At 40.3% G+C, this 144,179-nt stretch overlaps 2 protein-coding genes across 7 annotated transcripts; both read left to right on the top strand.

Annotated features, from left to right (window-relative positions):
• Positions 1–69,116: 69,116 nt before the first annotated feature.
• ARMCX1 (armadillo repeat containing X-linked 1) lies at positions 69,117–122,366 on the top strand. 6 transcript variants are annotated; one of them, XM_016194737.2, is made up of 9 exons: positions 69,117–69,253; positions 69,750–69,818; positions 70,568–70,657; positions 71,006–71,089; positions 71,395–71,450; positions 83,611–83,795; positions 119,229–119,383; positions 120,120–120,206; positions 120,450–122,366. In XM_016194737.2, the coding sequence occupies exon 9, from the start codon at positions 120,576–120,578 to the stop codon at positions 121,950–121,952; it is 1,377 nt and encodes a 458-aa protein (XP_016050223.1). In that variant the 5' UTR covers positions 69,117–69,253; positions 69,750–69,818; positions 70,568–70,657; positions 71,006–71,089; positions 71,395–71,450; positions 83,611–83,795; positions 119,229–119,383; positions 120,120–120,206; positions 120,450–120,575; the 3' UTR covers positions 121,953–122,366. The 6 variants fall into 6 exon arrangements, with proteins under 6 accessions (XP_016050223.1, XP_016050225.1, XP_016050222.1 ...); XM_060183462.1 differs by lacking the exons at positions 69,117–69,253; positions 69,750–69,818; positions 70,568–70,657; ... (1 more) ...; positions 71,395–71,450; positions 83,611–83,795 and adding exons at positions 118,271–118,418; positions 118,859–118,906; XM_016194739.2 differs by lacking the exons at positions 69,117–69,253; positions 69,750–69,818; positions 70,568–70,657; ... (1 more) ...; positions 71,395–71,450; positions 83,611–83,795 and adding an exon at positions 117,893–118,308.
• On the top strand, positions 71,939–81,629 carry ARMCX4 (armadillo repeat containing X-linked 4). The gene is made up of 3 exons (XM_060183464.1): positions 71,939–79,011; positions 79,144–79,227; positions 79,843–81,629. The coding sequence occupies exons 1-3, from the start codon at positions 71,941–71,943 to the stop codon at positions 81,142–81,144; spliced, it is 8,457 nt and encodes a 2,818-aa protein (XP_060039447.1). The 5' UTR covers positions 71,939–71,940; the 3' UTR covers positions 81,145–81,629.
• Positions 122,367–144,179: the final 21,813 nt, after the last annotated feature.

Genomic DNA, 144,179 nt, shown 5'->3' with positions numbered 1-144,179 from the left:
CTGTGCATTAACAAGTTTGAGACATTCAATTTTCCCCTCTCATATTTATTAACTAGTGATTATATGACTACAAGTTAATAGGATTTTACATAAACACCATTCCCACCACCAAAAGACTATGTCCCATCCCATTCTCCCCCTACCCCAGTGAAGCCTAACATCCACCACAGATTTTTACTTTGGTGCTCTACTCCATATTCAGTCAGATCCTGCTTTGAGTTTTTCTTTCTCAAATTCTGAGTGGGATCATACCATACTTGTCTTTGCCTTCCTGACTTAGTTCACTTAACATAATTCTTTCTAGTTCCATCCAAGATGGGTCAGAGAAGGTGGGGTCATTGTTCTTAATAGCTGTGTAATATATATATATATATATATATATATATATATATATATATATATATATATATATATATATCACAGTTTTCTCAGCCATTCATCTGTTGTTGGGCACTTGGGTTGCTTCCAGGTTTTAGTTTTTACAAATTGTGCTGCTATGAACGTAAGTGTACACATATCTTTTTGGTTGGGCGTTATGGACTCCTAGGGGGATGTTTGTAGGAGAGGAATTACTGGGTCATATGGAAGTTCCATGTCTAGTCTTGTGAGAATTCTCCAGACTGCTCTCCACAGAGGTTGGACCAATTTACATTCCCACCAGCAGTACAGAAGGGTTCCTTTGTCCCCACAGCCTCTCCAATATTTGTTGCTGCTGTTCTTTTTGATGTATGCCATTCTTATAGAGGTGAGGTGGTATCTCAATGTTGCCTTTATTTGTGTTTCTCTGACAGTCAGTGACTGGAGCAATTTTTCATATGTTTGTTGGCCTTTTGGATCTCTTCTATGGTGAATGTTCTGTTCATATCTTCTGCCCATTTTTGTATGGGGTCATTTGGTTTTTTTGTTTTTAAGTTTGCTGAGCTCTTTGTATATTTTGGTTATTAGTCTCTTGGCTGATATAGGGCATGTGCAGATCTTCTCCCATTCTGTGAGGGGTCTCTTTGTTTGTGTGATGGTTTCTTTGGCTGTGCAGAAGCTTTTAAATTTGATGTAGGCCCATTTATTTGTTTTTGTTTCATTCTTCCTTGCAACTGAGTTTGTATCATCAAAGACGTTCTTGAGGTTTAGGTGGAAAAGTGTACACCAATGTTTTCCTCTAAGTATTTGATAGTTTCTGGTCTAACATCCATGTTTTTGACCCATTTGGAGTGGACTTTTGTTTATGGTGAGATAAAGTAGTTCAGTTTCATTCTACTGCATGTTTCAACCCAGTTTTCCTAGCACCATTTATCGAAGAGAGCCTCCTTCCTCTATTTAGTACATTGGGCCCCCTTATCAAAGATTAGATGTCTATAGGTTTATAGGTTTATAGAGTTTAGTTCTGGGCTTTCAATTATTTTCCACATGAATGGGTGTTGGATTTTGTCAAAGGCTTTCTCTGCATTTATTGAGATAATCATGTGGTTTTTGGTTTTGCTTTTATTGATGTGGTGAATGACATTGATTGACTTAAGTATGTTGAACCAGCCTTGCATTCCTGGGATAAATACCACTTGGTCACGATGAACAGTTTTTTTGATATACTGCTGTATCCGGTTGGCCAGGATCTTGTTCAATATTTTAGCATCTATGTTTATCAGAGATATTGGTCTGTAGTTTTCCTTTTTTGTTGTGTCCCTATCTGCTTTTGGTATCAGGGTGATGTTGGCTTCATAGAAGGTGGGAGTGTTTCTGTTTCTTTGATCTTTTGAAAGAACTTTAGAAGTATAGGTATTAACTGTTTCCTGAAGGTTTTGTAGAGTTCATTTGTAAAGCCATCTGGCCCAGGACTTTTGTTGTTGGGAAGTTTCTTAATAACTGTTTCAATTTCTTTGTTTGTGATTGGTCCATTTAGGTTTTGTAGTTCTTCTTGGTTCAGTTTTGGAAGGGTATATGTTTCTAGGAATTCTTCCATTTCTTCCAGATTCTCTAGCTTGGTGGCATATAGTTCTTCGTAATAGTTTCACATGGTTTTCTGCATTTATTTTTTTTATTATCTTTATTTATTTATTGGATAGAGATAGCCAGAAATTGAGAGGGAAGGGGAAAATAGTGAGGGGGAGTGACAGAGAGACACCTGCAGCCCTGCTTCACCACTTCCAAAGCTTTCCCCCTGCAGGTGAGGACCAGGGGCTCAAACCTGGATCCTTGTGCATTGTAACATGTGCACTCAACCAGGTGTGCCACCACCCAGCCCCAGGTTTTCTGCATTTCTGTGGTGTCAGTTGTGATATCTCCTCTGTCGTTTATAATTCTATTTATTTGAGTCTTCTCGCTTTTTTTTTTTTTTAGTGAGTTTGGCTAGAGGTTTGTCAATTTTCTTTTATTTTTCAAAGAACCAACATTTGGCTTCACTGATCTTTTGTATGGTTCTCTTATTTTCGATGTTGTTTATTTCTGCTCTAATTTTGGTGATTTCTGTTCTTTTGATTGCTTTAGGGATCCTTTGCTTCTCTACCTATTAGTCCCTAAGGCATGCATTAAGGTCGTTTATTTGAGCTTTTTCTAGTTCTCTAATGTGTGCTTGTATGGCTGTGAGTTTCCCTCTCAGTACTTTTTTTAGCTGTGTCCCAGATAGTTTGATAGCATGTGCCTTCATTTTCTTTTTTCTTTTTTTTCAGTTATATTCACTTTGGATTTTTATTTTTGTTTATAAAAAGGAAACACTGACAAAAACCATAGGATAAGGAGGGTAAAACTCCACACAATTCCCACCACCAGAGCTACATATCCCATCCCCTCCCTTGATAGCTTTCCTATTCTTTATCCCTCTGGGACTATGGACTCAGGGTCATTATGGGGTGCAGAAGGTGGAAGGTGTGGCATCTGTAATTGCCTCCCCACTGAACGTGGATCTTGACAGGTCGATCCATACTCCCAGCCTGTCTATCTCTTTCTCTGTTGGGGCAGGGCTCTGGGGAAGCAGTTGTGCAGGACACATTGGTGAGGCTGTCTGCCCAGGGAAGTCTGGTTGGCATCATGTTAGCATCTGGAACCTGGTGGCTGAAAGAAGAGTTAACATATAAAGCCAAACAAATTCTTGACCAATCGTGAACCTAAAGGCTGGAATAGTTTAGATGATGAGTTGGGAGGATCAGCAGATGCAATATCATTTGGTATTGAGAGGAGCATGTGGGAAATTGAGCCCCACCATAGAGGTTCTAGGACTGGGGGACATATAGGCTCTCTAGAGGAACAGGAGGTTCCTGATGTCTTATGGTTTAAGAAGGCAATAGATAGTTATTGATATAATCAGATTATTTGGCAATTGGATTAACTTTGAAAATTCCATTATTAATATTTTCTGTATCAAACACAACACCACCATAATTTATGTCATTTGACATTATTTGTATATAGCTGCATCTTATAGAGTAATGCCACTGGTTGCTTCTGTTCTCCCTGGTCTAAGCTTTTAAGAGTCAACATTTCAAAGACTCACCCTATATGCATTAGAAAGTTTGAGACATTCAATTTTCCCTTCTCGTATTAATTAAGTAGTGATTGTATGACTACAAGATAATAGGAGAGTACATAAACAGCATTCCCACCACCAAAAGACTATGTCCCATCCCATCCTACCCCCTCCCGCTCCCCACCACAGTGAAGCTGAATATCGACCATCACCCTCCACTCAGAGATTTTTACTTTGGTGCCCTACTCCAAACTCAGTCAAATCCTACTTTGAGTTTCTCTTTCTGTTCTTCTTTCTCAACTTCTGTTTATGAGTGGGATCATCCCATACTCGTCTTTGTCTTTCTGATTTATCTCATTTAACACAATTCCTTCTAGCTCTATCCAAGATGGGTCAGAGAAGGTGGGTTCATTGTTCTTAATAGCTGCATATTATTCCATACAAATTGTGTTGCTATAAACATGTGTCTTCATTTTCATTTGTTTCCAGAAACATTTGAAATTCTTGCTTGAGTGCCTCTTTGACCCAGTGGTTATTAAGCAGCATGTTGTTGAGTTTCCAAATTCTGTGAATTTTAGTAATTTTCTGTTTGTTGTTGAATGTTAGCTTTACTACACTGTAGTCTGAGAAGATACTTGGGATGTTCAATGTTCTTGAATTTGTTGATACTGTCTTTGTGGCTTAATATGTGATCTATTCTTGAGGATGTGCTGTGTGGATTTGAAAATAATTTAATCCAGTTTTTGGGGTGAAGAACTCTGAAAATGTCCAGGAGGTCTAGTCTGTCCATTCTTCATTTAATTCTCTTGTTTCTTTGTTGATTCTCTGTTTCATTGATCTGTCTAAATGTGAGAGTGGCGTGGTGAAGTCTTTCACTATTACTGTATTACTATTGATGCATTTTTGTAGTTCTTTCAGTCGTTGTTTGATGTATTTAGATGGGCCCTCATTGGGTGCATAAATGTCAACAATTGTTAAATCTTCTTGGTTGATTGATCCTCTAATCATTATGTAATGGCCTTGCATATCTTTTATTACTTTATTTAATTTAAAGTCTATGGTGTCAGAGATGAGAATGGCTGTCCCTGCCTCTTTTTTTTTGTGGTTCATTAGCCTGTATGATAGTTTTCTATCCTTTCACTTTAAGTCTGTGTTTATCTTGTTGGGTCAGGTGGGATTCTTGCAAGCAGCATATGGTTGGGTTGTGTTTTCTGATCCATCCTCCCACTCTGTGCCTTTTAATGGGTGAGTTTAAGCCATTGATATTTATTGATATTGTGGATTTAAGGTATTGCAGTGTCATTGTTCAACAGTTTTTTATTCTGATATATGGCAAATATTATGGTGATATTCTTGTTTATAAGAGGTCTTTTAGAACTTATTTCAAGGCAAGCTTGGTGATGGTTGCCTCCTTTAACTACTACCTGTCTGAGAAGGTTTTCATGCCCCCATCTAGTATGAATGAATGTCTAGCAGGATATATTATCCTTGGTTGAAACCCTTTTCCATTCAGGGCTTGATAAATATCTTGCCAGTCTCTTCTGGCTTTTAGAGTTTGAGTGTAGAAGTCTGCTGATAGTCTTATGGGCTTTCCCCTGTATGTGACTTTTTGTTTTTCTCTTGCAGCCTTTAGGATCCTTTCTTTATCCTTACTTCTTTTCATTGTAACTATGATGTGTCTTGGTGTCTTCAGGTCTGAGTTGATTCTGTTTGGGACTCCCTGGGCCTCTTGAATCTTAAAGCCCTTTCTGTTGTTTAGAGTTAGGAAGTCTTCTGCTACTTCCTCTAGGATGTTTACTTCCCCTTCCTCTCTTTCTTCCTTTGATAGGCCAATTATATGAATGTTACTTCTTTTGAGATCATCCCATATGTCTTTTTTTTCCAGTATCTCTCAATCTCTTTTTAAGCTCTTTTACCCTTTTCTTAGTTTTCTCTAGCTCATCCTCTGTCTGGCTAGTTCGGTTTTCTGTTTCTGTTAGTCTGCTTTCCCTTCCCTCAGCTTCTGTTTTCAGTTCAGTTATAGTATTAGCTTGTTCTGCTAATTGGCCTTTTAGCTCAGCTATTTCAGCTTTCCGTTCTCTAATTACCTAAAGGTAGCTAGTATTTTCCTTGAGAGTCTCATCTCTTGTTTCCTATTTCTAATAGGCCTTTCCTCCATAGTTGTCTTCATTTCTGTGATTATTATGTTTATTATTCCTTGCATACTTTTTTAAAAAAAAGATTTATTTATGAGAAAGATAGGAGGAGAGAGAAAGAAGCAGAAATCAGTCTGGCACATGTGCTGCCGGGGATCGAACTCTGGACCTCATGCTTGAGAGTCCAAAGCTTTATCACTGTGCCACCTCCTGGATCACTTTGCATATTTTTCTTATCTATGGTTACTTCTGAGTGATTTGGAGTTTCGATTTGGTTCCTGTCCAGATTCATTGTGGCATCAGTTTTATTTGTTCTTCATCTAACCATTTTTTAGTTGATGTGGTTTTTATTTTTCTGTTCTGTTGTTCTTCAGTTGTTGTGTTTTGAGTACAAGCCACGCTATACTAAAGTCTTTTCACAAATGCAGTCACAAACCTCAGAAATTACAATAGCAACTGAAGCAAGGATTGATGCATTTCAACCAATACCAGTTAGCCTAACTACACCTCCAGTCCAAGAAAAAAAAAAAAAACACAGAAGAGGGAGTCGGGCAGTAGCATAGCAGGTTAAGTGCACGTGGTGCAAAGCGCAAGGACCAGTGTAAGGATCCTGGTTTGAGCCCCCAGTACCCCACTTGCAGGGGAGTCGCTTCCCAGGCGGTGAAGCGGGTCTGTAGGTGTGTACCTTTCTCTCCACGTCTCTGTCTTCCTCGCCTCTCTCCATTTCTCTCTGTCCTATCCAACAACAATGACAACAAGAATAACTACAACAATAAAACAACAGGGCAGCAAAAAGAATAAATAAATAAATAGATAAGACATTGAAATACAGAAGAAAAAGAAGAGAAAGGAAAAAAGGCAAAGCAAAAGTAGACAATTATGGAAATCTACTGTCCACTATAAATTCTAGGGATAGTAAGAGGAGAAAGGAAAGTAGAAAACACACACACACACACACACACACACACACACACACACACACACACACACTCCACTCTGAGTCATATTTTGACACAAAATAATTTACAAACGAATGTCAGTGAATTCAGAAAACAAAAGAAGGAAGAAGAAAAAAAAAGAGTGGTGAAAGGAAAGAGATTTTTTTTAATTAGCTAGGAGGAGTGAAAAAGGAGGATGGAGGGAAGAGGGAGAGAGAAACAAGTTTTTCCCACAATGGATAGGACATCCATTCACGCTCTCCAGAGAATTCCAGGCTGAAAGCTCCTTTTTTTTAGCTCACACAAAGTGATGTCTCCATCGTCTGTTGTCTTCAAGTCACCATCTTCTATTTATTTATTTTTAAACATTTATTATCTTTATTTATTGTACAGAGACAGACAGCCATAGGGAGGAAAGGGGGTGATAGAAAGGGAGAAAGACAGAGAGACACCTGCAACATTTCTTTACTACTGGCAAAGCTTTCCCCCTGCAGGTGGGGACCAGGGACTTGAACCTGGGCCCCTGTGCACTGTAACATGTTCACTCAACCAGGTGCAACACTTGGACCCTACATCCTGAATTCTACCCATATTGGTTAAGAGGTGTCAAACTTGGTTGGGAAAATGGCTGATTTTTGATAGCCTGGAAAAAATTCAGTTGTCTGTGTTGCTGCACAGCGTGGTACTGCTTTTCACTGACTACAATGAGATAAGACACTGATTGAATATGGAGCAGATGGCATTGACTTGTAGACACATAGTGAAACAGCATTTGTCAGCAAACAGTGTGCATAATGTTAGGTGTAAGGGGAGGCAGAGGAGCAGTGTGAATGCTGAAACTGAAACACATACTTTCTTTTTTTAAAAATAATTTATTTCTTTATTGGGGAATTAATGTTTTACATTCAACAGTAAATTCAATAGTTTGTACATGCATAACATTACCCAGATTCCCATTTAACAATACAACCCCCACTATGTCATTCATCATCTTTCATGGACCTGTATTCTCCCCACCGCCCCCCAGAGTCTTTTATTTTGATGTAATACTCCAATTCCATTTCAGGTTCGACTTGTGTTTTCTTTTCTAATCTTGTTTTTCAACTTCTGCCTGAGAGTGAGATCATCCCATATTCATCCTTCTGTTTCTGACTTATTTCACTCAACATGATTTTTTCAAGGTCCATCCAAGATCGGCTGAAAACGGTGAAGTCACCATTTTTTACAGCTGAGTAGTATTCCATTGTGTATATATACCACAACTTGCTCAGCCACTCATCTGTTGTGGGACACCTGGGTTGCTTCCAGGTTTTGGCTATTACAAATTGTGCTGCCAAGAACATATGTGTACACAGATCTTTTTGGATGGATGTGTTGGGTTCCTTAGGATATATACCCAGGAGGGGAATTACAGGGTCATAGGGTAGGTCCATTTCTAGACTTCAGAGAGTTCTCTAGACTGTTCTCCACAGAGGTTGGACCAACTGACATTCCCACCAGCAGTGCAGGAGGGTTCCTTTGACCCCACACCCTCTCCAGCATTTGCTGCTGTTACTTTTTCTGATGTATGACATTCTCACAGGAGTGAAGTGATATCTCATTGTTGTCTTGATTTGCATTTCTCTGACAATCAGAGACTTGGAGCATTTTTTCATGTGTTTCTCTGCCTTTTGGATCTCTTCTGTGGTGAATATTCTGTCCATGTCCTCCCCCCATTTTTGGATGGGGTTATCTGTTGTCTTGTTGTTGAGTCTGGCAAGCTCTTTATATATGTTGGTTATTAGCTTCTTATCTGATGTATGGCATGTAAAGATCTTCTCCCATTCTGTGAGGGGTCTCTTGGTTTGGGTAGTGGTTTCTTTAGCTGTGAAGAAGCTTTTTAATTTGATGTAGTCCCATAGGTTTATACTTGCCTTAGTCTTCCTTGTAATTGGATTCGTTTCATTGAAAATGTCTTTAAAATTTATGCGGAAAAAAGTTCTGCCAATATTTTCCTCTAAGTATCTGATAGTTTCTGGTCTAACATCCAAGTCCTTGATCCACTTGGAATTTACTTTTGTATTTGGTGAAATACAGTGATTCAGTTTCATTCTTCTGCATGTTTCAACCCACTGTTTCCAACACCATTTGTTGAAGAGACTCTAGTCTGGGCCCCTTTGTCAAAGATTAGATGTCCATAGGTGTGGGGCCTCACTTCTGGCCTCTCAATTCTATTCCACTGGTCAGTGTGTCTGTTTATGTTCCAGTACCAAGCAGTTTTGATGACAATGGCCCTATAATACAGTTTGAGATCTGGGAGTGTGATGCCTCTGGTTCTGTTCTTTTTTCTCAAGATTGTTTTGGCAATTCTAGGTCTTTTCTGGTTCCAGATAAACATTTGTAGCATGTTTTCTATCCTCCTAAAAATTGTGCTTGGGATCTTGATGGGGATAGCATTAAATTTGTAGATGGCTCTGGGTAATATATTCATTTTGATGATGTTAATTCTTCCAACCCATGAGCATGGAATATCTTTCCACTTCTTTGTGTCTTTTTCAATTTCTTTGAGTAGTGACTCATAATTTTCAGTATACAAGTCTTTCACTTCTTTGGTTAGGTTTACTCCTAGATATTTTATTGTTTTTGTTGCTATAGTAAAAGGAACTGATTTCTGGATTTCAATTTCTTCTAACTTAGTGTTTGCATAGAGGAATGCCACTGAGATTAGAATGTTAATTTTGTAGCCTGACACCTTACTGTATTGCCTGATGATTTCCAAAAGCTTCTTGCTGGATTCCTTAGGTTTTTCCATGTATACTATCATATCATCTGCAAATAGGGAGCGTTTGACTTCTTCTCTTCCAATCTGTATCCGTTTAATTCCTTGGTCCTGCCTGATTGCTATGGCAAGAACTTCCAACACTATGTTGAATAGTAATGGTGATAGTGGGCATCCCAGTCTAGTACCTGATCTGAGGGGAAATGCTTCCAGTTTTTCACCATTGAGTATGATGTTGGCTATAGGTTTGCCATATATAGACTCCACTATCTTCAGGAATTTTCCATCTATTCCCATTTTTTGTAGTGTTTTGATCATAAAAGGATGTTGTATTCTGTCAAAGGCTTTCTCTGCATCTATTGATATGACCATGTGGTTTTTGGTCTTACTTTTGTTGATGTGGTGGATCACATTGATTGATTTACGTATATTAAACCAACCTTGCATGCCTGGGATAAACCCCACTTGGTCATGATAAACAATCTTTTTGATATACTGCTGTATCCGGTTGGCTAGAATTTTGTTTAATATTTTGGCATCTATGTTCATCAGAGATATTGGTCTGTAGTTTTCTTTTTTGGTTGTGTCCCTGTCTGCTTTTGGTATCAGGGTGATGTTGGCTTCATAGAAGCTGGCAGGGAGTATTCCAATGTAGTCTACTTAAAAGTACTCTACTTTAAAGTAGAGTATTCCAGTGTCTTCAATCTTCTGGAAGACTTAAAAGTAGAAGATGTTTGATAACTGTTTCAATTTCATTAGCTGTGATGGGCCTGTTCATGTTATCCACTTCCTCTTTACTTAGTTTTGGAAGTTGGTAGGTATCTAGGAAATCATTCATTTCTTCCAGGTTCTCTAGCTTGGTGGCATATAGTTGTTCATAGAAGCCTCGCATGATATGTTGAATTTCTGCAGTGTCAGTTGTGATATCTCTTCTTTCATTTACTATCCGATTTATTTGGGTCTTCTCCCTTTTTTGTTTTGTGAGTCTGGCTAAAGGTTTGTCGATTTTGTTTACTCTTTCGAAGAACCAACATTTACTTTCGTTGATCTTTTGTATGGTTTCCCTATTCTCAATGTTATTTATTTCTGCCCTAACTTTAGTGATTTCTGTCCTCTGGTTGCTTTAGGATTCCTTTGTTGTTCTTCTTCTAGGTCTTTAAGATGTGCAATCAGGCTGTTTATTTGTGCCTTTTCTTGTTTCCTAATGTGTGCTTGAATAGCTATGAACTTCCCTCTTAGGACTGCTTTAGCTGTGTCCCAAATATTTTGATAGCTTGTGTCTTCATTTTCATTGAACTCTCAAAACATTTTGATTTCTTCCTTGATTTCCTCTTTGACCCAGAAGTTGTTAAGAAGTGTACTGTTGAGCTTCCACATTTTGGCACTGTTACTAATCTTTTGTTGATTGTTAAGTGTTAGTTTAATTCCACTGTGGTCTGAGAAGATGCTTGGGATGATTTCAGTGCTCTTGAATTGGCTGATGCTGTCTTTGTGGCCTAACATATGGTCTATCCTTGAGAATGATCCATGTGGATTTGAGTAAAATGTGTATTCCAGTTTCTTGGGATGAATGACTCTGAAAATGTCCAATAGTTCTAGTTTATCTATCTCTTCATTTAGCTCCCTTTTGTCTTTACTGATTTTCTTCCTGGATGATCTGTCAAGTTGAGAGAGTGGTGTGTTGAAGTCCCCTACTATGATTGTGTTACTGTTAATATATTGCTGTAGCTCTTTCAGTAGAAGTTTGATGTATTTAGATGGCTTCTCATTGGGTTCATAGATATTAATAATTGTTAAGTCCTCTTGATTGACTGATCCTCTGAGCATTAAGTAGTGTCCATTCCTATCTTTTTTAATCTTATCTATTTTAAAGTCTATAATGTCAGATATGAGGATAGCTGTTCCTGCTCTTTTTTGTGGGCCATTGGCTTGAATGATAGTTTTCCATCCTTTCACTTTAAGTCTGTGTTTGTCTTGTTGAGTTAGGTGAGTTTCCTGTAGACAACATATTGTTGGGTTGTGTTTTCTGATCCATCTTCCTACTCTGTGTCTTTTAATAGGTGAATTCAGGCCATTGACATTTATTGATATCAAAGGTTGAAGATATTTTAACGCCATTCTTGTAGAGTTTTAGAGTGTTTTGATGTATGTCCTATTTTGGTGGTCTGGTTGTTTATAGGAGACCTTTCAGAACTTCTTTCAGGGCAGGTTTGGTGATGGTTGATTCCTTCAACTGTTACTTGTCTGAGAAGGTTTTGATGCTTCCATCTAGTCTGAATGACAGTCTAGCAGGATATAGTATTCTTGGCTGAAAGCCTTTCTCATTGAGCACTCGATAGATATCTGGCCTGTAGTGTTTGTATGGAGAAGTCTGCTGCTAATCTTATGGGTTTTCCTTTGTAGGTGACTCTTTGTTTTTCTCTTGCAGCCTTGAGGATCCTTTCTTTATCCTTATTCCTTTCCATTCTAAGCATGACATGTCTTGGTGTCTTTAGGTCTGGGTTAATTCTGTTTGGGACCCTCTGGGCTTCTTGAATCTTTATGTCTTTGGTGTTGTCTAGACTAGAGAAATTTTCAGCTATTGTGGCCTGGAGAATGCTTTCTTCCTCTCCTTCTCTTTCTTCCTCTGGTAAGCCAATAATGCGTATATTGTTTCTTTTGAAGTCATCCCATAGGACTCTGTTGTTGTTTTCATCATCTCTTAATCTCTTTTTGAGATCTCTTACTTCTTTTTTAGTTGTCTCTAATTCATCCTCAATCTTGCTAATTCTGTTTTCAGCCTCATAGATTCTATTCTCTCTGCCCTCTACTGCTTTCTGGAGTTCATCTATTTTGTTGCCCTGCTCTGATACTGTTTTAGCTTCTTCAGCTAGTTGCCTTCTTAGCTCAGCGATTTCAGCTTTCAGCTCTTTAATAACCAAGAGATTATTATAATTTTCTTCCATATTCTCATTTGTTGTTCCTGCATTTCTGATTACAATTTTTTCAAATTCTTTACTCACTCCTGTTATTATTTCCTTAGCTAATGTTTGGATGTTGAACTCGTTGTTTTGTGCTTCACCCTCTGGAGGACTTTTAGCTGGACTCTTGTCCTGGTTCGAGTCTCCAATATTTTTTCTTGTTGTTTTAACCATTTTATATATGTTAACAGTTTTTTTCAATCCCTGAGTTGGAGCTCAGTGGTGTAAAAGCCTCTTTTTTTCCCCTGTAGTCTATGGGAGCCTGAGGGCTTTTAAACTATCAATAGGCTTCTTAGCTTAATCACTGACTCCAGACCAAGAGATAGAGCAGGGTGTGGCAGAGATAATCTAGTGTTTATGCAAAGAGACTTTCACAGCCCCTCAGCTATGCCACCGAGGTATAGGTCTTCTCCTGACTTTCCTGGTTAGATCTCTGTCCCCTGGTGTCCCTCCCTGTTGCTGCTCCAGATTCTGAGGGTAGTAGCAATGGAGACTCAGAGTTGCACTTAGTGAGTCTCTGGGGAGTCCTTTCCTCCCTCAGCTATCCCCTTGTTGTGGAGCAGGCTGGAGGTGGTGTCTCCACTGATAAACTGTTGAACTGTTAGCAGCCACTTAATCTCTCCTTAGGCCCCTCTCTCCTCTCTGTCACCAGCCACACGTGTTTGTACTCACGGGTGATTTACTGGGTTCCTGTGGTCATTCTATTCCTGTCTTGTTTCAGTCCGGGTGGTCTCCTTTGGTATTCTTAGTTGATCCGGGAGAGGAGAGGAGACTCAGTTTGTGTTTTGAGAAACTTTGAGACATACAATTGATTTTCGCCCTCTCATATTAATTAACTACTGATTTATATGTCGACATTTTGCTAGGAGTGTACATAAACACCATTACCACCACCAAAGGACTGTGACCCATCCCTCCCACCCACTCCCACCCACCACTGGTCCAGGAAGCTGCATGTCTACCCCTCACCACTGGGTTTTTGCTTTGGTGCCCTACTTACAATTTGATCAGGTCCTGCTTTCAGTTTCCCTTTCAGATCTTCTTAGTCAACTTCTGTTGATGAGTGGGATCATCCCATACTCATCTTTATCTTTCTGACTTAGCTCACTTAACATAATTCCTTCTAGCTTTGTCCAAGATGGGTCAGAGAAGGTGGGTTCATTGTTCTTGATAGCTTCATAGTATTCCATTGTGTATATATACCCCAGCTTTCTCAGCCACTCATCTGTTGTTGGGCACCTGGGTTGCTTCCAGGTTTTAGCTATTATGAATTGTGCTGCTATGAATATAGGAGTACACACATCTTTTTGGTTGGGTGTTATGGAGTCCTTGGGGTATAACCCCAGGAGAGGAATTGCTGGATCATATGGAAGGTCCATGTCTAGACTTCTGAGAGTTTTCCAGACTGTTCTCCACAGAGGCTGTACCAATTTACATTCCCACCAGCTATGTAAAAGGGTTCCTCTGTCCGCACATCCTCTCCAGCATTTGTTGCTGCTGTCCTTTTTGATGTATGCCACTCTTACAGGAGTGAGGTGGTATCTTAGTGTTGTCTTAATTTGCATTTCTCTGAAAATCAGTGACCTAGAGCAGTTTTTCATATGTTTGTTAGCCTTTTGGATCTCCTCTGTAGTCAATGTTTTGTTCATATCCTCTGCCCATTTTTGGATGGGGTCATTTGCTTTTTTGGTGCTAAGTTTGCTGAGCTCTTTATATATTTTGGTGATTAGTTTCTTGTCTGACGTATGGCATGCGAACATCTTCTCCCATTCTGTGAGGGGTCTCTCTGTTTGTTTAATAGTTTCTTTGGCTGTGCAGAAGCTTTTCAATTTGATGTAGTCCCATTGGTTTGTTTCTGCTTTAGTCTTCCTTGCAATTGGGTTTGATTCCTCAAAGATGTCCTTGAGGTGTAGGTGGGAAAGTGTTTTACCAATGTTTTCCTCTAAGTATTTGATTGTTTCTGGTCTGACATCTAGGTCTTTGATCCATTTGGAGTTGATTTTTGTTTCTGGTGCGATAAAGTGGTTCAATTTCATTCATCTGCATGTTACAACCCAGTTTTCCCAGCACCATTTATTGAAGAGAGCCTCCTTTTTCCATGTAATCCTTTGGGCCCCCTTATCAAAGATTAGATGTCCATAGGTGTTGGGATTTATTTCTGGGCTTTCAATTCTGTTCCACTGGTCTGTTTGCCTATTTTTGTTCCAGTACCATGCTGTTTTGATGATGATGGCTTTATAATATAGTTTAAGGTCTGGGAGTGTGATGCCTCCTTTTCTGTTTCTTTTCCTCAAGATGGTTTTGGCAATTCTAGGTGTTTTCAGGTTCCAGATAAATGATTGTAGTGTTTGTTCTATTTTCTTAAAGAAGCTTGGTGGAACTTTGATGGGTATTGCATTAAATTTGTCTATGACTCTGGGGAGAATATTCATTTTGATGATATTTATTCTTCCAATCCATGAGCATGGGATATCTTTCCATTTATTGTTATCAGTTTCTATTTCCTTGAGTAGCGACTCATAGTTTTCAGCATACAAGTCTTTCACTTCTTTGGTCAACTTTATTCCTAGGTATTTGATTGATTTTGCTGAGACAGTAAATGGGAGTGATTTCTGGATGTCTTCTTCTTCAGATTTAGTGTTTGCATAAAGAAATGCCACTGATTTTTGTACATTGATTTTGTAGCCTGATACCTTGCTATATTGCCTAATAACTTCCAGTAATTTTCTGCTGGATTCTTTAGGTCTTTCTATGTTATGTATACTATCATATCATCTGCAAATAGTGAGAGCTTGACTTCTTCCCTTCCAATCTGTATTCCTTAGATTTATTTCTCTTGTCTGATTGCTAAGGTAAGAACTTCCAATACTATGTTGAAGATTAATGGTGACAGTGGACAGCCCTGTCCAGTCCCCGATCTGAGGGGGAATGCTTTCAGCTTCTGTCCATTGAGTATGATGTTGGCTGTAGGTTTGCTATATATAGACTCCACTATTTTGAGGAATTTCCCATCTATTCCCATTTTTTGTAGAGTTTCGAGCATGAATGGGTGTTGGATCTTGTCAAAGGCTTTCTCTGCATCTATTGAGATAATCATGTGGTTTTTGGCTTTGCTTTTATTGATGTGGTGAATGACATTGATTGAATTACGGATATTGAACTAGCCTTGCATTCCTGGGTTGAATCCCACTTGGTCGTGATGAACAATCTTTTTGATATGTTGCTGTATCCGGTTGGCCAAGATCTTGTTTAATATTTTGGCATCTATGTTCATCAGAGATATTGGTCTGTAGTTTTCCTTTTTTGTTCTGTCCCTATCAGCTTTTGGTATCAGGGTGATGTTGGCTTCATAGAAGGTGGAATGGAGTATTCCTGTTTCTTCAATCTCATGGAATAGCTTAAGAAGTATGGGTATTGACTGTTTCCTGAAAGTTTTGTAGAATTCATTTGTGAAGCCATCTGGTCCAGGACTTTTGTTGTTGGGGAGATTCTTAATAACTGTTTCAATTTCTTTGTCTGTGATTGGTGCATTTAGATTTTGTAGTTCTTCTTGGTTCAGTTTTGGAAGGGCATATGTTTCTAGGAATTGTTCCATTTCTTCCAGATTCTCTAGCTTGGTGGCATATGGTTCTTTATAAAAGTTTCGCAGGATTCTCTGGATTTCTGTGGTGTCAGTTGTGATATCTCCTCCATCGTTTACAATTCTATTAATTTGAGTCTTCTCTCCTTTTTGTTTGGTGAGTCTGGGTAGGGGTTTGTCAATTTTGTTTAATCTTTCAAAGAACCAACATTTGGCTTCATTGATCTTTTGTATGGTTCTTTAATTTTTGATGTGGTTTATTTCTGCTCTAACTTTAGTGATTTCTGTCCTTCTGTTTGCTTTAGGGTTCCTTTGTTCCTCTTCCTGTAAGTCCTTGAGGTGTTCAGTAAGGTCGTTCATTCGAGCTTCTTCTTGGTGTTTAATATGTGATTGTATGGCTATAAGTTTCCCTCTCAGTACTGCTTTAGCTGTGTCCCAAATATTTTGATAGGTTGTGTCTTCATTTTCATTAATTTCCAGGAACATTTGAATTTCCTGCTTGAGTGTGTGTCTGACCCAGTGGTTCTTAAGGAGTATGTTGTTTAGTTTCCAAATTCTGTGACTTTTAATAATTTTCTGTTTGTTGTTAAATGTTAGTTTTACTCCACTGTGGTCTGAGAAGATACTTGGGATGATTTCAATGCTCTTGAATTTATTGATGCTGTCTTTGTGGCCTAACATGTGGTCTATCCTTGAGTATGTGTTATGTGGATTTCAAAAGAAGGTGTATTCCAGTTTTTTGGGGTGGAGGAGTCTGAAAGTATCCAAGAGGTCTAGTCTGTCAATCTCTTCATTCAATTCTCTTGTATCTTTATTGGTTCTCTGCTTTGTTGATCTAAGTGTGAGACTGGGGTATTGAAGTCTCCCACTATTATTGTATTACTATCGATGTATTTTTGAAATTCTTTCAGTAGATGCTTAATGTATTTAGATGGTCCCTCATTGGGTGCATAGATGTTAATAATTGTTAAGTCTTCTTGGCTGATTGATCCTCTAATCATTATGTAATGTCCTTGCCTATCTTTTATTACTTTATTTAATTTAAAATCTATTGTGTCTGAGATGAGAATGGCTGTTCCTACCCTTTTTTGTGGTCCGTTAGCCTGTATGATAGTTTTCCGTCCTTTCACTTTAAGTCTGTGTTTATCTTGTTGTGACAGATGGGATTCTTGCAAGCAGCATATGTTTGGGTTATGTTTTCTGATCCATCCCCCCACCCTGTGCCTTTTGATGGGTGAGTTTAAGCCATTAATGTTTATTGATATTATGGATTTAATGTATTGTAGTGCCATTGTTCAAAAAAATTTTTTTTTGCTCTGATGTATTGCAAGTATTATAGTGATGTTCTTGTTTATAAGAGGTCTTTTAGAACCTCTTTCAGGGCCGGCTTGGCCGGCTTATCTAAGAAGGTTTTGATCCCTCCATCTAGTTTGAATGAAAGTCTAGCAGGATATATTATCCTTGAAACCTTTTTTCATTCAGGGCTTGATATCTTGCCATTCCCTTCTGGCTTTTAGAGTTTGAGTGGAGGAGTCTGCAGATAATCTTATGGGTTTTCCCTTGTATGTGACTTTTTGTTTCTCTCTTGAGCCTTTAGGATCCTTTCTTTATCCTTACTTCTTCTCATTGTGACTATGATGTGTCTTCTTGTCTTCAGGTCTGGGTTGATTCTGTTTGGTACTCTCTGGGCCTCTTGAATCTTGATGTCCTTTCTGTTATTCAGGTCTGGGAAGTTTTCTTCTATTATTTCCTCTAGAAAGTTTGCTTCACCTTACTCTCTTTCTTCCTCTGGCAGGCCAATTATATGAATGTTACTTCTTTTGAGATCATCCCATATGTCTCTGTTGTTGTTTTCAGTGTCTCTCAATCTCTTTTTAAGCTCTTTCACCTCTTTCTTAGTTTTCTCTAGCTCATCCTCTGTCTGACTAATTCTGTATTTTTTTTTTTTTTGTATTGGGCTTCACTGTGGTGTCATATATTCGTGTATCAGAACCCTTATTTGGTTATCTACTGCCATGGTCTTTATCACTATGTTTTTGTTAAAGATAATTTATGGTTGGTGAGGAGCAATGGGATTACTTAAACTGGGATATTTAATCCATGTATGGATATTAATGTTTTCCTTATTCTTTCTGAGTTATCCAAAATTAGACAAATTGTTGTCCTTCTGCCTAGGTTAACCACTCCCTTTCCCTTTTAAATTACTTGAATGCTTGAACAGCTAAAGTGAGTAGCTTAATGTTAACATTTTGTGGCTATTTTACTAGGAATTATAAGTGTTTCTTGACTCCTTCCCAGTATTCACAGCACTTATCCCCCTCCAAATGTTTTAATTTCTGGGCAATAGTACAGCCCTAACATATGTTAAATTATTGTTATTTTTTACATATATTAAATTATTTTCTTTTTAAAAAAATTGTTATCTTTATTTATTTATTGGATAGAGACAGCCAGAAATCGAGAGGGAAGGGGGTGATAGAGAGGGAGAAAGAGAGACACCTGCAGTCCTGCTTCACCACTTGCAAAGCTTTCCTCCTGCAGGTGGGGACCAGAGGCAGAGGAGCAGTGTGAACGCTGAAACTGAAACACATACTCTTACAAGGAGTGGTCACAGTGAAATATCCCAGACAATAACTTGGGTCCACCTGTGTATCACATGTCAGGCTCAGAAAAAACAAAACAAAACAAAACAACAACAACAAAACAGTAGTATAGTAATGGGCCCTTTGGAGTATAACTAAAATAGGACTACTAACTATCTACAAAATGGAGACCCCAAAGCTTCATCTGCAATATTCCAGCCTTTAGGTTCATGATTAGTCAACAATTTGTGTGGCTTTATATGTTAGCTCTCTTTTCAGCCATCAGGTTCCAGATGCTACCATGATGCCAACCAGACTTCCCTGGACAGACAACCTCACCAATGTGTCCTTGATCCCCGTTTCCCATGAACCCCGCCCCGCTAGGGAAAAGAAAGACAGGCTGGGAGTATGGATAGACCTGCCAATGTCCATGTTCAGTGAGGAAGCAATCACAGAAGCCAGACCTTCCACTTTCCGCACCCCATAATGTCCCTTAGTCCATACTCCCAGAGGGACAAAGAATAGGGAAGCTACCAGGGGAGGGAAGGGGATACAGAGTTCTGGTGATGGGAACTGTGTGGAGTTGTACCCCTCTTATCTTATGGTTTTTGTCAGTGTTTCCTTTTTATAAATAAAAATAATAAAAAAGAGACAAGCATTATTAACATTAAACACAAAACTAAAAATTCACCTCTATATTGTACGAAAGAGATAAACCTCACAAAAGCTTATAAAAGAAAGAAAACATAGCATGGTCAATATAAGGCAGAGTAAATTTTCAGACAGTAAGAACTAAAATTAGAGGGCTGGGTGGTGGTAGAGTGCACATGTTACTTGGATTCAAACCCCTGGTACCCACCTACAGAAGGAAGATTTATGAGCTATGAAGCATTGCTTCAGATGAGTAAAATATTAAAGAACTAAATTAGGCAAACAGATACTTAGTATGAATAAATATGATTATATTTGTCTTTTAAAAGTTTTTTTTGTTTTTTATTATCTTTATTTGATAGAGACAGCGAGAAATTGACAGGGGAGGGGGTGATAGAGAGGGAGAGAGAGACAGAGAGACACCTGAAACCCTGCTTCACCACTTGGAAAGCTTTCCCCCTGTGGTGAGGACCAGGGCTTGAACCTGGGTCCTCACACATTGTAACATGTGAACTCAACCAGGTGCACCACCACCTGGTCCCAATAAGTATGATTATATTACCTCCAAAACATAACAATACTTTTTTCTTTGTAGTCAGTGGTACACTTTCAATATATACAGTGAAATTATGCGATAAATGTAAGGGAATGTTTTTATATCCACAATGATAGTGGAAGACTTATACCTCTTTAAGAACCTATCCATTGGGAGTTGGGAGATAGCCAGCAGGTTAAGCACACGTGGCGCAAAGCGCAAGGATGAGTGTAAGGATCCCGGTTCAAGACCCAGCTCCCTACCTGCAGGGGAGTTGCTTCACAGGCGGTGAAGCAGGTCTGTAGGTGTCTATCTTTCTCTCCCCCTTTCTGTCTTCCCCTCTTCTCTCCATTTCTCTCTATCCTATCCAACAATGACAACATCAACAATAATAACTACAACAACAATTAAAACAACAAGGGCAACAAAAAGGGAATAAGTAAATAAAACATTAAAAAAAGAACCTATCCATTAGCAAGTGTTGTTGAGGTGGTCTGGTGTCGGGCTGCACCGCGGAGAAGAGAGCGGACATTCAGAGCAAAGGGGTACACAGATCTTTATTATAGGATGGGGGGGAGGTTTGGTTCAGACCACGTGGAGCCAGCCAGCAATGGCCGACCACGGGGGGAGAGCAGGGAGCGAGACCTCAGAGAGGGAGAGCCGAGAGCCCAGAGAGAGCGAGGGGAGGGGTGAGGGGGCTTTTTATTGGGCGACAACCAGGGGTGACGTGTAGGGCCAGGATTGGTTGAAAGGGGGCACTCTAGGATTTAGCGAGGCATAGAAAAACCTGGGGGCAGAGACTGCATCAGAATAAGTCCTCAGCAACATCTCCTCCTATCCCTTTATATCTAAATGGACACAGTAAAGAAAAATGGAGCATGCTTAAATGTTTTAGAGGAATGCCATGCTCAGGTGGGAAGATGTAGGAATTTCTGTGGAGGAGGGAAGGCTTAAATGGCTGCCAACCTTGTGAGATTTAAATGTCCTCCTGTGCTCAACCCCTCTTCAGAGAGAGAGACTTACCTGGAGAGACTCATCTCATAGGTTTAAGCACAGCCTGCTCAACCATCTCTTCACAGTATCTCTACATCTTTTCTATCTTTCTATCTAGTAATTGCATAAGATGTACAAAGTCTATAAAAGACTATCATGGGGCAGAAACCTTTTGGACATAAGCCTAAATGACATAACAAAATAGGAAGGGACACGAAGGGGAGAAGTAAAAGTCAGTGTGGTGTGAAGGGAAGGATTGGTGTGTAAAGGAACATTCCCTGCTTGAGTGGGGAAAAGGGCAAGGGTACATAATGAGGGGGAGGCGGGAGGCATGACCCACCAAACAGAGGGGCTATTTGGCATTGTATAGTCCTCAAGGCAACAGTCTGTAAAGTCTATGAATTACTCAGGATTAGTCTATGAAAAACCAGCATCGTGAAGGGAAATAAGCTGCTTCAAAATTGTGTAAAATGTATATAGGGTATGTCAGAAAGTCCGATACAAGTCTCAGTCCGAAGTAGATGGCTACGGGAGGAATTGGCAGGGGATGCAACGCTGCATGAGGGAGGTCAGCCGCTGGAATGTTGCTCTTTTGTAGATAGCTAGCTGGAACTGCCAACACGTAACAAGCAGGTCAGAAGCAGGAACGGTAACCAGGCATGAAGAAAGTTCTGTCCTTGGAATTCGTGTATCAGGTTCTTCAGATCACGTTGAGTGACATCTAGGGTTTCGGGGGGTGTGCCACGGTAGTCATGCCATCTAGTGAGTGACGTCAGGGTGTGCAGGGGTTCAGATGGTTTTTCCGGGATTCCTGTGAAAGAAACACAAACAATCTGCTTCTCATGGTTAATTTGAACTGGTAACAAGTTATAGGTTTGTTATAGTTGATACCTCGATGATTATAATTGGTTTAGAATCTCTTTATGATTTATTAAAAGGTCATCTAATGTGACCTCCTGTAGCAGCCTCTACCGCAGGATCTTGAGACCAATTTTAGCTAAAATATGTATTTTAAACAGACTCAAATTGCTTAGAGAGTTAACGCATATTCGTGACAATGATTTTAACGTTTACAGTGCCAGATTGATGCCAGATCTGTTGTGGATTAATTTCCACAAGTTAGTTTACAGGGCACCTTTGGGGGCCCTTCAAAGGTGTCCTGTATATAAAATTTATATAGTTTAGTTTTGGGAATGAATAGTCACATTGAACATTTAGACTTTTACCTAAATAGTAAGTTACCTTAACAATTAATTTTTACCTTGTCTGGTAAAAGTGTAGCTGTAGGGTTACACTTCTGACCGTTAAGTTAGTGTTACCAAACTTGAGACATACCCATAAACATTTAGTTATAACAAACTGGAGGAAAAAGAACTTTTGTTATAAAAACACATTATTTAAAAACAATTTTAAATCTGTCATTAGTCACACAGTTTAAGACTAAACACTTACATATATACCAATACTATATATAAAATTCAAAAGAGGGAGAAAGAAAAAAAAAATTTGGAATGTTTCTGGACGTCTCCAGAAACTTTGGCTGCGTCCAGCATTTTTATATAAGGCCAATAACCTTTTAGAGTACTCCAAGCAGATGGGTCATGCAAAAAAAAGAAAAAAAATTTTGTCATTTAACACACTCATTCACAAAAACAACTGGCCAGTTATAACATAAGACATACAGGGAAAGGGTAGGAGAGAGGTCTCTGTGAGCCAGATTTGCAGGTTCTGCCATGTCGTATTACGGGTCCTGGGATGTATCCTGCATCTGGTCCTCTTGTAGTATTTCTTGTTCTTCAGGAATAACAGCGCCATCCTGCGGGTATTGTCGGACATGGCGGGCAGGAACCCAGACAGGTTTAGAGAAATTTTGAGGGAAAATGCATGCGAAACCCCTTCCCATGGTCAATAATGGGTCAGGCCCTTTCCAAACTTTATCGAGTGGGTCTCTCCATTTCACCTTAATAGATGGGAGGGTAGATGGTGTTTGCCAGTGAAGAATAATAGGGGGTAAGGCTGAGTTATTGTAAATATTAAAGAGATTTAACGTAGTTAAGGCTTTTGCTAGCTGGATATTGGGGGGATATGTTCCTCCTTTATCTTTATTTAGTTGAGCCTTCAGTGTTTGATGGGCCCTTTCGACAATGCCTTGTCCCTGTGGATTGTAGGGAATGCCCGTGGTATGAGTAATATTCCAGAGGGAACAAAAATCTTTAAATTGTTTGCTTGAAAACATAGGTGCATTGTCTGTTTTCAAAAGTAATGGGACCCCCATAACGGCAAAACAAGAGAGCATATGGCTTACAAGCTTTTTAGCACTTTCTCCTGTCTGAGCTGTAGCCCACATAAATTTAGAAAAGGTATCAATTGAGACAAACACATATTTTTGTTTGCCAAAGTTTGGTATGTGGGTGACATCAATTTGCCAAATAGCATTAGCTTTTAAACCTCGGGGGTTAACCCCAAGGGTCTGGATAGCAGGTGTCTTTATGAGATTTGCACAAGAAGAGCATGTAGCAAGGATATGTTTTAACTGTGGTACAGGAACATCAGGGAATCGAGCTTGAAGGCCTTTAAGATTAACATGGGTTAGAGAGTGAAAATTAGCAGGATCAGAGACAGAGACTGGGAAAGTTCCTGTGGAGGCAAGGCGGTCAACTGCGGCATTCCCTTTGGACAGGGAACCAGGAAGAGGGCTGTGGGAACGAAGGTGTTGAATATACAGTGGTTGGGTTCGAGAACAGAGCATAGAGGCGATTTGAATCAAGAGAGGGGAAAGTGGGTTGTCATCAATTTTCACATACGAACGAGCAAGCCATGGAAGTAAGTTAACAGTATACACACTGTCAGAAAAAAGGTTGAAGGATTCTGGTACAGCTTTTAGTGCAAGAAAAACAGCATAAAGTTCTTTGTACTGAGGGGAATTATCAGGAAGCTCAGTAAAGAGAGGTTTAGGAGATTGTTTGTCTGGGTAATATATAAGGGCAGCAGCTCCCCTTTTTCCGCCATCAGTAAAGATTGTAGGAGCAGAGGGAATGGGATCCCGAGAGAAAAGTTTAGGTGCTAGTAGAGGCAGAAGAGGTAAAGAAGCTATCAATTTATTAGAAGGAAAATGGTTATCTATTTGTCCTGGAAACCCCACGAAGCTTATGGCAAAGCGGGAATGATGGCGTATAAGCCACTCTGTATCTGTGAGAGAAAAGGGCAGAATGATTAAATCCGGTTCTTTCCCTAAGACCTGCACAGACCTATTTCTCCCTTGGCGAACCATGAATGCTAACGCATCTATCTCAGTGAGGAGTCTTGGAGCTCCTCCTACTGGCGTGTGAAGCCATTCGAGAACCCCATGGTCTTGCCACAGTGCCCCTACTACTGTGGGGGTGGAGTTGAAGATTAGAAGGTTTACTGGAGAGGAGGGGGAGAATCGAACAAGGTGCATGTCCTGGAGGGCCTGGTTAACCCTTTCCAGTGCCAAGGAGGCCTCGGGAGTTAACTTACGTTTTGAAGAGGGCTGTTTGTTTCCTTTCAACAGGTCAAACAGTGGTTGGAGGCAGCTTGTGGGCAGATAGAGATACTGCCTAAGCCAATTTAAATTTCCTAGAAAACTTTGTAAAGAAGCAAGAGTAAGGTTAGAAGGGAAGGTAACATTAGGTTTTAAGGGACGAATTTGCGTTAGAGAAATCTCTGAACCTAGGAAGGATATTGGAGGGATTAGCTGTATCTTCTCAGGGGCTACATTAAGGCCGCTTTTCTTTAATGCAGGAATGAGAAAATCACGTAAGGCATAGAGATCTGTATCTGATTTTCCCCATATTAAAATATCATCTGTATAATGAAAAATATTAAGGCCCTTATGAATATATGGGACAAGGGCAGATTTAACAGCCTCCTGACAAATTGTAGGACTATTGGCCATACCCTGGGGCAGCACCACCCATCCAAATCTATCAGCGGGGCTGGCATTATTAATAGACGGAACAGAGAAGGCAAAACGTTTACAATCTCGCGGATGCAAGGTGATAGAGAAAAAACAATCTTGTATATCAATAGCTATGATTGTAATTCCCGTGGGAATTGCAGAAGCAAGAGGCAAACCCCTTTGGGGGGAGCCCCAGACCTGCATGGTTTTATTTACTGCACGGAGATCTTGAAGGAGGTGCCATTTGCCCGAGCGCTTTTTAATCACAAAGACAGGAGTATTCCATGGGCTTCGAGAATGACGAATGTGTCCCAAGGACAACTGCTCTCGGACGAGCTCTTTTAAAATTTTTAGCTTATCCCTAGGTAAAGGCCACTGTTCCACCCAGACAGGCTCATTAGAAAGCCAGCTTAAGCAGGGTGTTTGGCTACGAACAGTGGCATTTAGTATTGGGGGTGCTGAATAGACCTGGTATCGCGGGAATGAGTTTTACGCTCTGCAGAGGCGTCTGTGGATATCCTAACATTAAGACATTCCAGAAGATCCCTGCCCAGTAAGTTGGTGCTAATATTAGCTACCAAAGGGCGGAAGTGTCCGGTAGAACCTTCTGGGTCTTCCCACATAAGCGAGTCTCGTGTGCAAAATGCTCTTGTCATCCCTCCTATTCCATGTAAACTGGGTCCAGGGATGAGTTCCCAATCTTGGGGAACCTCTTCTTGCCTTAAAATCGTCTTTGCTGCCCCCGTGTCAATCAAAAATTTAAAAGGAATATTGCCAATCTTTACTGTCATAGAAAGGTGACCTTGTTCTAAAACAGGAGTGGTCCACAAAATCTCAGGCCCCGGATTTGTACTATTCAGGGGCGAACCATCTTTATGAAATTGGGACCAACAATCTCTCTTCCAATGAAACCCCTTACGACATTTTGGACAAACAGTACGTGGTCTCTGGCTCCCTAACTGAAAGCGGGGTTGCTCTGGCTGGAGGCGTGGTTTCCCTGACTGGAGGCGTGGTCGCAACTTATCAGGACATTGGTTACGCCAATGTCCTTGTCGACCGCACTGAAAGCAGGCCCCGTTTTGCTTACGTGGGGCAACTGCATAGACCTGCCTTGTAGCGGGTGTCCCATAATTGCCTGATGTAAGTTCCTGAGTCCGAGAGTTCGAGAGTGCCAGAGTTGGAGAGTTCCTGACTTCCAGAGTAAGAGAGGGAGTGCTTGTGCCGCTGCAGAAACAGCAGAGTTCTGTTTGGTGATTAGTTTGTCTTAGTTTGTGAATCGTTGTTCCTGAATAAAGAAATACAGCTTCCCTGCCCAGCCGTTGTCTCCGCGTCTCTGTTACCCGCCCATGAAGCTAACCCACCCGGCAAGAGCCCTCCGAAAATTTTAACAACAAGCAAGTATATGAAAGATGTAGATTACAAAGTCAGTGAAACTTAACTAATCTCTATTATGTAAACAATCTTGCACACGAAGGAAAATTAAATTCTTTTCAAGTGTACTTTATTTGCCAATTTGTCTTTGTGTTAGAACATGTTTATTTAATACTTAAATCTCACTAATTTCTAATAAGAAGGCAGAAATCATCATAGGGTTCATATTTCTTTTCTTATTATTTTTTTTGCCTCCAGGTTATTGCTGGGGCTTGGTGCCTGCATTATGAATCCATTGCTCCTGGAGGCTATTTTTCCCCTTTTGTTGCCCTTGTTGTTTTATTGTTGTTGCTGTCTATTATTGTTGTTGTTATTGCTGTCATTATTGTTGGATAGGACATAGGGAAATGGAGAGAGGAGAGCAAGACAGAGGGAGAGAAAGATAGACACCTACAGACCTGCTTCACCACTTGTGAAGCAACCCCCCCTGCAGTTGGGGAGCTGGGGGCTCCAACTGGGATACTTGCGACGGTCCTTGCACTTCGCGCCATGTGCGTTTAACCTGCTGCGCTATCACGGGGCAGCAGTGTTCATATTTCTTAATCATAATTTACTCAGCGAATATTTATGGAGTGTCTTTTATAATCCCGACCTATAGTTCACTACTGAAAATGTGGTGGTAATAGGCAGCATATATAGCACAATTGTTACACAAAACAGACTTTGAGGGGCCAGGCAGTGATATACCCCATTAAGCATACATGCTACCATGAGAAAGGACCTGGGATCAAGCCTCTCCCCACTCCTTGCTCCCCATTTTCAGGGGGAATGCTTCACGAGTGGTGAAGCAGGTCTGCAGGTTTGTATCTATCTCCTCCTCTATCTCCCCATCTCTCTTAATTTCTCTGTCTTATCAAATAAAATAAAAAGAAAAAATGGGGGAAAATGGTTGCCTGAAAAGGTAGATTCAAGTGCTGGCACTGAACCCCAAAGATAACCTTGGTAGCGAAACAAACAAATAAACAAACAAAAACCTTTAATGCCTGAGGCTTCAAAGTCCCCAGGTTTAATCCCCAGCTCCCCAGAGTAGTGGTTTGGTCAGTATCTACCCCCCTCTCTCCTTCCCTCTCTCCCTCCCTCCCGCCTTCTCTCTCTCTGTATCTTTCTCTCAGTAAAATAAAACAAATACATCTTACAAAAGGAAAATATGGTAGTAATAAGGAGACCATATGCATGTTCCTCAGGAGCTTGTATCTTATTGAAAAGAATAAGCTGATACACACACAAAAACAAATAAATAGAATAAATAGTATAATGAAAGTTAAACCATATAAGGGATATTTTAAATTGCATAGTTAAGGACAACGTTGAGGAGTTAATAGAATATGATGAAATATATTTATATATTAATAAATCAACTTTCACTGAATCAAAAGTGACTTTTCTAATGACTTTTAAATTATTCTTGAGTTAACAAGGAAGTAAAAATTAATTTCTTCTTTTTTTTTTTTAAACCAGAGCACTACTCAACTCTGGCTTATGGTGGTGCGGGTGATTGAACCTGAGACTTTGGAGCCTCAGGTATGAGACTCTCTTTGCATAACCGTTATACTATCTGCCCCACCAAAAATTGATTTAACCTGTATAGTTTAACTGCTTTGTCATACACATGACTCAGATTATAATTTGGTCCCAATTACACTGGAGGGAACTTTAGTACTATAATGTCTTTCCCTTTGTTCCTCTATCTTTTTTCCTCTTTCTATCTGAAAAAGTCAGCGTAGAGGGTGAATCTCTGGCAATAACAAGAAGAAAAAAAGACAGAAAAGAAGACAAAAATTATAGTACATTTGGTTAAAATCCGATTAAATTTTTTTCTACAAGCTCTGGTTTATGGTAATGCAGGGGTTTGAACCAGGGACTTTGGAGCCTTGGGAATGAGAATTTCTTTGCATAACCATTATTCTATCTACCCCTGCCCCCAAATTTCTTCATCGAGAAAAAAAGGGGGGAATCTAGGACTGGGGAAGATATACAGTGGTAGAGTACAGGATTTTCATGAAAGACTATCCTTGTTCAATCTCCAATATTACCAAAAGCTAGAGATTCGTGGTTCTCTGATAAAAAGACAAAGAATGGTGCATTTCATCAACATAAACTATTGACTGCTAGTGTCAAAATAAGCAAGTCAAAGTAAAGTCAGTAAGTCAAAAGTAAGTCAAAGTAAACTCTGACTGTACATCATTAATCACCCCAATAAAAGGAGAAAAAAAAAGAAATACTAAAACAAAAAGGGATCAAAATTTGCAAATTTGACCAAGAGCAAAAGGGAATATGAACAACCTTAGGAATCATAATTATACATACAAAAGATACTTGTAAAACATAGAAAACGAAAATTACAATTTAGCATTAGACTTGACAATCTGAGCAAAATGAATCTTATTTAAAGAAAACATAAAAGGACTGAATGGTGGTGCAATCAGTTGAGTGCACACATTACCACATACAAGGACCTGTGTTCAAGCCCTCAGTCCCCACCTGTAGAGGGTAAACTTCACAAGAGGCGAAGCAGTGTTGCAGGTGTCTATCTCTTTCCCTCTCTATTTATCCTTCCTCTCTCAATTTTTCTCCATAAAAAGTAATAAATAAATAAATAAAAATAAAGGGCAGGGCAGTAGCATAATAGTTATCAGAAGATACTGGATGCTCCAAAGTCCCAGGTTCAATTCCCCCCATACCACCACAATCCAGATCTGTCTATCTATCTATCTCTCTATTTCTTTCTCTCATTAAACTAACACAAATGAAAAAGAAAGCACCAGATATCAAAAATTGACTCCAGAAAAAGTAGAAGACTAGAAAAATCAATAACCTATAATGTTAAAATATAGTTAAAAATCTATTGTATACAAAGTAAACAAAAGAGAAAAAATGCAATTGTATTTCCAGACTATTTTCTGGAAAAGTTCTTCAAGTCTTAAAGCAGCAGAAAACTCTCCTCTTATTTCAAGTATTTCCAAGTGGTCCGAGAGGTGGCACAGTGGATAGAGCATTGGACTCTCAAGCGTGAGGTCCTAAGTTCAATCCCCGGCAGCACATGTACCAGAGTGATGTCTGGTTCTTTCTCTCTCATATCGTTTCTCATGAATTGATAAATAAAATATTTAAAAAAAATAAAAAATAAAATATTTCCAAAAACACAGAAAAATAGTAATTCATTTTACAAGGTCAGTATATCTCTAATACCAACAACTGGAAATTAATCTATAATTTCAATGCAATATTTTTTAGGTAACCTTAGTTTACAAACATACAGGTGTTTAGAAGTAATTTTTATCTTCTCAAGCACCAGCAAAAGCACCAATAACCATCGAACAAAGTCCAGGGAAGCAACTCACCCCCAGCCCCCAACCTTTTGTTGACGTGAGAGTTTTTGCTGTTGAGTCCATGATCTTTATTTGATTTTGCTTATTGTCTTGGTTTTATTTGTTTTCCCCCTATGGGTGAGGACCTTTTACATTTCTTTTCATGTGAGTATTTTTAGTATCTCTTGTAAGTCTGGTTTAGAGGTAATGAATTCCTTCAGTTGTTGCTTATCTGCAAAGTAGGTTGTGTCTCCTTAAACCTGATTGATAATGATTTTGGGTGGAGGCCTACTTCTTTCAGAATCTTAAATATATCCCGCCAGTTTTTTCTACATTTTGGAGTTTTTGATAATAAACCCGCTGATAGTGTTTGTAAAAGCATTTCATTTGAGAGAGAGGAGGAGGAGGAGAAGAAAAGGGAGAGAGAGAGAGAGAGAGAGAGAGAGAGAGAGAGAGAGAGAGAGAGACAGGCTGGCTGAGAGTGGAGCAGTGCTCAGCTCTGGTTTATGGTGGTACTAGTGATTGAACCTGTGACCTTAGAGCCTTAGCAAGAAAGTCTTTTGCATAACTTTTCTGTTGTCACTTCATCCCTGAGAAAGCAGTTGATAGTCATCTGGGATTTCTTTTATAAGGGACTCTTTGCTTCTCTTCAGCAGCCTTCAGAATATTTTTTGTTTTTTATCTTGATCATTTTAATTATTATGTGCCTTGGTAAATTTGGATTTGAGTGAATCTTTCTTGGATCCCTTAGAGCTTCCAGAAGCTGGGGACATAATCACTTCTTCATCTTGGAAAAGTCATCAGCTAGAATTTCTTCAAATTTGATTTCTGTTACCTCCTTCTCTTGCACCAGTGATGCAAATGTTATTCCTCTTGATGCAATCCCACAATTCTCTTATATCATCTTCATTTGTTTTAGTGCATTTTTTTCTGTCTTTTGGGGAGTTATTTCCTTTTAATAAATATTTTATTATCTTATTATTGTATAGAGACAGCCAGAAATCGACAAGGAGGGGGTGATAGAGAGGTAGACAGAAAGACACCTGCAGCCCTGCTTCACCACTTGCAAAGTTTTCCCCCTGCAGGTAGGGACTAGGGGCTCGAACCCAGCTCCTTGCACATTGTAACACATGCACTCAACCAGGTGCACTATCACCCACCCCCGCTTTTTTTTTTTGAAAAATATTCCCACAATAGAATAGGTTTATATGTTTTTAAAATATTTATTTATTTATTGGACAGAGACAGCCAGAAATAGAGTGGAGGCTAATAGAGAGGGAAAGAGATAGAGAGACACCTGCAGCTCTGCTTCACCACTCATGAAGCTCCCCCCCTGCAGGTGGGGACCAGGGGCTGGAACCTGGGTCCTTGCACATTGTAACATGTGCTTGTAACATGTGCACTCAACCAAGTGTGCCACTACCTGGTCCCAGAAGTGATTTCTTTTACCTTCATTTCTAGTTTTTCACCTTGAGCTTTGGTGTTTGTCTTCTCACAGGTGTTTTTTTCTGTTTTTTTTTTTTTTAAAATCTGTAACTTTACTATTCATTCTTCTGAGCACATTATGAAATCATCAGTAAATTTCCTCACTACTTCTCTGTTGAATTTGGAGTTGTTTTTGAGCTATTGTTTTGCTTCTCCCTTGCAGGTAAATTACGTTGTATTTACTTTATGTTTATTTCTCTGCAAAAGTAGTTGAAGCAGTGGGTGGGAGGGCCATAATGTGAACCTATTAGTGACCCCAGATCCTAGAGGCCTAGTTAGAACCTGGTGAACTAAACCAGGATCAGTAGATCTATCTAGAAACAGGCAAGCTCTATGGGGTTGAGGCTGAGGCTGAGTCTCTACATGTGCTGAATCTAGGCCATACTGAACTAGCTGGAATTTGGATACTACAGCCAAGGTGCTGGCTGGAGCTTTGGGAGGTTGGGGTTGCTGCAAGGTGGAGCCATGTGGGATGAAACAGTCTCAAGTTTGTACCTGGCAGCTGAGTCCCAGCTGGAACCAGGAGCAACTAATGTCCAGCAACCACCACTGATCAACCCCAAAGTGACCCAAAGCAGCTAGTTGCCATCACAACAGCATTCAGAATTGTAGAGTTGAGAATTCTGTAGAGTAGATTGCTGCAGTAGTGTGATCTTGACCTAGATGTAAGAGTCCTAGACAGGAGCAATATTTTCCTTGTTCGTAAGTCCACTGTCCTTGCTGCCTGGATTCTGGGCTGTTTCTAGTTTATCTGGGCTCTGAGCTCATTTCTATGTTGTTTTTTCATATATGTTGTAGTTTTTGTTTGTTTATAACAGCGAAAACAGAGGGAGCCAGTCTGCCACCATCTTGATTGCATATCATATTTTATATTACTTTATTATTTTTTAAAGATTTATTTATTCATACGAGATAGAGAGAGAGAGAGAGAGAGAGAGAGAGAGAGAGAGAGAGAGAGGGAGAGAGAGGGAGAGAGAGAGAGAAACACAGTAGAACATCACTCTGGAACATGTGATACTACAGATTGAACTTAGGACCTAATGCTTCCAAGTCTAATGTTCTAGCTACTGTGCCACTTCCTGACTACAACAAACTTTTTTTTTCAAGTAACACTTTTATTAGGACTCATTTAATAGCAATGGGTCAGTGAAATAACTCACTTGGACAGTGTGCTTCTTTGCCATGCGCTTAGCCCAGGCTCAAGCCCAGCTCCATCATACTGAAAGAAGCTTTATGCTGTGTTTTCTTTCACTTTCTGCCTCTCTGTCTCTATATAAAGTAACTTAATGGTGGTTTACAAAATTATTAGATTTTAGGAGATTAGTTTCAAATCAGAGCACACATATTTGTGTGCCTGTAATTTATCACACCCACCACCAAAGTCCTATGCTCCTCCTGTTAATCACTGTAATTCTCATCATGTCTAAATTTGGTTACTATTTATTTTACAAGTTTGTTTGTTTCACTTGTTTGTATTAAAAATGTGAGTTAAACCACCCAGTAAGTTCTCTTTCACCTCTTTATCTCACTTTTTAAAAAAAAAAATTATTGGATAGAGACAGAGAGAAATTGAGAGGGGAGGGAGAAATAGAGAGGGAAAGAGACAGAGAGACACTTGCAGCTCTACTAGACCACTCATGAAGCTTTCTCCCTGTAGGTGGGGACAAAGAGCTTGAACCTGGGTCCTTGTGTACTGTAATGTGTGCACTTAGCCAAGTACACCCCTCTTTATCTCAACACAATCATCTCAAGTTCCATCCATTTTGTTCTGAATGACACAATATAATATTTTTAATTTCAGAGTAGTATTACATTGAACTATATTTCATAACTTCTTCATCCAGTCATCTGTTGATGGGCATTTAGGTTGCTTCCAGCCATTGGTAATTGTGAACAATACAGCTAAGAACATAGGGGTGCATATACATCTTGTAGTCAGTGCTTTCATGTTCTTTGGATATATGACTAAGAGTTGTATTGCTGGATCCTAATGTATTTCCATTTCTATTTGAGGAACTTCCAAATGCTTTTTAAGGAACTATACTAGTTTGCATCCCCAAGAATAGTGCAACAAAGTTCCTTTTTCTCCACATCTTGCCAACACTTCTTATTTTCTATTCTGTTGATGTGGACAAGTGTGAGGTGGTATCTCACTATTTCTTTTTTGTTTTGTTTTTGCTGTCAGGGTTATCCCTAGGGCTCAATGGCAGCACTACAAACCCACTCCCAGTGTCTATTTTTTTCTTTTTTTTAAATTTTAATTTATAACAGGGATGCAGAGCTCACATAGGCTCCTAAGCTGAATATGGGCCCCAGACCAAATCAAATCGATGAGGTTTACAAGTCAACAATATTTATACCCCTTTCTCATATTAGGGAGCTACTTTCTTCCCTGATCCAGCTTTCTGTTCCTTTTCCAGCCATGACATCATCTCCCCAGACAATAACTTGTATCCACCTAATTTTTTCTATTTTACTTGGTAGGACAGAGAAAAATTGAGAGGAGAGTGGGAGATTGAGAGGGAGAGAGAAAGATAGACATCTGCAGACCTGCTTTCCTGTTTGTGAAATGCCCCCCTGTAGGTGGGGAAGAGTTGAAACCTGAGTCCTTGTGCATGGTAATGTGTGCACTCAATCAGTTATGCCACTTCCCAGCCCTCTTCATTGTGACTTTAATCGGGATTTCTCTAATGATAAATAATGTGGAGCAATTTTTCATGTCTATGGGCCACTTGTATACCTTCTTTAGAGACCTATTCTTTTGTCACTTTTTTTATTAGGTTGCTTGTTTTTTATTGTATATATATATATATATATATATATATATATTACTTCTTTGTTAGATATGTAGTGTGCAAATATTACTACATTGCTTTTTATGCTTCTGGTAATTTTTTCACTGTTTGATTTGGTGTCATTCAATTTATTTATTCTTGCTTTAATTTCCTATGCCCAAAATCTCCAAATAATTTTTTAAAAGACTTCTATATGAGAGAAAGAGACTGCAAGACTGCTCTTTCCTGTACAGTACAGGGAACTGAACCCACAGTCTCACACATGGGAAGAATACACTCAACTCACGGCACCATCACCCAGGCTGCAAATTAAATGCAATCTTAATGAAAACATCCAAAAGTATTTAAATAACCACAGACTTAGCTTCTACTGGAAATGCCCAAGCCCATGTAAAATGATTCTAAAACAGGTTGGGGGTATGGATTGACCTGCCAATGTCCATGTTCAGTGGAGAAGCAATTACAGAAGCCAGACCTTCCACCTTCTGTATTCCATAAAAAATTTGGTCCATACTCCCAGAGGGATAAAGAATAGGAAAGCTTCCAGTGGAAGGGATGGGATATGGAATTCTGGTGGTGGGAATTATATGGAATTGTACCCCTCTCTTACAATCTTGTTAGTAATTATTAAATCACTAATAAAATAGTTCTAAAAAGCAAAACAATAAAGGATTTGTTTTCCCAGGTGCCAACACTTGCTACAAAGCTATATTAAATAAAATGTGATATTTATTTATTCTTTTTTTGGGAGGGGGAGGAACACTGGAGTTTCACATATGAGAGTTCATTGCTCCTAGAATAATTTTTTATAGTATTTTATTTATTTTTGAGAGAGATACAGAGAGAGAAACACCAGAGCACTGCCCAGCTCTGGCTTATGGTGGTGCGCGGGATTGAACCTGGGACTTCGGAGACTTAGGCATGAGAGTTTCTTTGCATAACTATTATGCTATCTACCCCCATCCGGAAGAATTGTTTTTTAAATAAATTAGATAGAAAGAAACACAGGAAGAGAGACAAAGAGAAAGGAGAGACATTACAGCACTGGTCACTATTTATGAAGCTTTCTCTGGTTCTATGCACGGTGCTCCATGTGGTTCTGTGGGGCTTGAGCTTTGTGTGTGCTACTGGGCAAGCTGTCTCCAGACCTCCAAGCATGATTTTTTTTTCTTTTCATCGAGAACAGTGTTGTTTTAGATGTCTGTTCTCAGAGATATAGTTTCTTACATTCTCCTAATACATGTTAGTACCCCTTTCCCACCACCAAATGTGCCGTTTTTCTTCACTGCAGGGCGTTTGAGTCCCTCCCTCTCTTAAGTGAGCTGAGATCTTCAGACATAGGCAAAGGGTTTATTTATGTTTTATCCTGTTTGCACCCTTGCTTTGTTACTTTAATCCCTCATCTGTTTCTGACTTGTTTCGCATAACATAATCTCCTCCAGCTACATCTATCTGTAGTAAATGGCCAAGCTTCTCTTAGACCTGAGTAGTATTCCACAGTGTGTACATACTGCAACCTTCTTGTCAGTTCATCTGTTTTTAGACTTGTGGGTTGTTTCCAAATCTTGATGATTGTGAAAAGTGCTGCCATGAACATAGGTGTGCACACCTCTTTTCAGATCAGTGTTTGTGTATTCTTTGGGTAGATACTGAGGAAAGGAATTGCTGGATCAAATGGCCGATATATTTTTAAAATTTTGAGGACTATCTATACTGTTTTCCATAGAGAGTGAAACAATTTTCATGCCCATCAATAGTGTACGAGTCCTCTTTTCTCTATACCCACACCAGCATTGGTTGTTTCTGACTTTTTGTTGTTGTTGTTTGTTTGTTTCTGACTTTTTAATGTAGGCCATTCTCATAGGTCTAAGGTGATAACTCAGCACTGATTTAATTGTTCTCTCCCAGATAATAAGTGATGTTAAGCATATTTTCATGCATGTTGACTGTCTGTTCATGTCTTCTCCCTCCCTTTTTCTTTAATTTTTGTTGTTGTTGTTGAATTTAGTGAGTTCTTTTTATAACTTGGGTCTTTCAAAAAAATCTATGCTGCATTATATTTTCTGCCATTTGGTAGGATGCCTGTCTTTTCAAAATAATTTATATCTTTTGAGATGGTCTTCATTTACAAGCCTATGAATGCTTTCAAAGTACAATTTCTTCCTTCCTAAAAATGTGTTACTCTGCTATCACCCCCACAAAAATGGCAATATCCCTCCACTAAAATAATTAGACTCCCTCTTTCATTGCATCCCCTCATACAATGCCCTTTGTTAAGCTCAGTTCTGAGGTTTGTGTCCATAATCTTCCTTGGGTTATGTTTGCTTTCCTTCCTTTGTTTTTGCACATCCTGTGTGTGAAGTCATTCCTTATTTTCATTTTATGCAAGTCTTTGTAGTATTTCTTATAGGTCTATCTGGTTTGGTGGTACTAAATTCCATGAGCTTTTGTTTGAAAAGTTTCTTTGACCTCCCTTCAAAGAAGATTGATAACCTAACAGGATAAAGTTTTCTTGGGGACAGGTCTTTTTCATTGAAAACTTTCTGTATATCTTGTCAGTTCTTTCTAACCTTTAGAGTTTCTGCAGATAAATCACCTGCTAGCCTTACTGGATTTCCCTTATAGGTGATTATTTGCCTTGCTCTAGCAGCCTTCAAAATTCTTTGTTTCTTATCTTTGCCACTTTACATATTATGAGCTTTGGTGGACTTAGATTTGGATTCATATTTTTTCTTGGAGCTCCTGAATCTTGGAATCTATAACATTCTTTAATTTGTGGAAATTCTCAGCTAATATTTCTTTAGATATGAATTCTCCCCTTTTATGTTTTTTTTTCCTTCTTGTTCCCTTATATTGTGAATGTTGGTCCTCTTGATGTTCACAGCTTGCCTTTATGATTTTGCCTTTATGATTTCCATTTGCTTTAGTGCTTTTTTTCTTGCTTGCTGTTTTTTAGCATATGTCTTCCTGCAGCTGTTCTACTTTTACTTTTTAAAATTTAAAAAGAATTATCTATTATTTATTTTTACTTGATAGAACAGAGAGGTATTAAGATAGAGAGGAAGAGAGAAAGAGACACTTACAGCATTACTTCACTATTCATAAAGCTCCCCTCCACTTTCAGGTTGGGACTGGAGGCTTTATTCTGGGCCCTTGCACTTGATAAGCACTCAACAGGGTGCACCATCATCTGGCCCCTAACTAGTGCTACTACTACTACTACTACTACTACTACTACTACTACTACTCCTTCTTCTCCTTCTCTTCCTCCTCCTCCTCCTCCTCCTCCTCCTCCTTCTTCTTCTTCTTATTATTTTAGCAGATGACATTTAAACTTCTTTATTGAGGCATTGGGTTGCATTGGATCGACCTTCTCGTGGTGCATCCCGTGAGTACCCATTCATTGGGGAAACTGACGATCCTTCCTAGCCGACTGAATCCACATGGATCCCAGTCACTTTCAAAGCCAGCAACAAGCAGCTCCTGACAGCTTTCAACCTGACGCTGTTGACTGGCTACGGAAGAAGGGCAAACGCTAGAAGAGGAAGAATTGAGGGATTTATGGATTACAGTCAACAGTAAAATACAATAGTTTTTACATAAAAATGCATAACATTTTCACATAACAATACAAGCCCCACTAGGTCCTCCTCTGCCATCACGTTTTAGGACCTGAACCCCCATCCCCACCCCAGAGTCTTTTACTTTAGTGCAATACACCAACTCCAGTTCAAGTTCTGCTTTGTGTTTATTGTTCAACTTTTTGTAATTGGATTCATTTCATTGAAGATGCCTTTAACATTTAGATAGAAAAAGAGTTCTGCCAATATTTTTCCTCTAGGTATTTGATAATTTCTGGTCTAACATCCAGGTCCTTGATCCACTTGGAGTTGACTTTTGTTTCTGGTGAGATAAAGTGGTTTAATTTCATTCTTTTGCATGTTTCAACCCAGTTTTCCCAGCACCATTTATTGAGGAGAGCCTTCTTCCTCCATTTAATAGTTTGGGCCCCTTTATCAAAACTTAGGTGTCTATAGGTGTGGGGGTTTATTTCTGGGCTTTCAGTTTTGTTCCACTGGTATTCGTGTCTATTTTTGTTCCAGTTCCAGGCTATTTTGATTATGGTGGCCTTATAATATAGTTTGAGATCTGGGAGTGTGATGCCTCCATTTCTTTTTCTCAAGATGTTTTGGTGATTCTAGGAGTTTTCTGGTCCCAGATAAATGATAGTAGTTTTTGTTCTATTGTCTTAAAGAAACTTGGTAAGACTTTGATGGGTATTGCATTAAATTTGTATATGGTTCTGGGTAGAATATTCATTTTGATGATATTAATTCTTCCAATCCATGAGCATGGCATATCTTTCCATTTCTTTGTATCATTTCCTATTTCCTTGAATAGTATCTCATAGTTTTCAGTATACAAATATTTTACTTCTTTGGTCAGATTTATTCCTATATATTTTATTGATTTTGCTGTGATAGTGAATGCGAGTGATTCCTGGATATCGTCTTCTTCTGGCTTAGTGTTTTTGTAAAGGAATGCCACCGATTTTTGTACACTGATTTTGTAGCCTGACAACTTGCTATATTGCCTAGTGATTTCCAAAAGCTTTCTGCTGGATTCTTCAGGTTTTCTCTGTATATTATCATGTCATATACAAATAGTGAGAGTTTGACTTCTTCCCTCTAATATGTATTCTTTTGATTCCTTTCTTTTGCCTGATTGCTATGGCAAGAACTTGCAATACTATGTTGAAGAGTAATGGTGATAATAGCACACCTATGTTCATAGCAGCACAATACATGATAGCTAAAACCTGGAAGAAATCCAGGTGCCCAACAACAGATGAATGGCTGAGAAAGCTGTGGTATACATACTCAATGGAATACTACTCAGCTTTTAAGAATAATGAACCCACCTTCTCTGATCCATGTTGGACGGGACTAGAAGGAGTCATGTTAAGTGAGGTGAATCAGAAAGAGAAAGACAAGTATGGGATGATCCTATTCATAAATAGAAATTGAGAAAGAAGAACAGATAGGGAAAAACAGTAGAACTTGACTGAGTTTGGGGTATTTCATCAAAGTAAAAAACTCTGGGTAGGGGGAGAGAGTAGATTTTAGCTTCACTATGGGGGCAGAGGTAGGGACACAGACCTTTGGAGGTGGGTACGGTGTCAATATACCCTCCTATTAACTTATAATCTTATAAATCAATATTTAATCAATATGTGAGAGGAAAATATATTGAAACTCAAACTTTTTTGTGCATAGACCCCAGTTCTGAGTATATATTCCTTCAATCTAAGCACTTAAGATTTCAAATAGGTAACCTGATTGAGTTTTAACAGTGGGCTCAAATTTTAATACATATCTAATAATGACTGTTTAATTGAAATATTAAATCACCTATGGTCTTAAACCAGGTAGACCATAAGCAACTGCTTGTGCCACTATATAATATACAGCTATGTGTAAATAGCATTAAACAGCATAAATCATGGTATGGTCTTGTATGATACAACAAATCCTAACCATGGAGTTTTCAAAGTAAAGCAAATTCCCTGACTTGGTTACAATAACTATCTATTGCCTTCTTAGACATCAAGACAGCAGGAACCCTTCCAATTCTCTGTAAAACCCATATTTCTCTCAGTCCTGGAAACTCTGGGACATAGCTTATCTTCCTGCACGCTTCACTTGATCCATAACATTTGATACTGCATCTTCTGAGCTCAACCAAATTAATACAACCAGTACCACCTTGATACATTTCACTTCATATTGTGTCCAGAGACACCATGTGTAGAATGTCAATCCTTCAACTCCAGCACTCTGGTGAGACCGTTCCTAGCTCATAGGACTCCCTGGTTCCATATTGGGTGATGCACCTCCTAACAAAGCCACACAACCTAGATATAGATCAGGGCCAATGACACAGAACACGTGCACATGTACTCATAAGTTAGGGGAAAATATACCCTTAAAGCAAAAGTGTACAATAGTTTTCAGTGACCCAAAACAGCAAGCAAGTAGAAAGACCTAAAAAAAGAGATACCATAAAATGATATTTGTATACCTACCCCATATTTGGGAGCTACTCTCTGCCCTGATGCAGCTTTCTAATCCTATTTCCAACTCTGACACCATATCCCCAGGCAATACCTTTGGCCCACCTGTATGCTAGCTGTTGTGTTCACACAAAAATTAGTAAACTCATGGATCCCTTGGAATATATCTAAAATAGACTTACTAGCTTTTTCCAAAATGCAGATCCCACAACTCATCTGCTGTATCATTGCCTTTAGGTTCCTGACTAAACAATTTGTTCTGATTTATATCTTAATCCTTTTTTATCACATTTTAAATGTTATTATATATGTTTATTTCATTGTTACTGACATTTGACAAGATCAGAAGATCACAGAAGCTCTGGTCCACACTGCACCCACCACCAACGTTTTGTGACCCTCCCCAAACATCTGTTTGTTTGTTTTTTATTATTTATTTCCTTTTGTTGCCCTTATTGTTTTATTTTTGTAGTTATTATTGTTGATGTTGTTGGATAGGACAGAGAGAAATGGAGAGAGGAGGGGAAGACAGAGAGGGGGAGAGAAAGACAGACACCTGCAGACCTGCTTCACCTCCTATGAAGCGACACCCCTGCAGGTGGGGAGCCATGGGCTCGAACCAGGATTCTTATGCCAGTCCTTGCGCTTTGCGCCACCTGCGCTTAACATGCTGCGCTACTGCCTGACTCCCTTAATCCTTTTTTAGACACCAAGTTGCAGATGCTACCATGATGCCAATCTGACTTCCCTGGACAGAGGACCTCAACAATGTACCCTGGAGCCCCGCCTCCCCAGATCCCTGCCCCACTAGGGAAAGACAGGGACATGCTGGGAGTATGAATCAAGCTGCTAATGCCCATGTTCAGCAGAGAAGCAATTACAGAAGCCATACCTTCCACCTTCTGCAACCCTTAATGACCCTGGGTCTACGCTCCCAGAGGGATAAAAAATAGAAAAGCTTCCAAGAGAGGGGATGGGATGCAGAATTCTTGTGGTGGGAATTGTATGGAATTGTACCCCTCTTATCCTGTGGTCTTGTTGATATTTTTATTTTTATAAATAAATTAATTTAAAAAACTGGTGAAATCTTTTGGGAATTTTATGTGAATTTTTATGTATTCTGCAGAAAATAAAGGTTTTACTTGTTCTTTTTCAATCTTTTTTTCTTTTTTCTTTATTTTAAAAAAGAGACATTAACAACACCATAGGAAAAGAGGGATACAACTCCACACAATTCCCACCACCAGATCTCCGTATCCCATCCGCTCCTCTGACAGCTTTCCTATTCTTTATCCTTCTGAGAGTATGGACCCAAGGTGATTGTGGGATACAGAAGGTGGAAGGTCTGCTTCTGTAATTGCTTCCCTGCTGAACATGGGCATTGACTGGTCGATCTGTATTCCCAGCCTGCCTTTCTCTTTCTCTAGTAGGGTGGGGCTCTAGGAAGTCGAGCTCCAGGATACATTGGTGGGGTTGTCTGTCCAGGAAGTCTGGTTGGCATCATGGTAGCATCTGGAACCTGGTGTCTGAAAATAGAGTTAACGTACAAAGCCAAACAAATTGTTGAACAATCATGGACCTAAAGGCAGGAATAGTGCAGATGTAGGGTTGGGGGGTCCTCCATTTCGTTGATAGCTAGTAGGCATATTTTAGTTATATTTCAAAGGGCCTGTAGCTATACTAGTTTTTCTTTCTCTGAGCCTGAAATCTGATATGCAGGTGGATCCAAGTTATTGTCTGGAGAGGTGATGTCATGGCTGGTTAAGGGACAGGAAGCTGGATCAGGGAGGAGAGTAGCTCCCTAATATGGCCAGGGGTATAAATATTGTTGACTGTAAACCTCATCGATTTGATTTGGTCTGGGGCCCATATTCAGTTTAGGAGCCTATGTGACTTCTGCATCCCTGTAGATCTGTGCTCACATTTTGTGGTATGAGTAGGAACATTCCAAGCTTCCCCAATATCAGGACCCATCTTCCACAGCATAGAGTATGTTGTCCATCCTCCCTTCGGAGGATGGAACATTCTCTACCGTTGTTGATCCAAGTTGAGGGCAAGGTCCTATGGGGGGCCCACAAAGGGGTCTATTTTGTTGTTTCTGACAGAGATAACCTGTAACAATGGAGAGAGGGATTTATTTGAGGTCTAGGCCCATCATGTCTGTTTGGGAGTCTCAGGACTCCCCGAATAGGACCCCAGCTGATAGGGTGACCTGATAGTGACTAAAGAGTCATCATTAAAGTATGCCAGTCTCTTGCACTTATTAAGCTTTTGCAGTCCTTGCTTTGCTAAGGCTAGCTTTGGAGTGAGAGAACTGTAATAGGAAGTAGGTGAGGAGGGTATCTAAGTCTAATTAGATACTATTTCATTAGTAACTTTATACTGACTCACAACAGACTATTGTGTACTTTTACTTTTATATATATATATATATATATATATATATATATATATATATATATATATAGTCCTAGTTTATGGATATGTTTGAACATATGCTCTATCTCACGGGACCTGATCTATATCTAGGTTTTGGCACTTTGTTAGGAAGTGAACCACTTGGAATGGAATTAGAGAATACTATAAAAGGAAAGGTCTCACCCGAGTAATGAAGCTGAAGGGTTGTCATTCCACACCTAAAATCTCTGGAAACAGACTGAAGTGAAGCATGCTGAGGTGATACTCATAGCATTGATTAGGTTGGGATCAGTGGATGCAATATTATTTGGTATGAATTGAGAGAAGCATGCAGGAAAGTGCACCCCATCCTAAGGTTCCAGGACTGGGGGAAATATAGGCTCTATAGTGGAAATGTGAGGTTCCTGCTGTCTTAGGGTTCAAGAAGACAATAGATAATTATTGTTATAATCACATTATTTGGTAATTGGGTTAACTTTGAAAAATCCCTTTGTTAGGAGTTGCTGTATAATACCCAACATGACCAGAACTTATGTCCTTTGACATTATTTGTATATGGCTGTGCCACCGGTTTCCTCTTTTCTCCCTGGATTTTGAGAGTCTCAGCCTATGTATTAAAAAGACTCAGTCTGTGCTTTAAAAAGTTTGAGACATACAATCAATTTTCCCCTCTCATATTAATTAAATAGTGATTTATATGACTACAAATTAATAGGAATGTACATTAAAACCATTCCCACCACCAAAAGACTATGTCCCATCCCACCCCACCCCCCACGGCCGCCACCCCTGGAAGCCGAATTTCCACAATCACCCTTATCCCAGGGTTTTTATTTTGGTGCCCTACTCCAGATTTAGTCAAATCCTGCCTTGAGTTTCCCTTTCTGTTCTTCTTTCTCAACTTCTGTTGATGAGTGGGATCATCCCATACTCATATTTATCTTTCTGACTTAGCTCACTTAACATAATTCCTCCTAGCTCCATCCAAGATGGGTCAGAGAATGTGGGTTCGTTGTTCTTATTAGCTGCATAGTATTCCATTGTGTATATATACCACAGCTTTCTCAGCCATTCATCTGTTGTTGGGCATCTGGGTTGCTTCCAGGTTTTAGCTATTAGAAATTGTGCTGCTATGAACATAGGTGTACACATATCTTTTTGGATGGGTGTTATGGAGTCCTTGGGGTATATCCCCAAAAGAGGAATTTCTGGGTCATATAGAAGGTCCATGTCTTGCCTTGTGAGAGTTCTCCAGACTACTCTCCACAGAAATTAGACAAATTTACATTCCCACCAGCAGTGCAGAAGGGTTCCTCTGTCCCCACAGCCTCTGCAGCATTTGTTGCTGCTGTCCTTTTTGATGTATGTCATTCTCATAGGGGTGAGGAGGTATCTCAATGTTGTCTTTATTTGCATTTCTCTGACAATCAGTGACTTTGAGCAATTTTTCATGTGTTTGTTAGCCTTTTGGATATCTTCTGTAGTGAATGTTCTGTTCCTATGCTCTTCCCATTTTTGGATGGGGTCATTTGCTTTTTTGTTGCTATGTTTGCTGAGCTCTTTGTATATTTTGGTGATTAGTCTGTTGTCTCATGTATGGCATGAGAAATCTTCTCCCATTATATGAGTAGTCTCCTTGTTTGTGTGATATTTTCTTTGGCTGTGCAGAAGCTTTTCAATTTGATGTAGTCCCACTGATTTGTGCCTGTTTTAGTCTTCCATGAAATTGGGTTGTACCAACAAAGATATCCTTGAGGTTTAGGTGGGAAAGTGCTCCACCAATGTTTTCCTCTAAGTATTTGATAATTTCTGGTCTAACATCCAAATCCTTGATCCATTTGGAGTTGATTTTTGTTTCTGGTAAGGTAAGGTGGTTCAGCTTCATTCTTCTACATGTTTCAACCCAGTTTTCCTAGCACCATTTATTGAAGAGAGCCTCCTTCTTCCATTTAATGCTTTGCGTCCCCTTATCAAAGATTAGATGTCCATAGGTGTGGGGGTTTAATTCTGGGCTTTCAAGTCTGTTCCACAGGTCTGTGTGCCTATTTTTGTTCCAGTACCATGCTGTTTTGACGATGATTGCCTTATGATATAGTTTGAGATCTGGAAATGTGATGCCTCCATTTGTGTTTCTTTTCTGTTTCTGTTTTTTAAATTTTTTTTTTGCAATTCTGGGTGATTTATGGTTCCAGATAAATGATTGCAATTTACTTTCTATTCTCTTAAAGAAGATTGGTGGAACTTTGATACGTACTGCATTAAATTTGTATATGGCTCTGGGGAGAATATTCATTTTGATGTTATTGATTCTTCCAATCCATGATCATGGGATGTCTTTTCATTTCTTGGTATCAGTTTCTATTTCCTTGAATACTGACTCATAGTTTTCAGTATACAAGTCTTTCACTTCTTTGGTCAGGTTTATTCCTAGCTATTTTATTGATTTTGCTGCAACAGTGAATGGGAGTGATTTTTGGATGTCTTCCTTCTTCAGATTTAGTGTTTTCATAAAGAAATGCCACTGTTTTTTGTACGTTGATTTTGTAGCCTGATACCTTGTGATATTGCCTAATAACTTCCGGTAGTTTTCTGCTGGATTCTTTAGGTTTTTCTATATATCCTATCCTATCATCTGCAAATAGTGAGAGACTGACTTCTTCTCTTCCAATCTGTATTTCTTTGATTTAATTCTCTTGCCTGATTGCTATGGCAAGGACTTCCAATACTACATGGAATTGTAATGGTGATAATGGACAGCCCTGTCTAGTCCCCGATCTGAGGGGGAATGCTTTCAGCTTCTGTCCATTGAGTATGATGTTGGCTGTAGGTTTGCTATGTATGGATTCCACTATCTTGAGGAATTTCCCATCTATTCCCATTTTTTGTAGAGTTTTGAGCGTGAATGGGTGTTGGATCTTGTCAAAGGCTTTCTCTGCATCTACTGAGATAATCATGTGGTGTTTGGTTTTGCTTTTATTGATGTGGTGAATGACATTGATTGACTTAAGGATGTTGAACCAGCCTTGCATTCCTGGGATAAATACCACTTGGTCATAATGAACAATCTTTGTGATACTGCTGTATCTGGTTGGCCAGGATCTTGTTCAGTATTTTGGCATCTATGTTCATCAGAGATATTGGTCTGTAGTTTTCCTTTTTTGTTCTCTCCCTATCTGGTTTTGGTATCAGGGTGATGTTGGCTTCATAGAAGGTGGAAGGGAGTGTTCCTGTTTCTTCAGTCTTGTGGAAGAGCTTTAGAAGTATAGGTATTAGCTGTTTCCTGAATGTTTTGTAGAATTTGTTTGTGAATCCGTCTGGTCCAGGACTTTTGTTATTGGGAAGATTCTTAATAACTGTTTGGATTTATTTGTCTGTGATTGGTACACTTAGGTTTTGTAGTTCTTGGTTCAGTTTTGGAAGAGTATATGTTTCTAGGAATTCTTCCATTTCTTCCAGATTCTCTAGTTTGATGGTATATAGTTCTTCATAGAAGTCTGACATGATTTTCTGGATTTCTGTGGTGTCAGTTGTGATATCTCCTCTATCATTTACAATTATATTTATTTGGAACTTATCTCCCCCTTTTTTATTGAGTCTAGCTAGGGGTTTGTCAATCTTGTTTAATTTTTCAAAGATCCAACATTTGGCTTCTTTGATCTTTTGTATGGTTCTCTTATTTTTGATGTTGTTTATTTCTGCTCTAATTTTAGTGATTTCAGCCCTTCTGGTTGCTTTAGGGTCCCTTTGTTATTCTACCTTTAAGTCCTCAAGCCATCCACTAAGGTAGTTTATTTGAGCTTTTTCTTGTTCTCTAATATGTGATTGTATGGCTATGAGTTTCCCTCTTGATACTGCTTTAGCTGTGTCCCAAATATTTTGATAACTTGTGTTTTCATTTTCATTTATTTTCAGGAACATTTGAATTTCTTCCTTGAGTATCTCTCTGACCCAGTGGTTCTTAAGCAGCATGTTGTTGAGTTTCTAAATTCTTTAAATTTTAGTAATTTCTGTTTGTTGTTGAATGTTAGCTTTACTCCACTGTGGTTTGAGAAGATACTTGGATGATTTCAATGCTTTTGAATTTGTTGATACTGTCTTTGTGGCTTAATATGTGATCTATTCTTGAGGATGTGCTGTGTGGATTTGAAAATAATTTAATCCAGTTTTTGTGGTGAAGAACTCTGAAAATGTCCAGGACGTCTAGTCTGTTCATTCTTCATTTAATTCTCTTGCTTCTTTGTTGATTCTCTGTTTCATTGATCTATCTAAATGTGAGAGTGGCGTGGTGAAGTCTTTCACTATTATTGTGTTACTATTGATATATTTTTGTAGTTCTTTCAGTCATTGTTTGATGTATTTAGACGGGCCCTCATTGGGTGCATAAATGTCAACATTTGTTAAATCTTCTTGGTTGATTGATCCTTTAATCATTATGTAATGGCCTTGCATATCTTTTATTACTTTATTTAATTTAAAGTCTATGGTGTCAGAGATGAGAATGGCTGTCCCTGCCTCTTTTTTTGTGGTTCATTAGCCTGTATGATAGTTTTCTATCCTTTCACTTTAAGTCTGTGTTTATCTTGTTGGGTCAGGTGGGATTCTTGCAAGCAGCATATGGTTGGGTTGTGTTTTCGGATCCATCCTCCCACTCTGTGCCTTTCAATGGGTGAATTTAATCCACTGACATTTATTGATGTTATGGATTGACTGTATTGTAGTGCCACTATTTAACAATTCTTTATTTTCTCTGATATATGGCAAGTATTACAATGATTTTCTTGTTTATAAGAGGTCTTTTAGAAACTCAGGGCAGTCTTGGTGATGGTTGCTACTTTAACTGTTGTCTGTTTGAGAAGGTTTTGATCCCTCCTTATAGTTTGAATGAAAGTCTAGCAGGATATATTATCCTTTGTTGAAACCCTTGTTCATTCAGGGATTGATAGATATCTTGCCATTCTTTTCTGGCTTTTAGAGTTTGAGAGAAGAAGTCTGCTGATAGTCTTATGGGCTTTCCCCTGTATGTGAATTTTTGTTTTTCTCTTGAAGCCTTTAGGATCCTTTCTTTATCCTTGCTTCTTTTCATTGTAACTATTATGTTTCATGATGTCTTCAGGTCTGGGTTGATTCTGTTTTGGATTATCTGGGCCTCTTGAATCTTAATGTCCTTTCTGTTGTTTAGGTCTGGGAAGTGTTCTTCTATTATTTCTTGTAGAGTCTTTACTTCCCCCTCCTCTCTTTCTTCCTCTGGCAGACCAATTATATGAATGTTACTTCTTTTGAGATCATCCCATATGTCTCTGTTGTTGTTTTCAGTGTCTCTAAATCTCTTTTTGAGATCTTTTCCCTCTTTGTTTTCTCTAGCTCATCCTCTGTCTGACTAATTCTGTTTTCTGCTTCTGTTAATCTGCTTTCCATTCCCTCGGCTTCTTTTTTTTAATTTCAGCTATAGGATTAGCTTGTTCTGCTAATTGGGCTTTTAGCTCAGCTATTTCAGCTTTAGTTCTTTAATTACCTCGATGTAGCTTGTATTTTCTTTGAGGTTCTCCTCTGTTGCTTCCTTAATTCTGATACCTTTCCCTCCATAGTTGTCTTCATTTCTGTGATTTTTGGGTTTACTATTGTTTGCATACTTTTCTTATCTATGCTTACTTGTGACTGGTTTGGAGTTTCTTCTGGCCTCCTGTCCTGATTTATTGTGGTAGCAATTTTATTTGCTCTTCATTTAACAATTTTTTTATTGATGTGGTTTTTGTTTTTCTATTCTGTCATTCTTCAGTTGTTGTGTTTTGAGTACAAGCCACGCTATACTAAAGACCATTATGACAAGTGCAGTCACCAGCTTCAGAAATTACAACAATAGAAACTGAGGGAAATATTGATGCAGTTCAACTAATACCAGTTAGGCAAATAACATCTCCAGTCCAAGAAAACATAGCCACCAAACAAAAGAAAAAGAAAGAGAAAGGAAAAAGGAGAAAGGAAGAATAGACAATTATGAAAATCAACTGTCCACTGTAAATTCTAGGGACAGAAAGGGGAGATAGGGAAATGGAGAAGACACACACACATAGAGTCTACTCTGAGTCAGATTTTTCCCCAAAATAATTCACAAGCGTTTATCAGTGAATTCAGAAAACAAAAGGAGGAAGGAAGAAAAGAATAAAAAAATAAAGAAAGGAAGGAAGGAAGAAAGAAATAAAGAAGAAAAAAGAAACAGCAGTGAAAGGAAAGAGTTTTTTTTTTAATTAGCTAGGAGGAGGGAAAAAGTAGAGTGGAGAGAAGAGGTAGAGAGAAACAAGTTCCTCTCACAGTGGATAGGACACCTAGTCACCTAGCAATGGAAAAAACAACAATGGTTAATTTTGGCCAACTTGAAGAAGGTGGATGTAAAAGGGACTCGTGTATATAAAAATAGTAGTAATAAAATAAAATAAAATAGAGTAGAAAACCCCTAATAGTCAGTCTGCAGCTTGGACCACTTGATTGGCTGCAGGCAGCCTGAGCAAAGACAGCCAAATGTAAGAAACAAAAAAAAAAAAAAAAAAAAAAAAAAAACCCTCAAACAAACAAACAAAAAAACCCAAAAACCTCCAGGTAGTGTTTCCCAGGCATAGATGAGGCTCTAATTGGTTAGGTATTTTGTCACTTATAGAGCTCCAGCCACTTAAGAAAAAGAGAGAATTTAAAGGAAGAGGCTTGGAATGACACTCCTGGTGAGCCAGGAATCTTGGTAAAGAAAATAGCTCAGCAGGGAGCCTGCTAGGAGAGGTTGCACTGTCCCTGGGGGCTGGTACTGGGGTGGAGGGGTGAGCTTAGAAATAATCAAAGGATTTCCCTTTGTCCCTCTGCCTTCCGTATGTCAGCTCAAGAGAGAGTTATGGTACTGTATTTTGGTGTCACTCTGACCAGCCCGTGTTCAGACCCTCCTAAAGACAGCCCAGTATCTTACCCTATCCAGTGGATCCCGGGTTGCAAGCTGCTGCTTCTGGGAGCTCACAGCAGCTGTGGCTCCAAAGTCGCCATCTTGAATCTGCCCTGTCTTTCAGTTTTAATTCTTTATATATTTTGTAATTGCCTAACTGCTTTGACTAGAATATCTGATACTATATTAAACAGTAGTGGTGAGAGTGAACATTATTGTCTTGTTCCTGATATCAGCAGGAAAACTTTAGTATTTCTACATTGAGTAACTATGTATTTTACATGTATTATTATTATTATTTAAAATATTTATTTATTTATTTATTCCCTTTTGTTGCCCTTGTTTTTTATTGTTGTAGTTATTGTTGTTGTTATTGATGTCGTCATTGTTGGATAGGACAGATAGAAATGAAAACAGGAGGGGAAGACAGAGAGGGGAAGAGAAATATAGACACCTGCAGACCTGCTTCACTGGTTGTGAAGTGACTCCCTTGCAGGTGAGGAGCCAGGGGCTTGAACCAGAATCCTTATGCCTGTTCTTGTCCTGAACCCACTGCACTACCACCTGACTCCAACATGTATTACTTTTAAAATGCTATATAATGCTTTTTTGAGGAGATGTGAGTTAATACCACAGATACAAATGTCTTGTAAAACAATTTTCCCAATAAAGTTAAATAAGAAAAAGAAGTGCGGGATTGCCTCACTGCCATGAACTGTGTTCATGAGTCATCTCTCTTGCATTGATGAGTGAGTAGCAGCCCAGGCTGGCTCCAGTTGCATTCTCTCCAACCTAGAGAGTACGTGCCCGAGAAGAGTCACCCCCATGCTACCCCGGCATTTGGTGCCCGAACGTGGGGCCTAAGGTCTCGGCTTAACACAAGTGGCAGACGTGCGAAGGTGCTCCAGCCCCAGGAATACCAAAGGATACCACTTAGGACCAAAACAAGACAGGACTAGAATGACTTCAGGAACCCACCAAATAACCAGTGAGTGCAAGCACGTGTGGCTGGTGGACTGAGAGGAACCTAGGGAGAGATTAAGTGGCTGGTAACAGTCTAGCAGTTTTTCAGTTGAGACACCACCTCCAGTCTGTTTCACCAACAAGGGGACAGCTGAATGGAGGAGAGGACTCCCTTGAGACTCACCAAGAGCAACTCTGAGTCTCCATTGCTACTGCCCTCAGAATTTGGAGCAGCAGCAGGGAGGCCCTGTGCTAACACACTAGGGGACAGATAACTAACCAGGAAACTCAGGAGATCTATACCTCGGTGGCTGCCTAGTGGTGGGGCTGTGAAAATCTTTTTGCATAACCACTGGATTATCTCTGCCACACCCTGCTTTATCTCTTAGTCAGGAGTCAGTGATTAAGCTAAGAATCCTACTTATAAAAGCCCTCAGGCTCCCATAGCCTACAGGGAAGAAAAAACACAAAAGAGGCTTTTAAGCCACTGTGCTCCAACTCAGGGATTAAAACACTATTTAAACAACTGTTAACTCCCACAACTGTGAACCCTTTAATTACCTTACTTAGACACAAGTCAATCCAGGCAAGAGTGATCAGTAATTTGGAAAGTACTGAGAGAGGAAACTCAGAACATAATATATAAAATGGTTAAACCAACAATAAAAATATTGGAGAAATGAACTAAGACAAGAGTCCAGCTAAAAGCTCCCCAAAGGGTGAAGCAAAAAATAATGAGGTCAACATCCAAACACTAGTTAAGGAAATAATCACAGGAGTGAGTAAAGAGTTTGAAAGAATTGTCATTAGAAATACAGAAACAACAAATGAGACTCTGGAAGAAAACAATAATTATCTCAAGGTTATCAGAGAACTGAAAGCTAAAATAGCTGAGATAAGAATACAACTACCTGAACAGACTAAAACAGTATCAGAACAGAGTAACAAAATAGATGAACTCCAGAAAACAGTAGAGAGGAGAGAGAATAGAATCAATGAGGCTGAAGACAGATTTAGCAATATCGAGGACAAAGAAGAGACAACTAAAAAAGAAGAAAGAGATCTCAAAAATAAATTAAGAATTACTGAAAACAACAACAGACATATGGGATGACTTACAAAAAACAATATACGCATTATTGGCTTACCAGAGGAAGAAAGAGAGGGAGAGGAAGAAAGCATTCTTTGGGACATAACAGCTGAGAACTTCTCTAGTCTAGACAACATCAAAGACATAAAGGTTCAAGAAGCCCAGAGGGTCCCAAACAGAATTAACCCAGACTTAAAGACACCAAGACACATCATATTTAGAATGGAAAGGAATAAGGATAAAGAAAGGATCCTGAAAGCCGCAAGAGAAAAAGAAAGAGTCACCTGCAGAAGGAAACCCATAAGATTAGCAACAGACTTCTTCACACAAACACTACAGGCCAGAAGATAATGGCAAGATATCTATTGATTGCTCAATGAGAAAGGTTTTCAACCAAGAATACTGTATCCTGCTAGACTGTCATTCAAACTAATGGAGGCATAAAAACCTTCTCAGACAAGCAACAGTCGAAGGAATCAACTATCACCAAGCCTTCCCTTAGAGAAGTTCTGAAAGTTCTCCTATAAACAGTCAGACCACCATAAAGAAGCCATCTATCAGAACATTATAAAACTCTACAAGAATGGCGTTAAAATATCTTCAGTCTTTGATATTAATAAATGTCAGTGGCCTGAATTCACCTATTAAAAGACACAGAGTAGGAAGATGGATCAGAAAATATAACACATCAATATGCTGTCTACAGGAAACCCATCTAACTCAACAAGACAAACACAGACTCAAAGTGAAAGGATGGAAAACTATCATACAAGCCAATGGCCCACAAAAAAGGGCAGGAACAGCTATTCTCATATCTGACACGATAGATTTAAAATAGATAAAATTAAAAAAGATAGGAATGGATACTACTTAATGCTCAGAGGATCAGTCAATCAAGAGGACTTAACAATTATTAACATCTATGCACCCAATGAGAAGCCATCTAAAGACATCAAATGTCTACTGAAAGAGCTACAGCAGTATATTAACAGCAACACAGTCATATTAGGGGACTTCAACACCCCACTCTCTCAACTTGACAAATCATCCAGGCAGAAAATCAATAAAGACATAAGGGAGCTAAATGAGGAGATAGATAAACTAGAACTATTGGACATTTTCAGAGTCAGTCATCCCTAGAAACTGGAGTACACATTTTACTTAAGTCCACATGGGTCATTCTCAAGGATAGACCATATGTTAGGCCACAAAGACAGCATCAGCCTATTCAAGAGGATTGAAATAATCCCAAGCATCTTCTCAGACCACAGTGGAATTAATCTAACACTTAACAATCAACAAAAGATTAGTAATAGTTCCAAAATGTGGAAGCTCAACAGTACACTACTTAACAACTACTGGGTCAAAGAGGAAATAGAGGAATAAATCAAAATGTAATAGTTCAATGAAAATGAAGACACAAGCTATCAAAATATTTGGGACACAGCTAAGGCAGTACTGAGAGGGAAGTTCATAGCCATACAAGCACACATTAGTAAATAAGAAAAAGCACAAATAAACAGCCAGATAGCACTCTTAAAGACCTAGGAGAAGAAGAACAAAGGAACCTTAAAACAACCAGAAGGACAGCAATCACTAAAGCTAGGGTAGAAATCACTAACATTAAAAATAAGAAAACCATACAAAAAATCAAGGAAAGTAAATGTTGGTTCTTTGAAAGAGGGAACAAAATCGACAAACCTCTAGCCAGACTCACAAAATAAAAAAGGAAGAAGACCCAAATAAATTGGATAGTAAATGAAAGAGGAGATATCACAACAGACACTGCAGAAATTCAACATATCATGTGAGGCTTCTATGAACAACTATATGCCACTAAGTTAGAGAATCTGGGCGAAATGGATGATTTCCTAGATACCTACCAACTTCCAAAACTAAGTAAAAAGGAGGCAGATAACATGAACAGCCCCTTCAAAGCTAATGAAATTGAAACAGTTATCAAAAATCTTCCCCAAAATAAAATTCCTGGGAAGAGATGGTTTTATAATTGAATTCTACAAAACCTTCAAAGAAAAACTAATACTTCTACTTTACAAGTCTTCCAGAAGATTAAAGACACTGGAATACTCCCTGCCAGCTTCTATGAAGCCAACATCACTCTGATACCAAAAGGAGACAGAGATACAACCAAAAAAGAAGACTACAGACCAATATTTCTGATGAACATAGATGCAAAAATACTGAACAAAATTCTAACCAACCGGATACAGCAGTATATTAAAACATTCATGTTCATCATGACCAAGTAGGGTTTATCCCAGGCATGCAAGGTTGGTTTAATATATGTAAATCAATCAACATCATCCATCACATCAACAAAAGCAAGACCAAAAACCACATGGTCATATCAATAGATGCAGAGAAAGCCCTTGACAAAATACAACATCCCTTTATGATCAAAACACTACAAAATGGTAATAGATAGCAAATTCCTCAAGATAGTGGAGTGTATATATAGCAAACCTACAGCCAACATCATACTCAATGGTGAAAAACTGGAAGCATTTCCACTCAGATCAGGTACTAGGGAGGGATGCCCACTGTCACCATTACTATTCAACATATTGTTGGACATTCTTGCCATAGCAATCAGGCAGGAGCAAGGAATTAGAGGAATATAGATTGGAAGATAAGAAGTTAAACTCTCCTTATTTGCAGATGACATGATAGTATACATAGAAAAACCTAAGGAATCCAGCAATTATCTTTTGGATATCATCAGGCAATACTGCACTGCTGGTGGGAATGTAAATTGCTCCAACCTCTGTTGGGAATAGTCTGGAGAACTCTCTGAAGTCTAGAAATGGACCTACCCTAGGATCCTGCAATTCATCTCCTGGGGATAAATCCTAAGAAACCCAACACACCCATCCAAAAAGATCTGTGTACACATATGTTCTTGGCAGCACAATTTGTAATAGCCAAAACCTGGAAGCAAACCAGGTGTCCAACAACAGATGAGTGGCTGAGCAAGTTGTGGTATATATATACACAATGGAATACTACTCAGCTTTAAAAAATGGTGTCCTGGAGCTCTGCTTCCCCAGAGACCCACCCTACTAGGGACAGAGAGAGGCAGACTGGGAGTATGGACCGACCTGTCAACGCCCATGTTCAGCAGGGAAGCAATTACAGAAGCCAGACCTTCTACCTTCTGCAACCCACAATGTCCCTGCGCCCATGCTCCCAAAGGGATAGAGAATGGGAAAGCTATCAGGGGAGGGGGTGGGAAATGGAGATTGGGTGGTGGGAATTGTGTGGAATTGCACCTCTCCTACCCTATGGTTTTGTTAATTAATCCTTTCTTAAATAAAAAAAATGGTGACTTCACCGTTTTCAGCCGATCTTGGATGGACCTTGAAAAATTAATGTTAAATGAAATAAGTCAGAAATTGAAGGATGATTATGGGATGATCTCACTCTCAGACAAAAGTTGAAAAGCAAGATCAGAAAAGAAAACACAAGTAGAACCTGAACTGGAGTTGGCATATTGCATCAAAGTAAAGGACTCTGTGTTGGGTGGGTGGGGAAAATATAGATCCAAGAAGGATGACAGAGGACCTAGTGGGGGTTATATTGTTATGTGGAAAACTGAGAAATGTTATGCATGTACAAACCATTGTATTTACTGTCGAATGTAAAACATTAATTCCCCAATAAAGAAATTAAAAATAAATAAAAAATATTTTTTAAAAAAGTAAAAAAAAAAGATTGTTCATCCTGACAAAGTGGGGTTTATCCGAAGGATGCAAAGTTGGTTTAATATACATAAATCAATCAACGTTATCCACCACATCAATAAAAGCAAGACCAAAGACCACATGGTCATATCAATAGATGCAAAGAAAGCCTTTGACAAAATACAACATCCCTTTATGATCAAAACACTACAAAAATGGTAATAGATAGCAAATTCCTCAAGATAGTGGAGTGTATATATAGCAAACCTACAGCCAACATCATACCCAATGAAAAACTGGAAGCATTTCCCTTCATATCAGGTACTAGAGAGGGATGCCCACTGTCAGCATTACTATTCAATATAGTGTTGGACGTTCTTGCCATAGCAATCAGGCAAGAGCAAAGAATTAAAGGCATATAGATTGGAAGAGAATAAGTCAAACTCTCCTTATTTGCAGATGACATGATAGTATACATAGAAAAACCTAAGGAATATAGCAAGAAGCTTTTGGATATCATCAGGCAATACAGTAAGGTGTCAGGCTACAAAATTAACATTCAAAAGTCAGTGGCATTCTTCTATGCAAACACTAAGGAAGAAGAAGTTGAAATCCAGAAATCAATTCCTTTTACTATAGCAACAAAAACAATAAAATATCTAGGAATAAACCTAACCAAAGAAGTGAAAGACTTGTATACTGAAAATTATGAGTCGCTACTCAAGGAAATTGAAAAAGATACAGAGAAGTGGAAAGATATTCCATGTTCATAGGTTGGAAGAATTAACATCACCAAAATGAATATACTACCCAGAGCCATATACAAATTTAATGCTATCGCCATCAATGTCCCAACCACATTTTTTTTAGGAGAATAGAACAAATGCTACAAATGTTTATCTGGAACCACAAAAGAGGCAGAATTACCAAAACAATCTTGAGAAGAAAGAACAGAACCAGAGGCATCACACTCCCAGATCTCAAATTGTATTATAGGGCCATTGTCATCAAAACTGCTAGGTACTGGAACATGAATAGACACACTGACCAGTGGAATAGAATTGAGATCCCAGATGTAAGCTCCCACACCTATGGACATCTAATCTTTGACAAAGGTGCCCAGACTATTAAATGGGGAAGGCAGTCTCTGCAACAAATGTAGTTGGAAAAACTGGGTTTAAACATGCAGAAGAATGAAACTGAACCACTATATTTCATGAAATGCAAAAGTAAATTCCAAGTGGATCAAGGACTTGGATGTTAGACCACAAACTATCAGATACTTGGAGTGAAATATTGGCAGAACTCTTCCCTGCATAAATTTTAAAGCCATATTCAATGAAAGCAATCCAATTACAAAGAAGACTAAGACAAGCATAAACCTATGGGACTATATTAAATTAAAAAGCTTCTTTACTGCTAAAGAAACTACTACCCAAATCAAGAGACCCCTCACAGAATGGGAGAAGATCTTTCCATGCCATACATCAGACAAGAGGCTAATAACCAGAATGTATAAAGAGCTTGAAAATCTCAACAACAAGACAACAAATAACCCCATCCAAAAATGGGGGCAGGACATGGACAGAATATTCACCACAGAAGAGATCCAAAAGGCTGAGAAACACATGAAAAAATGCTCCTAGTCTTGGTTGTCAGAGAAATGCAAATAAAGACAACAATATGTTATCACTTCACTCCTGTGAGAATGTCATACATGAGAAAAGGTAACAGCAGCAAATGCTGGAGAGGGTGTGGGGTTAAAGGAACCCTCCTACACTGCTGGTGGGAATGTAAATTGGTCCAACCTCTGTGGAGAACAGTCTGGAGAACTCTCAGAAGGCTAGAAATGGACCTACACTATGACCCTGCAATTCATTTCCTTGGTGTATATCTTAAGAAACCCAACACACCCATGCAAAAAGATCTGTGTACACATATGTTCTTGGCAGCACAATTTGTAATAGCCAAAACCTGGAAGCAACCCAGGTGTCCAACAACAAATGACTGGCTGAGCAATTGTGGTAAATATATACAATGGAATACTACTCAGCTATAAAAAATAGTTACTTCACCATTTTCAGCCGATCTTGAATGGACCTTGAAAAATTCATGTCAAATGAAATAAGTCAGAAACAGAAGGATGAATATGAGATGATCTCAATCTCAGGCAGAAGTTGAAAAGATCAGAAAAGAAAACACAAGTAGAACCTGAACTGGAATTGGCGTATTGTACCAAAGTAAAGGACTCTGTGTTGGGTGGGTGGGGAGAATACAGATTCCCAGAAGGATGACAGAGGACCTAGTGGGGGTTGTATTTTCATATGGAAAACTGAGAAATGTTATGCATGTACAAACTATTGTATTTATTGTCGAATGTAAAACTAATTCTCCAAAAAAGAAATTAAAAGAAAAGAAAAAGAAATTCTTCTTCTATCCTCATTTTGGAGAGAAAATTTTTTTAATCACAAATGATGGTTAAATTTTATTAAATTTTTTTTTCTGAGTCTGTTGATGAATATATGAATTTATGTTTCTTTTTTGTGATATGGTGTATTACTTTAATTTATTTTCATATGTTTAACTATTTTTAAGTTTTATTTTAAAAAATATATTTATTTATTTATTTGATAGAGACAGCCAGAAATTGAGAGGGAAGGGGGTGATGGAGAGGGAGAGAGACAGAGAGACAGCTGGAACTCTGCTTCATCACTTCAAAGCTTTCCCTGTGCAGGTGGAGGCTGGGAACTTGAACCCCAGTCCTTGTACATTGTAATATGTGCGTTCAACCAGTGGACCACCACCTGGCCCCTATGTTTGACATTTTTTGTATTTCTGATATGAAGGGTCATGATATCTGACCCTTTGTAATGTGTTGACGAAATATATTTGCTAAGATTTTGGGCATCGTTGCATCTATGTTCATTACAGCTATTGATTAATAGTTCTCGTGTGTGTGTGTGTGTGTGTGTGTGTGTGTGTGTGTGTGTGATGGCTTTGTTAGCATTTGATATACAGTTGATGTTGATCTCATAAAGAATGGGTGAATTGCATTTTTTCAGTATTTTGGAAAAGCTAGAGAAGAGTTGATGTCTGACTGTTTCTGAAGGGTTAACTGAATTGACTGATAAACCTTCTGAACCTGGGCTTTTGCTACTGGGAAGAATTTTGATGACTGACTCAATGATCCAACTCCTTTCTTTTCCATTTACTTTTTTTATTTTTAAATTTTTAAATTTATTTATTTATTTTCCTTTTTGTTGCCCATGTTGTAGTAGTTATTATTGTTATTGATGTCATTATCTGTTGGATAGGACAGAGAGAAATGGAGAGAGAAGGGGAAGACAGAGAGGGGGAGAGAAAGATAGACACCTGCAGACCTGCTTCACCGCTTGTGAAGCGACTCCCCTGTAGGTGGGGAGTCGGAGGCTCGAATCAGGATCCTTACGCCAATTTTTCTATAATACTGCCTTCTCTTCCTTTCTTCTTCTTTTAAAAAGATTTTGTTTATTTATTTATGAGAAAGATAGGAGGATAAAGAACCAGACATCATTCTGGCACATGTGCTGCCTTGGATCGAACTCGGGACCTCATGCTTGAGAGTCCAAAGCTTTATCACTGTACCACCTCCTGGACCACCCTTCTCTTCCTTTCTAAGTCACACCTACACCTGTTGGGAATGTTCTTCCTTGTTTCCTCTAATCTCTCCATGTCCTGATGGAATTGGACTTCCTAGCCCTCTAGTTATCTTCCCCTATCATTTCTCCCCCTCTGGGAGTATGCCAAAGTGCTTTATGGGGTGCAGAAGGTGGGAGTTCTGCCTTCTGTAATTGTTTCTCTACTAAGCATGGGTGTTGGCAGGTCGACCCATACCCCAGCCGGTTTCTGTCTTTTCATAGTGGAGTAGCATCCTCAATTTCATGACTTGTTATTGTTCTGTTCAGTTTTTCTGTTTCTACATAGTTCAGTCTAGGGAAGTGAAATATAAGAATTTATTCATTTCTTTTAGATTTTTCAACTTGGTAGTATACAGATTTTTTGTTTTGTTTTTTTATCACTGGGGTTTAACACTCCACTCTAATTTTTTTTCAGATAGAAAAATGGAGATAGAAATAGAGACACAAATATGGACACCTCAGTACCAAAGCATCCTTCAGTATGGTGGCATCTAAACTGGAATTTGGTTCTTTTACATGACAAAACAAGTACACTATCCAAGTGAGCCATATTGCCAGCTACAAAACAATTTGGTCATTTCCATAGCAATCACACTTTATGCTGAGGCATTTATAATTGTTTGGTGTACTAGAAACAGTTAAATGTTATATTCAAACAGGGCTTGGGGGGTCACTGGCCCTCCCACACGCCAAAACAGTAAGAGTAACATGTCTTTTCTTCAAAGGGGCAATTCTGAGTACAGCATGGCCCTCAGGTCCCAGAACTGCAAGCATGAAGGAGACAATTATTAACCAGCAATTATTAACTTTGAAGAAAAAACAAGTCTTTCTGGGGGAAAGAAACAAGCCAAAATAACAAAGTTGAAACAAAACTGTTTACTTTAATTCTATAAATTTACTCTGCTAGCAGAGTCTCTTCAACAAATGGTGTTGGAAAAAAGTGGGTTGAAACATTCAGAAGAATGAAACTGAACCACTATATTTCACCAAATAGAAAAGTTAATTTCTAGTTGATCAAGGACTTGGATATTAGACCACAAACTATCAGATACTTGGAGTGAAATATTGGCAGAACTCTTCCCTGCATAAATGTAAAAGACATATTCAATGAAAGCAATCCAATTACAAAGAAGACTAAGGCAAGCATAAATAAACCTACGGGACTACATCCAATTAAAAAGCTTCTGCACAGCAAAAGAAACCACTACCCAAACCAAGAGACCCCTCACAGAATGGGAGAAGATTTTTACATGCCATATATCAGACAAGAGTTTAATAACCAAAATATATAAAGAGCTTGCCAAATTCAACAACAAGAAAACAAATGACCCATCCAAAAATTGGGAGAGGATATGGACAGAATATTCATCAAAGAAGAGATCCAAAAGGCTGAGAAACTCATGAAAAAAGCTCCAAGTCTTTGATTGTTAGAGAAATGCAAATAAAGACAACAACGAAATACCACTTCACTCCTGTGAGAATGCCGTACATCAGAAGATGTACTCCAGCATTTGTTGGACCACTCCAACAAATGCTGGAGTGGTCCTGGGGTCAAACGAACCCTCCTGCACTGTTGGTGGGAATGTCAATTGGTACAACCTATGTGGAGAACAGTCTGGAGAGCTCTAAGAAGTTTTGAAATGGACCTACCTGATGACCCTGCAATTCCTTTCCTGGGGATATATCCTAAGAAACCCATCACACCCATCCAAAGAGATATGTGTACACATATGTTCTTAGCAGCACAATTTGTAATAGCCAAAACCTGGAGGCAACCCAGGTGTCCAACCACAGATGAGTGGCTGAGCAAGTTGTGGTATATATACACAATGGAATACTACTCAGCTATAAAAAATGGTGACTTCACCGTTTTCAGCCGATCTTGGATGGAGCTTGAAAAAAATCATTTTATGTGAAACACGTCAGAAACAGAAGGATGAGTATGAGATAATCTCACTCTCTGGCAAAATTGAAAAACAAGATCAGAAGAGAAAACACAAGTAGAACCTGAACTGGAATAGGCGCATTGCACCAAAGTAAAACACTCTGGGGTTGGTGGAGGGGAGAATACAGGTCCAAAAGGAAGACAGAGGACCTAGTGCGGGTTGTATTGTTATATGGGAAATATTATGCATATATAAACTATTGTATTTACTGTCTAATGTAAAACATTAATTCCCCAATAAAGAAATTTTAAAAAGTACTCTGCTAACTATGGTTGGTAGGAAGCTCAACTGTGTGGAGACGGAACACTGCCTAAGATTTTCAATTGGGACAGCTGCTTCCAAACCAGAAACCCCTCAGTGAGAATCAGGAAATGTTGGGTTGCGGTAGATAGCATAATGGTTATGCAAAGAGACTCTCATGCCTGAGGTTCAAAAGTTCCAGGTTCAATTCCCTGCACCACCACCAAAAAAACAAAGTGAATGTTCTAAATATCTAGATTTGATGTTTGAATGTTTGTATATTTGCTGCTTATTTTCAGTTGCTCAAGCCCCTGTTCTTCACCTAGGAAGGCGTAATGATGCAGATATCTTTCTTTTTTTCTCTCTCTCTGCCTCTCCTCCCCTCTCAATTTCTCTCTATACTATAAAATAAATAAATTAATTAAATTTAAAAAATCATGAATTCCCGAGTTTAATATCTAGCACCACTCTCCTTTTATCTCTTGTGTTAATAAATTGATGAATCTTAAAAAAAACCCAAAATATTTGTGGGATATTATATTTATCATTTAATAGATTTTGCCAACTTAACCTTCATACAAGAGTTGAAACAGAGTATCTGTTTCTAATGGGGGTGTGGGCAAGTCCATTTCCCTACAATTTCCTAAATTTCGACAGTCCAAGCAGAAACTTAGCATCTTTTCATATGCTTATAAATCATTTTTATTTTTTGTGTGAACAAATCCATTCAGTCTTTGTCACATTTTTTTGTTGGGGTGTATGTCAATTTATTAATGGTTTTTGAAGAGTTTATCTTTTGTCATTGCCTGGGATTTTCTGTTCTGAAGAATATATATCTATTAATATCTATATAATATATATTATATAGTCTATATACATATAGATATATAGAGGGAAAGGACACCACAGCAGTGAAGTTTCCACCAATGAGATGGAGACCAAGCCTGAACTGGTTCATGGGCATAACAAAACAAAGGCACTAAGTGAGCTAATTTGCCTGCCAGCCGTTGTGAAAGTTTACTTTTTTATTTATAGGATAGAGAGAAATTAATATAGAAGGGAGGAGAGATAGAGATAGAGCTAGAGAGAGAGTGAGAGAGAGAGACCTGCAACACTGCTTCACCACTCATGAAGCTTTCTTCCTACAGGTGGAGACTGGAAATTTGAACCCAGGTCCTTGTGTATGATAATGTGTGTGCTCAAGTGGGTGCACCACCACCTAGCGAAGAGAGTTTTAAAGTTATTTCAAACTGGGAGTCGGTCGGTAGCGCAGCGGGTTAAGCGCAGGTGGTGCAAAGCACAAGGACTGGTGCAAGGACTGGCATAAGGATCCCCGTTCGAGTCCCCGACTTCCCACCTTCAGGGGAGTCACTTCACAGGCGGTGAAGCAGGTCGGCAGGTGTCTATCTTTCTCTCCCCCTCTCTGTCTTCCCCTCCTCTCTCCATTTCTCTCTGTCCTATTCAACAATGACAACATCAATAACAACAATAATAACTACAACAACAATGAAAAACAAGGGTAACAGAAGGGAAAATAAATATATTTTAAAAAAGTTATTTCAAACTATCTTTTTGCTATCCTATGCTAATGGATGTTTTTGTTTGTTCTATTTTTCACTTTACTAAAGTTTACAATTTTTATGTAGTCAATTTACATATATTTCCCTTTAGTGAAGAGCATAAGTTGGTCACATACAATTGAGTTCTGAAAAGTCACTGGTAAAGTTTTATGCCACTGTGGTCTCTTAGGTTCACCTCCAGAAAAGGGCCTCCCCCACACAGGGGCCCCTCACAAGGGAGTTTCCTGCTAGGGTTTCATATTTCAATGTTCAAGGAAAGAGGTAGCTTGAGGGTCTAAATTTAGCATCTGACTCCTGCTCAGGACAGCGGGACAGCTGGGAGTCTGGGGACTAAATTCTGCATACTTTGTGTCCGAGTTCTGGGATTACACTGAGGGTTTATAGTGCAGTGAAATGGTAACAGAAATTCTGAGGGAATGAAATGGCCTCTTTCTCCTGGTAATTGTTGAGATTCTGTAAACTGCTCTTTGTGTGTGGGGAAAAGTGATGTGGGTTTTATTTTGTGGTTATGATCCAGCCACCCAAAGACCCTCACCACTACCTCTGCTAGATGCTGAACACTAGCTGCTGCTATAGTGACAGTGCATTAATGTCAGGCATTGGAACTATCCCACCATTGGAATGCAAAGGAATGCAATGAGGATTCCACCTGTTCCATTTCATTAGTAGGATAGCAGATGATCTTTCGTTGGGTGTGGCAGCACTGGTTTGATTATGTTTATTGTGCAAACTCCAAATGGAAAACGGGTAAATTTGGGAATTGGCTAGTTTCCAGGCCCTGCATTCATCAGGAATAGGATCATCATTTGATAATACAGGAGTAAACCAAGTTCCCAAATGATTTAGTTATAATAATAATCTATTGCCTTCTTAAACTCTAAGACAGCAAGCAACCTTCTTCATTCTCTATAAACCCCTATTTCTCCCAGTGCTGAAGCCTCTGGGGCTTTGCTTGTTTTCCTTCATGCTTGTCTTGATCCATACCATTTAATACTGCATCTGCTGATCTCAACCAAATCAATACAACCAGTGCTGCCTCAACATGTTTTACTTCGGACTGTGTCCAGAAATGCCAGGCCTGTGATGTTAACCTTCCAGCTTCAATACTTCTGCTACCAAGTTGTAGATGCTACCATGATGCCAATCTGACTTCCTTGGGCAGACTACCTGACCATTGTATCCTGAAACCCAACCTATCTAGAGCCCTATCCCATTAAGGAGAGATAGAAACAGGCTGGGGGTATGGTTCAACCTGTCAATGCCCATGTCCAGCAGAAGCCAGATCTTCCACCTTCTGATCCCCACAAAGATCTTTGGTCAATACTCACAGAGGGATAAAGAATAGATAGGGATACTTCCAATGAAGGGGAGGGCATATGGAATTCTGATGGTGATAATTGTATGGGATTGCATCCCTCTTATCCCATAATCTTGTCAATCATTATTAAATCACTAATAAAATATTAAAACAAATAATACAGATGTTTTCTATGAAGATGTTCTTAGATACCTGGCAGGAGATTCTAAGTTCAACCACAACATTGAAAGATTATAAATCACTTGTGTAAAAGTGCCAGGATTTGGTGATGGCTTCTTAAGCTGTGCATAATTTTATCAGTCTGATATAATTTTATTTATTTTTATTTTTGTTTCCCTTGTTGTTGGATTTGATTTTTTTATTGACTAGGTTTATTTTTATTTACTTATTTATTATTTAAGAAAGGATTAATTAACAAAACCATAGGGTAGGAGGGGTACAATTCCACACAATTCCCACCACCCAATCTCCATTTCCCACCCCCTCCCCTGATAGCTTTCCCATTCTCTATCCCTCTGGGATCATGGACCCAGGGTCATTGAGGGTTGCAGAAGGTAGAAGGTCTGGCTTCTGTAATTGCTTCCCCACTGAACATGGGCGTTGACAGGTCGGTCCATACTCCCAGTCTGCCTCTCTCTTTCCCTAGTAGGGTGTGTCTCTGGGGAAGCTGAGCTCCAGGACACATTGGTGGGGTCTTCAGTCCAGGGAAGTCTGGCCGCATCCCGATGACATCTGGAACCTGGTGACTGAAAAGAGAGTGAACATACGAAGCCAAACAATTTGTTGAGCAATCATGGACCCAAAGCTTGGAATAGTGGAGAGGAAGTGTTGGGGGGGGTACTCACTGCAAACTCTAGTGTACTTCTGCTTTCAGGTATATATATTGCAGTAGTTTACAGATACGTGTGAACATATGCTCTCTCTCACAGAAACTGGTGTATATCTAGGTTTTGGGACTTTGTTAGAAAGTGAACCACCTGAGATGGAATTAGAGTATACTATGAAAGGAAAGGTCTCACCCGAGTAATGAAGCTGAAGGGTTGTCATTCCACATGTGAAGTCTCTGGACACAGTCTGAAGTGAAGCATGTTGAGGTGGCAATCGTTGTGTTGGTTAGGTTGTGATCAGCAGATGCAATATTACTTGATATGGATTGGGAGAGGCATACGGGAAAGTGGGCCCTATCCAATGGTTCCAGGAGTGGGGGAAGTAGAGGCTCTATAGTGGAGATGTGAGGTTCCTGCTGTCTTAGGGTTCAAAAAGACAATCGATAGTTAATGTTATCATCACATTATTTGGTAATTGGGTTAACTTTGAAAAGTCCTTTTGTTAGGGTTTGCTGTACATTACCCAGTATCTTGTATATAGCTGTGCTATTGGTTGCTTCTGATCTACTTGGTCTAGGCTTTTGAGAGAGTCTGCATATCAATTACACAGCCTATATATTGAAAAGTTTCAGTTTGTGTTTTGAAAAACTTCGAGACATACAATTAATTTTCCCCCTCTCATATTAATTAACTAGTGATTTATATGACTACATTTTACTAGGAGTGTACATAAACACCATTCCCACCACCAAAAGACTGTGACCCATCCCTCCCACCCACTCCCACCCCCCACTGTCCCAGGAAGCTGCATGTCTACCCCTCACCACAGGGTTTTTACTTTGATGCCCTACTTACAATTTGGTCAGCTCCTGCTTTTAGTTTCCCTTTCAGATCTTCTTAGTCAGCTTCTGTTGATGAGTGGGATCATCCCATACTCATCTTTATCTTTCTGACTTAGCTCACTTAACATAATTCCTTCTAGCTCTGTCCAAGATGGGTCAGAGAAGATGGGTTCATTGTTCTTGATAGCTTTTTTAAAGATGTTTTCAAAGCAAACATTGTGGAGTATTCTGTCAGAGTTTTCTTCTATTTTTTTTTTATGGTTTCTAATCTAATGCCCATGTCTTCAATCCATTTGCAGTTGACTTTTGTGCATGGTAATTTGTGGTGGTTCTGTTTCATTCTTCTGCATGTTTTAGCCTAATTTTCCCAATTTTATATGTTGAAAAACCTCTTCTTCTTTCTGGAGGCATCATATTCCCAGATCTCAAATTGTATTATAGGGCCACTGTAATAAAAATTGCTTGGTACTGGAACATGAATAGACACACTGACCAGTGGAATAGAATTGAGAGCTCAGAAGTAAGCCCTTACACCTATGGACATCTAATCTTTGACATAGGGGCCCAGACTATTAAATGGGGAAAGGGGAGTTTTTTCAAAAAATGGCATTGGAAAAAAATGGGTTTAAACATGCAGAAGAATGAAACTGAACCACTTTATTTCACCAAATGCAAAAATAAATTCCAAGTGGATCAAGGACTTGGATGTTAGACCACAAACTATCAGATACTTAGAGGAAAATATTGGCAGAACTCTTTTCCACATAAATTTTAAAGACATCTTCAATGAAACGAATCCAATTACAAAGAAGACTAAGGCAAGCATAAACCTATGGGACTACATCAAATTAAAACGCTTCTGCACAGCAAAAGAAACCACTATCTAAACAGAGAGACTCAAAAAAAGAAAATGGGAGAAGATCTTTACATGCTATACATCAGACAAGAGACTAATAGCCAAAATATATAAAGAGCTCACCAAACTCAACAAGAAAACAATGACCCCATACAAAAATGAGGAGAGGACATGGACAGAATATTCACCACAGAAGAGATCCCAAAGGCCAAGAAACATGAAAAAATGCTCCAAGTCTTTGATTGTCAGAGAAATGCAAATAAAGACAACCATGAGTTACCAATTCAGTCCTGTGAGAATGTCATACATCAGAAAAGGTAACAGCAACAAATACTGGAGAGATTGTGGGGACAAAGGATCTCTTCTGCACTGCTGAGGGGAATGTAAATTGTTCCAACCCCTGTGGGGAGCAGTCTGAAGAACTCTCAACATGCTAGAAATGGACCTACCCTATGACCCTGCAATTCCTCTCCTGGTGATATATCCTAAGAAACCCAAAACACCCATCCAAAAATATTTGTGTATTCCATATTAATAGCAGCACAATTTGTAATAGCTAAAACCTGGAAGCAACCCAGGTGTCCAACAACAGCTGAGTGGCTGAGCAAGTTGTGGTATATATACATAATGGAATACAACTCAGCTATAAAAAATGGTGACTTCACTATTTTCAGCCGATCTTGGATGGAGCTTGAATTTATACTAAGTGAAATAAGTCAGAAACAGAAGGATGAATATGAGATGCTCTCATTCACAGGTAGAAGTTGAAAAACAAGATTAGAGAGAAAACACTAAGCAGAACCTGGACTGGATTTGGTGTATTGCACTGAAATAAAAGACTCTTGGGTGGGTGGGGGGAGAGTACAGGTCCCAGAAAGGGATGGCAGGGGACTTAGTGGGTGTTGTATTGTTATGTGGAAAACTGAGAAATGTTATGTACGTACAAACTATTGTATTTACTATCTACTGTAAAACATTAATCCAATAAAGAGGGAAAAAAAGGAAAAAAAACTTCTTTCTCCATTTCATGTTTTGGGCTCCCTTGCCAAAAATTTGTTGTCCCTACATGTGGGGGAATCAATTCTGGACTTTCAATTCTTTTTTTTTTTATTATCTTTATTATTTATTTGTTGGATAGAGACAGCCAGAAATTGAGAGAGAGAGAGAGAAAGAGAGACAGAGACAGACAGACAGACAGAGAGGGCTTTTAATTCTATTCCACTGGTCTGTATGTCTATTTCTGTTCCAGTAACATTTTTTTATTATCATACCCCTGTAAAACAGTTTGAGGTCAGGACCTGGGATGATTCAAATTTTGCCCCATTAAAATGTTAGGGGTAGAGCTGGGGGTCCAGGGCTCTATAGTAGAGGAGGATGTTTAGTGGAAGGTAAGATGTGGTGACACTTACCTTGAGGAGCTTTGGAACTGTACCCATGTGACAACAACCATGTATATGAACATTTCCTCAATAACATGATAAAGAAATAAATTATACATTTTATAAGGAACAAATAAAAATGTCAAGATTATGAAACTGATAGACTTTCTACCAATAGATCACACTGAAACACACTAGTTTTGGGGCCAGGTGGTGGTACGCTTGGTTAAGCACACAAGGACCCGGGTTTAAACCCCTGCTCCACACCTGCAGGGGGAAAGCTTCCGAAGTAGTGAAGCCGGCCTGTAAATGTTTCCCTGTCTCTCTTCCTCTCTATCTCCCCCATTCCTCTGTCCTCCCTATTCCTCTCAATTTCTCTCTGTCTCTATCCAATAATAAATAAGATAATAAATAAAACAAAATAAAGTGATTAAATAATACTTTAAAATATACTAGTTTGGTACATGAGACTTTAGTATTTGAAAATATCAATAGTGGGGAGGGCGGGTGGTGGTGTACTCTATTGAGTGCACATGTTACCATGTGCAAAGACTGGGTTCAAGTCTCTGGTCCACACTTGCAAGGGGAAGTGTCACAAGTGAGTGGTGAATCAGGGCTGCAGTATCTGTCCTCTTCTATCCCTTTCTTTTCTCTTCCTCTCCTCTGAGTTTCTCTCTGTCTTATCAAATACAAGGAAAAAAAGTGGGGGGAGGGGATAAATAAATTGTCAATAGTAGCTTTAAAGGTCATTCAGTAGGGCAAGATGGGGACTTGGATGTAGAAGGTCTGAGTTCAATTCTTGGCACTGCATGAATCATGCTAGAATCATGATCTGGTGTGTGTCCCCCCCCCCCCCCGCCTCGAGTAAATTTCTAAAAGATGAAAAAGTGTCATTAACTATTAATATTCTTTGAAATCTGAAAAATAACTTTGAGCAACTAGAAAATACTTTTAACACGACACAAAATCATGTAAAAGATAACATGAATCTTTTAGTTTATGATCTAAGTAAAATGAATGAAAATTGTGTTTTAATGTATTATAGAGGGCAAATGAATGTGATCTGAAAAACAAAGAGGAGGGACAGAAAAAAATAAAGGGACTAGGTGGTACATCAGGTTTAGCAAACACATTATCACGCTCAAGGATCTGGCTTTAAATCCCTGGCCCTCACCTAGTGGGGGGAAAGCTTCACAAGCTGTGAAAAGGTGTTACAAGTATCTGCTTTTCTCTCTGCCTCCCTCCTCCACTCTCAATTTCTCTCTGTTGTATGAAATAAAAGAAATAGTGCTGCTGCTGCTGCTACTACTACCACTAGTAATAATAATAAAGTTAAACCTCTCGTTGTAGTGTTTTTCTCCAGTACACCTATTTCTCTATTCAATTGGGGGGCAGCAATGTACTAAAAGAAGTGGAGGTAGTGGAGGGAGAGCCCTTGGGAAAGATTGGTTTCATTAGTATAAGAGAAAAAAAGATCCTTTGAAGCAGCAGCAGACAGGGCCCGAAAAAATGCTTAGGGGTGGGTGGGAGGTGTAGACCCTCCCTAGGAACCAGAAAAGGGCAACCTCCGAGCCTGCTGGACCGTGCGGGAAGTGGGCCCTCTCAAAGGAAAGGAGTCAGCTGAGCGAGTGGGTGGGGCGTCACAGGGCCGCGCTCTGACCCGAGGAGGGGGGAGTAGGTGGGCATGGGGGTGGAGGAAGGAGGGCGTAGTGGAGCCAGCCTGAGCTGGTGGGGTGGGGAAGAGGGCAAGCTACTCGGCAGCGGTGACGCTGGGGCCTCACGTGACCAGGAGCTGCAGAGCTACGCAGTTTACGGAGCCGCCGTCACTCCAGTGTGGGTACCAGGTCTCCGCTGCCCTGCGCGGCGGGCTGGCATCTGGCCCGGGCAAGCCGAGCAGGTAAGGGACCCTGGGCCAGCGAGCAGAGGCCTGGGTGTCAGGGGCTGCTGACCCCAACAGCGGGTTTCAGGGAGGGTGACAAGTTTGAGGAGCCTTGTTTGCAATTCCCCAAGCCCCCCACCCCCTCCCCCGCCCCCAACCTAAATCCCTGTAAGGGACCAAAGGGCTTTGACAGGGTGGAAGATGGGGGGAGTGTCTCGCGAGAGGAAAACAGTCAACTGCGATCCCCTTTCTCTTTGGCTCCAATCACTGACCACATATGCCCACTCAGGTTCTTTCTCATGTTAGTGGCAGGGACACACCGTGGTGGCTTTGCAGAGAAAATGGTGGGCCGTCTGAACTGGACGGCAGGGTGCTTAGGGGTGGCATGTGGGAATGTGGAGAGGGACATTTGATAGCTAGGTTCTTAATCCAGAAAGGCTAGTATTGGGTAATTTGTCCTGGGTGCCAGTTCAAGCACCTTCAGAGCCGTTATTCTCTTCTGTCTAATGGACAGTAGTTTGGTGTGACACTGTGGCGAGGCATGGGACCCAGGAGAGGAGGAAACGGCACAGGAATTGTGGAGGTTAGTTGGAACACAGGCACTGCCTGTGGACCACTGAAGTTCTATAGAAATTTTCTATGACAGGAACTTGGGCACTGTTGTCTGGTTGGGATATGGGTTGGGACTAGCTAGGGAGGGGCCTCCCCCCCCCCCCGGGGGGGATGTGTTTACTTATCTAACTTTAGGATTTTTTAAAACTTAAATTGTATGTTGAAGATCAATAAAGATAGTGAAGTTTTGTAGGGTTGTTTTTACTTGCAGTAATGAAATTGAGATGAAATTGAGAAAAACAAAACCAAAACCAAATAGTTCTATCATTGAACATTCCTCTTTTTTTATAATACCCTTTTGCAGGGGAGGGAGACTCATTTTATTGAAGCAAATATTGTCTCTTCTTCTGTTGGAGACTCCTAGAGCTGGGTTGCAATGGAGATACATGGTAGAAGTTCTAGAGTATGGAATGAGACGCCTCCATCTCTCTCTTGCCATTTATCACTTTTTCAGACACCGCACCTGTCTGACCGTTTTGGTAAAGGATATGGAGTAGCCTTAGACTTCAGACGGTTTTGAAATAGTCTGTATCCGTCTCCTCTCTTTTATTTTTCTTGCTTCCCTTTCCACTGCTTAATCTGGTGCTGGGAAAACCTCAGGCTCTTCCTGTCAGAGAATAAGTCTTTACATTCTACTAGGCATGTACTGGGACCCATGTCTTAGATGCTGGGATATCACAAGCACTTGATATTCACCTCCCCCCTTTTCTCTGTTCCCAGGTCTTCCCATAGGCCTACAGTAGGGCTGTTTGCCACTGGAAACAAGGGAAAGGGGGAGACTGGACTGGACCGGTGGAGGTTGGTGTGAAGGTGGGCAGTACCTGGGAATGACAAGAGCGGTTGAGCCCAGAAGGTAGCTGAGACTTGAGAGAGTCTCAGTGGAGGGTAATTCTGCCTTTCTGACATTCTACCATGTTTCTACAGTATTGTCATAGATCTACCTGATTTCAGTACAGGGAACAGTAGGGATATTAGGGGTAAAGGTGGGCTGGAGTGTAACTTGAGAGAATAAAAATTGAGGAAATTAATGGATGGGACACGTTAGCAAACTGGACCCGGACTTTGCTAAAGCAGACAATGGGACCAGGTACTAGGTTACATGTTTGTTCTGTCAAGGTCTCGATCTCTGTTACCTCTTGTTTGTTTACTTGTCCATAGATCTGCCTGCAGGTCTGCTGCAGGGTTTGAGATCACTGGAAGCAAAGAAACAAGGAGGAAATTGCCCCTGATCAGTATAGACTGGTAAGAGGATGAGAACTGCCTGGGTAGATCTCTAGGGTGGGTGGTGGAGACCAGCATGCATCCAACAAGGTCAGTGTTCAATCTAGAGGATCCTCAGCCCTTCCCTTTCCCAGCCACCTTTCCCACCATCACTGTTACAGATATAAGCTGTGGGGTGAGTTGAAGGGGTTAGAAAGATATTTTTCTAATAGCAATGTGTCACACCAAGAAAAAAAAATTCTCAGCTCCCATCTGTCCCTCCATCTATCTTTCTGTTTGTCTGTCTCTTGGTCCACAGATCTCATGAGTTTATAAATTCACTTTAGGGTGTATCACCAATCAAGAAAAGGAGAGAGGAGGGAACTGCTTCTGATCATTACAGGTTGGTATGAAGGTGGGGACCTGTGGGAGTTGTGACCAAAGTAGGTCCAGTAAAAACCAAAGTTTGAGATCTTTCTCACTCTTTCATATCCAGCCTTCCTGCCTTCCTTTCCATTTTTCATTTGGAGTAAGGAAATGTGTATGGAAATAGCTTGGGAAAAATTGTTGGGTATTGGGGAAGATGGGAAGGGCATAACATAAAAGGGATGGAGAGTGAGTTTGCTAATCATCCTCTTCTCCCACCAAACACATCATTCTTATACTTTCCTATCTTTCTGTGTATCTATCTACGTGATGCACAGAATTAGAAAAGAAATTTTAGTCCATTTCCTTCCTCCACTTCTAGGTCCACCTCCAGTGGCAGCTGTAGTGGCCTTTGAGTGGCTGAAGACCAGCGCCCTCACAGGCCTACACCCAGACCTACCACCCTCTTTCCCCAGCCCGATTGAGCTCCCCTGTAACTTGTCCGTGCCTTCAGCAGGGGTGATTACATGGGTCGCATTCAGGAAGTGGGCTGGGTGACTACAGGATTGGTGATATGGGCTGGTACCTGCTACTGTATTTACAGATTAATCAAGGGAAGAGCCCAGAGTGTGAGGAGACTTGCCAGAAATGGGTCCAAAGTCAAGATGGAGACTGTGGTTGGGGTACAGAACCAGACTTTGGCCATGAGTGAAATCATGGCTGAGATAGATATTGAGACTAGAACCGAGTCTGAGACTGGAGCAGAAACTCCAGTGGAAGGTGGGGCTGGGGCTAAAATAGAGAATGAAGTTATTGCAAAAGCCAGACTCATAGCCAACACTGAGCTGAAGGCAATGCCTGGATCAGAGCTAGTGACCCACTCTGAGGTCAGAACGGTGCCTGAAACAGTGATCATAACAGAGCCAGTGACTCTGAGTGAGGTTAATGCCAAAACCAGTGAAGTTGCCATTAAAGAGGCAGTGACCCAAACTAATTCTGAGGCTAGGAGAATAGTCAGGAAAGAAGCAATAACCCAGACCAAAGCTAAAGCTTGGGCACTTGTTGATGAGGCAGAGATCAAGAAAGAAACAATGACCCAAACCAAAGAAGAAGCATGCATATTGACAGAAAAAGAGGCAGAGAATAAGAGAAATGTTGTGACACAGAGTGAGGCACTGGTAGTAACCAGGGAAGTGGCTAAGATAAGTGTTATAAACAGGACTGGGGTTATTGCTGAGACCAAGGCAAGAGCTCTGCAAGAGACCATGGCCAAAATTCCATCTGAGGCCAGGCCTGGCACCACAATAGGTTTTAAACAAAATATTAATGCCATGTCCACTATACAAACTGGAGTAGGCATGATGACCTGTTCACAGTCTCAGTCTGTGTTCAAGACCCAGGTTGATGATTTGTCTGTTGTTGGATTTGAGGCCAGGAAGAACCAAAAAAATATTTCTAGTGCAGGGTATGGGGCAGACATGAGGGCTTTTGCCCAATCTCAGGTTGTAACCATTGCCCAAGCTGAGGCCATACCTGGGGCAAGGGTTGAGGCCAGGGTTAGTACTAATGCTGTATGTGGATCAGAGACAGTAACAAATGTGAGAGCTTCTCTGCAACCTCAGACTGTAATTAAGCAGGTTGAGGTGATGTATGGTGCTAAGGCTGATGATTGGGGAAATACAAATATTATATCTAGACTAATGACTGGAGCTGATATGAGGTCTGCTATTCAGCCTCAGGTTTTGGTCACTTCTCAGCCTGAGGCTGTGCCCGATGTCAGGGGTAAGGGTAGAGGAAATTCCAATGCTGTGTCTAAAACAGGGATGAGGGAAAATCTGAGAGTGAATTCCCAGGCTGAGGCCTTGCCTGATGCCTGGATTCAGACCAAAGTTAACTCCATTGCTATGCTGGTGGCGGGAACTGAGCCAGAGACATTGCCTTATACATACCCTCAGACTATTGCCAGTATCCAAGCTGATGCTTTGCCTGATGACAAAGTTAAGGCTAAAGGCAATGGTGATACTATGTCTAAGGAAGAAGCTGAGGCAGATGTGAAGGCACAGTCTCAGGCTTCTACCCAAAGCCAGGTTGTGACCTTACCTAAAAGAGGTAAGGCTAGGGGCAAAGGCAGAGGCAAAGGCAAAGGCAAATGTAAGATAGAGATGGGAGCAGACATGATAAACTGTGCACAGCTTCAGGATGGGGCCAAGACCCAATCTGATTCCTTGCCTGATTTCAAGGTTGATAGCAAAGGTGATCCTAATGCCATTTCTAAGGCAGTGGCTAAGACAGAACTGAATACCTGTGGTCAGTCTCAGGCTGTGGCCCCTTCTCAGGGTGAAACTTTGTCAGGTGCCAAGAATAAGGATGGGGGGGATTCCAAAGCCATATTTAAGGTAGAGGCCTGGGAAGATGAAGCAGGCTGTGGCCAGGCCCAAACTCTGTCTAATATCCAAGGTGAAATCTTACCAGGTGCCAAGAATAAGGTTGGGGGGAATCCCAATGCTATGACCAAGGTAGAGGCCAGGACAGATACAGTAGGCTCTAATAATCCCAGTGAAGCCTTGCCTAGTGCCAAAAAAAAAATTAGGGGCAATTCCGGTGTTGTGTTTAAATCAGGAGCTGAGCCAGATACAGTGGCTTCCCAGAGTAAGATTTTGCTGGATGCAAAGAATCAGGTCATGGACAATCCCAATGCTATGTCCAAAGTAGAGGCCAGGGCAGATGACGCAGGCTGTGCCCAGCCCCAAGCTGTATTTAATACCCAAGGTGAGACCTTGCCTGGTACTAAGAGTAAGGTCAAGGACAACCCCAATGCTATGTCCAAGGTAGAGGCCAGGGCAGTTGTGGCAGGTTGTGTTCAGCCCCAAGCTGTATCTAATACCCAGAGTGAGACCTTACTTGGTGTAAAGAGTAAAGTCAAAGGCAATTCTAATGCTATATCTAAGGTAAAGGCCAGGAAAGATGTAGTAGGCTCTGCCCAAATTCAAGCTGTGTGTAATAGTCAAGGTGAAACCTTTCCAGCTGCTAAGAATAAAGTCAAAGGTAATTCCAATGCTGTCTCTAAGGCAGAGGTGAGGAAAGGTGCAGTAGGCTCTGTCCAACCCCAGACTGTGTCTAATACTCAAGGTGAAACTTTTCCAGGTGCCAAGAACAAGATCAAGGGGAATCCCAATGCTGTGTCTAAGGTAGAGGCCAAGGCAGATACAGTAGGCTCTGTTCAGCCCCAAACCATGTCTAATGCTCAAGGGGAAGCCTTGCCAGGTGCCAAGAATAAGGTTAGAGGCAATCCAAATTCTATGTCAAAGACAGAGGCCAGAGCAGATGTAGCAGGCTCTACCCAGCCCCAAATCATGTCTAATATCCAAGATGAAGCTTTGTCGGGTGCCAAGAACAAGGTCAGGGGCAATACCAGTGTTGCATATAAGGTAGATGCCAAATCAGATACAGCAGTCTCTGTTCAGCCCCAAGCTGTGTGTAATGCCCAAGGTGAGACCTTGTCAAGTACTAAGAATAAGGTCAGACGCAACCCCAATACTATGCCTAAAGAAAGCAAGACAGATGCAGCAGGTTCTGCCCAGCCCCAAACCGTGTCTAATACCCCGGATGAAGTCTTGTCAGGTGCCAAGAATAAGGTCAAGGGCAATTCCACTGCTGTATCTAAGGCAGGGGCCAAGGCCAATACAATGGATTCTGCCCAGGCTATCGCCAATTCCCAAAGTGAAGCCTTGTCTGGTGCCAAAAATAAGATCAGGGATAATCCCAATGCATCTAAAGCAGAGCCCAGGAAAGATACAACAGGTTCTGCCCACCCCCAACCTTGTAGCAAGCGTAAAGTCAAGGGCAATCCCAATTCTCTATCTAAAGCAGGGGCTGAGTCAGATACACTGTGTTCTGCCCAGACTCAAATAGATAAAAAGGACTCCATCTTACCCCAGACTGTGTCAAATTCCCAGGGCGAAGCATTACCTGCTGTCAGGAATAAGGTGAGGGGCAACAGCAATGTTGTACCTAAATTGGAGGCCAGAACAGATACAGTGGTATCTTCTAAGATCCATACTGTGTCTGGTTCTCAAAGTGAAGGTGAAGCCTTGTCTGGTGCCAAGAATAAAATTAGGGGCAATCCTAGTATTGTGTCTAAGGCAGAGCCCAAGAAAGATACAGCAGGTTCTGTCCAGCTCCTGACTATTGCCAGTTCTCAGGCTGAAGCCTTGTCTGGTGCCAAGTGTAAGGTTAGGGGCAATCCCAATGCTGTATCTAAGGCAGGGACCAGAGCCAATACAGTGGAGTCTGTCCAAGCCGAGCTTGTGACCAATACCCAAGGTGAGGCCTTACCTGGTACCAAGAATAAAGTCAGAAGTAATCTCAATGCTGGATCTAAAGCAGGGACTGGGCTAGAAGCATTGTGTCCTGTCCAGCCCCAAGCAGATAAAACAGACTCTGTTCAGCCCCAGGCTATTGCCAGTTCCCAGAATGAGGTCTTCTCCCATATCAACAAGAAGTTCAGGGGAAATTCCAGTGCTATGTCTATGGTAGACATGGGAAAGGATACAAGGAACTCTGCCCAGTTCCAGACTGTGACCAGTTCCCAGAGTGAGACTTTTCTTGGTGCTAATAAGTCTAGGGACAGTCCCAATGCTGTATCTAAGATAAAGGCTACAACAAGCTCTGTACAACCCCAAGCTGTGTCTAATACCCAAAGTGAAGCCTTGCTGTGGGCCAAGAATAAAGTCAAGGGTAATCCCAATGGCACATCTAAGGTGGAGGCCACGGTAGATGCAGCAGGCTCTACCCAGTCTCAAACTGTATCTAATACCCAAGGTGAAGTCTTACCTGGTGCCAGAAGTAAGGTTACGAATGATCTCAATGATGTACCTAAGACAGGGACTGGTCCAGAAACAGTAGGTTATGTCCGGTCTCAAAGTGTGATCTGTTCTCTTGATGAAGCCTTGCTTGGTGCCAGAAGTAAGATCAGGAGCAAACCCAATACTGAATATAATCCAGATATAATCATGTCTGACCATCCTCAATCCACAGCCTATTTTCAGAGTAACTCCTTGTTTGCAGCACAGGATAAGGCTATGCCTGAATATGAAGTAGAAGCTATAGAAGAAAGTGAAATATACAAAAAGCCTGAGGTTAAGGCTTTATCTACTTCTGAGAGTGACACCGAGAGTGATAGTGACATAGGTGATCAGGCCTGTGGAGAGATTCGGGCTACTATTCATGACTATTACTGGAATGAGATTGGTGTTGAGGATTGGATTGCTTCTGAGCGATGGATCAAATTTAGATTTCAGGCCAGGGATGGATACTGGGAGAACAGCATGTCTTGGGCTGATGATGAGAGTGAAGTCAATATTGCGTCCTGGGGTGAGACTTGTGAGGAGGCTAGCATTAAGTCTTGGCCTGGGACAAGAACTGAGAGTGATGTTGGTATTGGTGCCTGGGCTGGAGCTGGGGACCAGGCCAGTGGAGGACTCTGGGCTGGAAATCAGGCCAGTGAACAATATTGGGCTGGGGCCAAGGCCAGTGAGGATTCCTGGGCTCAGGCTGAAAACCAAGCTAGTGGGGGATCTTGGTCTGCCACTGGTAACCAGACTATTGGGGAGCCCTGGGCTCTAGGTCAGATCAATGGAGGGCTTTGGGCTAGGAGTCAGGGCAATGAGATGTCTTGGATTGGGGGAGAGGCCAGTGAAGCATCCTGGTCTGGGAGTCAGGAACAGATCAGTAGAAGCTGCCATGAGGAGACTAGGATTCAGGCTGGGAACATGACTGGTATTGGGTATTGGGCTGGAGCTAGTGAAGAGTCTTTGGTTGAGACTAATGATCCTTCTGATGATGTATCCAAAGCTAGGTTTGATGATCAAGCCAGTGAAAACGTGTCCTGGACTGGGGCTGGTAGCCAGGCTAGTGGAAGGTCTACCTTGGGACCTGAGGATCAGACCACTGGTAGCTCTTGGCCTAATACTGTGTACCAACCCAGTGGGCAATCTGTGCTGAGATCTGTGGGCCGGTCCGCTAGTGGATCCTGGGCTGGGGCTGAGAAACAGCCTGACGGTGGGTCTTGGCCAGTATTTGTAGAGCAGTCCAATGTTGGGTCCTGGGCTGCTGCTCTGAACCAGGCCAATGGAAGATATCTGGTTGTAGATCAGGCCAATATGGGGTCCTGGGCTATAACTGGTGATCAATATGTTGGTGAATCCAAATCTGTATCTCAAAGCCAGGCCAGTAAAGAAGGATGTTTGGCTGGTGATGGTAGACAGGCTAGTGGAATACCCATGTTGGGGTCTGAGGTTCAGTGCAGTGGAAAGTCCTGGACTAACTCTGGAGACCAACCCAGTGGAGGATTTTTGGTCAGTGGAGGGTGTTGGGCTATGTCAGGAGATCAGCCTGGTAGTATAAAAAAACCTAGATTGGAGGACCCAGCCAGTGGGAGTGGATGCTGGGCTGACAGCGGAGATCAGACTGATATAAGATCAAACCCGGAGTCCAGAGACCAATCCACTGGAGAGTCTTGGGCTGACACTGGTGACCAGGCCAGTGAAGGATCCAGGGCAATGTCTGTAGATAATTCCAGTGAATGGTTCAGTGCTTGTAGTGTGAATCAAGTTAACACAAGTGGGGGATGGTGTGGCAATGGTGGCCAGGCAGTTGGAGAGTCTAAGCTTGTGGAGTCTAGTGGCGGAACCTGGCCTGACACTGGGAGTCAGGTCAGTGGAAGTCCCTGTGTTGAGACTGAGGATCAGGATGACAGTGGTCCACAACTTGTATTTGAGAGTAAGGCCAATAGCAAAGGGTTATGGTCTGCTACTGAAGACCAAGCCTGTGGAGAATCCAAGCCAGAGATGAATGACCAATCCAGTGGAGAAAACTCCTGGGGTGTATCTGGTTTCCAAGGTGTTGGAAGGTCTGGTTCAGGATCTGCAGACCAGCCCGGTGATGGGTCCTGGACTGCTGCTGGAAGTCAAGGAAGTAGAGAATCCTGGACTGGGGCTGGAGATCAGGCTGATAGCTGTCCTAAACCTGGATTTGAGGAGAAGATCAGTGAAAGTAGCTCTTTGGCTGGCACTGAGAATCAGGCTAGTGAAAAATCCTGGACTGGATCTAAAACTGGAAATGAGACTGATCAGGAGTCTGTGTTGAAGTCTAAAGACTCAGCAAGTGGAGGGTCCTGGACTAGGTCTGGGGACCAGACCAATGGAAGATGCCAGGTTAGTACTGTGATAGAAGCCAACAAAGGATCCTGGCATGTGGCTGGGGAAGACACTAGTACAGAATCTTGGTTCTGGAAAGGGGAAGTGACTGGTCTCATGCCCAAGTCTGAAGATAAAAAGGAGACCAATATTGAATCAGAATCTAGGGAAGAGGCCTTCATTAGTTCTAGATTTGGAGCTGAGGACAAGACCAGTTTGGGGTTCTGGATTAGATCTGAAGAGGCAGCCTATATGGATCCCTGTGCAGGTTCTGTTTCTGAGGCTGGGGCTGAGGCTAGGGCTGGGGCTGAGGCTGAGGCTGGGACTGAGGCTGAGGCTGGGGCTGAAACTGGGCCTGGGGCTGAGGCTGGGGCTAAGGCTGGGGCTGAGGCTGGGGCTGAGGCTGAGGATGAGGCTAGGACTGGGTCCAGGACTGTGTCTGGGACTGGTGCTGGAGCTGTGTCTGAGGCTGACGCGGGACCCTGGGCTGAGTCTGAGACAGTGTCTGGGCTTGGGGCAGAGACTGGGGCTGAGGCTGGGGCTGGAGATGGGGTTGGCGCTGGCGCTGGACCTGGGTCAGGGGATGGTCCTTGGACTGGGGCTGGGGCTGGGGCTTGGGCTGGGGCTGGGCTTTGGACATGGGGTGAGGCTGGGGCTGGGACTGGGGCTGAGGTTCGGGCTGGGATTGGGGCTTTGGCTGGGGCTGGACCTGGGTCAGGGGTTGATGCTGGGTCTGGTCCTGTGCTAGTATCTGATACTGGGGCTGTGGCTGTGGCTGTTTCTGTCACTGAGGCTGGGGCTGAGGCTGGTGTTGTTGATGTCTTTGGGTCTAGGTCTAGGGATGTTGCTGGCTCTGGCGCTATGTCTGGGGCTTGCGCTGAGTTTGGGGCTATGTCTGATACAGTGTCTGGGGCTGGGGCTGTGGTTGGGGCTTGGGTAGGTGTTGAGGATGGCTCTGGTGCTAAGGTCAGAGATGGTGCTGGATCTGGTGTTGTGTCTAGGGCTCAGGCTATATCTCAGACAGTGTCTGGTTCTGGAGCTGTGGCTGGGGTCGGAAATGGCTCTGGGGCTAGGGCTAGGGATAGTGCTGGTTCTGGCGTTGTGTCCAGGGCTGGGGCTCTGTCTGAGACCGTTTTTAAGGCTGGTACAGGGGCTGTGGCTGTGGCTGTGGCTGGGGCTGGGGCTGGGGCTGGGACTGTGCCTACGACTGAGGCTGTGGTTGACATAAAGGAGTCTTGGCTCTGCATTGGTTATGGAAGCACTACTGCTTCTAGACTTGGAGCTGAGGAAGTGGGTGGCAAAGGGTCCTGGTCTTTGTCTGAGGATGCAGATGATGATGAGTTAAGTAGAGTGTCTAGTCCTGATATTGAGGAGATTAGTTTAAGATCTTTATTTTGGGCTGACACAGGGAATAGCAGTGAACTAAGATCCAAGAGTGAGAAAGATATTACTTTTGAATGTGGAGCTAGAGATGAGACTAGCGCCAAGGATAAACTTGAGGTTGCTGGTGGATTTGCTACAATATCTTGCTACTGGAATGGTGAAAAAAAAAGTGAGGACACATCTGCATCTAAGACTGAGTCAAACGGCACATATCCATCTATGGTCCCTGGGGCAGGGATGGGGTCATGGGAAAGAGCTATGTTGAGCACAGAGATGAGGTTATCACACCAAAATCAGTCCAACTACCAGCTTGAAAATGAGGTCAGAAAGCATAACAAGCTTGAGGAGTCAGCTCAGGCCATGTCCTGCCGCTGTAAACATGAAGCTAGTATCGATCCAAGAGAGCTTGAGAAACTCATTTGCATGATTGAGATGACAGAAGATCCTTCTATTCATGAAATAGCCAATAATGCACTATATAACAACCCTGACTGTCCAGTCCCCCATGAAGCCATTGATAATGCAGGTAGACTCTCCGTTATCGAAAGCTTGCTTAATAATCCCCATCCTAGTGTTAGGCTGAAAGCTTTAAATTCACTTAATAACATCTCAGTGGCTGCAGAAAATCACAGGCAGGTTGAAACATACTTAAATCAAGTATGTGAGGATACTGTCACTTATCCTTTGAATTCACATGTGCAGCTGGCTGGACTAAGATTGATAAAACACTTGACTATTGTTAGTGAATATCAGCACATGGTTACAAATTATATTTCGGAATTTCTTCGTTTGTTGACTGTGGGGAGTGGAGAAATTAAAGACCACATTTTGGGAATGCTTTTGAATTTCTCTAAAAATCCATCTATGACAAAAGACTTGCTCATTGCCAGTGCTCCAACAACACTGATCAATATATTTAACAAGAAAGAGAAAAAAGAAATTATCCTGAATGCTCTTTCACTGTTTGAAAATATAAATTACCATTTTAAAAGAAGAGCAAAAGTTTTTACTCATGACAAATTCAGTAAAAATTCCCTTTATTTCATATTTCATCGACCTAAAGCATGTGCCAGGAAACTTCGAGTCTTAGCAGCAGAATACAATGACCCTGATGTGAAGGACAAAGTTGAGCTACTATTAAGTAAATTCTGAATAGTTGTATGTTTGCAAACAAATCTGAGTAATATTATGGTTTTGTAGCCTGAAATTAATGCGCATTGTAAATTGCACTATAACCTCAGAACCATTGTTTCTTATAATGGTCTAGAGCTGGACCATTTCCTGAAAATCAAATGAATTCAAACTTGTACTTAAAATGCTTGTGTTGATTTTTACCTTGTCTGGACTGAGATATTTTTAGTATGCTTCCTGAGCAGAAACTGAACTGATTCGCAAAGTAAGGTGAACTTTGGTCCTTTGTGTGGACTTATGTTTATACATTTGAGATTTTATTTTTCTGTTATCAATAAAGTTGTGTGTTTTAAGCAGAAAAAAAGACATGTCTTTGTCCTTGAGTTTATGATGTGTTTGGAAAGGCAAGATATATGGGAGTGTGTGTGAAAGACACTTAAAAATCAGGAGCCTCTTGCCATAACCACTGCATCTCATCAGTACAGACATTTGTTCAGAGGAGTTTCACAGAGGAGATAGACACATAAATAAACTGGACATGAATACTAGATGAAAGCTGGGAGGAGGGCACTGAGAGAGGAAGGAGTAATAGAAAGAAATAGAGGTAAGAGTCTTGTTCCAGGGAGGCAGCTGGCCTGCCTGGATACAAAGTGAGGAGAGGGGAGTGGTGGGAAACCTAATCCCGCAGTTGAGTGAGTCCAAATTATGCAAGACCCCATGTTGTAAAATGGAGGTGTCTACATGCTACTCCATCCCCCACTCCCAGGAGACACCAAAAACCTCTTGTGACCAGAGGAGTCACAGGGTGAATGGGAAGCTATGCAACCAAGCTGCACGAAGTATGGGCCAGAATTTGGGTGGGGACAGGAGTGCCCACTGGAGATTGGGAAACCAGTGAGGAAGTTAGAACCACAGTCCAGGCAGTAGGTATCAAAGGTGTGACATTTCACTGCTGACTGTGGCAGAAGGGGAGGAAGGATGTGAGAGAAACTTTGAATGAAGTGCTGGGACTTATTCTGGGACTATATATTCTGAGATAAGGACAGTTTTGTTTTTGTAGTCCTGGAGGCACTTCATGGAAAGGCTTCCTCTTGGTCAACTCTGGTTTCCACATAAGTCAATACTTCAGATACTGTTTTGAAATAACAAGAATGTATAATGGAAGAACAAGCAATTTTTAGTGTTTCTGCCAGAGTTATAAGGTTGGTGGAGGTAGGTGCATAGAAATTACTGTTGGCATTCATATTGGAGAAGATCTACTTCTCTACCACTGGGAATGTTGGTGAGCATGTGCATGGGGTGCAGAGGAGCATCTTTAAATGGTAGGATCACATGCTGATGTTGAGGTCCATTTGGGCAGGTTTCAGAGACCATCAAGGGGTTATTGTCTTTGATCCACTGCTAAACATTCAAATATAAGAAATGTCTTGGAAAAAAATCACTGTTTTGAACAGTAAATTAAAAAAAATTGTGAACTACACATGGGTCAGCAAAATATATCACTTGGATAGCATGCTGCTTTGCCATGTGCAGGATCTAGGTTCGTGCTTGGCTCCCACCACACTGAAGGAAGTTTTGGTGCTGTGGTGTCTCTCCCTCTGTCTCTCTGTCACTATCTCTAAAAAAATTGGCACATTAGGCTATGTTTACACATTGAAACATTATACTATTATTGAAAACATTGATGGGCATTCACATACTTATTTCTGTGGAAAAAATAAGCTTATGCTCTTATATGTAGAAAACGGGTTTTAAAAGTGGATGCATTTCATTTTATCAAGAACAACACATCCACTTCAATTACCTTTTTATTTAAAGTTCTGCATACATTTTGTGAATATTTGTTATTTTCTATGAGTGTAACATCTAGTGATTTATAGAATATCTTATATATTTTTACTCATTTATGTTTTATGATTTTTATATAATAAACCAATTTTTGCATAATTTACCAGAAAGATACAGTAAAGGTTTCAGTTTAAGCTAGTTCTGTCAGGGTTTAGAGCTGCATTGTTATATTTATGTGTAAATATTTGAAAGGTACACATAAAAAATGTAACTAAGTTTTATTTACGTAAATCTGTAAATGTAATTGTTTGAAATTTAAAAAGTTTACCAAGCACCTTATAAGTAAAGCTGCTCTCAGTTCTAGAATTTTATAGCTATCAAATTCCCAATGGAAAAATTGATGTCAGACTTGCAGCTGATTCAGTAATCAGCTGTCCCAATCCCCCTTCAGGAATAAAGAGCTTACTATTTCATTTGCTAGGAGTTCTGCCAGCTGCTACCAGACAGCCCTCAGCTGTCACCAGATTTCAGCTAAAAAGAAAAAAAAAAAAAGCCAGATCCCACAAGGTCATATCCCCTTATTTGGGGTATTTTACAACCAGTGGCTTGTCCACATGGTCTTCTTGCCCCATATGGGACAGCTTAACTTCTCCCTCTGTCCAATCCTGCTTCCTTTTTTTTTTTTTTTCCTTTTCACAGGTGTTGATCCCAAGAGCAATCCATAATAAAAGTTCTCCATGTTGAACTCTGTCTGAGTCTGCCCTCCAGGAAGCCAACCTACAATTGTTGGTAGAAGAAGTGGTTCAGGAAAGCATACACTGTGATGAAATTTTGGAGATGGATCACCTGATGCCCAGCTGGCAACAAAGACCCCAACACTGGTGGTAGGTGGAGTAGATAGGCACTTGAAACAGGTGACAAAGGATTGTTAGACCTTACTGGATACCGTGCTAGTGGAAGTGAAAGCATTATGTGGTGGCATGTTGAAGATCATTGAGAAATATGTGGGAAACATTAAGTATTAGAAAGAACATTATATAGCTATTGTGTAAGCTTGACCTCAAGAAAAAAACAATGAAAAGCCAAAGTCAATTAATATACAATGTCAAGTTATGTGTGACAATCAGAGAACTTCCAATCATAGCATATACAGAGATTCTCACCATTTCTAGGCAAAGGCTAGAGCAATCTGAGGATGAGACCTAAGACTTACTCAAAATAAGCCTCAGAAAAGGTTAAAATTCAAACCAAAAGAAATCTGTTATACCAAGATAGTTGTCATAGTTAGGAAGGACACATAGGATACCCCCCCCCAATCTGATTTGATGTCCCTAAAAGGTTACATTTACATTCCCCTGAACCCCCTGAGAATAAGCATTTCTCTTGTACTTCACCTTGTTTGAACATGCAAAGTTTTTTTTTTCCTGTAAGATAATGTGCATTGTTCTCACAATCTGCTCCCATTTCCCCTCCTGGCCACTGAACTGATATCTAGGGTTAAATCATAGCATGACCTTGCTTGGTATGTGCTGAGCCAAATAAGAAAAGGAAATAGCTGAAAAGTAGCTACAGGACCAGTCAGTGTTACTAGCAGGTGCTGCAAGAGTTAACTAGAGCTGGAATATAAAATTGAATAAAGGAAAAGTAATTGATTTTAGAGTTCTTTCTCAAGGTACAGGATTTAACACTATGACAAAGACTCCAAGAGATCATGTGAGGTCACTAGTATAATTGCTTTTCAAAGTGTGGCCACAATGACCTTCATTTCATGAGGTAAAAAAAAATGCCAGCGCTGCCTTACTAGGTAATTAGAGAAGGAATTGAAGACTCAGGGAACTTGGCATGGTAGAATAAATACATAGGTAAAGTCAAAAAACCTTCCAGAGGACTATATTCTTTAGGGGTACCCAAAGGACTTGCCATTCGTCACAATTATAAGGGATGCTTGAGTGAGAGGAGCACTTACCTCACTAAGAAGTTCAGTGGTAGCTCTTTGCTGTAGGTCAAGGAACAGCAGAGGAGAGGATGATAAACACTGATAAAAATGATGATGACTCTGAGACAATAGAGGCAAGGTGAAGGCGCTTAACTGTCAGAAATCAGGTGGATGCAAATACATTGCAGAGTGGCAGGAAGGATACGTGATCTTCAAAGAGCTATGGAGATGGTTAATAGAACACAGAACTAATCAACTGCTGGTGAATAGATAGTTAAGAAGTAATAGTAGCATCTTGCTGGTCAGTATAATACATATCCCTGGGGGGAATATATGATCAATAATCTGTATGCAATCTGCATAATTAGAAGAAATCATAGGTGGTCAGAAATTTAAGGACAGTTGCCTTAATATGAAGTCACAATACCTTGCCCAGCTTGTGATGCTAAGTTAGGATCTTAATCCAAATGAACTGTTTGAAGGAGAAACTGACGCCCTAAAGGAAGGACCATACAGCATATGCTTACTAATGATTATTTTGGTTCTTCCATTTGCTTAGAGAACTGTGAACTGGCAAAACATTTTCATCCTGATTCATACTGATTCTGAATTGATATTAATTGCCAAAGACCTAAAGTGTCATCGTGGTACGCTTGTTAGAGTAGAGGCAGGTGGGAGTCCTGTACTAGGTGGGGTCCTGGCTAAGGTCATGTTCACAATGGCTTTAGTGAGTCCACAAACTTACTTGTTGTTTTGCTGGGCTCTCTTTATGCAATTGGGGTAGGTGTTTTGAGAGTTGGCATAAGCTCCATATTGGTTATTTGGTCTGTGAAGTCAGAGTCATTTGTAGATGAGAAGGACAAGTGGAAGCTTCTGAAACTACCTTTCACTTCCTTGACCAAGGTAGTATATGGAAACAGCATTGTTGGGAGGATGATGGAAATTAGTACCACCTTTAACCTACTTACCATTTGCTCTGAGAATACTCACTGGTAGTGTTTGTGGCGGCAGAATTTTCCTGGGTGATAACTCACAGGTTACTGTTCTAACCTTACCCCCCAATTTTCCAAGAAGTAATTGACTTTTATTATTGCTTTTTGTTTTTCTCTAGTGCATCAACTTTGGAAACAAAAGACACCATTCTATTTGTAGCATTCTAGTTTTAGTAGTAGTATTTCCACTTATAAAATATAGATTTTTATTTTTTAATTTTTCTTTATTGGAGGTATTAATGGTTTACAGTAAATAGTAAAATACAGTAGTTTGGAGAGTTGAGCAGTAGTACAGTGGGCTAAACGCATGTGGCACAAAACTCAAGGACCAGCGTAAAGATCCCGGTTTGAGCCCCAGGCTCCCCACCTGCAGGGGGGTCGCTTCACAGGCTGTGAAGCAGGTCTGCAGGTGTATGTCTTTCTCTCCCCCTCTCTGTCTTCCTCTCCTCTCTCCATTTCTCTCTGTCCTATCCAACAACAATGACATCAATAACAACAAAATAATAACTAAAACAATAAAAAACAAGGGCAACAAAAGGGAAAATAAATATTAAAATTTTTTTAAAATACAGTAGTTTCTACATGTGTAACATTTATCAGTTTTCCACATAACAATTCAACCTCCTCTAGGTTCCCCTCTGCCATCATGTTTCAGGATAGAGAAGTAGAGAGGCAGAGAGTAAAAGAAATCACAGCACCAAAGCTTCTTTGAGTGCAGCAGGCACCAGGCTCAAACCTGGGTTATGCACACAGAAAAGCATCATACTATACCTAAGGGAGCTATTTTTCTGCCCCTATATAGTAATTCTTTAAAACAACTTAATTAGTACTTAATTGTGGTTTAAAATATTACAAGATTACAGGATATAGTTCCACATCACACCATACCCATCACCAAAGTTCCGTGGCCTCAATACACCAATGATAACCCCCAGAGTTTTTAGAAAGTCTTAGAGACAATTTGGCTGCGTCTTCTTGTATTTTTTTGTAAATTCATGTTTTTAATTGTCTCTGTTCCACATATGAATGGAAACCATCCACTAGTTGTCTTTCACCTCCTTACTTCACTAAGCATAATCACTTCTATCTCCATCCATTTTTCCTGAAGTGTAAAATATCATCTTTTTAATTATCGTATTTAAAATATTTATCCACATATTTATTGAATAGAGACATTGGGAGATTGAGAGGGAAGAAGGCATATGGAGAAAAAGTGATACCTGTAGATTTGCTTCATCTTTTGTGAAGATTCTACCCTGTGAGTAAGGACTAGGGGGCTTGAACTCAAGTCCTTGAGCATTGTAATATGTGCCCTCTAATAGGCCACTGCCCAGCCCCTTAATTTTATTTTTAAAGGGTTTGTTTATTTCCTGAGGGAGAGGGAGAGAGAGAACAGAGGGAGAAGAGAGAGAGGAGAGAGAGGAGAGAGAGAGAGAGAGAGAGAGAGAGAGAGAGAATGAATGAGAGAACTGGTCAGCATTGGCTTAAGGTGGTGCTGAGGATTGAACCTGAGACCTCTAGGGTCTTAGACATACAAATGGGTCCTCTAACTAGCTGAACTATTTCCCTAGCCCTATCATCTTTTTAAAACACAGAGTAGAATTCTGCTGAGTATATGCCTCATAACTTCAATATCTATCTTTGGACATTTAGATTGTTTTCACTACTTGGTGAATAATGCAGCTAATGATAGTAATTCTTTTTTTATTTTTATTTTATTTATTCATTTATTTATCTATTTGATAGGAAAGAGAGAAATTGAGAGAGTAAGGGGAGGTAGAGAGGGAGAGACAAAGAGAGACACTTGCAATACTACTTCACTGCTAGTGAAGCTTCTCCCCTGCAGGTGGGGACTGGGGACCTGCCTGAACCTTGGTCCTTGTACATGGTAATGTATGTACTCAACCAGGTGTGCCACCACTGGGTACCTAATGTAGTAATTCTTGATCGCCAATCATGTTAAATTTTAGAAAACATAGCATTACTATGCATGCTGTTAACTTTGTTTTTGGACAATTGTTGGTTGAAGATTTAATGAATTCAATACATAAAATTTGATGAATCATATTTACATTTTATTTTTACAATGAAAAGCAATCAGATTTGCTTCAACTTTAAAGAATGTGCTTATGTAAAATTAGATGAACACTGGTAGTGAGCTGCACTTTTTTTTTCTAAATTGGAAAAGGATTAAAGACTCAAAGAATCCCAGGTTGTGGCTCCTAGCATACCTCTTTTTAATTCACTAATTTGAATCCCTTTAAGATATGAGCAGTGCCTCATGAATGAAAGTAGATTATTGTAAGGTCAACCAAGTGGCAGTGCAAGTACAGCTGTCATGATATCTTTGTTACATCAGAATGACATAACCTAGTACTAGTAAGTAGGTTACTAGTACTAATCATACTAGTAAGCAGGTGTTGATTTGGAAAATGTGATTTTGTTTATCTACATCAAATAAAAACATCAGAAAAGAAACATTCACACAGAGTGGTCAACAGTATTTATTTACACTTCTTACTCAAGGTTATACTAAATTTTTGGTCCTATGTCATAATATTTGTTTTAGGTATAGGCAGGTAGAGGGGAAGAGAGGATGAAAGAAACCATAACACCAAAGATTTCTTTAGTGTGGTGGGGCCAGGCTCAAACCTGAGTTGATCACATGACTAAGCAGCATACCATCCAAGTCAGTTATTTTGCTGGACCTTCTGTCAAAATCTGAAGTGATTCTGGACTGTCTGAAAATAATACTAGTTCACTATGTTAATGACATCATGCTAGTTGGTCCACATTGTATAATAAGTGACTGAAACACACAAACTACAGAGGAATGAAACTAAATTCTGCAAAGATTAAAGTGCTGGTTACATTAACTGGCTACATTTTGAAGGTTTGAATGATCTGGGGCATACCAGGAGATCCCTTTCAAAATAACAAATGATTGCGTTTTTACTTTCTCCATGAAAAAGGGAGCTCAGTGTCTGATAAACTTTTTTTGGATCTAGACACAGCATATTTTTACACCTGAAATTACTGTTTTTACCCGTATACTGCACGACTTGAAGTATGACAGATCCAAGGGAGGAGGGGCAGAATAAAGCACTATAACAAGGCCAGAATGCGAGTTCAAGCAGTCCTGCCACTTGATCCACCTGTATTATAAGTACCTGTGTTGAAACCACCACTTACTGCAAAGTCATGCTATAGTAGAAACTTATAAACTATTTGAAAATAGCATCTCACAGGCTGCTGCTCCTTAGTAGGGACGGGATGGCTGATAGGACATAAGATGATCCCTGAAAGTGGCTGTGTCTCTGTTAGAGGCAAAACTAGGGCAAGACATGGACATCACAGAATTGTCTGAGACTCTGACCTTTGGTTTTTGGTTTTATCACAATGGGAGAAAGGAAAGGAAGAGCACTTAAGGAAGAAGTATATTATAATTATAATGGGATAGATGTAGGTGTGGCTTAAAAAGGAAAGAGAAGGAGGGGCCTTAGAAAGTCTGATCTGGAGGATAGGGCCAATACACAAGTCAAGTAATTTAAATAGACCAATGAAAAGATTATTCCAGGTAGATAGGTTAGGATATAAAGATCCAGATGAGAAGTCAGCTAGTTTCCAATATTCCTCTCTGGATGACCTGCCTGAGTCTCCACATGTGTCTTTATTTTCATAAATAAAATATGTGATGCCTGGTCATGGACTCCCCAATTCTTTGTGGAAACCTACTGTGCTGAACCAGACACTATGGGTAGGGGACACTTGGGTCTCTTTCCCCTGCAAGATACCCAGAACTGCCTGTCATGAACTGAACTCTGTTGGTGTGCAGGCTCAGCAACAAAATGGAAGTTTCATACACAGGATCATACCACAGTAGGACTGCAGGACGCAAGCACTTGCTTATTCAGTTAGAGAAGATGCTCCATGATATACCCCTGGTACACTAGTATCTTGCCTTCACCATAAGCATGTGGTCTATGAGGGGGATCTTTTTTGAAAAAAGGAAACTCCAGCATTGTCCATAGATTGGTGAACTGCTTATATGGGCAGCAACTCCAACTTGAAAAAGTCATGGTGATCAGGAATTAAAAGCTGAATCGTACACCCAGGTAAATTGCCAAGATAGTGGAAGAGGAAGATGGTGATTTTGAGTTTCAGGGCCAGGTGTAGTGTTGAGGCCCACTCTTCCTTCCAGATCCATTTCACTTAGTTTCTTGGATAAGCTCTTTCAGGGGAGCTTTGAAAACCCTAGGAAACCCTACCTAGGTTCCCATTGGCTGTGGTGGACACTGCAATGTTCTATCCAGATAGCCTTTTAGAAATTACTTAGTTTAGTTGCTAGGAAGTTTCCCTTAAAGACTTCTTGGCTGTCAACCCCTCTACAAGAATTGCATCAGCTAAGGAGAGGTGTCTTGTTTTAAGATCAGATTCAATTCTCAGAGTGGTTCACATCCACCAATTCATTAATGTGTGTAGTACCTAACATTCTTGCCTCAAATATAGAGAGCTCAGAAGTTTCATCTTACCTTCAGTATTCCTTCCAGGGTATACTGAGGCATTCTACTGTTTCCCCCTTTTTTATTACTATTTTTCCCTCCACCTTCTTCTCTAATTGTTGGTCCTAGGAGCATTCCCTAGCAAACTTCCTATACTCTGTTTTTACATGTGTCTAACGATTAATATGTCTATCTATGTATAATCTATGTATTCATCGCAGTATCAGAATTAATATAAGATGTTTAATATTTCAAGATGTTTTCTAGTTTCCGCATACAACCACTAGAAACATTGCATTTTTTTATTCCCTCTGGGAACATAAACAGAAGAATAATGAAAAGCAAGAAAATGGAACTGTTGGGAAATGATAGTTTTATTAAGTACAAATCTATTGCATTCATGTGTCTAGAAAGAAGGCTTTGACAATTTGGATTTTTTCTCCTTCATAAGTGCTTTCACTGTTTGAATTTTCCTTATAGTCTGAAATAATGTCTGTCTCTTATGTACACACTGGCACAGCTACAAATCTTCATGACATTTGGGAACAGTTGCCTTTTGTTTAAAGTATACAGGGAAGCCAAATTGCAGAAGCATTTTCCTGGAGCCTGAACAGTGTAGTCAAAGAACAGATGTGTAGGGTTACTAGTTGCACTGTGCCAACAATGAGCATCAGACTCCATGGGAGGCAGCCATATTCTCACACTTTTTTCATTAGGGACAGAGAGGTGGAGAGGCAGAAAGAGTGTGGGAGACTGAAAGAGACCATAGCACCAAAGCTTCCTTTAATGCAATGGGCGTCAGGCTCAAATGTGGGTGGTACACCTGGAAAAGCGGGACACTAAGTGAGCTATTTCACTGAACTCTTCTCATACTTCTTTAGCAAGAGATAAATATATAGATTATAGATAGGTAGATAGATAGATAGATAGATAGATAGATAGATAGATAGATAAGGATGAACTGATTTAGCACCTTTCAAAGCATAGAGTTTATGGGGGTAAGTTCTTGTAATCAGTATGAAGGGCAAAACTTAGGCTAAGGATAGTGAATAACATTCCTACTTGCTTGGGATAATTAAGTATCTTATAGCTACTTTTTAGTCTGATAGTGGATTCAACCCTCCACATTCATACTCTAGTGCAGTTGTAGCAGAGTTGGGACACGGGAGTTGGCTTCATGTTTTGGGCACAGTGGCCTTTAGAGGTTATGTACATGTGAGGAATTTGACATCATGGTTTTTAATTTACTTATTTTTGCCTGGGTTTCCCATCTCTGAACTCATTTTTTTGCATATATTAATTGAGAGATAGGGTCTGGGTGGTGATTCACATGGCTGAATCACACATGTTACAGTGCAAAAGGATTTGGGTTCGAGCCCCTGGTCTCTACCTGCAGGGGAGGAGCGTCAAAAACTGTGAAACAGTGCTGTGGGTCTCTCTCTGTCTCTCTCTCTCTCTATGTGTGTCTCCTCCTTCCTTCTCAGTTTCTCTGCCTCTATTCAAACTAAATAAACAAAAATACTGTTAAAAATAAAAGGAGAGATAGAAGGGGAGAGGTATCTGAGCTCACATTCTGTGGCCATGAGTAGGAACATTCCAAGCTGCCCCAATATCAGGACCCATATTCCTCAGGTGTAGCATAGAGTATGTTGTCCAGCCTCCCTTCAGAGGATGGAACATTCTCTACTGTTGTTGATCCAAGTTGAGGGCAAGGTCCTATGGGGGGCCCACAAAGGGTCTATTTTGTCGTTCCTGATAGAGGTGACTGGTAACAATGGAGAGAGGGATTTATTTGAGATCTAGGCCCATCATGTCTGTTTGGAAATCTCAGGACTCCCCAACTAGGGCCCCAGCTGATGGGGTGGCCTGATAGTGACTAAAGAGTCATCGTTAAAGTATGCCAGTCTCTTGCCCTTATTCAGCTTTTGCAGTCCTTTCTTTGATAAGGTTAGCTTTGGAGTGAGTGAGAGAACTGTAATAGGAAGTAGGTGAGAAGGGTATCTATGTCTAAGTAGACACTATTTCATTGTGAACTTTATACTGACTCACTACAGACTACTGTGTATTTTTGCTTTCAGGTATATATTTTGCCCTAATTTATGGATATATGTGAACATATGCTCTATCTTACGGGACCTGGTCTATATCTAGGTTTTGGGATTTTGTTAGGAAGTGAACCTCCTGGAATGGAACTAGAGAATCCTATGAAAGGAAAGGGCTCACCTGAGTAATGAGGGTGAAGGATTGACATTCCACGCCTGACGTCTCTGGACACAGTCTGAAGTGAAACATGCTGAGGTGGTACTCCATGTGTGGATTAGGTTGGGATCAGTGGATGCAATATCACTTGGTATGAATTGAGAAGCATGCAGGAAAGTGAGCCCCACCCTAGAGGTTCCAGGACTGGAGGAAATATACGCTCTATAGAGGAAGCGGGAGGTTCCTGCTGTCTTAGTGTTTAAGAAGACAGTAGATAGATATTGCTATAATCACATTATTTGGCAATTGGGTTAACTTTGAAATATCCCTTTGTTAGGATTTGCTGTATCATACACAACATCACCATAATATATGCCCTTTGACATTATTTGTATATAGCTATGCCACCGGTTGCTTCTGTTATCCCTGGTCTAAGCTTTTTTAAAATTATTTATTTATGAGAAAGATAGGCAGAGAGAGAAAGAACCAGACATCACTCTGGTACATGTGCTGCCAGGGATTAAACTCAGGACCTCATGGCTGAGAATCCAATGCTTTATCCACTGTGCCACCTCCCGGACCATCTGGTCTAAGCTTTTAAGAGAGTCAATATATCAAAGATTCAGCATAGGCTCCTAAGCTGAATATGGGCCCCAGATCAGATCAAATCTAAGGGGTTTACTGTCAACAGTATTTGTATACCTTTCCCATATTTGGGAGCTACTATCTTTCCTGATCCACCTTTCTGGTACTTTTTCCAGCCATGACATCATTTCCCCAGACAATAACTTGGATCCACCTGCATATCAGATTTCAGGCTCAGGGGGAAAAAAAAGAAAAAAAAAACTAGTATAGCCACAGGCCCTTTGGAATATAACTAAAATATGTCTACTAGATATCTACAAAATGAAGTACCTCCAACTCTTTATCTGCACTATTCCAGCCTTTAGGTTCATGATTAGTCAACAATTTGTTTGGCTTTATGTGTTAACTCTCTTTTTAGCCACCAGTTTCCTGATGCTAGCATGATACTGACCAGACTTCCCTGAACAGACAACCCCACCAATGTGTCCTGGAGCCCCACTTCCCCAGAGCCCACCCCACTAGGGAAAGATAGAGACAGGCTGGGTGTATGGATCAACCTGTCAGCACCCATGTTCAGCAGGGAAGCAATTATGCAAGCCAGACTTTCAACCTTCTGCATCCCATAATGACCCTGGGGCCATACTCCCAGAGGGATAAATAATAGGTAAACTATCAGGGGAGGGGATGAGATGCAGAATTCTGATGGTGGGAATTGTGTGCAGTTGTACCCCTCTTATCCTATGGTTTTGTCAATGTTTCCTTTTTATAAATAAAAGAAAGGAGAGAGGGAAAGATACCGCAGCATCAAAGCTTCCTCTAATGTGGTACCTCCTCAAATGTTGGTCATTTATATAGCAAAGCAGGCACACTGTCTAGATAGACTACTATAAGTGATTTCATAGTCATTTATAAGACCAAGACTACAGGGGTATAGTTCCCATACCTTACCTACCACCAAAGTACTGTCCCTTCAAACCCACACCCAGGAATATTTCTCACAATATTTCTACCATATTTCTCACAATCTCTTAGAGACCATTTGGTTACATTTTGTTGTTGTAAGTTCATGCAACTTCTTTTGGGGGGGCGGATCTTATTTTATTAGTGATTTACAGAGTAACAGGGGTATAATCACATAATGTTCCCACCACCAGAGTTCTATGTCCCCATTCCCTTCATTGGAAACTGCAGTGGTTCTCGCAAGGTCACAGGTGAGTGTTGACTATTATTTCTATAACTCTCTGTCTATCATCTGTCTGTCTATATCATTTATCTATCTATCTATCTATCTATCTATCTATCTATCTATCTAATTTTTGCCCATTTTTTACCCTGTGGTCCTGTCTTCTATTCCTTTTTAAGTTAAACCTATACCTATTACTACTTCAAATGTCCTTCCTTTTTTCCTCTTTTCTTTCTGGTTTATGTTAGAATTAGGTTTCAGAACCCTTAGTCATCTTCCCTTAACATTTCTCCCCCTCTGGGATTATGTACCAAAACTTTTTTTTGGGGTACAGAAGGTAGGAGTTCTGGCTTCTGTAATTACTTCTCCCCTGGGTGTTGGCAAGTCAATCCATACCCCCAGCTTGTTTCTGTCTTTCCCTAGTGGTGTAGGGCTCTGGAGAAATGAGGTCCCAGGAAGCATTAGTGAGGTTTTCTGCCTAGGGTGGTCAGGGTGGAATTATAGTAGTATCTGAAACTTGGCATCTGAAAGGCAGAAAGTCATGAGGATGGACAAAATGTTTAAGAAACAGGAACAGAAAGTAGGAATAGAGCAGGTGATAATAGGGATTTTAGGGTAGTAAGAAGCGAGGAAGTCTATTTTAGATATGTTCCAAGTGGCCCATGGTTTTAGTGATTTTTGTTTGAACTTAATAGTTAACATAGAGGTAGGTTAAAATTTTTGTCTGGGAAGACGTAGTCAGAGTTGATAATAGGACCAGAAATCTAGATTAAGGCATAGAGTAGCTCCCAAACTTGAAGAAAATCTGTAAATACAATTAACTGTTTATCACATCAGTCTGACCCAGGGTCCATATACATTGGTATTTAGCACAGGAGCCTGTGCAATCTTGTGTCCCTGTCACTCTGAGCTTGCAGTCCATGGTCGCAGATGGGAACATTTTAGACTGCACTCACTGCAGAACCAGTCTTCCTGGAGTTGCAGAGTAGGATCATCCAGCCTCCCTTTGGATAATGGGTCAGTCTCTACCATTGCTACTTTATAGTGAGGGCAGGGTCCTGGAGAGGCCCTTGAAAGGGGTTATGATAACATTCCTGATGGAAATGACTACTGAAGGTGGAGAGCAGTGTCTGTTAGAGGTATAGGCTCATGGTATCTGGGGGGAGTCTTAGGGTTCCCTAATTTGGGAACCAGGTGATGGGATGTCCTTTCATTGACCAAAAATGCCATCAAAAGTGAGCCAGTCGCTTGCCCTTATCCAGCCCTTGGTAAATGGTAGTCCATTGTTTTGTCTGATGAGCTTGGATTTTCTCCCAGCTGTTAAAGCATTCATTGAGTGCCATTTGTTGCACCAAATGGGATCTAGCCTCAAGTTGGGTAGGAAATACACCTAGGATTTTAGTAGGGTCTAAGTTAGCCTTGAAAGTTTTACTGCATTTACTTGCTTGATAATTCTTTTTTTTAAAATTTTATTTATTTTCCCTTTTGTTGCCCTTGTTGTTGTTTTATTGTTGTTGTTATTGATGTCGTCGTTGGATAGGACAGAGAGAAATGGAGAGAGGAGGGGAAGACAGAGAGGGGGAGAGAAAGACAGACACCTGCAGACCTGCTTCACTGCCTGTGAAGCAACTCCCCTGCAGGTGGGGAGCCGGGGGCTTGAACCGGTATCTTTCTGCCGGTCCTTGCGCTTTGCACCACGTGTGCTTAACCTGCTGTGCTACCGTCGGACTCCCTTGCTTGATGATTCTTTGCTTTTTAAATTTATTTATTGGGGAATTACTGTTTTATATTCCACAGTTAATACAATAGTTTGTACATGCATAACATTTCTCAGTTTTCTACATAATAATACATCCCCCACTAGGTCCTCTGCCATCATGTTCCAGAATCTGAACCTTTCCCCCCACTATTTGATGGTTCTTTAAATTTTTTTTTAATTTTTAAATATTTATTTATTAATGAGAGAGAGAACCAAAGCACCTGGTACATCTGATGCCTTGTGCTCTTTTTTTATTATTTTATTTTATTTATAAAAGGGAAACACTGATGAAACCATAGAATAAGAGGGGTATAACTCCACACAATTCCTACCACCAGAACTCCGTATCTCATCCCCTCCCTTGATAGCTTTCCTATTCTTTAACCTCCACCTTCTGCATCCCACAATGACCTTGGGTCCATACTCCCAGAGAGTTAAAGAATGTCTGATGATTCTTATAGAGTTTGCCATAGGGACAATAACTCCCCTTTAGCTGATATAGTATTTTCTTTTCTTTATTTTTTCAGAACTTTATATTCTGATGTCACTTGCAATTATGGATTATTTCTATACTTTCTTATTCCATTTAGGAAGCTGGCCTATTGTGAAATCTAGGAATTTTATCTTCTGATAAGATTTTTTTTTAATCCAGTATGGGAGCCTCTGCTTTTTTTTCCTGTGTTATTGTCTCATAACTTCATCTAGCTGTTTGTCAATAGGCATTTAAGCTGCTTCAACTCTAGCTGTTGTGAATAATGCAGCCACAGCATTTTTTTAAAGATAAAAAACAGTACTTTTTCTTATACAGAAAAGCTGATTTCTGGGAATTACATTAACTATATGAACCTCAAGACAGGGCAGTCTAGAGGAAAGAATGCAATCTGCACAGGGGTGAGGGTGGGAGTGAAGAGTATTAACATTTGTTCTTCCTATTCTATTTTTTGAACATAAAGAAGCATATTTTAAAAGGAAGGAAATGAAGCAGATTTAAGAGGGAAGGAAATGAATATAGTTTGAACTGTCTGTGAGACTTCTGCATGGAGATAATCAGTGCTTATGTGAAAGGTGGCAGGCTAGAGTTCAGGAGAAAGGTCTGTACAATGACACACATGGATGGCAATTGAAACCAGGAAGTGAGTCAGTTAGTCCCAGTAAGGGATAGAGATTGAAAAACGCAGGACAGAACATCAAGGAAGTCAGACAGATGTGCAGAACTGAAACAGTATGACCTCTGAACAGCACTATACGACAACACTGAATTCTTTCTTCCCACTTAAAATTTGGGATACAGTACCCAGATCATTTATCATCTTCATCATTTTAAGTGTACAATTCTTTTTCTTTTTATTGATTTAATAATGATCGACAAGACCATAGGATAAGAGAGGTACGACTCCCACCACCAGAGTTTTGTATACCATCTGCTCCATTGGAAGCTTTCCTATTATTTATCCCTCTGGGAGTATGGTTCCAGGATCATTATGGGATGCAGAAGATGGAAGGTATGGCTTCTCTGCTAGACATGGGCATTGGCAGGTCGATCCATACTCCCAGCCTGTTTCTATCTTTCCCCAGTGGGGCAGGACTCTAACCATTACCACTATCCATTTCTAGAACTCCATTATTCTTCAGATGAAATTCTATACCCACTGAACCAAATTTCTTCATTGTCATCTCCACTCAGCTCCTAGCAACCATCTGAATTTTTTCTCTATGAAATGACTACTTAAGGTATCTCATATAAGTGGAATCATACAGTATTTGACCTTTTGTTGCTAGCTCATTTCACACATCATAATGTTCTTGTATTAAGTCTGCTTGGGCTGCTAGAACAAATTATTGTAGGCTGGGTGGCTACAATAATTGTTTACACAATATAAATAATTTTTCTCATAGTTCTGGAAATTGGAAAGTCCAAAATTAGTTCCTGGTAAGTTTTCTTTTGAGAGAGCTCTCTTCCTGGCTTGTACATACCTCCCTTCTTACTATAGCCTCACATGAACTTGGTACAAGTTCCTGGAGAAGGTGACTGAGAATTCTGGTGATATTTTTTTTGTCATCAGGCTTTCTGTTTTTGATTGAGAGGTTGAGAGAGACACAGAGATGGAGATATACCTGTAGCACTGCTTCATCACTTGTGAATCTTCCTTCCAGCAGTTGGGAACCTGAGTCTTGCACCTAAGTTGCTGCACATAGTAACATGTGCGCGCTATCCTGTGTACCACCACTTGGCTCTGTAGTGTATCTTTTAAAAGGAACACTAATACAATTAGATTAGACCCCTATGAACTCATTCAACCTTAATTGTTTCCTCAAAAGCATCATCTGCAAAGAGAGATAAACATACTGGTCACTTTAGCAAATGAAGTTTCGTTGTACATACCCATCTACTCCATAAGTCCTCACGTCCTCCCCCCCACACATACTTCTCTCTTTCTTGCCATTTTTTTTTTTTTACCAGAGCACTGCTAAGCTCTGGCATGAGAATCTGTTTGTATAACCATTATGCTATCTCCCCCACCCTTCCTTAAATTTTTTAAAAAAATATTTCATTTATTTTATTTTTGAGAGATATGCAGAGAGAGAAAGAGACAGAGAGAGAAACACCAGAGCACTGCTTAGCTCTGGCATATGGTGGTGTGAAGGGTTGAACTTGGGACTTTGGAGTCTCAAGCATGAGAGTCTTTTTGCATAACCATTATGCTGTCTCCCCCCACCCCCTTCCTTAAGTTTTATATACATTTTAATACAGATTTGGATTTTACCTTTCTGAAAATGCCTTTATTCTACAGTGGCACTTGATTGATTGATAATTGTAGGGCATACAAGTCTTGTCTGAACATGAACAGCCAAAGCAATTATGAGAAAAAAGAAGAAAAAAGGAGGTAACATATGGCTTAATTTCAAAATATACTATAAAGTAATAGTAATTAACATATGGTATTGAAACAAAACAAGCATTGAGGCCAGTGGAATAAAATAACACAGAAATAAATCCACATACATACAGATATCTAGCCTATGACAAAGGAGGCAAGACCATATAATGAGGAAAAGAAAGCCACTTAACAAATGTAGTTTGGAAAAATGGACGGCTATGTGTAAAAAAAAAAATTAAAAAGTCCTGCACAAAGTTGAAAAACAAGATCAGAAAAGAAAACACAAGTAGAACCTGAAATGTAATTGGCATATCGCACCAAAGTAAAAGACTATGGGGTGGGTGGGTGGGGAGAATACAGGTCCATGAAGGATGATAAATGACATGGTGGGGGTTGTATTGTTAAATGGGAAACTGGAGAATGTTATGCATGTACAAACTATTATATTTACTGTTGAATGTAAAACATTAATTCCCCAATAAAGAAATAAATTTTAAAAAATCCTGCACAATCATTTGGCTTCATACACAAAATCAACTCAAAATGGATGAAATACTTGTATAATAGACTTAAATCTATAAAATACAAAAGCAAATAAAAATGATACACTTCAGGATGTTAATACTGGAGATATATTTGGAGAGTCAACTCCAATGGCAAAGGAAACTAAAGCAAGAATAAACGAATAGAATATATATATATATATATATATATATATATATATATGGCAGTAAAATAAACTACTATACAAATAAAAAGATAACTTAGCAAATGGGAGAATATATTTGTACATCACAGCTAACAAGAGATTGCTAGTGAAAAATATATATAATGATATAATGAAATCACATAATTCAAAAATCCTCAAGGGGCACAATAAAAATGGGAAAAGTATATGACGTGACTTCTCTTAAGAAGACATATAGATGACCCAAGGACATAAAAATTGTTCCAGATCATGTACTATTAGAGAAATGCAATTTAAAATCACACTGAGATACCACCTCACTCTGGTGAGGATGACTTACATCAGAAAGACTGGAAATAACCGTTGCTGACAAGGATGTAGAGAAAAAGGAACTCTGGGGAGTCAGGTGGTAGCATAGCAGGTTAAGAGTACGTGTTGCAAAGCGTAAAGACCTGCATAAGGATCCTGGTTCAAGCCCCCATCTTCCCACCTGCAGAGGAGTCACTTCACAGGCGGTGAAGCAGGTCTGCAGGTGTCTTTCTCTCCCCCTCTCTGTCTTCCCCTCCTCTCTCCATTTCTCTCTGTCCTATCCAACAATGACAACATCAATAACAATAATAATAACTACAAGGATAACAAAAGGGAAAATAAAGAAAGAAATATAAAAAAAAAACCAACTCTGGTACATAGTTGATGGGTATATAAACTGGTACAAACCCTGTGGAAAACTTCAAGAAGATGCCTTTAATAAGAAAGATCTGTCGTGTGGTGGCTCACATTACCATGCACTACGACCTGGGATCAAGCCCTGCTCCAGTCCCTACCTGTAGATGAGAAGCTTCAGGAGTGGTGGAGCAGTGCTAAATGTATCTCTTCTCTCCCTTCCGCTTCCTTTCCCTCCCCTACCCTCCTCTCCTCTCTAATCTCCTTCTTTCCCTCCCCTCCTCCCCTCCCCTTTTCTCTTCTTCTTTCTCTCTCAACCTCCCCTCCCTTCCCTTCCCCTTCCCTCCGCTCCACTCCTCTCCTCTCCTCTTCTTCCCTCTCTTTCCTTCAATTTCTTCCTCCCTCCCTCATCTTTCACTTGTATCAGAAAGAAAATGGCCACTAGGGATGGCACTAAGCCCTGGCCCTTGTGTTGTTAGCTAGGTACACCACCACCCAGTCCCCTATTTATTTATTTATTTATTTATATTTATTTTATTTCTTTATTGGGGAATTAATGTTTTACATTCAACAGTAAATACAATAGTTTGTACATGCATAACATTCCCCGGTTTCCCATATAACAATACAACCCACACTATGTCATTTATCATCCTTCATGGGCCTGTATTCTCCCCACCCACCCAGCCCAGAGTCTTTTACTTTGGTGCGAAATGCCAATTCCATTTCAGGTTCTACTTGTGTTTTCTTTTCGGATCTTGCTTTTCAACTTCTGCCTGAGAGTGAGATCATCCCATATTCATCCTTCTGTTTCTGACTTATTTCACTCAACATGACTTTTTCAAGGTCCATCCAAGATCGGCTGAAAACGGTGAAGTCACCATTTTTTACAGCTGAGTAGTATTCCATTGTGTATATATACCACAACTTGCTCAGCCACTCATCTGTTGTTGGACACCTGGGTTGCTTCCCGGTTTTGGCTATTACAAATTGTGCTGCCAAGAACATATGTGTACACAGATCTTTTTGGATGGATATGTTGGGTTCCTTAGGATATATCCCCAGGAGAGGAATTGCAGGGTCATAGGGTAGATCCATTTCTAGCCTTCTGAGAGTTCTCCAGACTGTTCTCCACAGAGGTTGGACCAATTTACATTCCCACCAGCAGTGTAGGAGGGTTCATTTGACCTCACACCCTCTCCAGCATTTGCTGCTGTTACCTTTTCTGATGTATGACATTCTCACAGGAGTGAAGTGGTATCTCCTTGTTGTCTTGATTTGCATTTCTCTGACAATCAGAGACTTGGAGCATTTTTTCATGAGTTTCTCGGACTTTTGGATCTCTTCTGTGGTGAATATTCTGTCCAAGTTTCCCCCCCATTTTTGGATGGGGTTATCTGTTGTCTTGTTGTTGAGTTTGGCAAGCTCTTTATATATGATGGTTATTAGCTTCTTATCTGATGTATGGCATGTAAAGATCTTCTCCCATTCTGTGAGGGGTCTCTTGGTTTGGGTAGTGGTTTCTTTTGCTGTGAAGAAGATTTTTAATTTGATGTAGTCCCATAGGTTTATGCTTGCCTTAGTCTTCTTTGTAATTGGATTCATTTCATTGAAAATGTCTTTAAAATTTATGCGGAAAAAAGTTCTGCCAATATTTTCCTCTAAGTATCTGATAGTTTCTGGTCTAACGTCCAAGTCCTTGATCCACTTGGAATTTACTTTTGTATTTGGTGAAATACAGTGATTCAGTTTCATTCTTCTGCATGTTTCAACCCATTGTTTCCAACACCATTTGTTGAAGAGACTCTGCTTTCCCCATGTAATAGTCTGGGCCCCTTTGTCAAAGATTAGATGTCCATAGGTGTGGGGCCTCACTTCTGGGCTCTCAATTCTATTCCACTGGTCAGTGTGTCTATTCATGTTCCAGTACCAAGCAGTTTTGATGACAATGGCCCTAAAATACAGCTTGAGATCTGGGAGTGTTATACCTCCGGTTCTATTCTTTTTTCTCAAGATTGTTTTGGTAATTCTGGGTCTTTTCTGGTTCCAGATAAACATTTGTAGCATTTCTTCTATTCTCCTAAAAATGTGCTTGGGATCTTGATGGTGATAGCATTCAATTTGTAGATGGCTCTGGGTAGTATATTCATTTTGATGATGTTAATTCTTCCAACCCATGAACATGGAATATCTTTTCACTTCTTTGTGTCTTTTTCAATTTCTTTGAGTAGTGACTCGTAATTTTCATTATACAAGTCTTTCACTTCTTTGGTTAGATTTACTCCTAGATATTTTATTGTTTTTGTTGCTATAGAAAAAGGAACTGATTTCTGGATTTCAATTTCTTCTAACTTAGTGTTTGTATAGTGGAATGCCACTGACTTTTGAATGTTAATTTTATAGCCTGAACATACAATTCAGTTTTTATCTAGTCAAGAAACTTTACTTCCCAGAATATAAAAGATGATACTTTGAGATAAAATATGTCTTGCTATTCAAGCTAGACATGTAAAAGAATCATTAAAACTTAATAATTAAATTTATAAAAATTAACTATAAAATATATTTGTAGCCACATATTTTATAAATGTATCACCTTGGGGGAGTGTTGGGTGGTAGTGCTCCAGGTTAAGTGCACATGGGGAAAAAGCACAAAGACTAGCTTAAGTATTCTGGTTGGAGCCTTGAGCTCCCCACCTGCAGGGTTGTCACTTCACAGGTGGTGAAGCAGGTCTACAGGTGTCTTTCTCTCCATCTCTCTGTCTTCCCCTCCTTTCTCCATTTTTCTTTGTCCTATCCAATAATGACAGTAATAACAGCAGTAATAGTAACAACAACAATGATAAACAACAAGGGCAACAAAAGGGAAAAATAGCTTCCAGGAACAGTGGATTTGTAGTGCAGGCACCGAGCCCCAATGATAACCCTGGAGGAAAAAAATAAAAATAAATAAATGTACCACTCACTGTACTGTAAAGTAGGTTTTCTAAAATAAAACTGTCTTAATAACTGTGCTGTTTTAGAATATGATAAAGTTTACATAAAATTGATTATAAACCATCTTGGAAATAATTGGTATGATCTTCCCAGACAATATTTCTAGCTCACTTACATGTTAACTGTCAAGCTCCGACAAAAATTATTAAAGTCATGGAACCTAAAATAATGTCCTAGTCTCTTTTCACCCTATGTCCCTATTCTCATGAACTCTATTCCTACTTTTTGGTTTCTGGTTATTAAATATTTTTCTTGCTTTCCATCTTACTGCTTTTCAGTCACCAAGTTATAGATGTTATTACAATTCCATTATGACTTAACCTGGGAAGATGAACACATAAGTGTATCCCAGAACCTCACTTCTCTAGAGCCCTACCACACTAGGAAAAGATAGAAATAGGATAACAGGCTGAGGGTATGGATCAACCTGATGACATCCGTTTCCAGCAGAGAAGCACTTACAGAAGCCACAACACTTTCCTTTTGCACCCCCAAAATTTTGATCCATATTCCCAGAGGTGTAAATTTTAGGGAAAGATGAGAAGAGGCTATTGAACCCCATTTCCAACAGGAACTGAACTGTTGGTCATCAGGAATATATATATATATATTGAAAGGAAGTCAAATCTGGAAAATACCAGAGGAATTCAGGCACTTTTTTTTTTGTTATCTGAGAGAGAAGAGGAGAGAAAAGGAAGTAGTGATAGGTATAGGTGTAGCTTAGAAAGGAAGTGAAGACTTCCAGAGGTGGGGCTACAAAGCAGCAGTACACTTCTTAGCAACTTCTGGGTCAAAGAGGAAATCAAGGAAGAAATCAAAATGGTTTGAGAGTTCAATGAAAATGAAGACACAAGCTATCAAAATATGTGGGACACAGCTAAGGCAGTACTGAGAGGGAAGTTCATAGCTATACAAGCACACATTAGGAAAAGCACAAATAAACAGCTTTATTGCACATCTTACAGACCTAGAAGATGAAGAACAAAGGAACCCTAAAGCAACCAGAAGGACAGAAATCACTAAAGTTAGGGCATAATTAAATAAGATTGAAAATAAGAAAACCATACAAAAGATTAACGAAAGTAATGTTGGTTATTAGAAAGAGTGAACAAAATTGACAAACCTTTAGCCAGACTTACAAAACAAAAGAGGGAGACGGCCCAAATAAAACGGATAGTAAATGAAAGAGGAGGTATCACAACAGACACTGCAGAAATTCAACATACCATGCGAGACTTCTATGAACAACTATATGCCACCAAGCTAGAGAACCTGGAAGAAATGGACGATTTCCTAGATACCTATGAAGGTCGAAAATTAAATAAAGAGGATCTCAATAATATGAACAGGCCCATCACAGCTAATGAAATTGAAACAGTTATCAGAAACCTTACCAAGAAAAAAAAAGTCCTGAACCAGATGGTTTTACAAATGAATTCTACAAAACCTTCAAATAAGAACCAATACTTCTACTATTAAAAGTCTCCCAGAATGTTGAAGACACTGGAATACTCTGGAATACTCCCTTCCAACTTCTATGAAGCCAACAACACTTTGATACCAAAAGTAGATTGGACACAACCAAAAAAGAAAACTACAGACCAATATCTCTGATGAACATAGATGCTAAAATACTGAACAAAATTCTAGCCAACCGTATATAGCAGTATATTAAATAGATTTTTCATCATGACCAAGTGGGGTTTATCCCAGGCATGCAAGTTTGGTTTAATATAGGTAAATCAATCAATGTGATCCACCACATCAACTAAAGCAAGACCAAAAACCACATGGTCATATCAATAGATGCAGACAAAGCCTTTGACAAAATCCAACATCCCTTTATGATCAAAACACTACAGAAAATGGGAATAGATGGCAAATTCCTCAAGATAGTGGAGTGTATTTATAGCAAACCTACAGGCAACATCACAGTCAATGGTGAAATACTGGAAGCATTTCCACTCAGCTCAGGTGCTAGACAGGGCAGCCCACTATCACCATTATTATTCAACATAGTGTTGGAAGTTCTTGCCATAGCAATCAGGCAGGACCAAGGAATTAAAGGAAGACAGATTGGAAGAGAAGAAGTCAAACTCTCCCTATTTGCAGATGACATGATAGTATACATGGAAAAACCTAAGGAATCCAGCAAGAAGCTTTTGGAAATCACCAGGCAATACAGTAAGGTGTCAGGCTACAAAATTAACATTCAAATGTCAGTGGCATTCCTCTATGCAAACTCTAAGGTAGAAGAAGTTGAAATCCAGAAATCAATTCCTTTTACTATAGCAACAAAACCAGTAAAATATCTAGGAGTAAACCTAACCAAAGAAGTGACAGACTTTTATACTAAAAATTGTGTGTCAGTACTCAAGGAAATTGAAAAAGACACAGAGAAGTGGAAAGATATTCTGTGTTCATGGGTTGGAAGAATTAACATCATCAAAATGAATATACTACCGAGAGCCATATACAGATTTATTGCTATCCCCATCAAGATCCCAAGCACATTTTTTAGGAGAATAGAACAAATGCTACAAATGTTTATCTGGAACCAAAAAAGACCTAGAATTGCCAAAACAGTCTTGAGAAGAAAGTATAGAACTGGAAGTATCACACTCCCAGATCTCAAATTGAATTATAGGTCTATTGTAATGAAAACTGATTGGTACTAGAACATGAATAGACACACTGACCAGTGGAATAGAATTGAGAGCCCAGAAGTAAGCCCCCCCACATATGGACAACTAATTTTGACAAAGGTGCACAGAATATTAAATGGGGAAAGCAGAGTCTCTTCAACAAATGGTATTGGAAAAAATAGGCTGAGACATGCAGAAGAATGAAACTGAACCACTATATTTCAACAAATTCAAAAGTAAATTCCAAGAGGATCAAGGACTGCAATGTTAGACTAGAAACTATCAGATATTTGGAAGAAAATATTGGCCCAGTCAACGTCCATGTTCAGCGGGGAAGGAATTACAGAAGTCAGACCTTCCACCTTCTTCAACTCACAACGACCCTGGGTCCATGCTCCCAGAGGGATAGAGAATGGGAAAGCTATCAGGGTAGGGGATGGGATATGAAGATTGGGAGGTGGGAATTGTGTGGAGTTGTACCCCTCCTACCCTATGGTTTTGTTAATTTATCCTTTCTTAAATAAAAAATAAATTAAAAAATATTGGCAGAACTCTTTTCTGTATAAATTTAAAGACATCTTCAATGAAATGAATCCAATTACAAAGAAGATTAACAAAAGCATAAACCTATGGGATTACATCAAATTTAAAAGCTTCTGTACAGCAAAAGAAACCACTACCCAAACCAAGAAATCCCTCACAGAATGGGGAAAGATCTTTACATGCCATACATTAGACAAGAGGCTAATAATCAAAATATATAAAGAACTTGCCAAACTCAACAACAAGAAAACAAATAACCCCATCCTAAATTGGGGGAGGACATGGATAGAATATTCACCACAGAAGAGATCCAAAAGGCTGAGAAACACATGAAAGAATGCCCCAAATATTTAATTGTAAGAGAAATGCAAATAAAGACAACAGTGAGATATCACTTCACTCCTTTGTGAATGTGATACATCAGAAAAGGTAGCAAATACTGGAGAGGTTGTGGGGTCAAAGTGCTGGGCTTGCATCGAGGGAGAGAGATCAGGAACTCATGGCGGAGTGGTAACACAATGCGCCTTTATTGATCAGAGACAATGCTTTTATATATTTTGAACCGGAAGTGGCAAGTCGGAAAAGGAAATGGCTAGGAAAGGGGATGGAGAAAAGGAGAGAGAGGGAAGGTAGAAAGCTTCCATAGCAACTGTTGCCAAGGTTTTAACTGGTGGGATTAATACCCCTAAAGCAAGTCGGGTCTCAGGCAAAACAATGATTATGTAAGTTGGCCATAGTGTCAGCAATGGAGGATGGAGGGGGGGGCTCCCGACATCAAAGGAACCCTCATGCACTGCTGGTGGGAATGTAAATTGGTCCACCTTCTGTAGAGAACACTCTGTAGAACTCTCAGTAGGCTAGAAATGGACATACCTTATGATCATGAAATTCCTCTCCTTGGGATATATCCTAAGGAACCCAACACACCCATCCAAAAAGATCTGTGTACAAATATGTTGTTAGCAGCATGATTTGTAGTAGCCAAAAACCTGGAAGCAACCCTGATGTCCAACAACAGATGAGTGGCTAAGCTAATTGTGGTATATTATACACAATGGAATACTACTCAGCTATTAAAAACAGTGACTTAACCATTTTCAGTTGATCTTGGATGGACCTTAAAAAATTCATGTTCAGTGAAATAAGTCAGAGACAGAAGGGTGAATATAGGATGATCTCACTCTCAGGCAGAAGTTGAAAAACAAGATCAGAAGAGAAAATACAAGTAGAACCTGAACTGGAATTGGTGTATTACACCAAAGTAAAAGACTCTGGGGTGGGTGGGTAGGTGGGGGAGAAAACAGGTCTAAAAAGGATGACAGAGGACATAGTGGGGGTTGTATTGTTATATGGAAAACTGGGATATATTATGCATGTACAAACTATTGTATTTACTGTCAAATATAAAACATTAATTCCAAAAAAATTATAGGAAAGCTATCAGGGGATGGCATGGGATATGGAGTTCTGGTGATGGGAACTGTGTGGAGTTGTACCCCTCTTATCCTATGGTTTTGTCAATGTTTCCTTTTTATAAATAAAATAAAAAATAAAAATAAAAAAACGAAGTGAAAACAGGGCAATAGAAAAAAATTACGTGCAATTCTACCATTGTTATTGTATAATTTTTAAATGAATATTAAATCACTAATAAAAATAAATAGTTGGTATAAATCCTGAGAATTTTTTTGATACCAGTGTTATTACTGGTGATCACTACGTACACAACAAATCTAGCACCCCTTCCTTCCTTTCTTCCTTCCTTTTTTCCTTTCCTTAATCCTGTCCTCTCTGCCACTTTCCTCCTCTCCTCCTCCCACTCCTCCTCTTGCTTCTTTTGATAAAGATAGAGATAAATTGAAAGGTAAGTGGGAGAAATATATGGAGAGATAAAGAGACATCTGTAGACCTGCTTCACCACTTATAATGCTCCCCTGTACATGATAACGTGTATTCTACCAGGTATACATTTTCTGAACCATGACTTTACTCATTTTTGCCTGAGCCCCACAGAGAGCAAGAAGATAGGCTAAAATGTTGTCTAGAAAGATAATGTCAGAGTTGGGAATAGGGCTAGAAAGTTGGATTAGGGCAGAGAGTAGCTCCCAAATATGGGAAAAGTATATAAATACTGTCAACTCTAAACCCCATTGGTCTGACCTAGGTCCCTTATGTATTTATATTTAGTACAGGAACCTGTGTAACCTCTGCATCCCTGTTGGGTTGAGGTTGAATTTCACGGTAATAGCTAAGAACAGTCTAGGCTGCACTCATTTCAGGTATAGTGTTTTTCTAATTGCTGAGTAGTACTCCACTGAGTATGTGTCCTATGACTATTTTTCTTGTATTTATAAGCTTCAAATTAGTGTTTTTTATTTCACTGTAGTATGTGCTCTTAAGCAGGTCCATTACTTTCTGGCACCTATTTCATTGTTAAAGGTTTTCCCTCCTTAACTCTAAGTATTCCTAGCAGGGTCTCCCCATAGTTTAAACTTTTATCAGGAAGATAGAAAGGCATGCACCAGAGGAGTATGTAGGCCATTTGAGCAAAGATGGCTGACCAAATGTGGAAGCTGATGCTTGTTTTTATTCACTTCTTTTTTTAATTTTAAGCATTTTATTTTATTTTTACATTTTAATATAATTTTCATTTAAATTTTTTTATAAAAAGAAAACACTGACAAAACCATAGGATAAGAGGGGTACAACTCCACCAGAACTCCATATCCCATCCCTTCCCTTGATAGCTTTTCCTATTTTCCTTAACCCTTCTGGGAGTATGGACCCAAGGTCATTGTGGGATGCAGAAGGTGGAAGGTCTGGCTTCTGTAATTGCTTCCCCGCTGAACCTGTGTTGACAGGTTGATCCATACTCCCAGCCTGCCTACCTCTTTTCTTAGTGGGGTGGAGTTCTGGGGAATTGGAGCTTCAGGACACATCGGTGGGGTTGTCTGTCCAGGTAAGTCTGGTTGGCATCATGCTAGAATCTGGAACCTGGTGGCTGAAAAGAGAGTTAACATATAAAGCCAAACAAGTCGTTGACTAATCATGAACCTAAAGGCTGAGTAGTGCAGATGAAGAGTTGGGGGTGGTTTCCATTTTGTAGATAGCTAGTAGGCATATTTTAGTTATATTCCAAAGGGCCTGTGGTTTTACTTTTTTTTCTTTCCCCTAAATCTGACATCTGATATGCAGGTGGATCCTAATTATTGTCTGGGGAGATGATGTCTTGGCTGGAAAAAGGACCAGAAAGCTGGATCAGGGAAGAGAGCAGCTCCCTAATATGGGAAAGGTGTATAAATATTGTTGATTGTGAATCCCATCAATTTGATCTGATCTGGGGCCCATATTCAGCTTGGGAGCCCATGTGACCTCTGCATCCCTTTAGATCTGAGCTCACATTCTGTGGTCATCAGTAGAAACATTCCAAGCTGCCCAATATCAGGACTTATCTTCCTCAGGTGTAGCATAGAGTATGTTGTCCAGCCTCCCTTCAGAGGATGGAACATTCTCTATCATTGTTGATCTATTGATAAGTGGGGTCATCCCATACTCATATTTATCTTTCTGACTTAGCTCACTTAACATAATTCCTCCTAGCTACATCCAAGATAGGTCAGAGAAGGTGGGTTCATTGTTATTAATAGCTGCATAGTATTCCATTGTGTATATATACTACAACTTTCTAGCCACTCATCTGTTGTTGGGCATCTGGATTGCTTCCAGGTTTTAGCTATTACGAATTGCGCTGCTATGAACATAGGTGTACACATTTTCTTTTTTGTTGGGTATTATGGACTCCTTAGGGTATATCCGTAGGAGAGGGATTACTGGGTTATACGGAAGGTCCATGTCTAGCCTTGTGAGACTTCTCCAGACTGCTCTCCACAGAGGCTGGACTCCACAGAGGCTGGACCAGTGTACATTCCCACCAGCAGTGCAGAACGGTTCCTCTGTTCCCACAGCATTTGTTGCTGCTGTCCTTTTTTATTTATTTACTTTTATTTATTTTATTTATTTATTCCCTTTCGTTGCCCTTGTTGTCTTATTGTTGTAGTTATTATTGTTGTTGTCATCGTTGTTGAATAGGACAGAGAGAAATGGAGAGAGGAGGGGAAGACAGAGAGGAGGAGAGAAAGATAGACACCTGCAGACCTGCTTCACCGCCTGTGAAGCGACTCCCCTGCAGGTGGGGAGCCGGGGTTCGAACCGGGATCCTTATGCCGGTCCTTGTGCTTTGCGCCACCTGCGCTTAACCCGCTGCACTACAGCCCGACTCCCCCTGCTGCTGTCCTTTTTGATGTATGCCATTCTCACAGGGGTAAGATGGTATCTCAATATTTTCTTTATTTGCATTTCTCTGATAATCATCGACCTGGAGCAATTTTTCATGTGTTTGTTAACCTTTTGGATCTCTTCTGTAGTGAATGTTCTGTTCATATCCTCTGCCCATTTTTAGATGGGGTGAGCCATCTTGCCGTCCTGAAAATCCTCACTTTCTTGTAAAGATGGTAACTGTTGAGCAGCATGAGAAATATGGACTCTGGGCCTGGACAGTGGTGTACTTGGTTAAGCTCACATAGTATGAAGCACAAGGATCTGGGTTCAAGACCCTGCTCCCCATGTGCAGGGGGAAGCTTCCTGAGTGGTGAAACAGGTCTGTAGGTGTCAACCTTTCTATCACCTTATCTCCCCCTTCTCTCTCAGTTTCTCTCTGTCCTATACAATGGGAAAAATAGCCACCAGGAGCAGTGGATTTGTAGTGCAGGCACAGAGCCCCAGCAATAAACCTGAAGATGAAGAATAAGAATAAGAATAAGGATAGGGGGAGGTGGAGGAAGAAGAGAAGGAGGAGGAGGAAATACGGACTTTTGGACCATATTTCCAACAACTGTTGGACCAAGTTGAAGTACTATATCTGATGTTACTCTTTTGAAAATAATATATGATCAGATGTGGTTGCTGCTTCTTCACTGTCTGGGATGTGGACTTTGATTATCCCCTCACAAGTTGATCTGACTTTAAATTCACTACCCATTTCCCTACTCCTCCTGTATAACAAGGAGCATATTTCTTTTTTAGGGGTCAAACAAGCAAGTCACCCAACAGTCAACTGCCTGGGCTGCCATTTCTTTGGCAGTCAGGTTTGGCTAGTGAGTGATCTACCGAAATCCAGGGCCTGAAAAGAAAGGACAAAGATGAGTGAGTTGCGCACGTGTGTATGTACGTATTCATGTGCTTACTATTTCTTTTTTTAAAATTTTATTAGTGATTAGTATTGATTTACCAGATTATGAGATAACAGGGTTATAGTTCCACATCATTCTCACCATCAAAGCTTTGTGTCCCTATTTCTTCCATTGGAAACTGCAGTAGTCCTCCCAAGGCCACAGCCATTGGTTGACTAGTATGTCTACACACACACACACACACACACACACACACACACACACACACACACACCCCTATATATTTTTGCCCATTTTTTCTATGGCCCTGCCTTCTCTTCCTTTCTAAGTCACACCTACACCTGTTACTATTTCTGGATGTCCTTTGTTTTCTCCCTCTTCTCTCTCTAAGTCCTGATGGAATTGCAGTTCAGAGTCCTCTGGTCATTTCCCCCTAACATTTCTCCCCCTCTAGGAACATGAACTAAAATTATTTATGGAGCACAGAATTTGAAAGTTCTGTCTTCTGTCATTGCATCACCACTGGCCACGGATGTGGGCAGGTCGATCCACACCCTCCAGCCTGTTTTACCTTTCCCTAGTGGGGTAGGGCTCTGGGCAGGTAAGGTTTCAGGACACATTGGTGAGGTCGTCTGCCCAGGGAAGTCAAGATGGAATCATAGTAGCATCTGCAACTTGGTGGTTGAAAGGCAGTAAGATATAAAGAAGGACAAAATGTTTAATAAACATGAACCAAAAAGTTGGAATTGAGTAGATGACAATAGAGATCTTAGGGTCAAGAAAATCTAGGAAGTCTACTTTACATATGTTCCTAGGGGCCCATGATTCTAGTCATTTTTGCTTGAGTTAGATAGCTAACATGCAGGTGAACTGAAAATATTGTCTGGGAAGATGGTGTCAGAATTTAAATAGGATGAGAAAGCTGGACTAGGACAGAGAGTAACTCCCAAACTTGAAGAAACTCTATGAACAAAATTAACTGTTTATCCCATCGATCTGACCCAGGGCCCATATATATCCATATTTAGCACAGGAGACTGTGACCTCTGAGTCCCTGTCAGTCTGTACTCACAGTTCATGGTCACAGATGGGACCATTCTAAGCTGCACTCGTTTCAGGATCAGTCTTTCAGGAGTAGCAGAGATGACCTAGCCTCCCTTCTGATAATGGGACAGTGCCTACCATTGCTGCTTTATACTGAGGGCAAGGTCCTGAAGAGGCCCACAAGATGGCTTATGATGACGTTCCTGATGGAAGTAACCAGTAATGGTGGGGAGAGAGATCTGTTAGATATCTAGGCCCAGCATATATTTGTGGAATCCAAGGATTCCTTGACTAGGGCCCCAGATGATGGGGTGGCTTGCTTATTGACCAAAAAAGACCATCAGTAAGTGGTACTCGCTATTTCTTGCAGGCCACTATTATGTGTTCTCCATCACCAAGTTGCTCATGTCATGTATCACCATATAGCTACAACTTTTTTCCTAGATTTAATCTCTGCTCATCTTTTTCCTGTATAATTATTAAGTCAGCTCCCCAATAATCTACTTGTTATGTAAATATCCTCTCCATATGTTCAAGGAAACTAAGAATTTTATCAATTTCATCTTCTTGATAAAGTTTCTCTTGGGCATCTCCTGACGTGTTTTAAACTATACTGGCTTCACTCTAGGCAAACAGCTCAGTTCCTATCTGGGGGATTTCTATTCACATGCATTCCGGCTATTCTCTTAGCTCACTATTGTGCTGGATTCACAGTTTCCTGGAGCTTATATCACCTTCTTGCATAGCGTATGCCTTTATTTATTTATTTTGGCAGCACATACTTTCTAGAAACTTCCCAAGGAAGGTGCAGTAAGTCCTCACTTAATATGTTGCTAGGTTCTTAGAAATGTATTTTAAGATAAAGGACATAAAATGAAATTGTGTTCTCCAATAATATTTATTTATTCAACAGCACTGGCATTTTTTAAATATCTCTCATCATCTTTATGATCAATTGCAGTGAAAGAAATTATACCCGAACATGTGTGGTTTGTAAAGTGCACACTTGAGACTTTCAAGTATGAAAATGTCATTATCCTACTCCCATACTTAACTGGTAGCTTAGCTAAAAATGAAATTTTGACCTGGAAATTCTTTTAAGAATCCTGGCACTATTGCTTCAATGCAGTTTTAGATTTTAGTGTTGTTGTGGTTGGGAGGTTGGATATTACTCTGACTGTATTTGACATGTGATCCTTGTAAATAGGTAATTTATTTACCACAGTCTGACTTTAGAACAAATTTGTCCCTCAAGAACCTCATGATTATCAATAGTCTGACTCCTCCCATTCCCCTGTCCACTGCTGGCCATAAGAAACTACTAATTTGACTTCTGTTTCTATAAATTTCTCTATTTTAGAAATGTTATGTAAATGAAATTATGAAATATGCAGTATTTAATTCATTTATGAAGTATTCAAGGTTCATAAAACTTATGCCATGTATCAGTTTTTAAATTTTTTTGTTTTTTAACAGCTTCTTGACATATAATTCACATAATGTACAATTCAACCATTTGTAGCATATGATTTGGTGGTTTTAAATATATTCACAGTGCTGTGTGAGCATTGACATACTCCCTTTTTAAATATTTTCATCACCTCCAGAAGAAACTACACACTTTAGCTGTCATCTTCCAGGTTCTCCCTCTCTTCAAATGCTCACAACCATAAATATAGCCTGTTGTCTTTATGAATTTTCCCAATGTATATCTTTAAATTAAGTATTTATAAATAAAAACTTAAAAAATTTAAAAAAATTAAAAAAGGAGAAACTGACAAAGCCATAGGATAAGAGAGGTACAACTACACACAATTCCCACCACCAGAACTCCGTATCCCATCCCCTCCCCCTGATAGCTTTCCTATTCTTTAACCCTCTGGAAGTATGGACCCAGGGTCATTATGTGGTGCAGAAGGTGGAAGATCTGGCTTCTCGAATTGCTTCTCAGCTGAACATGGGCATTGACAAGTCGATCCATACTCCCAGCCTGTCTCTCTCTTTCCCTAGTGGGGCAGGGCTCTGAGGAAGCAGGGCTCTAGGACACATTGGTGGGGTCATCTGCCCAGGGAAGTACAGTTGGCATCATGGTAGCATCTGCAACCTTGTGGCTGAAAGAAAAATTAACATACAAAGCCAAACAAATTGTTGAATAATCATGAATTTAAAGGCTGGAATAGTGCAGATGAAGATTTGGGGGTCTCCATTTTGTACATAGGTAGTAGGCCTATTTTAGTTATATTCCAAAGGGCTCATGACTATACTAGTTTTTTTTTTTTTTTTTTCTCTGAGCCTGACATCTGATATGCAGTTGGATCCAAGTTATTGTCTGGGGAGATGATGTCACGGCTAGGAAGCTAGTTCAGGGAAGAGAGTAGCTCCCAAATATGGGAAATGCATAAAAATATTGTTGACTGTGAACCCCATCAATTTGATCTGATCTGGGGCCCATATTCAGCTTATGAGCCTATGTAGCTCTGCATCCATGTAGGTCTGAGCTCTCACATTCTGTGGTCATGAGTAGGAACGTTCCAAGCTGCCCCAGTTTCAGGATCCATTTTCCTCAGGTGGCAGATAGATTATGTTGTCCAGTCTCCCTTCGGAGGATGGAACTTGAATATATAAGCTAGGAGTGAAATTCTGGGTCATATAGAAATTCTATATTTATGTTTTTGAGGTTCATCTAAATTATTTTTCACAGGGACTCCATCATTCTACATTCTACTCTGCAGTGTTTCAATTCTCTACATCCTAATCAACAACTATTAAAATCATAAACACCCCATTGGGTGTTAAGTTTTGATTTACATTTCCCTAGTGAATAATTGTTGTTTTCACCGGGCTGCCTTCGCGGGCAGGAGACAGAGACAACCAGAGACTCATGGCTGAGCTGAGAACGCAGTTCAATCTTTATTCACGAGCGGGGACGCAGTCCAACTAAAGATTTGGCTGCATAGATATAAAAATAATAATAAAAAACCCAATCAATAATGTGTGATAAACAAAAACAACCCCCCCAAAAAACTAATCTAATCTAATCTAATCTAAACCCAATTCTGTCCTCCATCTCTCTCCTCCAGCAGAAGAGTCCAGAACAAAGGAGATAATGTACCATAGGGGGTGGGGAGAAGGAAAAGAGCAAACCATTGATGATGAAACCAAATATCCCAGAGGCGGGGGGGGGGGGGGGAGACCAAACCAATATCTCTGAGGCAGGGGGTGCCCAGCCAACAGTGGACTTGCAAACAGAACACATAGCAAGCAACACAAGCGAACCCATGTGATGATAAAAACAGAAGGCTTCACAAGCAGAATCCAGAAGCATACCAACAATTAATGCTGCTGGTTAAATTTTCATGCAAAAGAGAGTAGTCAAGGTATTTATTTCTTGACCCTCCCTCACTAATAGATCAGTTATGTTATGGTAAATCTACATTACAGATTATTATTGTATCTTATAAAATAATATGCATAGTACATCAAGTGAAAAAACAGTTTTAGCATGCTATGCATAGTATAATCCTAAATTATTTTCAAAGACCTGTGAGTAAGCACATTTACATATAATCTCCAAATATCTAAGTATTTTTGGTTACTTTATACACAACAACAAATCCTGAATAGAACCAACTGAAATAGTAGCAGAGTTTTTTTCAAGATTTATTTTATTTATTACATATGAGAGAAATTCACATGCAGCAGAGAGAAAGAGAGATAGAGAAAGAGAGATAGAGACAGAAAAGAAGGGAGGGAGGGAGGGGGAGGGAGGGGGAGGCGTGACATTATTAAAGTTTCCTTCAGTGAGGTGAGGGGGTACACTTGGATGTGAGTTGTGGGCATGATAATGTAGGCACGCTATCTAAGTGAGCTATCTTACAGGTTAATTTCCAGGTGACATCTTTCTGACTCTGACCTTTGGACTTTTACCTCCACTTACATTCTCCACTCATGCGACAATACAATAGCATGATTTTCTGTTATTTTTTTTTGTGGGAGGAGGTAAGTATATTAGGATTTAATCAAATGAGACATGAAGTGGACAGGTCAGGGAGGGAGGTTTAAGCACTGGCAAGTAGTTGAAATCAGAGAATTATTTAGGAATAGACACCAAAAGTAAACAGAAAGCTCAAGAAGAATGGGATTCAAACTTTACCAGACACCTCCCTGGTGTGGTTGCATATTTGTAGCAAACTGGAGCCAGGGTAAGTGGGTTTTATTTCCTTAATATAAAAATAATATATTACTGATTAAAAAGCATTAACTCTGCCACCAACCAATCAATAAAAAAATCATTTTAAACTACCTAGGAAGAGCAGGACAGGAGGGGAGGTGTAGGACTTCCAAGCATGAAGTTTTGAGTTCTGTTCCTGGCATTGCTTATACCAGAGTGATTGTTTTCCTCATCAATAAAACAAGCATAAAACAGATCATGAACAGAAAAGCTAAAGAAGGTAAGATATTCCCATTTCCTATCTTCTTTTCAGTGATCCTGTCTCCCATTTTGGATATAATTTCAGAAGAAATGTTGGACTCTCAGGGATTTGAGGGTGGAGGGTGGGTGTAAATGAAGGAAAAGACAGTTTTATAGGAAGTAGAGAATGGAAAAAATCTTAAAAAAAAAAAAAAGACAAGTTGGGGGTGGGAGAGACAGCAAAAGTACTTTCATGCCTGAGCTGCTGAGGTCCTGAGGTTCCAAGTTCAATCCACAGCACCACCGTGAGCCAGATCTAAGCAGCAGTCTGGTCTCTCATTCTCTCTGTATCTTTTTCATTAAAATAAAATAGATTTTAAGAAAGAATGGAATCTTGTCTCTTTTCAAGAGACCTAAGTGTTTAAAACAAAACAAAAAACAAGCAAACAAATGACACAGTAACTCTATATGATGTAGGCTGGAGGTATAGATCAACCTGCCAATGCCCATGTCCAGCGGAGAAGCAGTTATAGAAACCAGAACTCCTACCTTTTGCACCCCCAAAACAATTTTGATCTATACTCCCAGTGTGGAAGTGATAGGAGGAAGAGGATAAGAGGGCTCAGAACTCCAGCTCCATTAGTACCCGAGGAGGGAGGAGGAAAAAGGGAGAGGTGTTTAGTTGTAGTTATAGGGTTGTGTGTGGCTTGAAGGGGAAGAGAGGACTGGACTTGGAGGCAGGTAGTTGTAGAGATAATAGTTAACCCATGTTTGCAAACTTGGGAGAACTGTGGTAGCTTGCAGTGGAGGGATTGGGGATTCTAAAATCTGATGGTTGGAAAGATGTGGAATTGTACCCCTGTTGACATGTAATTTTGCAAATCAATATTAAATCACTAATACAATTAATTAAAGGAATGTATATTATCGAAAGATGTAGAAGCAAAGGCAATCTCTTCATGCTAACTAGAGAAAGGCAATTTCCAACTGCAAGCAGCAACTTCTTGTCTCTGAGATACGCAGAGAGGCAGGTCTTGAAGTGGGCAGGAAGAAAAGGGGTGGGCCTGCTCCTGCCGCACTGCTGGTGGGAGTGGTAACTAGGGTCCTGAGCTCACGGGTGACGTGGCCCTCACGTGAGCAGAAGCTGACGTGGTCAGATGCCCTTCTAACCCTAGTCTTTGGGTAGGGTTGCTGTTCTTCCAATTGCCCTGAGAAAGATTGCAGCCCTGGAACTGGGGAAGGAGGAGGAGAGAAGGAATAAAAGGAGGAGGGAGCTGCCTGAATCTTTGCTGGTCTGTGTGTGGACGGGTGCTGCATTGGGGGTTCCCGAGGTGCAGGGAAGGGAGTGTGGAGACCCAAGGGGGGCAAGTTCCACTTTCTTGACGCCTTTGCATGAACTACCGGTGTTTTAAAGAGCAAACCTGGTAAATTTGTGGTTATAGTCTACTAGACAGTCCAGACTTAAGGCGGGGTAGAGAGGTGGGGGGGGGGCAGGAGAGACCTCTTGCAATCAGGGCTTTGAACCAGAAGGAGCAAATTATTAAGATCTGTGCCAAGTGCACTGGCCGGTCAACTAAACCGAAATCTTGCTGTTGTGCTTTGGTGTATCATCCTCCTCCTCTCTTCACGCCGCCCCCCCCCCCCGGCGCCCCCCCCCCCCCCCCCCCCGTCTTTCATTAGGGCTTTGTACCAGTCATAGCAAAGGAGTAAAGAATCTGCTCTGAATTCCTAGGGCTCAGAGGAAAGGTGGGATTGGCCGGTGGAGCAGGAGAGAAGATGAGTGAGTTCTATGCCAATGGGTCAGTTTTGGACTCTCCAGCACTTCTGTGTAGGAAAAGAGATGCAGCAGCTACTATGAGAAAGAAAATGGTGCCTCCGGGAGGGGGAATATAAGAATTCCTTGGCTTTACACTCCCTCTGCTTTTTCCCCTACTTCCTTGCCCCGCCTCGCCACCCCCCTTTTCCAGTTGGTCAAAAGGGGTGTGGTTTTTGCTGGGGAAATGGCCGCCTGCTGGGGAGAGGGGAGAGGACTGAAGTCAGTGGAGTCCCGAGAAATGAGGGGGCTGGGTGAGAGCAAAAAGTGAAATCGGTTTCACTGTCAGGCCCTTGAATTCCGAAAAGCTGGTGTTGGGGCTCTCCAAAGTGCAGTTGTGTCTGCCCAGCTATCCCTCTGCCGTGTTGCGCCTGTGCTTCTGTGAATCTTCCTCTCGAAGACCACTCCAGAGATAAGAAGAATAGGAAAATTGTCTGGAAACAGGTAGGTCAGAGTGAGGGTGGGCACACTGGAGGGTCTGTGGGGGTGGAGAACACCGTGGAAACTGCTAACTGGAGAGGGCCCAATGCCCTTCCTTCTCTTCCTCGCTATATCATTTTGGAGCTTGCAAAAGAAAATGCTCTGCAGGTACCAGACCTGAAAGGACAGGACAGGGAGAGGGAAGTTTCAGGAGACAACCAGGATGGGGACAGGAAAGACTCAAATGACTTTTTGGCATGAAGTGTCCTAGGTGTTGGTCTGTCATCTAGCACTCAGTCCCCTAGTTGTTAAACCTCAGATCAGGTCTGGTGGAGACAGAAGAGGGAGGAGGGAAATTGCTCCTGAGCCCTGGAAGTTAGTATAATGTCTTGGGGAAGGCATTCCTAGGTACTTTTGAGACAGTTGGGGTGGCAAGAGTTAAGGGGAGAGTTGGAGACTTCCAGTATTTGATTCCTGGCTTGCTTCTCCCTGCCAACATCCATTTTGTGACTGGCAAGGGAGTGTGGCATGACTTAAGATAGAGCCTGAAGGGGGTAGGCCTGGAGGAGATCTGAGCTGGTGGGGTAGGTAGGTGGTGAATTTTAATGTCATTTCTCTGTAGGAGGTTTGAGGTGTGTGGGGAGCAGTAGCACTAGACAAGGGCCTGGGAATTCTAGACGAACTGTGTTTGTCCCGTAGGAGGTTCCTCTCCATTAATACTCTGAGCACTTAGTATATCCTTCCCCACTCCTTTGTGTAGGTCTACTATACAAAGTGATTTCCTGCTAAGAAAGAGAAGAAACTCCTGGATTTGGAAGGGTGTACATGAAACTGCTACTACCCACAGGTGAGGAAGGGCAGGAGACTGACTGGATACCTTTGATTGAACATACTGGGTTGGGGTGGTTGAAGGGGAATCTGGGAGAGGGAAATAATTTCAAAATTACTTTCCTGAAGAGAAAGGGAATTTGTGATCTAAACACCAAGCCCCTCATCCATCATGTCCCTCATCAGTTTGCTAGTTTGTCAATTGTGTGCATGCAACAGCACAGGAGGAGACTGAAGGCTCAAATTGTCCCTTTATTTATAGGTCCCATCGTATTTGCAGCTACGGCAGAGTCTACTAGCTTTTGTTGAAGACTCCACCCTGACGTAGGAGCATTCCTCTTGGTCAGAGAAAGCCCTCGCTGTCCAGGATTCAGGCATTTGCCACAGCATGGGCCGTACACGGGAAGCTGGCTGTGTGGCTGCTGGCATGGTAATAGGGGCTGGTGCCTGCTACTGTGTGTACAGACTGACCTGGGGAAGAGATGAGAATGATAAACTCTGGGAGGACAATGATGATGAAGAGGAGAAAGCGGAGGAGTTTAGTGATACAACAGAGACTAGGGGTGAAACTGGGAAAGGAGCTAATGCAGGGGCAGCAGCTGGAGCCAGACTTCAGAATGACTCAAAGGTCAAGGTTGAGGTGACTGTGGGAACTGAGAGTGCTCCACATGTAAAGGTGGAGGCCCAACCAAAGGTACAAAGTGGAGGAGGCCTAGAGGCAAAGGCCAAGGCCCTGTTCAGCACCCTGAAGGAACAGGCAAGTGCAAAGGCTGGCAGAGGAGGCAGGTTGGGTAACATATCTGGGAACAGGACCCTGGCACCAAGTTTACCCTTCCCAGGAGGCAGAGGTGGAAGCTGTCACCCCACCAAAAATGGTGCTAGGGCTGGAGGCAGGACAAGTGGAAAACCCAAGGGAAGGGCCCGAGGTAAGAGCACCAGGACTCCATCTACATCATGGCCCGTTCGCAGGGGCAAATTCAACTTTCCTTATAAAATTGATGACATTCTGGGTGCTACTGACCTTCAAAGGGTCCTCAACATTCTGGAAAGAACAAATGACCCTTTTATTCAAGAAGTAGCCTTGGTCACTCTGGGCAATAATGCAGCATATTCATTTAACCAAAACGCTATTCGTGAATTAGGTGGTCTGCCAATTATTGCAAAAATGATAAAAACGAAAGATCCCATTATTAGGGAAAAGGCTTACAATGCCCTTAATAACTTGAGTGTGAATGCTGAAAATCAGGGTAAGATTAAGGCATACATCAGTCAAGTGTGTGATGACACTATGATATGTCGTGTGGACTCAGCTGTGCAGATGGCCGGACTGAGACTATTAACCAACATGACTGTGACTAATCACTACCAACACTTGCTTTCCTATTCTTTCCCAGACTTTTTTGCTTTGCTCTTTTTAGGAAATTACTTCACCAAAATTCAGACTATGAAACTAATTATAAACTTTACTGAAAACCCAGCCATGACAAAAGAGCTGGTCAGTTGCAAAGTACCATCAGAACTGATTTCCCTATTTAATAAGGAATGGGACAGAGAGATTCTTCTTAATATCCTCACCATCTTTGAGAATGTAAATGACAACATCAACAGTGAAGGGCTTGCATCATCCAGAAAAGAATTCAGCAGAAGTTCACTTTTTTTCTTATTCAAAGAATCTGGAGTGTGTGTTAAGAAAATCAAAGCATTAGCAAATCACAGTGATCTAGTGGTGAAAGTGAAAGTCCTAAAGGTTTTGACCAAACTCTGATTGGAGATTTGTTACAAAACAATACTGAGGTGATTTTTTTAGTTCATAACTGGAAATGGTGAATTTTGTATTTGTTTATTTTTCACTGGGTTTCTATGACAAAGAACTCATTTCGATGGCTGTTTTGGAATAATAAATATCATAGATCACTAACAGCAGTGCTAGTTATGATTAAGCAAGGCCATTTTAAGATTGCCAAATGAATATTAAAGCTTATACAAAGAAAACATTGATTTTTCCTTCTTGCTATATAGATTGAGATATTTTCTCATTATTCTACCAAAACTTAAAGAGAGCAAATCATGAACATATTGTATTTCTGTATTTGTTACACTGCTTTATCTGAAATTCGTGTTTCATCAATAAAATGGTGTTTTAATCAACAAATAAAAATAAATTTTATCGTAATCATGAGTTTATGATGTTGCATTTGGAAAAACAAGGTGTGTGTGTGTGTGTGTGTGTGTAAGACACTTAAAAATCAGGAGCCTTTTGCCATAACCACTACATATCATCTGTATAGACACTTGCTTAGAGAAAGGTTCACAGCGGAGTCAGATGACATGAAGGCTAGATGACAGCTGGGAGGAGGGCACTGAGAGAGGAAGGAGTAATGGGAAGAAGTAGAGGCAGGGATCTTGTTCCAGGGAGACAGTTGGCCTCCATAGGTACAAAATGAGGAGAGGGAAGTGGTGAGAAACCTAATCCTGTAGTTGAGTGAGTCCAAATCATGCAAGACCCATGTTGCAAAATGGAGGTGTCTACATGCTACTCCATCCCCCACTCCCAGGAGATACCAAAAACCTTTTGTGACCAGAGGAGTCACAGGGTGAATGGGAAGCTATGCAACCAGCCTGCATGAAGTCTGGGCCAGAATTTGGGTGGGGACAGGAGTGCCCACTGGAGATTGGGAAACCAGTGAGGAAGTTAGAACCACAGTCCAGGCAGTAGGTATTAAAGGTGTGACATTTCACTGCTGACTGTGGCAGAAGGGGAGGAAGGATGTGAGAGAAACTTTGAATGAAGTGCTGGGACTTATTCTAGGACTATATATTCTGAGATAAGGACAGTTTTGTTTTTGTAGTCCTGGAGGCACTTCATGGAAAGGCTTCCTCTTGATCAACTCTGGTTTCCACATAAGTCAATACTTTAGATACTGTTTTGAAATAACAAGAATGTATAGTGGAAGAACAAGTAATTTTTAGTGTTTCTGCCAGAGTTATAAGGTTGGTGGAGGTAGATGCATAGAAATTACTGTTGGCATTCATATTGGAGAAGATCTACTTCTCTACCACTGGGAATGTTGGTGAGCATGTGCATGGGGTGCAGAGGAGCACCCTTAAATGGTAGGATCACATACTGATGTTGAGGTCCATTTGGGCAGGTTTCAGAGACCTTCAAGAGGTTATTGTCTTTGACTCAGTAATTCACTGCTAAACATTCAAATATAAGAAATGTCTTGGAAAAAATCACTATTTTGAACAGTAAAAAAAACTTAAACAATGAATGTCTCGAATGTCTCAAAAATGGCACATTTAGGTCAGTGAAATAGTTTATTTGTATAGTGTGTTTCTTTGCCATGTGTTGGACCTAGGTTCAAGCCTGAATGCAACACATTAAAGGAAGCATTGTTACTGTGGACTCTTTCTCTCCTTTCTCTGCCTCTCTTTCTTAAAAAATCAGCACATTATGCTATATTTACACATAGGAATAGCACTTGAAAATCTTTATGCCATCTACATATTGAATATTTATTTCCATGGAAAAATTAAGCTTATGCTCTTAAATGTGAAAAATGTGGGGTTTAAAAGTGCATGCAATATTTTTATGAAGAAAAGCATACATTTCAATTATCTTTTAAATTCTTGCATAATTTTGAGACTATTGTTATCTATGGGTAGAACCCCTACAGGTTCAGAGAGACCTTTTAAGAAGTATATTGTCTTTCTTTTTTTCAGTAAGTTTTTTTGTGGATGATTTATAGTATATCTCCATATAATAGATGACTGAGAACACTTTCATTCCCCATCAGTTGGAGTCTCCTCCTCTCATTGTCCACCAGGACCTCAAAAGCCGTATTCTGTTTGATTCAATAATTCACTTGTAAGCATTCATCCATAATAAATAACTGTCTTATGTAAAATGTGTATCTTTGAACTTTTTTTCCTTTTAGGAAACAGGATCTTGCACATGAGTGATTTCACTACTCCCAGGTACTAGCCAGGGCTTCCCGCACAACAGCAGTATATCTCTCTCTGGTAGCAAATCATCTCCCATGTGGCACCGGAGCTCAAATCTGGGTCACTTAAGTGGCAGTCCATTTGCTTTACCCAATGAATTATTTCTCTGGCACTCTTTGATTTTCTTTTCATATCAAGGGGGGAGTTAATGGTTTGTAGTCAATAGTAAATACAGTTGTTGACACAGGTGTAACATTTCTCAGTTTTCTGCAAAACACAAAACACCCCCAGCCTAGGTCCTCCTCCATCATCATGTACCCGAGTCTGATCCTCCCCTCAGCCTCGAATCCTTTGCTTTGATGATGAGTAGTATTCCATTGTGTATATATACCATACATTTCTGTTTTTTTTTAATAGGAGGATTTAATGGTTTGCACTAAACAGTAAATACAGTTTTTGGTACATGTGTAAAATTTTTCAGTTTTCTGGAAAACATTCTAATCCCCCAGCCTAGGTCCTCCTCCACCATTATGCACCTGGACCTGAACCCCCCTCAACTCCCCCCCCCCACTCCTTCAGAGTTTTTTTTTTTTTGCCTTAATGCAATATACCAAACCCAGTCCAAGTTCTGCTTTATGTTTCCCATTCTGTTCTTATTTCTCAACTTCTGTCTGTGAGTGAGGTAATCCCATATTCATCCTTCTCTTTCTTTCTGGCTGATCTCACTTTACATGATTCCTTCAGGCTCCACCAACATTTGTAATAGCTGAGTAATATTCCATTGTGTATATATACCACAACTTTTGCAGCCATTCATCTGTTGTTGGACACCTGGGTTGCTTCAATGTTTTTGGCTATTACAAATTGTGCTGCTATGAACATAGGTATACAAAGATATTTATTGGATGAGTGTGTTTGGAATAATTTTTAAGGGTAAAAAATTGTAACAACCCATGTCTCAAAACACATTAAACTGTGAAATTATATTTACACATAGAAAGATTATGAAATATTTGAAAATGTTGATGAGCATATATGTTTGCTTACATGGTGGAAGTTCGGTATATAATCATTAATGAAAAAACAGTTACACATCTTTATGCATGTACATAGTGTACTTTTAAAATTTCTGCAAGTTTATATAACAAATTGAGAAGGATGGGGGCAGGCAGTAGCACAGTGGTTTAAGCACACATGGCACGAAGCATAAGGATGGAGTTCAAGCCCCCGGCTTCCCACCTGCAGGGAGGGTCACTTCAAGAGTGGTGAAGCATGTCTGCAGGTGTCTATCTTTATCCTCCTCTCTGTCTTCTCCTCCTCTCTCCATTTCTCTCTGTCCTAACAACAACAACATCAATAACAATAATAATAATCACAACAACGATAAAAAATAAGGGCAACAAATAGGATAAAGTAGGCTCCAGGAGCAGTGGATTCATAGTACAGGCACCAAGCCCCCCAGCAATAACCCTGGAGGCAAAAAAAAAAAAGAAAAAAGATATAAATTGAGAAGGATGGTTATGAGTAGTAGGGTAATGCATGGACTTAATATGCTGATGTTTAACCTCATTCATATCTAACAATTTGTAATATAACTACCATAGTTTGACTCATACAGTTATTGGGAAATAGTTTCTTAATTAAATTAGATTGGGAATGAAGATGACAGAAAAGGACAGTTGGATTTATATGGATATGTTTGAAGCACATAGTGAGTGGGGGTATATTTAGGAAAAATGGGAGATAGGCTGGAAATGTAGTTCAGTGGTAGAACAAACATACACACACACACACACACATACACACACACACACACATACAGAGAGAGAGAGAGAGGGTGTTGTATGCTTTACATTGGTTTGGTCTAGCTCTCTCCCTGCTAGGAAAATTTGTTTAGTCCTGCTAGTTTCACGGGCCACTTGTCCCCGCCCCTTCTTCTTCTTCTAGCGTTTGCCCTTCTTCCGTAGCCAGTCAACAGTGTCACGTTGAGCCTGATGTAAAGTTCCGAGACCTCCTTTGAATCTGGAGAGGTGGCAGTCGTTGACTATGTGGGTCATAGTCTGTCTGGAGCCGCAGGGGCAGTTCGGGTCGTCTCTGGCTCCCCAGTGATGGAACATAGCGGCCCACCGGCCATGGCCTGTTCGATAGCGATTGAGGAGGGCCCAATCATAACGTGCTAGGTCAAAGCCGGGTTGACGCTTGCAGGGGTCTGTGATGAGGTGTTTGTTCTTTACCTCAGCTGACTGCCAACTCTGTTTCCAAGAATCTGGAACAGAGAAGCTCAGTGTAGGCATAGGAGACCAGATTGGATGATGAGACGTCAAGCGTTGAACAGGGTGGGCGAAGATATCCGCGTATATTGGCAGGTCCGGTCGAACGTAGAAGTGGGAAATGAACTTAGATGATGCCACATCCTGACGAATATCTGGCGGGGTGATGTTGCTAAGAACTGGCAGCCATGGAACCGGGGTGGAATGGATGGTTCCAGAAATTATCCTCATGGAGGAATATGATTTGGAATCGACCAAGTGGACATGGGGGCTACGGAACCATACTGGGGCACAGTATTCTGCAGTGGAATAGCATAATGCCAGAGATGATGATCGTAGTGTGGAAGCTCTTGCACCCCATGAGGAGCTGGCCAGTCTTGCAATGATGTTATTCCTCGCGCCCACCTTTGCTGCAGTTTTTATGAGCTGTTTGTGAATTGACACGGTGCGATCAAGAGTAACGCCAAGATAGACTGGCTGGGCTTCATGCCAGATTCATCCCCGCCCCAAAGAACCCTGACAGAGTTCGAGACTTCTTGGTGCCGCCATGTAAGAGGGATGCAGGAGAGTTCTGTTTGGTGATTAGTTTGGGTTAGTTTATGAATCGTTGTTCGTGAATAAAGAAATACAGCTTCCTGGCCCAGCCGCGTGTCTCTGGTTGTCTCTGTTACCCACCCATGGAGCCAGCCTGGTTAAAACAACATATGGCGCCTACAACGTGGGACCAGACCTGTGCATCTCTCAGATAAGTGAAGACAATTTGGCTACCTATGCAGTATGGCCTTCTCTTCTGCTTGTGAAGAGATCTCCAAAGGTGTCTGCCCTTTCTTCACGAGACTGTTTTGCTGTTTCTGGAACATTTATCTCTGGACCACTCTGTGGTTTCTGCCCAACGCCAGTCTGCAGGAGCCCAACGCCAGCCCGCATGAGCCAGCTTTCTGCCACGTGGTTCGGGGCACTGGGCACCGGCTCCCTCCACGCTGCTTGGCTGCTGGGAGCAGGGCAGCAGACATGGCAGGGCCATGGGACAGGGCCACGGCAGCCTATCATGACTGCCACCCCGGGGCACCTCGGCCAGCGCCTTCTGCACGGCTGGCCCGCCTGCCCTTGTGCTATGAAGTCTGGACAGATCCCAGCCCACCCGGAGACTGCAGGCTCCCTGCTGAAACTGGGCCCCCTGGCCGAGATCTCCAGCTTGGGTCTGAAGGCAGGCGAGCTATAACACGCAGAGATTCGTGCAGAGATCGCAACCTGCAATTCCTAGAAGTGTAGCTGCGCAGGAAGCCACTTCCGGATGGTGACCCCCCCAACAACAACTAAGACAGTACATATCTAAATTCGTGTTTAAAATGACATGTCTTCGTAAAAAGTTTCTCTCCTTATATATTGAAGACCATGTGTATGTGTGTGTTTAAAGTTTGGTAACATTAACTTTAAAGTTAAGAATATAACTTTAAGGCTAAATTCTTACCAGGCATAGTTAAATGAAAAAGGTTTTCAACATAATTCTCATAAAGATAAAATTAACTTACATTTAAAGTCTGAGGTAAAAATTAGTTAACAATCAAATATTTTAACTAAGTTGGTCTAAACAAAACCTGCACACACCTAAGGTGTGTCTCCATCTTAAATGGGTGTAACAAAAGGTTAAATAGACTTGTTGATATGTAAAACTCTCGATTACCTTCCCTATTAGAAATGGTAGATTACACAATGGCTATGCTAATGATACTCATGCCTGAGGTTTTCTTTCCTTGATTCTCATGTTTACCTTTTCACATTCTATTGTTTAAACTCTAAACAACCTTAAAATCATTCTAAAAAAGACTTCTAATTGTAAGAGTTATCAATTGTGATAAACTTCTAACCTGCTACAAGTTTGTTTCATAGTAAGTGAATTGCAGCTGTCAAATTCTCTACAGAAAAGCAGAATTGTGGCAGCGGACCTTCCTCATACAATGCTCTACCCCTGGCATTCTTCCGTGGACATCTGCTTTCGACTGGCACTCCTACTGGACTCACTGGTCTCAAACACTGACTGCAGCCAGATGCCTTTGGGACTCTAGGCCCTTCCCCTCCCCCATGCTAAAAAATGCCCATCGAGGCAAGTACGCCCCCCAGAGGCAGGAAATGTTTTTTTAAGCTGATAAAGTTTTGCCCAGAGGCAAAAAATGGCCCCCTCAGGCCTACCCTTGGCAGCACACTGGTTCTTGTTACTCGCTTACACGTTTCTCCATGTTTGTGCCAGTTCCTTTTTTGAAAATGCCTGTACAATATAGGTTTCTGTTCACCCCACACCCCTGATACTGTAGTCATTTAGCTAAAAAGAAAAGGGGGAATTGTTGTATGCTTTACATTGGTTTGGTCTAGCTCTCCCCCTGCCAGGAAAATTGGTTTAGTCCTGCTAGTTTCGTGGGCCTGCTTGTCCTCGCCCCAAAGAACCCCGACGGAGTTTGAGACTTCTTGGTGCCACCATGTGAGAAGGATGCAGGAGAGTTCTGTTTGGTGATTAGTTTGGGTTAGTTTATGAATCGTTGTTCGTGAATAAAGAAATACAGCTTCCCAGCCCAGCCGCATGTCTCTGGTTGTCTCTGTTACCTGCCCATGAAACCAGCCTGGTTAAAACAACAAGAGGGAGAGAGCACCAGACCTGAAGGGGAAAATATCCTCCACCTCTGTTGCTGGTGCACCTGAGATTACTTGACAGCTCTTGTGACTACCAGCATGACACTTGTTCAAAGCAGTGACAGACATTTTTAGACCTGTAACTTCTAAATGTAGGTAGCTAGAGTTCAGATCTTTGGGGAAGATCTGTTGGCAGAGCTTCACTGACAGCCTTCTTATAAGACAGGTTTCTCTTTACAACTGGCTTCAATGGTGTGTGAAGCACTTGTCCTACCCTCTGTTGCTAAAAATACATTTACCTGTGATCATTGCTTTGGTCAGAGCCTAAAGCTCACCTCCTCATGGCACTAGAAGCCTGTACCTTTGGGGAAAGTTTAGTTATAGGAAGCTTGTGGGAATATATCCCTGCTATTGGTTCTCCCTATTGACAGAATCTCCCTCCAAAAATTGCAACCAAAGAAATAATTGAGATTTTCTTGGACAGGGAGGAACTCTTTTACAGACAGAAATTCAGACCCTAAAAAATCCCTTCTCACTAGGGAAAGATAGACGCAGGCTGTGGGTATGGATATACCTCTCAAGGTTCATGTCCAGTGAAGAAGCAATTACAGAAGCCAAAGCTTCTACCTCCTGCACCCAATAAAGAATTTTGGTCCATACTTCCAGAGGGGTAAATGTTAGAGGAAGATGACAAGAGGGCTCTGAACTCCAATTCTATCAGGACCTGGAGAGAGAAGAGGAAAAAAAAAAAAGAAAAGGAAGAGAAGGCAGTACTATAGTAAAATATGGATATATATATATATATCTGCAGGTAGATATAATAATAGTCCACCCATATATGTGATCTTGGGAGAACTCCTGGAGGGAATGGGTGATACAGAACTCTGGTGATGGGGAAGGTGTGGAATTATACTCCTGCTATCTTATAATTTTGTAAATCAATATTAAATCATTAATAAAAATAGAAAAAGTCTTTCCCCTTATCTGTTGTGACTGCTATTGACACTGAAGCTGACCACAGTCTGAATCTGTAGCTCTTAGATTACTTTTCTCCAGTCTGCACACCCATAGAAATCAGGCAAGAGAAAGGAATAAAAGGAATACAGATTGGAAAGGAAGAAGTCAAATTCTTACTCTTTGCAGATGACATGATAGTATACAGATAAAAACCCAAAGAATTCAGCAGAAAGCTTCTGGAAATCATTAGGCAATATAGGGAGGCGTCAGACTACAAAATTAACATATAAACATCAGTAACATTCCTTTATGCAAACACTAAGTCAGAAGAAGATGATGTTCAGAAATCACTATCATTCACTATAGAGGCAAAATCAATTAAATATCTAGGAACAAAATTAACCAAAGAAGTGAAAGACTTCTATACTGAAAACTCTGAGTCTTATTCATGAAAATAGAAAATGATACTAAGAAGTGGAAATATATCCCATGTTTATGGATTGAAAGAACTAGCACCATCAAAATGAATGTACTACCCAGAGACATATACATATTTAACACGATACCCATCAGGGTCCCAACAAATTTCTTTTAAGAGAATTGAACAAAATTTACAAAAATTTATCTGGAGCCAGAAATCACCTAGAACTGAAAAAACTATCTTGAGAAAAAGAAACAGAACTTGAGGCACCAAACTTCCAGAACTATATTATAAGACCATTGTAATCAAAGCAGCCTGGTACTGGAACATCAATAGAACAGAATTGAAAGCCCAGAAATAAACCCCCACACCTATGGACATCTAATTTTTGATAAGGAGACCCAAACTATTAAATCAAGAAAGGAGTGTCTCGTCACTAAATGGTGCTGGGAAAATTGGGTTGAAATGTGCAAAAGAATGAAACAACCACTGTATCTCAGGAGAAACAAAAGGTGGCATACCTCCTAATAAAGTTACAGAAGGTATATATAGACCAAGGCCCATGAGATAGGGCACATGTGCACATGTATTCCCAAGTTGGGGGAAATACATACCTACAAGTAAAAGTGTGCAATAGTCTACAGTGACTCAATAAGTCTCTCATTTTTCTAAAATTTTTATTTATAAAAAGGAAAACTGTGGAGTCCAGCAGTACCGCAGCTGGTTAAGCTCAGGCGGTGCAAAATGCAAGGACCAGCTTAAAGATCTTGGTTCGGGGGGTTCCCAGAAGATGGCAGACTGGGAAGCTGCTAGTGGCTTGAGCTCTGACCACATCTTCTGGAAACAGTAGGATTTTCTGCCTAGTAGGCCAGTCAATAAGGAGTCCTAGCGGTGACATTAAGGAGGTGACTATAACTTAATTTGGATTAAAAAATAGAGTAGAAAAAAAGGGAAAAATTTTTTTTCTTTTAAAATTATTAAGCACACCTCCTCCCCCTTCCCCCCCATAACCAGTCCCTGGGGACCAGCTCCTAGCAGGCTCCCCTGCTGAGCTTCTTTCTTTACCAAGATTCCTGTCCCACCAGGGAGTATCATTCATTCTAAGTCTATACCCTTCTGAAACTTCTGGCCATTTTTATTGCTAAGTAGCCAACCCCCACACCTCACCCTGCATAGCTAAGTAAATAATTAAAAATAAATTTAAAAAACTCTTTCCTTTCACCGCTCTTTTACGACGGTTCATTTTCTTATCTTTTTCTTTTCTATCTCTCTCTTTCTTTTATTCTTTTTCTCATTCTTGTCATCCTTTCTTCCTTAGTCCTACAGTTCCAAAGCCACAGGCCCCATCCCCCACACCACCAAACAGTCTGCTTTTTTGAATTCACTGATACACATTTGGGAATTATTTTGGGGAAGAATTCTGACTCAGAGTAGACTCTTACTGCGAGTATCTCTGCTCAACTTCCCTTCCTCCTTTAGCTACCCCTAGAATATACAGTGAATAGTAGATTTGCATAACTGTCTATTTCAGCTATCCTTGTCTAGTCCTGAGGGTTTTTTTTTTCTAATTCTTAACAATCAGCTGCCTCTGATCAGGTTTGAGGTAATCCTGGACAGGGTTTTTTTTTTACCCTGCTCTATTTTATTATTAATATTATATAAAGGCATATATCTTCCCCCCCTTTAGGTTGATCAGAATTAACTCTTAGGGTATCTTTCATTGCTAGGGTAGGGGGCATCTTATCTATTGTGGGAGGAACTTGACTCGTTACTCCTACCTCCTCTACAGACTCTCCCCTCCCTCCTCCTAGCTAATTAAAAAATTAAATTAAATTAAATTAAAAATAAAGTAATCAAAAAAAAACCTTTCCTTTTACTGCTCTTTAATTACAGGAATGGCAGTATTAGGGAAACAACAGTTGAGACCCCAAGGAAAATACTGATTATTTTGAGGCAATTAGAGAACTGAAAGCTGAAATAGCTGTAATGAAAAAAGAAGCTGAGGCAAGGGAAAGCAGACTAAAAGAAGCAGAAAACAGAATTAGTCAGACAGAGGATGAGTTAGAGAAAACTAAGAAAGAGGTGAAAGAGCTTAAAAAGAGATTGAGAGACACTGAAAAAAAACAACAGAGACATATGGGATGATCTCAAAAGAAATAACATTCGTATAATTGTCCTGCCAGAGGAAGAAAGAGAGGAAGGGGAAGCAAATATTCTAGAGGAAATAACAGAAGAAAACTTCCCAGACCTGAATAACAGAAAAGACATCAAGATTCAAGAGGCCCAGAGAGTACCAAACAGAATCAACCCAGACCTGAAGACACCAAGACACATCATAGTCACAATGAGAAGAAGTAAGGATAAAGAAAGGATCCTAAAGGCTGCAAGAGAGAAACAAAAAAGTCACATACAAGGGAAAACCCATAAGATTATCTGCAGACTTCTCCACTCAAACTCTAAAAGCCAGAAGAGAATGGCAAGATGTCTATTGAGCCCTGAATGAAAAAGGGTTTTAACCAAGGATAATATATCCTGCTAGACTTTCATTCAAACTAGATGGAGGGATGAAAACCTTCTTAGACAAACAACAGTTAAAGGAGGCAACCATCACCAAGCCAGCCCTGAAAGAGGTTCTAAAAGACCTCTTATAAACAAGAACATCACTATAATACTGGCAATATATCAGAGCAAACAACAAAAAAATTTTTTTGAACAATGGCACTACAATACATTACATTAAATCCACAATATCAATAAATGTCAATGGCTTAAACTCACCCATCAAAAGGCACAGGGTGGGGGGATGGATCAGAAAACATAACCCAACCATATGCTGCTTGCAAGAATCCCATCTGTCACAACAAGATAAACACAGACTTAAAGTGAAAGGATGGAAAACTATCATACAGGCTAACGGACCACAAAAAAAGGCAGGAACAGCCATTCTCATCTCAGACACGATAGATTTTAATTAAATAAAGTAATAAAAGACAGGCAAGGACATTACATAATGATTAGAGGATCAATCAGCCAAGAAGACTTAATAATAATTAACATCTATGCACCCAATGAGGGACCATCTAAATACATTAAGCATCTACTGAAAGAATTTCAAAAATACATCAATAGTAATACAATAATAGTGGGAGATTGACAGACTAGACCTCTTGGACATTTTCAGAGTCCTTCACGCCAAAAAACTGGAATACACCTTCTTTTCAAATCCACATAACACATACTCAAGGATAGACCATATGTTAGGCCACAAAGACAACATCAATAAATTCAAGAACATTGAAATCATCCCAAGTATCTTCTCAGACCACAGTGGAGTAAAACTAACATTTAACAACAAACAGAAAATTATTAAAAGTCACAGAATTTGGAAACTAAACAACATACTCCTTAAGAACCTCTGGGTCAGAGATTCACTCAAGCAGGAAATTCAAATGTTCCTGGAAACAAATGAAAATGAAGACACAACCTATCAAAATATTTGGGACACAGCTAAAGCAGTACTGAGAGGTAATCTTATAGCCATACAATCACATATTAAACACCAAGAAGAAGCTCGAATGAACGACCTTACTGCACACCTCAAGGACTTACAGGAAGAGGAACAAAGGAACCCTAAAGCAAACAGAAGGACAGAAATCACTAAAGTTAGAGCAGAAATAAACAACATCGAAAATAAAAGAACCATACAAAAGATCAATGAAGCCAAATGTTCGTTCTTTGAAAGATTAAACAAAATTGACAAACCCATAGCCAGACTCACCAAACAAAAAAGAGAGAATACTCAAATTAATAGAATTGTAAAAGATGGAGGAGATATCACAACTGACACCACAGAAATCCAGAGAATCCTGCCAAACTTCTATAAAGAACTATACGCCACCAAGCTAGAGAATCTGGAAGAAATGGAGCAATTCTTAGAAGCATATGCCCTTCCAAAACTGAACCAAGAAGAACTACAAAATCTAAATGTACCAATCACAGACAAAGAAATTGAAACCATTATTAAGAATCTCCCCAACAACAAAAGTCCTGGACCAGATGGCTTCACAAACGAATTCTACAAAACTTTCAAGTAGTACCCATACTTCTGAAGCTTTTGCATAAGATTAAAGAAACAGGAATACTCCCTTCCACCTTCTGTGAAGCCAACATCACCCTGATACCAAAAGCTGATAGGGACAGAACAAAAAAGGAAAACTACAGACCAATATCTCTGATGAACATAGATGCCAAAATATTAAGCAAGATCTTGACCAACCGGATACAGCAACATATCGAAAAGATTGTTCATGAAGACCAAGTGGGATTCATCCCAGGAATGCAAGGCTGGTTCAACATCCGTAAGTCAATCAATGTCATTCACCACATCAATAAAAGCAAAGCCAAAAACCACATGATTATCTCCATAGATGCAGAGAAAGGGTTGACAAAATCCAACACCCATTCATGCTCAAAACTCTACAAAAAATAGGAATAGATGGGAAATTCCTCAAGATAGTGGATTCTATATATAGAAAACCTACAGCCAATATCATACTAAATGGACAGAAGCTGAAACCATTCCCCTTCAGATCGGGGACTACACAGGGCTGTCCACTGTCACCGTTACTCTTTAACATAGTATTGGAAGTTCTTGCCATAGCAATCAGGCAAAGGAAAGAAATCAAAGGAATAGAGATTGGAAGGGAAGAAGTCAAGCTCTCACTCTGCAGATTATATGATAATATACATAGAAAAACCTAAAGAATCCAGCAGAAAACTACTGGAAGTCATTACACAATATAGCAAGGTGTCAGACTACAAAATCAATGTACAAAACTCAGTGGCATTTCTTTATGCAAACACTAAATATGAAGAATAAGACATCCAGAAATCACTCCCATTTACTGTCTCAGCAAAATCAATCAAATACTACCTAGGAATAAAGTGGACCAAAGAAGTGAAAGACTTGTATGCTGAAAACTATGAGTCGCTACTCAAGGAAATAGAAACTGATACCAAAAAATGGAAAAATATCCCATACTCATGGATTGGAAGAAAAAATATTATCAAAATGAATATTCTCACCAGAGCCATATACAAATTTAATGCAATACCCATCAAAGTACCACCAAGCTTCTTCGAGAGAACAGAATAAAAACTACAATCATTTATCTGGAACCTGAAAACACCTAGAATTGCCAAAACTATCTTGAGGAAAAGAAACAGAAATGGAGGATCACACTCCCAGACCTTAAACTATATTATAAAGCCATCATCATCAAAACAGCATGGTACTGGAACAAAAATAGTCACACAGACCAGTGGAACAGAATTGAAAGCCCAGAAATAAATCCCAACACCTATGGACACCTAATCTTTGATAAGAGGGCCCAAAGGATTAAATGGAAAAAGGAGGCTCTCTTCAATAAATGGTGCTGGGAAAACTGGGTTGTAACATGCAGAAGAATGAGATTGAAACACTTTATCTCACCAGAAACAGAAATCAACTCTAAATGGATCAAAGACCTAGATGTCAGACCAGAAACAATCAAATACTTAGAGGAAAACATTGGTAAAACAGTTTCCCACCTACATCTCAAGGACATCTTTGAGGAATCAAACCCAATTGCAAGGAAGACTAAAGCAGAAACAAACCAATGGGACTACATCAAATTGAAAAGCTTCTGCACAGCCAAAGAAACTATCACACAAAGAGACCCCTCAGAGAATGGGAGAAGATCTTCACATGCCATACATCAGACAAGAAATTAATCACCAAAATATATAAAGAGCTCGGCAAACTTAGCACCAAAAAAGCAAATGACCCCATCCAAAAATGGGTAGAGGATATGAACACAAAATTCACTACAGAGGAGATCCAAAAGGCTAACAAACATATGAAAAACTGCTCTAGGTCACTGATTGTCTGAGAAATGCAAACTAAGACAACACTAAGATACCGTCTCACTCCTGTAAGAATGGCATACATCCAAAAGGACAGCAGCAACAAATGCTGGAGAGATTGTGGGTACAGAGGACCCCTTTTACATTGCAATTGGGAATGTAAATTGGTACAGCCTTTGTGGAGAGCAGTCTGGAAAACTCTCAGAAGGCTAGACATGGACCTTCCATATGATCCAGCAATTCCTCTCCTGGGGTTATACCCCAAGGACTCCATAACACCCAACCAAAAAGAGGTGTACTCCTATGTTCATAGTAGCACAATTCATAATAGCTAAAACCTGGAAGCAACCCAGGTGCCCAACAACAGATGAGTGGCTGAGAAAGCTGTGGTATATATATACAATGGAGTACTATGCAGCTATCAAGAAAAATGAACCCATCTTCTCTGACCCATCTTGGACAGAGCTAGAAGGAAATATGTTAAGTGAGCTAAGTCAGAAAGATAAAGATGAGTATGGGATGATCCCACTCATCAACAGAAGTTGAGTAAGAAGATATGAAAGGGAAACTAAAAGCAGGACCTGACCAAATTGGAAGAAGGGCACCAAAGTAAAAACCCTGTGTTGAGGGGTAGACATGCAGCTTCCTGGGCCTGTGGGGGGTGGGAGTGGGTGGAAGGGATGGGTCACAGTCTTTGGGTGGTGGGAATGATGTTTATGTACACTCCTAGTAAAATGTAGTCATATAAATCACTAGCTAATTAATATGAGGGGGGAAAATTAATTGTATGTCTCGAAGTTTTTCAAAACACAAACTGAATCTTTTTAATATATAGGTTGTGTAATTGATATGCAGACTCTCTCAAAAGCCTAGACCAAGTAGATCAGAAGCAACCAATCACACAGCTATATACAAGATACTGGGTACTGTACAGAAAACCCTAACAAAGGGACTTTTTCAAAGAACCCAATTACCAAATAATGTGATGATAATATTAACTATCTATTGTCTTTTTGAACCCTAAGACAGCAGGAACCTCACATCTCCACTATAGAGCCCCTACTTCCCCCAGTCCTGGAACCATTGGATAGGGCCCACTTTCCCGTATGCCTCTCCCAATCCATACCAAATAATATTGCATCTGCCGATCACAATCTAACCAATGCAACAACTGCCACCTCAACATGCTTAACCTCAGACTGTGTCCAGAGACTTCACGTGTGGAATGACAACCCTTCAGCTTCATTACTCGGGTGAGACCTTTCCTTTCATAGTATACTCTAATTCCATCTCAGGTGGTTCACTTTCTAACAAAGTCCCAAAACCTAGATATACACCAGTTTCTGTGAGAGAGAGCATATGTTCACACGTATCCGTAAACTACTGCAAAATATATACCTGAAAGCAGAAGTACACTAGAGTTTGCAGTGAGTACCCCCCTAACACTTCCTCTCCACTATTCCAAGCTTTGGGTCCATGATTGCTCAATAAATTGTTTGGCTTCGTATGTTCACTCTCTTTTCAGTCACCAGGTTCCGGATGTCATCAGGATGCCGGCCAGACTTCCCTGGACTGAAGACCCCACCAATGTGTCCTGGAGCTCTGCTTCCCCAGAGACCCACCCTACTAGGGAAAGAGAGAGGCAGACTGGGGGTATGGACTGACCAGTCAACGCCCATGTTCAGCGGGGAGCAATTACAGAAGCCAAACCTTCTACCTTCTGCAACCCACAATGACCCTGAGTTCATGTTCCCAGAGGGATAGAGAATGGGAAAGCTATCAGGGGAGGGGGTGGGTTATGGAGATTGGGTGGTGGGAATTGTGTGGAGTTGTACCCTTCCTACCCTATGGTTTTGTTAATTAATCCTTTCTTAAATAAAAAAGAAAAAAAATCTTGGTTCAAGCCCCCCAGCTCCCCATCTGCAGGGGAGTCACTTCACAGGCGGTGAAGCAGGTATGCAGGTGTCTCTCTTTCTCTCCCCCTCTCTGTCTTCCCCTTCTCTCTCCATTTCTCTGTCCTATCCAACAAGAAAACATCAATAACAACAACAATAATAACTACAACAAGAAAACAACAAGGGCTACAAAAAGGAATAAATAAATAAGTAAATATTAAAAAAAGGAAAACTGACAAAATCCATAGGATAAGAGGGGGCACAAGTCCACACAATTCCCACCGTGAGAATTCCGTATCCCATTTCCTCCCCTGATTGCTTTCCTATTCTTTATCCCTCTGGCAGTATGGACCAACGGACATTTATGAGGTGCAGAAGGTGGAAGATCTGGCTTCTCTAATTGCCTCCCGGCTGAACATGGGTGTTGACAGGTAGCTCTTACTTCCAGCGTGTCTCTCTCTTTCCGCAGTGGAGCAGGGCTCTGGGGAAATGAGGCTCCAGGACATACTGGCAGGTAGCCGAGGAAAGTTCAGTTGTCATCATGATAGCATCTGGAATATGGTGGCTAAAAAATACAGTTAACATATAAATCCAAACAAATTTTTGACTAATCATGAACTTAACGGCTGGAATAGTGCAGATAAAAATTTGGGTGTCTCTGTTTTGTAGATAGCTAGTAGGCCTATTTTAGTTATATTCCAAAGGGCCTATGACTATACTAGTTTTTTTTTTCTGAGCCTGACATCTGATATGTAGGTAGAACCAAGTTATTGTCTGGGAAGATAATGTCATGGCTGGAAAAAGGACCAGAAAGCTGGATCAGGGAAAAGCTTAGCTCCCAAATATGGGAAAGGTGTATACATGTTGTTGACTGTAAACCCCATCAATTTGATATGATTTGGGACTCATATTCAGTTTAGGAGACTATGTGACTTTGGCATCCCTGTAGAAGTCTCTCTTTTTTTATTGTCACAAGGGTTTATCACTGGGGCTCGGTACCAGCCTAAGAAATTAACAAATTCATTGCACTTAATGGCCTTTCTTTATCATCTCCCCATCTATCTATCTATCTATCTATCTATCTATCTATCTATCTATCTATCCATCTTACATCTTTTCTTCCATAATGTACACACCAGTGTATTGCTTATCAAATTTGAGTATTATTATAATATTTTTTTCTGTACAAAGAAGCATAGCATTAACATAAAAGGGACTCTTTAGGGAATATAAAAAATGCACATCACAGTTTCTTTTTCTCCACATCCTTGCCCACAAAACAGGAAATGGCAAGAGTTGGCCTTTGCTATTTTAGCAATAATATGTCTTGCTGTGTATATATTACGGTTTATTTTATTTACAATTAATTGAGTTTCCTGGATCTGGGCTATCTGTCTCTCTTTACACTTAGGACAAGTTCTCATTTTTTAAATGAAAGTTCTGCCCCCTTTCTCTCTTCAACTGTAGCTCCTATTATGTGAATATTTACGCTCTTAATGTCAATCCATAACACTCTTTTTTTTTTTTTTTCCTCCTCCAGGGTTATTGCTGGGCTCGGTGCCTGCACCATGAATCCACTGCTCCTGGAGGCCATTTTTTCCCCTTTTGTTGCCCTTGTTGTAGTTTCATTGTGGTTATTATTATTGCCCTTGTTGACGCAATTCGTTGTTGGATAGGACAGAGGGAAATGGAGAGAGGAGGGAAAGACAGAGAAGGGGAGAGAAAGATAGACACCTGCAGACCTGCTTCACCGCCTGTGAAGCGACTCCCCTGCAGGTGGGGAGCCGGGGGCTCGAACCGGGATCCTTACTCCGGTTCCTGCGCTTTGCGCCACATGCGCTTAACCCACTGCGCCACCGCCCGACCCCCTCCATAACACTCTTATGCTGTTTTCACTTGTTTCTATTCTTTTTCCTTTTTCTGGTCATTTGTTCACTGTCTCTGCTTTATACACTACTACACTGATTTGGTCTTTAACTACCACTGTGCTGTTGATCTCGTCTATTGTACATTTTTTAATTTTTAATTTTTTTCTTTTTTATTTAAGAAAGGATTAATTAACAAATCCATAGGGTAGGAGGGGTACAATTCCACACAATTCCCACCACCCAATCTCCATATCCCACCCCCTCCCCTGATAGCTTTCCCATTCTCTATCCCTCTGGGAGCATGGACCCAGGGTCATTGTGGGTTGCAGAAGGTAGAAGGTTTGGCTTCTGTAATTGCTTCTCCGCTGAACATGGGTGTTGACTGGTCGGTCCATACTCCCAGTCTGCCTCTCTCTTTCCCTAGTAGGGTGGGTCTCTGGGGAAGCGGAGCTCCAGGACACATTGGTGGGGTCTTTTTATCACTTTTTTTAAATTGGGGAATTAATGTTTTGCATTCAACAGTAAGTACAATAGTTTGTACATGCATAACATTCCCCAGTTTCCCATATAACAATACAACACTCACTAGGTCCTCTATCATCCTTCATGGGCCTGTATTCTCCCCACCCACCCACCCAGCCCAGAGTCTTTTACTTTGGTGCAATATACCAATTCCATTTCAGATTCTACTTGTTTTCTTTTCTGATCTTGTTTTTTTTTTTAATTTTTTATTTAAGAAAGGATTAGTGAACAAAAGCATAAGGTAGGAGGGGTTGATCTTGTTTTTTAATATCTGCCTGAGAGTGAGATCATCCCATATTCATCCTTCTGTTTCTGACGTTTTGCACTCAACATGATTTTTTCACGGTCCATACAAGATCAGCTGAAAATGATGAAGTCACCATTTTTTACAGCTGAGTAGTATTCCATTGTTTATATATACCACAACTTGCTCACCCACACATCTGTTGTTGGACACCTGGGTTGCTTCCAGGTTTTGGCTATTACAAATTGTGCTGCCAAGAACATATGTGTACACAGATCTTTTTGGATGGATATGTTGGGTTCCTTAGGATATATCCCCAGGAGGGGAATTGCAGGATCATAGCATAGGTCCATTTCTAGCCTTCTGAGAGTTCTCCAGACTGTTCTCCACAGAGGTTGGACCAATTTACATTCCCACCAGCAGTGTAGGATGGTTCATTTGACCCCACACCCTCTCCAGCATTTGCTGCTGTTACCTTTTCTGATGTATAACATTCTCACAGGAGTGAAGTGGTATCTCCTTGTTGTCTTGATTTGCATTTCTCTGACAATCAGAGACTTGGAGCATTTTTTTCATGTGTTTCTTGGCCTGTTGGATCTCTTCTGTGGTGAATATTCTGTCCATGTCCTTCCCCCCATTTTTGGATGGGGTTATTTGTTGTCTTGTTGTTGGGTTTGGCAAGCTCTTTATATATGTTGGTTATTAAACTCTTGTCTGATGTATGACATGTAAAGATCTTCTCCCATTCTGTGAGGGGTCTCTTGATTTGGGTAGTGGTTTCTATTGCTGTGAAGAAGCTTTTTAATTTGATTTAGTCCCATAGGTTTATACTTGCCTTAGTCTTCTTTGTAATTGGATTCGTTTCATTGAAGATGTCTTTAAAATTTATGCGGAAAAGAGTTCAGCCAATATTTTCTTCTAAGTATCTGATAGTTTGTGGTCTAACATCCAAGTCCTTGATCCATTTGGAATTTACTTTTGTATTTGGTGAAAAACAATGGTTCAGTTTCATTCTTCTGCATGTTTCAACCCATTGTTACTAACACCATTTGTTGAAGAGACTCTGCTTTCCCCATTGAATAATCTGAGCCCCTTTGTCAAAGATTAGATGTCCATAGGTGTGGGGCCTCACTTCTGGGCTCTCAATTCTATTCCACTGGTCAGTGTGTCTATTCATGTTCCAGTACCAAGCAGTTTTGATGACAATGGCCCTATAATACAGTTTGAGATCTGGGAGTGTGATGCCTCCGGTTCTGTTCTTTATTCTCAAGATTGTTTTGGCAATTATAGGTCTTTTCTGGTTCCAGATAAACATTTGTAGCATTTGTTCTATTCTCCTAAAAATGTGCTTGGGATCTTGATGTTGATAGAATTCAATTTGTAGATGGATCTGGGTAGTATATTCATTTTGATGATGTTAATTCTACCAACGCATGAAAATGGAATATCTTTCCACTTCTTTGTGTCTTTTTCAATTTCTTTGAGTAGTGACTCTTAATTTTCAGTTTACAAGTCTTTCATTTCTTTGGTTAGATTTACTCGTAGATATTTTATTGTTTTTATTGCTATAGTAAAAGGAATTGATTTCTGGATTTCAATTTCTTCTAACTTAGTGTTTGCATAGAGGAATGCCACTGACTTTTGAATGTTAATTTTGTAGCCTGACACCTTACTGTATTTCCTGATGATTTCCAAAAGCTTCTTGCTGGATTCCTTAGGTTTTTCCATGTATACTATCATGTCATCTGCAAATAGGGAGCGTTTGACTTCTTCTCTTCCAATCTGTATCCCTTTAATTCCTTGGTCCTGCCTGATTGCTATGGCAAGAACTTCCAACAATATGTTGAATAGTAATGATGATAGTGGGCAGCCCTGTCTAGTACCAGATCTGAGTGGAAATGCTTCCAGTTTTTCACGATTGAGTATGATGTTGGCTGTAGGTTTGCTATATATAGATTCCTCTATCTTCAGGAATTTTCCATCTATTCCCATTTTTTGTAGTGTTTTGATCATAAAGGGATGTTGTATTTTGTCAAGGGCTTTCTCTGAATCTATTGATATGACCATGTGGTTTTTGGTCTTGCTTTTGTTGATGTGGTGGATCACATTGATTGATTTACGTGTATTAAACCAACCTTACATGTCTGGGATAAACCGCACTTGGTCATGATGAACATCTTTTAATTTACTGCTGTATACGGTTGGCTAGAATTTTGTTCAGTATTTTAGCATCTATGTTCATCAGAGATATTGGTCTGTTGTTTTCTTTTTTGGTTGTGTCCCTGTCTGCTTTTGGTATCAGTGATGTTGGCTTCATAGAAGCTGGCAGAGAGTATTCCAGTGTCTTCAATCTTCTGGAAGACTTTTCAAAGTAGAGGTATTAGTTCTTTGAAGGTTTTGTAGAATTCATTTGTAAAACCATCTGGTCCAAGACTTTTATTTTTGGGGAGGTTTTTGATAAGTGTTTCAATTTCATTAGCTGTGATGGGCCTGTTCATGTTATCTACTTCCTCTTTACTTAGTGTTGGAAGTTGGTAGGTATCTAGGAAACTGTCCATTTCTTCCAGGTTCTCTAGCTTGGTGGTGTATAGTTGTTCATAGAAGCCTCGGATGATATATTGAATTTCTGCGGTGTCTGTTGTGATATCTCCTCTTTCATTTAGTATCTGATTTATTTGGGTCTTCTCCCTTTTTTTGTTTTGTGAATCTGGCTAAAGGTTTGTCTATTTTGTTCACTCTTTCAAAGAACCAACATTTACTTTCATTGATCTTTTGTATGGTTTTCTTATTCTCAATGTTATTTATTTCTGCCCTAACTTTATTGATTTCTGTCCTTCTGGTTGCTTTAGGGTTCCTTTGTTGTTCTTCTTCTAGGTTTTTAAGATGTGCAATCAGGCTGTTTATTTGTGCTTTTTATTGTTTCCTAATGTGTGCTTGTATAGCTATGAACTTCCCTCTCAGTACTGCCTTAGCTGTGTCCCAAATATTTTGATAGCTTGTGTCTTCATTTTCTTTCAAGTCTCGCAACATTTTGATTTCTTCCTTCATTTGCTCTTTAACCCAGAGGTTGTTAAGAAGTGTACTGTTGAGCTTCCACATTTTGGGACTGTTACTAATCTTTTGTTGATTGTTAAGTGTTAGTTTAATTCCATTGTGGTCGGAGAAGATGCTGGGGATGATTTCAATCCTCTTGAATTTGCTGATGCTGTCTTTGTGGCCTAACATATGGTCTATCCTTGAGAATGACCCATGTGGATTTGAGTAAAATGTGTATTCCAGTTTCTTGGGATGAATGACTCTGAAAATGTCCAATAGTTCTAGTTTATCTATCTCCTCATTTA

This window comes from Erinaceus europaeus, chromosome X (genome assembly GCF_950295315.1).
Source record: "Erinaceus europaeus chromosome X, mEriEur2.1, whole genome shotgun sequence".
NCBI lineage: Eukaryota > Metazoa > Chordata > Mammalia > Eulipotyphla > Erinaceidae > Erinaceus > Erinaceus europaeus.
This window is presented reverse-complemented; position numbering and strand designations above follow the sequence as displayed.

Bases quoted from the DNA above. Each gene is read 5' to 3' on its own strand.
- ARMCX4 (XM_060183464.1), top strand. From the start codon at position 71,941: ATGGGTCGCATTCAGGAAGTGGGCTGGGTGACTACAGGATTGGTGATA. The intron at 79,012-79,143 runs GCTGAGGATGAG...ACTGGGGCTGAG, and splicing joins GGGCTGAGGCTGGGGCTGAG to GCTGGGGCTGGAGATGGGGT. The intron at 79,228-79,842 runs GCTGGGGCTGGG...GACATAAAGGAG, and splicing joins GGGCTGGGGCTGGGGCTTGG to TCTTGGCTCTGCATTGGTTA.
- ARMCX1 (XM_016194737.2), top strand. From the start codon at position 120,576: ATGGGCCGTACACGGGAAGCTGGCTGTGTGGCTGCTGGCATGGTAATA.